Here is a 143,469-nt window from a genome sequence, read left to right on the forward strand (position 1 = left end):
AGAGATTTGTAGGTACTATGATCCCTGGATCTCTATTTGTATTTAGGCCTGTTCTGATCTCTGTAGTACAGAGCCAGAGTTGAACTTCCATCCACAGATGAGACATTTTAGTGTTACTGATACTTTGTTGCTCCTACACTTCTCATCCACATGTGTAGCACTAACTAAGAGTATGTTCACATTGAACGGGGGTTTGAAATCATGCGACTTCAGCTGAACTCGCACAATTTCAAACCCGCATTTCAGCGCGAGTTCAAGGGCGATTGGAAAGACACCTGTGCGGGTTCATGCACAGATGTCGGTTGAAATCGACCCAGAAGTCGCCAAAAGTAGTGCAGGATTGGGACGGTGCCGTTGCCGGCAATAGGCTGCGATTTGACTTATCAAGTTGCGCTGATGTGAACAGGGTTAAACCTTCATCTATATAACAACCTATTTGCACCCCCTTCCTTTCTGAATGAATGAATGAGTGACTTGTATAGCGCTACCTATGCGAACTGAATCGCCTCAGGGCGCTTTGCCGCCGGTGTCCATCTGCGGTATAGCGCGGTCCTTTACCCCATAGGGTCCTGACACGCTTACAAACACGTACACACATATTTTGGCCAATTTTTAGACAGGGTCTAATTAACCTACCAGCATGTCTTTCTCACAATTAAATTAGCCTGTGGCTGCTTTTTTTTTTTTTTAACACCTTCCTGCCCCCATCCTCTCTTACACATACTATACTTAATACTGTCACTAGTGACCAGTGTTCATTTTGACGTTTAATTTTGGTTTAGTTTTAGTCTTTTGACTAAAAAGTAATTTTAGCTTTAGTCCTATTTTAGTCATCTGAATTGTTTTCGTTTTAGTCATATTTTAATCCACTAAAATCTCCAGTACATTTTAGTAGACTAAAATCTAATGGGGTTAATTAACCACTACAATACCGGGCACTTTCCCCCCTTCCTGCCCAGGCCAATTTTCAGCTTTCTGCGCTGTCGCTGTTTAAATGACAATTGCGCGGTCATGCTACACTGTACCCAAACAGATTTTTTATCATTTTGTTCCCACAGATGGAGCTTTCTTTGGGTGGTATTTGATCACCTCTGGGGTTTTTATTTTTTGCTAAACAAATAAAAAAAGACCGAAAATCTTGAAAAAAAAGTTTTTTTTCTGTTATAACATTTTGTAAATAAGTACATTTTCTCCTTCATTGGTGGGCACTGATGAGGCTGCACTGACGGGCACTGATAAGGTGGCACTGATGACCACAGATGAGGTGGCTCCAATGAGGTGGCACTGATGGGCACTCATAGGTGGCACTGATGGGCACTGAAAGGCTGCACTGATGGGTACTTATGGGTGGCACTGATGGACACTGATAGATAGCACTGATGGGCATTGCTGCTATTGAGGCACTGACAGGTATTGCTGGTGGGCCCTGATTGGCATTATGTGTGGGCACACATTGCCACCCATGGTCATCAGAGATGCCATACCTGGTGGTCATTAGTTGTGGCCATCCCTGGTGGTCCTAGTGGCAACCCTGGTGGTCCTGGGGCGGGCATCCACGGGGGGGAGGGGCTGCACTGATAAACAATCAGCACAGCCTCCCCCCTGTCAGAAGAGCAACCGATCGGCTCTCCTCTACTCGCATCCCTCCTGTTTACATTGTGATCAGCTGTGATTGGACACAGCTGATCACGTAGTAAAAACTAGGGTGCCCACATGTCCCGGATTGCCCGGGACAATCCCGCAATTAGCAGGTGTGTCCCGGGTACCCTCATTCCGGGACAATACAGTGTCCCGGAATTGCCCTGGGTCGATCTAATGCCCCCTAAAATAGCCTTTGCATTGTATCTGTCCCTCACTGTCTCTGCCTGTAGTGGACCCCTAGCTGGCAGAGACCCTTTTTACCTAATTAATCACCGCCGCTGGCTCAGTGCCCAAACTGGTTGCTACCTGCCGCCCGCTTGGCGTGTAGCAACCAGTGACGTCATGAGCAGGAGAGAGGCAGAGACCAATCACAGCGGGGGAGATTTAACTTCCTCCTCCGCGCCTATTGTTTAGCTCCACCCACCTCCTCCCTGCATGTTCGAGTCTAGCCAGGCAGCGGCATGCAGAAGAAACTTCTAAGACAGACTGCAGGGCACAAAGGAAGGAGAGATGATAGAAAGGCAAGTAAACTTCTAAACACCCACCAACATGACAGATCCATCGGGGTTAAAATCCTGTCAGCTCTCCCCCAGCAGCCAGAGTTCTGTGCTGAACTGTCAGCACTTCACAGAAACAGAGTGTGTGTCAGCCTGGAGCCTCTCAGTGCACTGTGCAGAGAGGATGGAGTGTGTGTCAGCCTGGAGCCTCTCAGTGCACTGTGCAGAGAGGATGGAGTGTGTGTCAGCCTGGAGCCTCTCAGTGCACTGTGCAGAGAGGATGGAGTGTGTGTCAGCCTGGAGCCTCTCAGTGCACTGTGCAGAGAGGATGGAGTGTGTGTCAGCCTGGAGCCTCTCAGTGCACTGTGCAGAGAGGACGGAGTGTGTGTCAGCCTGGAGCCTCTCAGTGCACTGTGCAGAGAGGACAGAGTGTGTGTCAGCCTGGAGCCTCTCAGTGCACTGTGCAGAGAGGATGGAGTGTGTGTTAGCCTGGAGCCTCTCAGTGCACTGTGCAGAGAGGATGGAGTGTGTGTCAGCCTGGAGCCTCTCAGTGCACTGTGCAGAGAGGACAGAGTGTGTGTCAGCCTGGAGCCTCTCAGTGCACTGTGCAGAGAGGATGGAGTGTGTGTCAGCCTGGAGCCTCTCAGTGCACTGTGCAGAGAGGATGGAGTGTGTGTCAGCCTGGAGCCTCTCAGTGCACTGTGCAGAGAGGACGGCAGGCAGATAAGGGTCGGGTCGGCAGATAAGGGTTGGCAGATAAGGGTCAGCACTCGGCAGGAGAGGACACTGACAGATAAGATGACATCCTCGGAGGGATGGAAGGAGGACACATCCTTAGATATCAGGGCAGGGTTCATGCTGGGACTTGAAATCCTTCACTTTTGGGGGGGGGGTCACAGGTCCCAGCATGAACCCCTCAGAGCTGAAGATGTTTCCCTCATCATTGCGCACATAATAACTCCTCACACCAGGCCCTTCTGTCCAGCTGCTCACTGTCTCTTCTCTCCGTGTCAGTTCACACTGGTGCGATGCCAAACTGTGACTTCACCATTAATATCAACAACACAACCATTGGTCCCTCCACACATGCCAGGGTGCTGGGTGTAATCCTTGACTATGACCTCTCCTTCAGCCCCCATATCCAATCACTGGCTAAATCCTGCCGCCTTACCCTCCGCAACATCTCCAGAATTCGACCCTTCCTGACTAATGACACCACAAAGCAACTTATTCACTCCTTGATTATTTCCCGCCTCGACTACTGCAACTCTCTCCTTAATGGCCTACCCTTAAGCAGGCTATCCCCCCTTCAGTCTATTATAAATGCTTTTGCTAGACTAATACACCTCACTAATCAATCCGTGACTGCAGCCCCTCTCTGCCAATCTCTTCACTGGCTTCCCCTACCCCACCGTGTAAAAATCAAAATGCTAACCATAACATACAAGTCCATTCACAACATCGCCCCCATCTACATCACCAACCTCATCTGCAGATATCGCCCAAATCCTCCCCTCTGCTCCTCCCAGGACCTCCTGCTCTCTAGCTCCCTTGTTACCTCCTCTCATGCTCGCCTTCAGGACTTCTCCAGAGCCTCTCCCATCCTCTGGAACTCCCTGCCCCAGTATGTCAGATCAGCCCCTACCCTGTCCACCTTTAGGAGATCCCTGAAAACTCATTTATTCAGGGAAGCCTATCCCACACCCACATAACTGTCCCTGAGCCACCCCCATTAAATCATTCTCTGCAGGTATTACCTTTTGTACCACCACCCTACCTGCCAACATTTTGAGATGGGAATGAGGGACACCTACTAGCAAACGTATGTAGGCATAGGACACGCCCCCTGCCACACCCCCTTAAAGGAGAATTAACCAAAAGAAAAGGTTAATTAAATCCACAAGGGCTTTTTTTACCACTATTATTCCTTTATATTGGCTTTTAAAATTTACAAATGCAGCCATTTAGAATTTGGATAAAAGGTTTAGCCCTGGGAAACACTTTTTGAAAGATAAAAAGTGCATTTTATATACAACTATATGGATCAGACCAAAATGAGGGACAAATGAGGAGGAATGAGGGACAGAGGGACATTTCTCCAAATCATGGACAGTCCCTCGAAATCAGGGACAGTTGGGAGCTATGCCACCACCCCCTCCCATTAGAATGTAAGCTCTATGAGCAGGGCCCTCCTGTACCTTTTGAATTGAACTGTACTGTAATTGTGTTGTCCCCCTTATACATTGTAAAGCGCTGTGTAAACTGTTGGCGCTATATAAATCGCGAATAATAATAATAATAAAATAAAACCTTTTAAATCAAACTGTACAGCTCAAGTTTGACCTCCAGGACTGTCTTTTCTGTTCTGTGTGGTTTGTTTATACAGTAGGAAGTTGACTAAGACTGAAACTGAAAGTAAATGAACAGTCACAATTTTGTTATTCAGCCTCGCCTAAAAAGTCTCCATGTTTTTTGTTCGACGATGCCAGACTGTGTCTTCTAAAACCAGGCTGATCTTGAAGGTAAGGTCACATTTTACCCTATATAATAATAGAAGGAGTAGTACATAGGGCAGGATGGATCACCCAGATGTGTAATAAGAGAGATTTGTAGGTACTATGATCCCTGGATCTCTATTTGTATTTAGGCCTGCTAGGACTGAGCAGAACTCTGATCTCCGTAGTACAGAGCCAGAGTTGAACTTCCATCCGCAGATGAGACATTTTAGTGTTACTGATACTTTTTTGCTCCTACACTTCTCATCCACATGTGTTGCACTAACTAAGAGTATGTTCACGTTGAACGCGGGTTTGAAATCATGCGACTTCAGCTGAACTCGCACAATTTCAAACCCGCATTTCAGCGCGAGTTCAAGGGCGATTGGAAAGACATCTGTGCGGGTTCATGCACAGATGTCGGTTGAAATCGACCCAGAAGTCGCCAAAAGTAGTGCAGGATTGGGACGGTGCCGTTGCCGGCAATAGGCTGCGATTTGACTTATCAAGTTGCGCTGATGTGAACAGGGTTAAACCTTCATCTATATAACAACCTATTTGCACCCCCTTCCTTTCTGAATGAATGAATGAGTGACTTGTATAGCGCTACCTATGCGAACTGAATCGCCTCAGGGCGCTTTGCCGCCGGTGTCCATCTGCGGTATAGCGCGGTCCTTTACCCCATAGGGTCCTGACACGCTTACAAACACGTACACACATATTTTGGCCAATTTTTAGACAGGGTCTAATTAACCTACCAGCATGTCTTTCTCACAATTAAATTAGCCTGTGGCTGCTTTTTTTTTTTTTTTAACACCTTCCTGCCCCCATCCTCTCTTACACATACTATACTTAATACTGTCACTAGTGACCAGTGTTCATTTTGACGTTTAATTTTGGTTTAGTTTTAGTCTTTTGACTAAAAAGTAATTTTAGCTTTAGTCCTATTTTAGTCATCTGAATTGTTTTCGTTTTAGTCATATTTTAATCCACTAAAATCTCCAGTACATTTTAGTAGACTAAAATCTAATGGGGTTAATTAACCACTACAATACCGGGCACTTTCCCCCCTTCCTGCCCAGGCCAATTTTCAGCTTTCTGCGCTGTCGCTGTTTAAATGACAATTGCGCGGTCATGCTACACTGTACCCAAACAGATTTTTTATCATTTTGTTCCCACAGATGGAGCTTTCTTTGGGCGGTATTTGATCACCTCTGGGGTTTTTATTTTTTGCTAAACAAATAAAAAAAGACCGAAAATCTTGAAAAAAAAGTTTTTTTTCTGTTATAACATTTTGTAAATAAGTACATTTTCTCCTTCATTGGTGGGCACTGATGAGGCTGCACTGACGGGCACTGATAAGGTGGCACTGATGACCACAGATGAGGTGGCTCCAATGAGGTGGCACTGATGGGCACTCATAGGTGGCACTGATGGGCACTGAAAGGCTGCACTGATGGGTACTTATGGGTGGCACTGATGGACACTGATAGATAGCACTGATGGGCATTGCTGCTATTGAGGCACTGACAGGTATTGCTGGTGGGCCCTGATTGGCATTATGTGTGGGCACACATTGCCACCCATGGTCATCAGAGATGCCATACCTGGTGGTCATTAGTTGTGGCCATCCCTGGTGGTCCTAGTGGCAACCCTGGTGGTCCTGGGGCGGGCATCCGCGGGGGGGGGGGGAGGGGCTGCACTGATAAACAATCAGCACAGCCTCCCCCCTGTCAGAAGAGCAACCGATCGGCTCTCCTCTACTCGCATCCCTCCTGTTTACATTGTGATCAGCTGTGATTGGACACAGCTGATCACGTAGTAAAAACTAGGGTGCCCACATGTCCCGGATTGCCCGGGACAATCCCGCAATTAGCAGGTGTGTCCCGGGTACCCTCATTCCGGGACAATACAGTGTCCCGGAATTGCCCTGGGTCGATCTAATGCCCCCTAAAATAGCCTTTGCATTGTATCTGTCCCTCACTGTCTCTGCCTGTAGTGGACCCCTAGCTGGCAGAGACCCTTTTTACCTAATTAATCACCGCCGCTGGCTCAGTGCCCAAACTGGTTGCTACCTGCCGCCCGCTTGGCGTGTAGCAACCAGTGACGTCATGAGCAGGAGAGAGGCAGAGACCAATCACAGCGGGGGAGATTTAACTTCCTCCTCCGCGCCTATTGTTTAGCTCCACCCACCTCCTCCCTGCATGTTCGAGTCTAGCCAGGCAGCGGCATGCAGAAGAAACTTCTAAGACAGACTGCAGGGCACAAAGGAAGGAGAGATGATAGAAAGGCAAGTAAACTTCTAAACACCCACCAACATGACAGATCCATCGGGGTTAAAATCCTGTCAGCTCTCCCCCAGCAGCCAGAGTTCTGTGCTGAACTGTCAGCACTTCACAGAAACAGAGTGTGTGTCAGCCTGGAGCCTCTCAGTGCACTGTGCAGAGAGGATGGAGTGTGTGTCAGCCTGGAGCCTCTCAGTGCACTGTGCAGAGAGGATGGAGTGTGTGTCAGCCTGGAGCCTCTCAGTGCACTGTGCAGAGAGGATGGAGTGTGTGTCAGCCTGGAGCCTCTCAGTGCACTGTGCAGAGAGGACGGCAGGCAGATAAGGGTCGGGTCGGCAGATAAGGGTTGGCAGATAAGGGTCAGCACTTGGCAGGAGAGGACACTGACAGATAAGATGACATCCTCGGAGGGATGGAAGGAGGACACATCCTTAGATATCAGGGCAGGGTTCATGCTGGGACTTGAAATCCTTCACTTTTGGGGGGGGGGTCACAGGTCCCAGCATGAACCCCTCAGAGCTGAAGATGTTTCCCTCATCATTGCGCACATAATAACTCCTCACACCAGGCCCTTCTGTCCAGCTGCTCACTGTCTCTTCTCTCCATGCCAGTTCACACTGGTGCGATGCCAAACATCGCACAGACATCGCATGTAATTCGCAGCGCACTGCCGTTCACATTACATGCGATGTCTGTGTGGTGCGATATCAGCCATAGAGATAGTATGGCTGATATTGCACCGCATTCGGTGCAAACACGCACAGGACCCTTTTTTCTGTTCGGACCAGAATCGGATCGCATCTGTGTTCACACCTATGCGATCCGATTCATGTCCGAACTGTCAGTTTGCAGTGCGATATGCAAGCTGAACTGGGGGTGTCGTTAACAATGTATTGACACTCCCCAGCGATTCGCATATGGCAGTGTAAACTGACATGCGATGCGGGAACACGCAGTGTATTCGCAGTGTTCTCGCATCGCACCAGTGTGAACCGGCACTCCCACTACTTGTGTGGCTCTCACTACACCTGATGCAGCCCCTCCCCCCCTCCTCCTTCAGACCCCTTTCACACTGGAGCTTTTTGCAAGCGCTATAGCGTTAAAAATAACGCCTGCAAAATGCCCCAAAACAGCTGCTACATTCATCCCACTGCGTAAGCCGCACTGGCAGGGAGTCAGAAAAAGTCCTGCCAGCAGCTTCTTTGGAGCGGTGAAGGAGAGATGAACTCACTGCTCCTCCAACGCTCCTCCCCATTAAAATCAATGGGGCAGCGCTGCGATACTGCCAGCAAAATGCTGCACTAGCAGCGTTTTGCAGGTGGATCTAACCCCTTTTCGGCCGCTAGCGGGGATTAAAACAGCCCCGCTAGTGGCCGAGTAGTGCCGCTAAAACTACGGTAAAGCGGTGCTAAAAATAGCACTGCTTTACCGCTGACCCCTGGGCGTCAACAGTGTGAAAGGGGTCTTAGGCTAGCCATACATTATACAATTTTCATGTGCAACTTTGGTTTAGATTTACCAAAACCATATAATAGGAGGTCAAACCTAAACACTTTCAATTTGTATGCAATCAGGCCGGCCCTTCTACTACATAGTTGAAGGTAAATCTAAAGAAAATTGAATAAGAAAATTGTATGGTGTATGGCCAGCTTTATCCTCAGCCTTTCATGTTCTGCCACTTTTTCACCTACTAGTCCTCTGTATGCTAAGCAATCCTCTCAGCAGTGGCCCATCTCTCATCTGCAACTATCACAGCCTCAGAATCCTGCCAGCATTCTATTCTTTGCTCCTTCAACCTGCCAGATTTTTTTTTTCTCCACTGCAACGGTGTAACTGCAGGGGTCGCCATTGCAACCCAGCCTCATACTCCAGGGGGCCCATGCAGCTTCCCTCTAAACCTGGATAGGAGGGGCGGCATATAGAAGAACTGATGCCCTCCATGTTCTTCTTGCAGCCACTGAATGGATGCAGGTGGTAAAGGAGGAAAAGCGGGCATTCAGTGGCTGCAAGAAGAACATGGAGGGCATCAGTTCCTATATATGCCACCCCTCCTATACAGTTTACTTCTGCTGCCCACAGGTCCCTCAACGCTCTCCTGGCCCCTCTGACTTATCTTCCCCAGCAACTTCTCTGCTCTCTCCCACCCCACCCTTCTCCAACCCCCTGCTGTCCTCTGGTCCCACCTGTGCTGTTCTCTGATCTGAGCTCTGTTGTTAAGCTTATATTATTATATGTATATAGATGGACTCAGAAGGGGGACAGGGACAGTGATCATGAAAAAGGTAAAAAGCGCCCCCCCAGCACATTTCTGACCTCCACCTCTCTAATAGCACAAGTGGAAGGGGAGGGGGTCAGTACTGTGGGGGGGGGGGGTCTGTACTTAATGGAGAGGGGGGTACATACTGAAGGAGGGGGGTCTGTACTTAGTGGAGAGGGGGGTCCGTACTGAGGGAGGGGTGTCTATCTATACTTAATGTATTAATAAAAATACTGATCAAGCATGGTGTTGGGATGATATAAGTGCTAAAAGCAGCCATTCACCCGACAAATCACTCGCCGCCGAAATCCCGTCAACCCGGAGACTACATTCAACACAAAGCCCCCGTCCCCCCCCGGTCCTTGGCAAAATTGTCCCTGAATGGCAGTTTGGAAATGTGGTCACCCTACGTGGGAGTAGGCGTGTTTCTAGCCTCTCCCACACTCCGCACAGCCTCCTGGGAGCTAGTCTCAGGCTTCCCAGGATGCCACTGAGCATGTGCGGGAACGAGCAGTGAATGCTGGGAGCACAGCATTCACCACATCCAGGAAATAAATGCTTGTGGGCTTCAAATGCCCACAATGAAGATGGAAACCGCCTGCAGTGAATAATATAAGTTATTCTTTCCGCCGAAATCTGACACAGGCGGACATATTACACACAATATGTAAGTATGTAATGCTGAGAAGAAAAGTTTGTGAATGAACTCAAAAAAAAAAAAAACGATAGATAGGTGGACCCCCGCTTTAATTCAAAATGGTCCATTTGCTGTCTGCCTATGAGATGTATGGTCCAGGTAAGCCTTCTCATGTCCCGTGACTGCCTTCTATTTTCATTTGACAATCTCCTCACTTCTCTAAGGAGCCTCTCAATTTGTGCAGTTAAGCCAGGCAGTACAGCAGTTGGCACCCGGACAGGAGGTGGCGACTGCAGTACATGCACACTGGGGGCAGCAATACATGGTGGCAGCATGCCTGAACCTTGGCCCCTGACCTCCTCCTCTGGCCATTGGGAGAAGCCAGGAGTCTGTGACATTGCAGGTGTCAATTCTGGCTCATTCTGCAGCTCTATACCCTCCAAAATAATGACAGGTGAGTGCGGGCTGCACTGCGCTCTCCCCTCAGGCTGGTCTTGTTGATCTGAAATAGATGAGATAGCAAATGTTGACGATAGCATTCATAAACAATTCCAGGTTACACATACAAACATTAGGGTTGATTTACTAACACTGGACACAGTGCTAACTCTGGTGAAGCTATGCAGAAAACAATCAGCTTCTAAATTTAGCTGGTTTAATTAAGCTTTCCCAAAAAAATCTGGAAGCTGATTGATTTCTCTGCAGAGCTGCACCACATTTTGCACTGTAATTTTGTGTAAATCCACTTCATTGTTTACTACTTTAAAACACAACACTTCACTGTATGATTTCATGGAGAAGTGATTGAAGTATGAGTTGTGCGTATGAGTTTGAAAATGGATGGTAATATCTTTTACATTTTAACCCTTTCATGGCTAAGCCTATTTTTGACATTTGGTGTTTACAAGTTAAAATCCATATTTTTTGCTAGAAAATTACTTAGAGCCCCCAAACATTATATATATTTTTTAGCAGAGAATCTAGAGAATAAAATGGTGATTGTTGCAATATTTTTTATCACACGGTATTTGTGCAGCGGTGTTTTAAACGCAACTTTTTGGGAAAAGGGACAATTTCATGAATTAAAAAAAAAAAAAACAGTAAAGTTAGCCCAATTTTTTTGTATAATGTGAAAGATGATGTTACGCCGAGTCAATCCATAAAAAACATGTCACGCTTTATAATTGCACGCACTCGTGGAATGGTGACAAACTACAGTACCTAAAAATCTCCATAGGCGACGCTTTAAATTTTTTTTACGGTTACCAGGTTAGAATTACAGAGGAGGTCTAGTGCTAGAATTATTTCTCTCGCTTGGACAATCATGGCGATACCTCACAAGTGTGATTTGAACACCATTTACATATGCAGGCGCAACTTCCGTATGCGTTTTTTGGTGCGCGAGCTCGCGGGGACGGGGACGCTTTACATTTTTTTTATTATTTATTTTATTTATTTTTATATTTAGAAATTGTGTTTTATAAAAAAAAAAATTTTGGATGACTTTTATTGCTGTCACAAGGAATGTAAACATCCCTTGTGACAGTAATATATATACCTAGCCCACCTTGTTTTGTGGGCTAGGTATATAGATGACATCCTCCTCCTATGGGACGGGGATGGCCAGGACCTTCAGCAGTTCCTATCCTCCTTGAATGTAAACGATCGAGGCATCCATCTAAACTTTGAGGCGAGTCAGACCCAGATTCATTTCTTGGATCTTACCTTAACCATAGAGGATGGTCGCTTACTTACATCAACCTTTTTAAAGAGAGTGATCGCAATTCCTATATATCTCTAGAAAGCTGTCATTACAGACCGTGGCTCAATGCAATACCAAAAAGCCAATATATGAGATTACGAAGGAATTGTTCTGATCCAGATGCATTCTTAAGGCAGAGTGACACTCTCACGGATAGATTCCTAGAAAAGGGTTACTCTAGAGAGAGTCTTCTGCCTGTTTTGAAGGATGTGCATGATATGGATAGGGAGCTTCTATTATGTGATAAACCTAGGCCTCATGTTTCGGATCATAACTTCGGGGTACCTTTTATTACCAACTATTCCCTCCAGCACAAGGAGATAAAACAATTGGTCTCCAAGCATTGGCATATCATCACCAATGATCGAGTGTTGAAGGAGACTTTACCAGCTAAACCAAAAGTTGTTTTCCGGGGTACTCCTTCATTGAGGAACCAATTGGCCCCTGGGATACTGGATCCTCCAACTACTAAGGCAACATTTTTTAATCAACTGACAGGTTTTTATAAATGTAACAAGTGTCGGGTGTGTTCTCTCAGTTCCTGTCATAACAGGAGGACCCAGTCCTTTGTATCCACTGTAACTGGGCGAGCCCACCCTATCATCCCATTTATTACTTGTTCCACCAAAGGGGTGGTCTACATGTTGCAATGCCCTTGTGGCTTGCAATATGTGGGGCGGACTAAACGCCCTCTTCAGGTGAGGCTCAATGAGCATGTCACTAATATTCTGACGGGTTTTAAAAATCAGTCAGTTTCCAAACATTATCGTTTAATACATGACAGGAACCCTGCCAACACCCTTTTTTTGGGCATTGATCGTTATCAACCGCATTGGCGAGGAAGTTCTATGGTACGGGACATCTCTAAACTAGAGATGTCCTGGGTCCATAAAATTAAAAGCTACACACCCTATGGACTTAATATAGATGTGGACGTCAATGCGTTCATTGACAATTCCTAATCTGTGATTGTGGTTATGCAGAGGGGTGAATTGAATATATTTACTTTGTATATATATGGGTTTTTCACATTTGAATTAGTGAGCATTTTAGAACTCTGATCCTCTCCCAAACTATGGGCTTCATTATTCATTTTTTAGGACATAGCATTTTGGGCTGAGTCGGGCTATGCTACCTATCTCTTTGAGGTGGTTATGTGTGGTTCAGTGTGGCTAAGATACCCTGCCTAATTTATGGTTTACATAAGTATGGATAGATTTCAATAATTTTCAATTCCATTTTTATTTTTAAATTTGTTATTTTTTATTCCATTTTAATATTTTTATATAATTTTTTAGTTTATTATATTTACCATATTCATTATATTTTATTTGAATTTTTTCTATATTTTTAATCGCATAGACAATGTATTTACTATGGGGACCCATGTGGTATGAGTTACACTATGGGGGGTATAATGCCTTGGATCTCTGTAGTCTTACTTTGGTTGTTTATATTTTTTTGCCAGACTATATTATTTGTTCACTTTTTATATAGATGGTATTCTAATATGTTGGAACACATTCTGCAACGATGTATACACATATATGTTTTGTAATTTTAAGATTTCTTGACGTTACATCTAATTTGATGGCTTCTGACTGTTTGCTGGTTTTAGTTTCTCGCATTACAGTACATAGATGCCCACATCCAAGATGGCGCTGTGCGTCTCCTCTTACGGAACTCAGGGCGAGGCTTGGTGTGTGTATTTAACGTGGTGGCTCAGCATGCTTGCCGTTCCCCATTGAAAACGTCAGCGTGTGACGAAACGCGTCTGGGAGGGACGTGCTGACGTCACCACGTTTGCCCTGTGAGGACGGGAGTATTGTATGAGTGCCGGCCGGCTCCAACTTCTCGCTGGTTTTAAACTTCTTTTATGTAAGTGCAACTTCTATTTGAATAAATTGGATATACAGTATTACACTATTGGGCATTTTTACTTCGTATGTACCGCTGAGCTTGGGCTTGACTGGCCAGGACGCGTCCACGCTGCCCCGGATAGGAGCCTGTGTGTGTCATATCCCACTTGCCTACTATGTGAGGATGTCTGGTAAGCTGAATATCCCCTAGGATTCGCTGGTGTGTTCTTACCCTTTTTACACGTTGAGTGGTGTGATACTTTGCCTGTTTGAACTTGCCATCTGGTAAGCAGCCCGTGCATGCGATGTGCTATCTGTCAATGGTTTTCTTCTTTTTTCACGTTTATAGTGTTTTTGGGTGATTTAATACAGTTTATTATTTCCTGATTTCTAATTGAGATTGGGTGTCGCACCTATTTCACTTACTTTACGTTTTTTGCATGATTGCATGACACTCATTCACCATCCATGGTTGCTGTGACAACTTTGGATGATATATGATACTCATGATTTATTTTTTTGAGTGTTGCACTTTTTTTCACCTTTTGAGTCTTTCAAATATCAGTATTACGCTATGCTTGTGTTATATATTTTTTGGATTTAAATCTTGACGGATTGGACATATGAGACGAATGTGATCATCTTGACTCGGCTGGATCATCATTTTAAAGGCCCAGGCTGGGTTTAAGCCACCCGCTCCTATTTGGCTTACATCTGGTAAGCGCAGTATTTTGGTGTTTCCAGTTCCATTGCTGTTTTTCATTTACCACATTGGATGAAATCTTATGTTATTTACATTTAACAATTCCACCTACTTCATTTTATGTGGACATTCATATGGGACTGTACGGACTATACTAAGACTATTTATTATTATTTTAGCGCGGTTTTTGTCTATTAATAGGTGGTGACAGCCAGGTACTCTTTATGGAGGTATCGGGGGTCTAAAAGACCCCCGATCCCTCCTTTGCACTTCACAGTATTCAGATAGCCACTTTAGGCGATTCTGAATACTGTATATTTTTTTAAAACAGGCGCCATTGGCAGCCGAGTAAACGGGAAGTGACGTCATGTCGTCGCTTCCGCGTTTACAATTAGAGGGGTGGAACGAAGCCGCTCACGGCTTCATTCCAGACTGTCAGCAGCCGGCAGCAGCCGAGGTAGCGGATTGGTGATCAGGCCTCCCGGTGGATCGGGAGGCCCGGTAAGAGCGGCGGGAGGCGGCAGGAGGCGGCGGGAGGGGGAGATGTCCCCTCTCGCTCCCCCGGTATAACAGCCGAGCGGCTTTTAGCCACATCGGTTGTTATACTTGGATAGCCGATCGCCCGCTCTACAAAACGGTAATGGGATGATGCCTGCAGCTGCGGGCATCATCCCGGTATAACCCCTGAAACCGAGGCCGCACATCTGCGTACGCTCAGCGGGAAGGGGATAATAATGACTGTGTGTAATGTGTAGATGATTATGGTGTGTCCTGTTTCTTTATATTGGCAGCTTGTGTACTTACCCTGAGAAGTATTCTGCCAGATGACGCTGGAGGGATACGGCTGGGGCTTCCTGTTAAAGAAAGAAAAGAGTCAAGGTAATCTTCCAGATAAAGTTAGGTCAACAGCGCTATTTATTTTTGCCTGTTATAAGTTGCACTACAACATCAAAGCATTATAAATAAAAGGTACCCCAGATGTATCCTGACTCCTTGTGTCATAAATTACTGTATCCCTATCTTATTGTCCCAACTATAATTGCCCAAAAATATACTGACACAAAGATCAAAGTAAAATGTCTGTTTTCGGCCCCTTTATTAAAATTAACAATTGTATGTTCACATACGTTTCAAATTTATTAAGGTTTTTTATGGGTGCGATATTCAAATCTCGCCCAGACGGAGTTCTACAGGTGTCTCCAGAATGGCAGCTTGGACTTGCCACCTTCAGAAGACAATGTGGAAGGACTCCCATTCGTCTTCGTTGCAGATGAAGCGTTTGCGCTAGGGGACCATCTTATGCGGCCATTCCCTATGAGGACCCTCACGCCGGACCAGAGGGTTTTTAATTACCGGCTGGCCAGAGCCAGAAGAGTGGTGGAGAACACATTTGGAATCATGGCCAGCTGGTTCCGCCTATTTCTTACACCCATACACATGGCTGAGTACAAACTGAATCATATCATCCTGGCGTGCTGTGTTCTACACAACTTTTTAAGGCAAAATTCTGCCAACTATGCTGCCTCAGTTGGGCCTGAGGCCGGAATTCATAATGAACCAACCTTGACGGCGCTTGAAAGTGGCCGTCCTGGCTTGCCCCCCCTAAGTGCCCATGAGGTCCGTCTTAGATACCTTGATTACTTTGCGGGTAGGGGGGCCATCAATATGCCAGACAATGTCTGAAACATTTTTCAAATAAAAAAATCATTTTAACTACTAAAATCTTTGGTGACATTTACTGCTTGTGTTTCTTTTAACTGACCCTGACAGAAATGTGGTGAGTCCTGAAAATGGCGTGATTGTGTAACATTACAAAGCACTGTTGGGTGTTATTTACTAAAGGCAAAGACACTTTGCACTACAAGTGCACTTGAAACTGCACTGGAACTGCACTTGTAGTGCAAAGTGGATTTTCCTTTAGGAAATAACCCCCATTGTCACAATCACATTTGCATTTATAAGAGGTTTTTAAAACAAACCAACATGTTTGTTGTATAACAATTTTTGGGGTCACATTACTAAAAGTAGAAATGTCCATTTAAGGTAAAACAGGCATGTTTAAAACCAACAAGAAAGACACAAATCTTGAACTTACAAAGTTCAACTTTTAAAGAAATTGAAGGCAATATCAGACATGAGTATTTAGAAACTGTGTTTGATATTGCGTTCAGATGGGGTGAAGTCACCCCTGGAAAAGCCAAATTTTGAAGATGCACACAAATTGCCGAATGTCAACATGTGCTACCTCCCATCACGGGGATCAAGGGACGTGTTTTGTGGGTGCAACCCCTTCCTCCCATCTACTTTATTATTGAGGAAGGGGTTGCACCCCCAAAACGCATACATTGATCTCCCGTGATGGCAGATAGCACATGTTGACACACTGTGTGAATCTTCAAAATTTGGCTTTTCTCAAATATGTCAAAAAATGTTTTAAATTTTTAGATCCCAAAAAGCACAAAAAAGGGAAGGGATTTGGAGGGGTTTTAAACTCTCCCTAAAACATCAATGATGTTCTTCATTTTTTGTTGAACATAATGGATGTTTTTCTCTATGTTTTCCAAGTCCCTATTACACCCCATGATCTCCCCGATCAGGATCTGTGTACTTTCAGAGGTGAATTGACCTTGATCCACAACATCACGATCACCTAAAAAGATAGAAACAAAAACACACCATGTATTATAAATATGCCGGCATCCATCTCTTACCTGAGCCTGTGGTCGCAGACACTCACCTGTTGTGGTGACAATTTCCACCACATCTCCTTCCTCCTCCTCCTCCTGTTGTCTTTGGTGGGTCTCCACTTCTTCCTGAGGTGGGGGGTCTGTGGTCTCCTCGGATGAGGGGTGTCCTCCGAGTCTTTTCTCCCCTATGTAAAAAAAAATAGGTATACTTAGCACACAGATATTTGATGGCAGAAATAGGAATCTGAAACATTGCTTGGAAGTGGGGTACAATTGTCTCTTTTGGCAGAGTTCCAAGATGAAGAAAATTTTTTGTCCTTTGTCAAGCTTGAATACTTACATGTTTTGTACAAGCTTCACAGATGGAGTCACCCCTATAGTATACACTGCAGCACCTGTGTGGGGTCCCCTAATAAAAAGGATGTTTGTGTCCCACACTAGTGCTCCAGCGTCCAGATGTGTAAACAGCTGCTGAGTGTCCTCTCCTTACACAGAGTTTAGTTTGCATTTCATTCTAGTTACAAACTCATCTACACAACAAAATTATTTTAAGAGAAGTAGGCTAAAAAAAATGTATTCAAATGCATATGGCCAAAACAATGGTGTTTTCTAGGCCGAATGAACAATGTTTCATACGAATGAACAATGTGCCCATGAACACGAAAGTTGCCATTTTAAACTGGACAACAGTTAAGAAAAGCACATGGAGCAGCACAAACGTAATATAAATAAATAATAGGAACACAGGACAACTACTTACTTTTTTGCAGCACTCTCCTGATCCTTCTGTACTGCTCGTGCTCCCTGATTTTGAGGTCCGACCACCGCTTCCTGAGCTGATCCTGGGATCGTTGTACCCCAAAATTCCGGTGCAGACTCTTGACCACTTTTGCCATGATCTTGGCCTTTCTGACATTGGGGTTGGGGTAAGGTCCATACTTCCCGTCATAGTCGGCCTTCTTCAGGATGTCGACCATCTCCACCATCTCCACAAAGGACATATTTGATGCCTTAAATCACCTCCTTCTGGATCGGGACGTTTCAAGCTCCGGGCTTTCCTCCTCCTCCTCCTCGTTGGTGTAATTATCAGACACCTGCTCTGTCTCTGCCATATGCTCTTCCCCACTGCGACGAATGAAAAGGGGCGGGGAATAGACTAGAAAGAACGTCAGGGGCGGGCGGAGTTTCACAAATGCACAGTGTCTATAAAGCGTAACACGCGTGCGTAGTATGTACGATCTGTGAGCAGAGGAAGGAGTAACGGAGGCGCCGATCGTGTTAACGAAAGTAAGATTTAAAATTGGGCCTGTACTGCTTCTAGATTGAGGCCTGTATTTGGACAAGTTTAGAAGACTTTAGGCTGACATTAGGGTTTGTCTTTTGTTGTGTCTTGCAGTTAAAAGGGATATCTTGAAGGATCATGACTTTATGCCAATCTTCATAGATATGTTCAGGGAGCTGCCCTGTCTGTGGCAGATAAACCACCCTGATTATAAGAACCAAACAAAGAGGAAGGCAGCGCTGGATAATTTGCTGCAATTTGTGAAGTCGGTGATCCCCACGGCAGACATCACCTATTTGAGGATCCTAATTGGTGGCCTGAGGAGCACTTATCTAAGGGAGCACAAGAAGGTTCAGGATTCCCAGAGATCAGGAGCTGCAGATGCCATTTATGTCCCCAGGCTGTGGTACTATGACAGACTGCATTTTCTGGCAGGTCAGACTGTACCCAGGCCAGCACTCCCTACTCTTCCTTCCACGCTCCCCCCCCCCCCCCCAGTTGAGGCTTCAGACGCCCAACCTGGCCCTTCCAGGCAGCAACATGTGGAGGAGCCCAGCTTGAGCCATGTATAGCATTCTTCTAAATATTTCTGGTTGTCCAGTCAATGATGTTAAATATATGTTAGTTTGGAGTACTAATTTATGATTGTGATTGATGAAGCAAAAACTAAAACCTGTCCCTTTTTCATACACAGGGAAGTCTCAGCCAGGAGGTGGCCAAGCAGGCTGCCTGATACCCAGGTCCCTACCCTCCGCCTTCAAAGACAAAGTGGCAGGAAGAGGAGTAACCTGGAGGAGGCTGCCATAGGCCTATTTTGGAAGGCTACTCAGGCCCTCAGAACACCCCACAGTGTGGAGGAAGACTTTGCTGCCATAACTGCATGCAAAATGATGCAGATGGAGGAGGGCCAATGACTCCTATGTGAGTTTTTAATTTTGGAAGCTCTAAATAAGGGGTTGAGGGGCCAAATCACATGTGCAACCCACATTTGTCACCTCACCCATAGTCCTCCTCCTCCTCCAGGTCCTCCAGGTCCTACTCCTCCTCCTGCCACACCTCCAACACCAGAGCCACAACCGGGAAGGAAGCGTGGAAGGAAGACCAGAGAGGGATGGCCCTGGGTTCAGTCTGGTCTGGCAAAAGATGCAGCCTCTTGTAGTACCACAGCCTGGGGACATACATGTCATCTGCTGCTTTTATGATCTCTGAGACTTCTGGACCAGACTGCACTCCCTTACATATGGACTCCTCAGGCCACAAATTTTGATGTAAAATAATTGATGTGTGCCCTGGGGGGCAAAGGCTTCGCCAATTTATAATGTTTATCCAGCATTGCCTCCCTGTTTGTTTGGTTCTGAGCCCTTAATAAAGGAATTTTTGTTTCGATTATACTCGCCTATGTGTGTTTTCCTTCAAAAAGGACAGTTTGTTTGGGAGGATTCAGGTACATTTCAAATATACAATGTGAAATTAACAAGGGACACCAACACCAAGCAATCTCCTTGAGATTAAATAATACAAGATAACTATGGTGTTGTGGTAACTTGACACACAAAACACACACAAAAATATTCTGGAATACAAAAAAAAAATAAAAACAAAAAAAGATCAGCCTTGAAAAAAATACAAACCAAGAAAATAATAATATATATATTTTTTGTTAGTGAGAAGTCTGTGTGAATATGAGCAGCAAAACAATTTCATTCTTCTCACATTATAAAGAAGAAGAGAGTGCGCTGTATTAAACTATTTTAAACATTGCAGCCTGACAAAAATGCTCTATCCATTCCGAATGCTAATTTTACCAGACCGAGCAGTCCCGTCTCGGAATTTCTTCTGAGCATGCGTGGTACTTTGTGCGTCGGAATTGGCCACACACGGTCAGAAATTAACGCGATCGGATTTTGTTGTCGGAAAATTTTATAGCCTGCTCTCAAACTTTGTGTGCCGGAAAATTCGATGGAAAATGTCCGATGGAGCCAACAAGCTCCGATCGCACATTTTCCGTCGGAAAGTCCGACTGTGTGTGCAGGGCATTAGCCCTTTTTTGTGAAAAAATCACTCCATTCAGACATGGATAATTCATCCAAAAGCCCATGATTGGAGGGTACATCCCATCACAGACGTCTTGGGATGAGTCGAGCAGAAAGATATTGCTCAAAAGATGTGATGTCCCACCAGGTCTTAATCTTTTTTTCAAAGATGTAACCTAGTTTCCTAAAGGACTGTGATAAATCATTAATGGGCTCATTGGTTGGCTTCCTAGAAAACACCTTATTGATTTTAACTTCACGTTTTTCAAGGTATTGACAAACCTCCATAAATGCAGCTAGATTAATGACAGTTAAAAATAATGAATAGAAAAAAGAGGAACAAATCAGCGCAAATATATATACAAATATCTAAAAGCAGCTGAACACCAGGGTCAAAAATCAAATCCCTGAGAGTAGTATATAACAGATGGTGCAGCGCTAAAAATAATAAATAATGAAAGAAATAGTCCATAAAATTCAAGCAATCATAAGTGTTGTGACATCATGCTGGAAACTTCGTGGGTAAAAGTGATCCCTCCACCAACACAAGAAATGGCCTCTCACCTCAGCAACCGGACCCTTTCGTTATAGAGGGTCAAATGCGCTTTCCCTTACGAGTCATATAAAGCAGGTAAGCAGTGGATCCAGATCAGTCAGCAGCGGTAATGGATAAGTAATATGCAGAATCAATCAATCCCCAAACGTATAAGCCATGTAAATGTAAAAGGGGTAGACCATAGTGCTCTCCGTAATATACTTTAATAAGGTAAAAAACAAGGTTAAAAAACTTACAAACACGGCACTAATCCAGTGGCAGATGTATGAGCATGGGTAGGTAAACATTCGAGATGGTCGCGGGTGACGTCACAAAGCTCTCTTCCTTCCGAACGCGTTGCATCCCAGTGGGCGGGGACTTCATCAGTGGATCTGGAAGGAGCGTGATCACCCGCGCTTTGTGCACAATAGGTCGCCCTAGCAACCAGACGCTGCATGAAGCAGAGTCACATGAACAGGACAAAGATCACTACGCAGGGACGTAATCCTGGAAGTGTCCCCAATTACTGAAAGTCCAACGAACGGAAACAAATCCCCGCATGTGGATGTATGCTCACAGCCTGCATATCTTGAAAAATCTCAGTAATGCGTTGAGACATGCTAGCAAAAAATCAACATGCTCAAACATGAATACAATAAGATAAAATCAGCATAAAAATAAATATAAAATTCCTCAAGAAATATAATAGATGTGTATATAAATATAAAACCTAATAAAATCATCATCCGCGACCATCTCCTACAACAACCACAAACTTTAATAATCAACGATCAGTGGTGCATGGTGCAGCTCCTAGGTGTCCAATAGGATCACCTGTCCTTTTAGCCAATCAGGTAATGGGTCTAAAGACCCGCTTCCTGTTTGGCCGGGAGGAGGATCAGTGTGAGAATAGCAAATATTCATTCGCTTTTCTCACACAACTGGGAGTGCTCTGCGCCCTGAGCCCACTCTTTTTTTAAGCCAATTAGAGCCCCTGGCTCTAATCACATGCTTCAAAAAAAAAAAAAGAAAGCACTCCCCGTTAAGGCATAAAGGCCCTAAAGATGAAAGAATAATGACATGGCCCACTTCCTCATCTGACCTAAACTCTAATGAGAACTTGTGGGCCCTTCTTAAATGGGAGATTTACGGTGAAGGAAAACAGTACACCTCTCTGAACAGTGTCTGGGAGGCTGTGGTTGCTGCTGCACAGAAGATCAAGAAACTGACAGACTCCATGAATGGAAGGCTTGTGACGTTTATTGAAAAGAAGACGAGGGCTATATTGGTCACTGATTTTTTTTATGTCAGAAGTGTTTATTTGTACATTTTGAGTTGTTTGTTTATTTTCATCTGTTAAAGCGGTGTTCCGCCCCCAAAAAAAAATTAAAAGCCAGCAGCTACTCATACTGCAGCTGCTGGCTTTTAATAATAGGACACTTACCTGTCCTGGAGTCCAGCGATGTCGGCACCGCAGCTGATGTTTCCATCAGCTGTCGGGTGCTGCTGCCGCCGCCATTGCGGGTGAGGGAACCCGGCAGTGTAGCCTTACGGCTTCGCGCCGGGAACCCTACCGCGCATGCGGGAGGCCCCGCTCCTCTCTCCTACTGGCCCGGCGACAGGGAGAGGAGGATGCGGCCTGCACTCCTGGAAGTGGGACAGGTATCCCGTCCCCCCTCCCCCCGAAAGGTGCCAATTGTGGCACCGGAGGGGGAGGGGAGACAAATGAGCGGAAGTTCCACTTTTGGGTGGAACTCTGCTTTAACGGCTTGCCGACCAGTGCACGCCGTTACAGGTACGTCCCCTTTAAGAAGCGATGTCACCGCGGTCACCGTGACCGTAGGTCCCGTGGACTCGATATCCGCCGGGTGCCCTCGATCAGGTCATGGAGAGGAAGAATGGGGAGATGCTTATTTAAACAAAGCATTCCCCGTTCTGCCTAGTGACAGGACAGTGATCTACTGCTCTCTGTGATCAAAAGCAGTGATCACTGTCCTGTGTGTTCAAGCCCAGCCCCCTCGAGTTAGAATCACTCCCTAGGACACACTTAACCCCTTCACTGCCCCCTAGTGGTTAACCCCTTCACTGCCAGTGTCATTTACACAGTAATCAATGCATTTTTTATAGCACTGATTGCTGTATAAATGACAATGGTCCCAAAAATGTGTCAAAAATGTCCAATGTGTCCGCCATAATGTCACAGTCTCAGTAAAAATCGCAGATCGCCGACATTACTAATAAAAAAAATTAAAAATAAAAATTCAATAAAACTATCCCCTATTTTGTAGACGCAATAAATTTTGTGCAAACCAATCAATATACGTTTATTGCGTTGTTTTTTTATATGATGTATAAGAAGAATACATATCGGCCTAAACTGAGGAAAAAAATTGTTTTTTTATATATTTTTGGGGGATATTTATTATGGCAAAAAGTAAAAAATACTGCGTTTTTTTCAAAATTGTCTCCTTTTTTTTGTTTATAGCACAAAAAATAAAAACTGCAGAGGCGATCAAATCCCACCAAAAGGAAGCTGTATTTGTTGGAAAAAAAGGACATCAATTTTGTTTGGGTACAACGTTGCACGTCCGCGCAATTGTCAGTTAAAGCGATGCAGTGCCATATCGCAAATGCTCTGATCATTTGGGGGTAAAACCCTGAAGTGGGCTGAAGTGGTTAAAGTGAGAATAATAAACAAGTGAGATGGGAAATTTTTCATTTTTCCATTTAGTTGCAATTCTTAAGGCCCCTTTCACATGGGGCGGATCCGTTCAGTGGAGTCCACCAGCACAGCGGGAGATCGATCCGTTGATCTCCGCTGAACCGGCGGATGACAGGTCCGTCTTCTCTCACTGAGCGGGGAGGAGCCTGTCAGAGCCCCACTGATCTCTATGGGGAGATCGGACAAAAACGGACATGCTTTCTGTTTTCATCCGATCTCCCCATAGAGATCAGCGGGGCTCATCAGATCACATCCGATCCGCCAAGACGGATGGCGAAAGTATCGCCGTACATCTGTCTTCAGCGGATCGGATGGCAGATGGGTGTCAGCGGGCACATAACCGCTGACATCCGCCTGCCCACAGGAGTCAATGAATGGCCCGCTTGGATCCGCCTGAAAAATGGACAAGCGGGTCCGAGCGAGCTTGTTGTGTGAAAGGGGCCTAATAATTGCCCATTAATTGTGCACACATAGATATTCTCCTAAGAAAGCCAAAACCGAATTTTTTCTTTCTTAAATCTTCAGGTTTGAGATTTATTAACATTTTGGATTGACTGAGAACACTGTAGTTGCTGAATAATGAAATGAATCCCTTAAAAATACAGTTTGCCTAATAATTGTGGACACAGTATAGCGGGAAGGTCAGATCCCAGTATGAATATCTGCTTAGATTTCTACAGGAACCAGCAGCTTTTTTTGATGATTACACAATCATATTGACTTTGTGAGAGGACTGGTGTACGAAACTTGATTCTTCAGAGAAGGAAATTGCATCATACACGAAAATGAAAGTTACAAGTTACAAGTTTTTCCTATGCGCAGCCATTTCGTATGGGAAGGGCTTTGAAACAAAACATTCACTAGAGGTAAGTAAGATGGACTTTGTTACAGTTGTTGATTGCTTTCTGTATGATTTTTAGAGTTCACATTTTGTTAAACTCTGAGTGACTCTGAGATTAGAAGATAGGAGTAACAATGAGACCTCTAACATACTGAGAAGGAGAAAACAAGATTTTTTTTTCATTGAACCACTAGAACCAGAAGACTTTAGGTATGAGAAGGATGGACTGAAAAGGTAAAGATATGTGTGTTCCTTGTACACCTAGGCACTACATTCATTTTCTTTTGACTTGTGATATTTGTTGTTGCTGTGTGTTTTATTTCCTGCTACTGCGTCAGTCATAGGATTGTCCCTAGAGATACATAATGTTTGTTCCAGCAAACCTTCAAAGTTAAAAAAAATGAAATAAACTGGAAACCTTTTTAATGTTTAGATTGCTATGTAAATATTTTGTTATTTTGTTTTTGTAGCTTTGACATTGTTTGGAAACATTGTTTAGAAAACAGCCTGTAGCTTTAGTTTACAATTGCATTTGGGGTGCAGTAAAACTAGGGGAAAGAGTTGCACTTTTACTACTCATCTGGACCTACAAAAGGCAGCTGGACAGGGTTGTAAACAGTGGCAGCTGGTGCACAAAATGTTTTGGGGGGCGCAAGCAAACTGAAAAATACTGAACCCCCCCATCAATTGCAGCCTCGCTGTGCCCATCAAATGCAGCCATTGTGCCTATCAAATGCAGCCACTGTGCCCATCAATTGCAGCCATTGTGACCACCAAATGCAGCCACTGTTCCCATCATATGCAGCCACTGTGCCCATCATATGCAGCCATTGTGCCACTCATATGCAGCCACTTTGCCCATCAAATGCAGCCACGTGTGCCCATCATATGCAGCCACTGTGCTCCATCATATGCAGCCATTGTGCCCCTCATAAGCAGTCATTGTGCCCATCATATGCAGCCATTGTGCCCCTCATATGCAGCCATTGTGCCCATCATATGCAGCCACGTGTGCCCATCATATGCAGCCACTTGTGCCCATCATATGTAGCCACTGTGCCCATCATATGCAGCCACTGTGCTCCATCATATGCAACCACTTGTGCCCATCATATGTAGCCATTGTGCCCATCAAACGCAGCCACTGTGCCCATCATATGCAGCCACTTGTGCCCATCATATGCAGCCACTTGTGCCCATCATATGCAGCCACTTGTGCCCATCATATGCAGCCACTGTGCCCATCAAATGCATCACTTGTGCCCATCAAATGCAGCCACTGTGCCCATCATATGCAGCCACTGTGCCCATCATATGTAGCCACTGTGACCCATCATATGCAGCCACTTGTGCCCATCATATGCAGCCACTTGTACCCATCATATGCAGCCACTGTGCCTCATCATACCCATCATATGCAGCCACTTGTGCCCATCAAACGCAGCCATTGTGCCCATCAAACGCAGCCACTGTGCTCATCAAATGCAGCTGTTGTGTCCATCAAATGCAGCCACTGTGCCCATCAATTGCAGCTATTGTGCCCATCATATGCAGCCACTGTGCCCATCATATGTAGCCACGTGTGCCCATCATAGGCAGCCACTTGTGCCCATCATATGTAACCATGTGTGCCCATCATAGGCAGCCACTGTACCCATCATATGTAGCCACGTGTGCCCATCATAGGCAGCCACTTGTGTCCATCATATGCAGCCAATGTGAATGCAGAATTTGAGGTTTATGCATGTTTTTTATTGGTGACTGATTATTTTTCATCATTCTATCAACATTTACTGAACTTTATTATTATTGCAGATGATTAGAAATGTGATGATTGTGTCAGTTGGCTCGGTGTACGCAACAAACTGATTTCTGCTCTAAATGAACTGATCACAAATAAACACTCAGAAATGGAAAAAAAAGACCCATGTAAATCACTTGGTAAGCATCAATAAATCTTTACCTTTCATTTATATCATCTTTACAAAGAAATACAGCAAAAAACAAAACAAAAAAAAATAGTAAATATTTAATAAAATGCATATTCAAATTATTATTATTATTATTATTCAGGATTTATATAGCGCCAACAGTTTACGCAGCGCTTTATCAATGTGTTTTATGAACAATAATTTTTCTTTAGGAAGTTTAGAGCTGAACTTGCGTAATTTTTGGTGGGTGGGGGAGGGGTAGAACACCAAACACATTAGTTATATGTAATGATCTGTATCCCATCTACCTGCAGGCTGCTGCTTTATGTAAAAATCCTCCCTGCAGTATTCTCCTTCATAGCCACCAGATATCTTCTGGGGATGTGAGAGTTAAAGTGATTGTAAAGTCTCATTTTTTTTTTCTATAAAAATAACAAACATGTTATACTCACCTGATCTTTTGCATCGGTTTTGCACAGAGCAACCCCCGATCCTCCTCTTCTTGGGTCCCTGGCTGGAGCTCCTGGCCCCTTCCTGCTGTTGAGTGCCCCCCACAGCAAGCAGTTTGCTATGGGGACACCCAAGCTGAGCTGCAGCTTTGTGCATCCATACAGACATGGAGCTGCGGTTCGGCCCCGCCCCCTCTCTCTCCTGATTGGCTAACTGACTTTGATTGACAGCAGTGGGAGCCAATGGCGCTGATGCTGTGTCTCAGCCAATCAGGAGGGAGAGTCCCGGATGGCTGAGACACTCGTGGACATCACTGGACAGAGATGGGGCTCAGGTAAGTATTAGGGGCTGCTATACACACAGAAAGCTTTTTATCTTAATGCATTAAGATAAAAAACCTTCTGACTTTACAACCACTTAAAAGTCATCACTGCTAGTCTGAAAAGTTGCACTGCTCATCCGCCCCCTTCTGCCTTCTCCACCATTCACAAGACTCATATTACAACACTCCCACAATGCATTGTGTTCAGTGAATGAGCGGTGAAGACCCTATCATTCATCTGCTCCTCCTCCATTCAGAAATGACATGATGCATGAAGATAAAATGAAGGAGGTACTGCAGGGAAGATTTTACCAAGATACTGGAGCCTTCAGGTAATGGGATGCATATCATTACCCATAACTAATTGTACACCAAATACTAAGATTAAACTTTAAAATGAATGTCCTTTTATTCATTTTTTGTTTTTCCGCCCAAGGTACGTCATATGACGTCCTTGACTTTGAGCGGGGATATCTGAATGATGGGTGCAGCTACAGGCATCATTCACATATCGTCTTTTTCAGCCAGCGATTCAGTCCAGTATTGCTTTCATTTCAAGTATATAATGCATGCTAAAACTACATTAAGCTATATAGTTTAACCGGTTCCCGACCGGCGCACGCCGATGTACGTCTGCAGAATGACACGGCTGGGCAAATGGGCGTACCAGTACGTCCATTTGAATTCCCCGCCGTGCCATTGCGTGCGCGCCGGCCGGGAGCTCCGTGAGTCGGGTCATACCCGCGATCGCCTCACAGAGAAGACGAACGGGGAGATGCTGATGTAAACAGCATCTCCCCGTTCTGCCTAGTGACAAGTGTCACTAATCACAGCTCCCTGTCATCAGAAGCTGTGATCAGAGTAATGACACTGCTAGCCCATCCCCCTACAGTTAGTAATCACTCCCCTAGGACACACTTAACCCCTCCCCGCCCCTAGAGGTTAACCCCTTTACTGCCAGTGTCATTTACACAGTAATAAGTGCATTTTTAATCGTACTGATCGTTGTATAAATGACAATGGTCCCAAAAATGTGTCAAAAATGTCCGACATGTCCACCATAACGTCGCAGTCACAATAAAGTGATCGCCACCATTACTAGTAAAAAAAAAAAAAAATATTAATAAAAATGCTATAAAACTATCCCCTATTTAGTAAACGCAATAACTTTTGCGCAAACCAATCAATAAATGCTTATTGCGATTTTTTTTTTACCAAAAATATGTAGAAGAATACGATCGGCATAAACTGAGGAAAAAAAATTTTTTTTTTATATATTTTTGGGGGATATTTATTATAGCAAAATGTAAAAAATAATGCGTTTTTTTTTTCAAAATTGTCGCTCTTATTTTGTTTATAGCGCAAAAAGTAAAAATCGCAGAGAACGATCAAATACCACCAAAAGAAAGCTCTATTTGTGGGAAAAAAGGACATCAATTTTTTTTTTTAAACAATAAATTTTTATTGGTATTTTTCCAAAGTATACAAAATACAAGCAGATTTCTCATTTCTCATTTGTACATATTGTTCGCCATTCAGGAGCTTACTACATTAATAGAGTAAAACAGATTACCTGGTAGGGTTACTAAGAAATATCCTCAATGAAGCATTGTACATTTGTCAAGCCTGTCACCCCTTGTGGGTACACACTGTAAACAGACTTTCTGCTTAAGTTTTCAAAGTTAGCCCTGAGAGGACCTTACTGAGGGTCCCCTCCAATATACTATCACGTAAGTTCCCTGTAAATTTGTCGTTAACCAATAATAATAAACTTAGAATGACTGATTCATCTTAATAAGACTTTCTCATTCTTTTGATAACAGGTAAACCACGTAGTGTTGCTATGCTGTGTGCTTAGTATAATACCATATCATATATGACCATACCCAATAATGGATTGTACCACTAGATCATTGATGGTTGTGTTTCAGTAGTGGAGGATTAGGAATAGTTTTCATACATGTGAGGAGGCATATTTAGAGGAACTCCAAGTTTCCCAATGTTTGTGGAAACTCGGGGTTCTTCTTTCTGTATATGCTAGGATTTTTTCCATAGTGTATTGAGCATTCACTCTTGATATGACTTCTGCAATTTTTGGAGGTGAAGTAGAGCGCCATTCCTAAAAGGACATCAATTTTGTTTGGTAGCCACGTCGCAAGACTGTGCAATTGTCAGTTAAAGCGACGCAGTGCCGAATTGCAAAAAACGCTCTGGTCAGGAAGGGGGTAAGATCTTCCGGGGCTGAAGCACATAATTTGCGTTCCATTTTTCTTTATTAATCATTATTTCCTGGATATGTCCATATGTTATATTCAACAGATACATGCGTAGAGAGGAACCTCCCTCCAGGGCACCCCCATGGGACCTAGCTGTGCCCTCAGAGGGAAATCTCTCCCCTCCTCATTGTACTTGTAACTCTATATGTGGTCATCTACTTCGAAGAATAACAGCATATAGTGAATACATGTTGTTTAAATCAATTTAAAGATAAAGAAGAAAGATTTACATGAAAATCTTTAACTACTACTAGTAGTTAAGGTGTGAGAAAGAAAGGTTTTCCACGGGGACCAGTTAGTTTCAAACTTAAATGAGTTGCCATCTCTGTATGCTGTTATCCGTTCATATTCAGCTATTGCGTCTATTTTAGCTGTGACGTCCCTTAAGTTAGGGATATCCATAGACTTCCATCTATACATTATTGCTGAGCGAGCTGCCAGTAAGATATGAGATCTGAATGTGGTTGGATAGTTATTCATATTTATACTAAGGATGGCTTGTTCTATGTTCGGTTTTACATGGATTCCGGTTACCTTTGATAATAAGTTGTAAACTTCTAGCCAGAAACATCGAAGATTAGGGCAAGACCACACCATGTGTACCAGGGTCCCCACCTGTCCACACCCCCTCCAAGACAGGTTTGAGTTATCCTTTGAGAATTTAGCCACTATATAAGGAGTAAAATACCACCTCAGCATAAGTTTTTGAGTCAGTTCTTCATAATTTGAGCATCTAGAGAACTTGTGATTACATTTAATTGCATTTTTCCACTGGAGATCTGAGAATTTTTTACCTAGTTCTTTTTCCCAATTCACTAAGGGTTTGTGCTTGGTAAATGCGTCTTTTGATTTCAGTGAGTTGTAAATTAGTGTAATGCCTTTCGGTTTGGGGTTACAGGACTGGGTATATTTCCATTCTTTTTCTATGATCGAAATATGGTTGGTCTTCGTCTTTTGGTGGTAGGAGGAAATCTGGGTGTAAGTAAAGAATTCTGAGTTTGGAATGTTGTATTTCTGTTGTATGGTCGCTAAAGGCAGCAGCAAGTTTAGGATGTTGTTTCCTAACCATTTGTGTAACCGTGTGTTGGGGATTATCCACTGGAGGGATTCTAGCGGGACGGGGATGTTAGTCGTCGGGTAGAATTCGTTCCCTTTTGATCTTAGTTCAGACCGCACCTGAACTGTTGCTTGTATAGTGGGGTGGTTTGATATTTTGTTATTTTTAGATAAGTTGGATGCCATAAGAAGTGATAGTGGAGATTTACTGTTTAACCATGCTAGTTCTTATTTGGCACCAGGGTTTTATAGTCGGATTGGTGAACCAATTTTTGAGTTGGTCTAAGACAGCTGTCGTGTAGTAGTTTTTTAATAATGGTAAGCCCATACCTCCCACAGATTTGTGTCTACTCTGTAAGTGAGGAGAGCATCTAGCCCTTTTCCCCACCCACACAGAATTCGAAATTTGCTTTTGCATTGTGTGAAAAATGAGGAAGGTATTTGAATTGGCAAAGCTCTGAAGTAGTATATTAATTTTGTACATTGCTAAACGTCCAGACCAGGTTAGGAAAATTTTTTGGATTCTACAAAGTTCTTGTTGGAAGGTATTTACTAGTGGGGTGTAGTTGATATGGTATATATTTGTGATGGGAGAGATGAGTTTAATTTCTAAGTATGTGATGGAATCTTTGGTCCAAGGGTATGGAAGGTTACTTTTGAGGGACAATTCTAGCTTTTTATCTATATGCATTCCTAATATGTTTGATTTGGTGGCGTTAACCTTGTAATAGGATATTGTGCTGAACAGGTTTAATATATCATGTGCTGCGGGCTCCCTTTTTTTTCAACCAAATGCAGGAGGTTCAGCATTTTTCTGGTGGCGTCTGTGGTCTGATCATAATTTATCAGTTTTGGTAACAAGTTTGTTAGTCTATTTGCTATCAATTTGGCGTGTAGTTTCACATCTACATTCAGTAAAGATATTGGCCTAAAGTTTTGCGATAAGTTAGGTTCTTTGCCTGGTTTGGTAAGGGTAATCATTGTGGCTGTGAGCACTTCCGAGGGAAATTTCGCTGAGGTCATAGCTGCTTCAAAGACTCGATTTAAGTGCGGTGAAAGGATGGGGCCAAACAATCAGTAATATTCAGAAGAGTGTCCATCTGGTCCTGGGGATTTATTGTGGGGGAGGTTTTTAATAGATGTTTCTATTTCTTGTGTTGTTAAGGGTTGGTTCAAGTGGGATAAGTCAGTTTGAGAAATTGTAGGCAGATTCACTGAAGCTAAGAAGTCATATATTATGGTTTCATTGGGTTGGAAGGTATCAGAGTCGTTTCTAAAATTGTAAAGCGTTTTGTAGTAATCGCTAAAGGCATCTGCAATTTCTTTGGGGTTTGTGGCTTTTAATTTGGATTTAGGATTTGTGATGTAGGGATTTTTTTGTTTGATTGTTTTTTCTTTAAGTTGAGTAGCTAGTAGTTTTCCTGCCTTATACCCATATCTGTATGACTGGGCTTTTAATGAACGCATCTGATAGTCGTTTTGAGCTATCAGGTGGGTTCGTAATTCCTGTCTGGTAGTGAACAATGAGTCCCTGAGTTTTTGTGTTGATTTCTGCTTATTGAGACTTTCTAAATGATGGATTCTAATTAATAACTCATTTAGATGTTCTGACCTTTGTTTCTTTATTTTTGCGCTCATCTGTATGAGCAAGCCTCTAATATAGACTTTGTGGGTGTTCCACAATATGAAGGGATCATCGACCGAGGGGGCATTAACAGCAAAGAATTCTTTAAGGCTGCTTTCACACTGGGGCAGTAGGGGGCGTCGGCGGTAAAACAGAGCTATTTTTAGCGCTGTTTTACCACGGTATTCGGCCGCTAGCGGTGCAGTTTTAACCCCCCGCTGGTGGCCGAAAAAGGGTTAAAACCACTCGTATAGCGCGGCTATAGCCGCGGTTTTGCCGCGGTATAGCCGCGCTGTCCCATTGATTTCAATGGGCAGGAGCGGTGAAGGAGCGGTGAATACACCGCTCCTTCATCGCTCCAAAGATGCGGCTGACAGGAGATTTTTTCTTCTCCTGCCAGCACACCGCTTCAGTGTGAAAGCACTCGGGCTTTCACACTGAACAAACAGCGGAGGCTGTTTTGGGGAAGTTTGCAGGCGGTATTTTTAGCGCAATAACGCCTGCAAACCGCCCCAGTGTGAAAGGGGTCTAAGTGCTTTCTCAATTTGTTCTGAATTGTGAGGTTGAGATAGGGTATAGATGTCATTACACCACCTGTTAGCCCTGGTCTCGGTACGATGATCCCCACACCAATGGATATCGGAGCATGGTCTGACCATGTAATACAATGTAATTCTGACTGCACAACTTGTTGCAAAATAAATTTGTCCACCAAAAATAGGTCTAAGCGAAAGTATGTGTGATGTAAACTGGAATAGAACGTAAAGACTTTTTCTGATGAGAAATCTCCATCATCTCCACACATCATAAAGACCTGATGAGGAGATAAATCGGTCCAGAGTTGCTCTGCACTGTTGGTGTCTTGTATCATTGGATAAGTCCAGATCTTTGTCAGGGATTGCGTTAAAGTCTCTGCACATGATTACATTTCCTTGTCTCATTGTGGAGACTTTCTTCCATATCTTATTCAAAAAAGATAGTTGTTTAGTATTGGGGACGTACACATTAACCAATGTGTATTTGGTGTTGTTGAGTTCACATACAAGGACAATATATCTGCCTGATTCGTCCAAGTGAACGTTTAAGCTTTTGAATTGGATAGAGTCTTTGATGGCTATTGCTACTTCCCTCTTTTTGGAAGGACTGTTCACTTGAAAAATGTGGGGACATTAGCGGTGTTGGAAGGTAGGTGGTTTGTGGGAAGCAAAGTGAGTTTCTTGGAAGCATATTACATCACTGTGGAGTCTCTTGGCTTCCTTCCAAGCCATTTGCCACTTATGAGGTCTGTTCAGTCCTTTAACATTTAAGGATGTGATTTTGAGTGGCATGTTGAGCTGATGTGGAAGTCAATATATGGTGTGAGTGGTGAGTAACTGATGTGGTGTCAAATTACCTGGTTCTGGGTGGGATGTGGAGTTGATCCTGGTAGATAAACGAACGTTTGGTGATGAGATAGTACCGTAATAGTGCACAAAGATGGTTGGGTCCTTAGGAAAAACCTTTAGAAAGAACAGTTATTTGAGGTTCAAAGAAAGATAACAGTATACCAACTTGCGATTCTGGGGAGAATCTGTGCGGTAGTAACAACAGCTCAACTTATGTGGGGAACTGAAAAAAAAACAGACAATGCGGCATTCCCCCGGGCCATCAAGGAACAGTTAGGAGTGCAGGACACAGGTAAATTATTCAGCCTGTTTCGGCGTAGTTGTTGCGGGTTGATAGGGGTGAGCCGAGGTTAATTTCATCTGTGGCGTCAGAGGGTGATGATTTGCCATTCCCGCATGAGACGGAGGGCTTCTTTAATATTAGAGATTAAATGTGTGGTGCCATCCTTTGTTACCAGCAGCTTCGCTGGGCACAGCCAGCGATAAGTGATATGGTGGTTGTTCAGGGGCTTTGTAATAGTGGCCAGTTGTCTACGTTTCTGCATAGTGAAGGCCAACAACTCTGCAAAGAAGGAAAGATCTTGCAGATCTGAGGGTAGTGAATCGCGGTGCCTAGTTGCCACCATAAAATGGTCTTTAGTATGGTAAATGTGGATTCTGACAATAGTGTCTCTGGGCAGGTGTGAGGCAATGTGCTTGGGCCTTGGTAACCTGTGAATGCGGTCTATAATGAAATCTTCCTAGGGTGCTTCAGGGAGGATTGCTTTCATAATTTTGATGAAATAATCCTTCAGATCAGGAGGTTTAACTGTCTCAGGGGTCCCCCTAATTTTAACATTGTTTCTCCTGGATCTGTCCTCTAAATTTGCCAGTTTGAGTTTCATCTGCAGCATTTCATCTTACCTGTCATTGTGGGTATCCACTAAATCATTAAAGGTAGAGGCGAATTCACCAATTTTTGCTTCCACATGCGATACCCTCTTATTCACTGTGGATATTTTTGATTTGACTTGCCGGGTCAGTGCTAAAATATCTGCATGCAAAGTGGATCTCAAGGACACTAACATATTCTTTAGAGTGGTGTCCATTACTGGACAGACAGTTATTGAATCCTGTAATTCCCTGGTATCATCTAGTGATGAATCAAGGCTTACCTCCAGGTCTTCCCCCTCAGGACAGTCCATATGCTGATGGAGGTGGATGTCCGGAGAAGAAAAGGTGAGCGCTATCATCAGTCCTGTATCATGCCAACAGTAAAGCATCCTGAGAGCATTCATTTGTAGGGTTACTTCTCAGCCAAGGGAGTGGGCTCACCCACAATTTGGCATGAATAAAGAATGATACAAAAACATCCTCCGAGATCAACTTCTCCCAACCACCCAAGAACAGTTAAGTGAGGAACAACACCTTTTCCAGCATGATGGATCACCTTGCCATGAGGCAAACGTGATAACTAAATGGCTTGGGGAACAAAACATCAAAATTTTGGGTCCATGGCCAGGAAACTCCTCAGACCTTAATCCCATTGAGAACTTGTGGTCAGTCCAAGTGAACAAAAAACCCCCCACAAATTCTGACAAACTCCAAGCATTGATTATGCAAGAATGGGGGGCGGCCATCAGTCAGGATGTGGCCCAGAAGTTGATTGACAGCATGCCAGGGAGAATTGCAGAGGTCTTGGAAAAAAGTGTCAATAAAAGCCTTTGACACTTATGAAATGCTTGTAATTATACTTCAGTATCCCATAGTAACATCTGACAAAAAGATCTAAAAATACAGAAGCAACAGACTTTGTGAAAAATGTATATTTGTGTCATTCTCAAAACCTTTGGCCACGACTGTATATATGTGATCCTGCACACAGCAGTAAAACTGCTACAGGGCAGTTGCTAAGTGTTTAAAAGTCAGCAGCTACAGTTTTTGTAGCTGCTGATTTTTAATTTTGAAAAAGGTGACTGGAGCTGCTCTTTAAAGCCACAATCCTGTAAATGTATTTTTTGTGTTTCAGTAGGGGACCTCGAGAGCTTCCGTCGTCAGCTGTCTTCATATTCTGATTCATCGGTGAGAAGGATATATGAATATTACAGAGAGGATCTGATGCAAATCCTGGAGAACTTGGACACCAAGGTCCTCCTGAAAGAGCTAAACTCTCGGAATGTCTTATGCACAGATGTAAGACAAAAATATTTTGAACTGAACTGCAATATATGTTTATGTCAGTTAAAAGCACATGTGAATATACTGTATTTGCTGCTTAAAGTGGAGTTCCATCCCCCCCACCCCAAAAAAAAAAAAAAAAAAAAAAGGTATTACTGTGCATGAAATAATATAAAAAAAAAACATTTGGACACATTTTTGTAAATATTTTATTAGATCTTTTCATGTGACAATGCTGAAGAAATGACACTTGTCTACAATGTAAAGTAGTGAGTGTACAGCTTGTATAACAGTATAAATTTGCTGTCCCCTCAAAATAACTCAACACACAGCCATTGATGTCTAAATCGCTGGCAACAAAAGTGAGTACACCCCTAAGTGAAAATGTCCAAATTGGGCCCAAAGTGTCAATATTTTGTGAGGCCACCATTATTTTCCAGCACTGCCTTAACCCTCTTGGGCATGGAGTTCACCAGAGCTTCACAGGTTGTCACTGGAGTCCTCTTCTACTCCTCCATGACGACATCACAGAGCTGGTGGATGTTAGAGACCTTGCGCTCCTCCACCTTCAGTTTGAGGATTCCCCACAGATGCTCAATAGGGTTTAGGTCTGGAGACATGCTTGACCAGTCCATCACCTTTTACCGTCAGCTTCTTTAGCAAGGCAGTGGTCATCTTGGAGGTGTGTTTGGGATTGTTTCTATGTTGGAATACTGCCCTGCGGCCCAATCTCCAAAGGGAGGGGATCATGCTCTGCTTCAGTATGTCACAGTACATGTTGGCATTCATGGTTCCCTCAATGAACTGTAACTCCCCAGTGCCGTCAGCACTCATGCAGCCCCAGACCATGACACTCCCACCACCATGCTTGACTGTAGGCAAGACACACTTGTCTTTGTACTCCTAAACTGGTTGCCGCTACACACGCTCCATCATCTGAACCAAATAAGTTTATCTTGGTCTCATCAGACCACAGGACATGGTTCAAGTAATCCATGTCCTTAGTCTGTTTGTCTTTAGCAAACTGTTTGCAGGCTTTTTTGTGCATCATCTTTAGAAGAGGCTTCCTTCTAGGATGACAGCCATGCAGATCAATTTGATGCAGTGTGCGGTGTATGGTCTGAGCACTGACAGGCTGACCCCCCCATCCCTTCAACCTCTGCAGCAATGCTGGCAGCACTCATACGTCTATTTCCCAAAGACAACCTCTGGATATGACGCTGAGCACGTGCACTCAACTTCTTTGGTCAACTATGGCAAGGCCTGTTCTAAATTGAACCTGTCCTGTTAAACTGCTCTATGGTCTTGGCCACCATGCTGCAGCTCAGTTTCAGGGTCTTGGTAATCTTCTTATAGCCTAGGCCATCTTTATGTAGAGCAACAATTCTTTTTTTCAGATCCTCAGAGAGTTCTTTGCCATGAGGTGCCATGTTGAACTTCCAGTGGCCAGTATGGGAGAGTGAGAGCGATAACACCAAATTTAACACACCTGTTCCCATTCACACCTGAGACCTTGTAACACTAACAGGTCACATGACACCGGGGAGGGAAAATGGCTAATTGGGCCCAATTTGGACATTTTCACTTAGCGGTGTATTCTCTTTTGTTGCCAGCGGTTTAGACATTAATGGCTGTGTGTTGAGTTATTTTGAGGGGACAGCAAATTTACACTGTTATACAAGCTGTACACTCACTACTTTACATTGTAGCAAAGTGTCATTTCTTCAGTGTTGTCACATGAAAAGATAGAAGAAAAAATTTACAAAAATGTGAGGGGTGTACTCACTTTTGTGAGGTACTGTATGTGGCCCCTTGAAATCTTCCTCCTTCCTCACCGCGGCTCCTTATGTCACTTCCCTTGCCCAAAAGCAAAATGAAAACGGCCAGAACACCGTGATCAAAGTTCTTTAATCAGATGAAACTGGACATCGGGGGAGAAATTTAACAGAAGATGTGAGTTTTACAATGCCTTTTTAAATGCTTGGGAAAGGTTAAAAAAAAATAGATATATAGATTGTAGTTGGAACTCCGCTTTAAGTTTTGTGCAAATCTTTACTTTCTCTGTAAACGTCAAGGTTGTTCCTGTCCCCTGTCTCCTGAACTTCCAAGGATAAATCTTGCATATGGCTTGAGCTGCCTATAGCTCTGGAACCCCTCATTGTGTTCTTCATGTCATGGTTTTAGTAGCATTTTAAAGTGGTTGTAAACCCCTTACAATACACTTTTTGCTACAGGTAAGCCTATAATAAGGCTTACCTATAGCTACCCCGGATATCTCCTAAACCTGCACGGTTTAGGAGATATCCCCTGTATTTGCATGTGCCGACGTCATCGCCAAATGCGCACAGAAGCAATGGCACGCACGTGCCGTTGCTCCAGTTAGACTGTGCCATTACCGGCGGCTTCCTGCGCGCATGAGTGGGAATGACGTCATCGCGGCTCTGGCTTATTTAAATAACATATTACTGCTTATATTTCCTTATTGCCTTCCTATATTCCTTCCCTTTATTCCTCATCCTCACCTCATTAATATGATAGTGACATTTTTAAAATTAAATATTTTTGTTTTCATTACTTACCTTATTTTAGACCTAGTGATGTCACTTAGTGATGTCATCACTGGGCTTCTGTGCTTCTTATCATGACTGGTGGGACGGGCCAGCAGGGGGCTGTACATAGCTTCTTCAAAACATGACCCTACCCCATAGCTCCCAACTGTCCCTGATTTCGAGGGACTGTCCCTGATTTGGAACAATGTCCCTCTGTCCCTCATTCCTCCTCATTTGTCCCTCATTTTGGTCTGATCTATAGAGTTGCATAGCTCCCAAATGTCCCTGATGTGGAGGGACTGTGCCTGATTTGGAACAATGTCCCTCTGTCCCTCTTTCCCCCTCATTTGTCCTTCATTTTGGTCTGATCTATATAGATGTATATCAAATTTACTTTTTATCTATCAAAAACTGTTTTCCATCACTAAACCTTTCATCTAATTTCTAAATTGCTACATTTGTAAATTCCAAAAGCCAATATAAAGGAATAGTAGTGGTAAAAAAAAGTCTTGATTTTTTTGTAAAATTCTCCTTTAAGGGGGCGTGGCAAGGGGTGTGTCCTATGCCTGCATACTTTTGCTGATAGGTGTCCCTTATTCCCATCTCAAAAAGTTGGGAGGTATGTAGTTGTATATAAAATGCACTTTTTAACTTTCAAAAAGTGTTTCTCAGTGCTAAACCTTTCATCCAAATTCTAAATTGCTGCATTTGTACATTTTAAAAGCCAATATAAAGGAATAGTGGTGGTAAAAAAAAGCCCTTGTGGATTTAATTGACCTTTTTTTTTTTTTTTTGTTAATTCTTCTTTAAGAGGGTGTGACAGGGGGCATGTCCTGTGCCTACATATATTTGTCCCTCGTTCCCATCTCAAAATGTTGGGAGGTGTGCCCTACCCTACCTCAGTACTCCTCTCAACAGCCAAAAAACAGAAAAGAGAGGGCGCACCGGCCTTGTGCATTATCTTTAAAAAAGTTTATGAAAAAAGGAAACATAAAAGTACTACTCACAAGGGTAGATAAAAATCACGCATAATGGTCTATTGATGGTGATAGTGGATACACCGATAGCAGTCTCCAGACCTACGGACAAGACGTGCAGCTGCTGGCTGACGCGTTTCGAAGGTAGCACCTTCTTCTTCAGAGCCTCTCTGAGGGGAGAACAGACAGATCGTCTGTCCATACAGAGTATAAACAGCGATCTGTCATCTACCCTGCACAGTCCCCTCCCCTCTTCAGTTAGAACACACACTAGGACCCCTTCACTGCCCCCTAGTGGTTAACCCCTTCACTGCTAGTGACATTTTCACAGTAATCAATGCAATTTTATAGCATTGATCGTTGTAAAAATGCCAATGGTCCCAAAAATGTGTCAAAATTGTCTGACGTGTCCACCATAATGTCGCAGTCCCGATAAAAATCGCAGATCGCCGCCATTACTAGTAAAAAAAAATAATAATAAAAAAGCCATAAAACTATCCCCTATTTTGTAGACGCTATAAATTTTGCGCAAACCAATCAATATATGCTTATTGCCATTTTTTTTACCAAAAAAATGTAGATTAATACATATCGGCCTAAACTGAGGAAAAGAAATGTTTTTTTATATATTTTTGGGGGATATTTATTTTAGGAAAAAGTAAAAAATATTGTGTTTTTTTTTCAAAATTGTTGTTCTTCTTTTGTTTATAGTGCAAAAAATAAAAACCACAGAGGTGATCAAATACCACCAAAAGAAAGCTCTATTTGTGGGGAAAAAGGACGTAAATTTTTTTTGGGTGCAACGTCGCACGACCGCAATTGTCAGTTAAATCAACGCAGTGCCGAATCACAAAAAGTGCTGTGGCCTTTGGCCAGCCAAATGGTCCGGGGCTTAAGCGGTTAATTACACAGGTTCTGTGGCTGATTAAGGTGGTAATTAAACTCACCTGGTGCCTTATCTGCATTTAATTAGCGCGCCCCCTATCGCTCTTAAAGCGGCCGACATACACCTACGGCCATTCGTGCAGGGGAGTCAACCTGCCGCAGTATAATGACAGCGACTGGTCGGCAAGCGGTTAAAGGGGTGTGTGGGGAGAGGATCTCAACCTTTTTGAGTTTTTAGGAACGAACATTTCTGAAAACGTAACATGGACAATGAATTTTAAAGCAATTATCAAAAAACCTCAACAATTTATATATTTCCTGAGACTCCTTAGGAAAAGTGGCCTAGAGAAGAAGGTACTTGAGACTTTCTATCATTCTGCTATTCAGAGTATACTAATATATTGTATTCTAGTTTTGGTATCCTAACTGCACGTTGGTGAACAGGAATGTTTTAAGAGAACAGCCCCGGAAGATTTGGCTGCTGAATGACCGGGCCATTTTTTTGTGATACAGCACTGCGTCGCTTTAACTGACAATTGCGCGGTTGTGTGACGTTGCACCCAAACAAAATTGACATCTTTTTTTTCCCACAAATAGAGCTTTCTTTTGGTGGTATTTGATCATCTCTGCGGTTTTTATTTTTTGTGCTATAAACAAAAAAAGAGCGACAATTTTGAAAAAAAACAAAATATTTTGCACTTTTTGCTATAATAAATATCCCCAATTTTTTTTTTTAAAATGCACATTTTTTCCTCAGTTTAGGCCGATATGTATTCTTCTACATATTTTTGGTAATAAAAATCACAATAAGTGTATATTGATTGATTTGCGCAAAAGTTATAGTGTCTACAAAATAGGGGATAGATTTATAGCATTTGTATTATTTTTTTTTTTTTTTACTAGTAATGGCGGCGATCTGCGTTTTTTATTGGAACTGCGATATTATGGCGAACACATCGGACACTTTTGACACATTTTTGGGACCATTGGCATTTATACAGCGATCAATGCTATAAAAATGCACTGATTACTGTGTAAATGACACTGGCAGGGAAGGGGTTAACACTAGGGGCGATCAAGGGGTTAACTGTGTTCCCTGGGTGTGTTCTAACTGTAGGGGGAGGGGACTGTCTAGGGGAGATGACAGATCGCTCTTTATACCTTGTATGAACACACGATCAGTCTCTTCTCCCCTCAGAGAACCGGGATCTGTGTGTTTGCACACACAGATCCCGGTTCTCGGTGTGTCACGAGTGATTGCGGGAGCCCAGCAGGCGTGATGACCGCCGGGCTCCCTCAATCACTCGTGACACATTGCTCGTGACGCATGGGCTACGGGGGCAAGCAGCGGGCGTGCACGCGCCCCTAGTGGCCACAGAGCGAAGCGACGCAACATAACGCCCAGCTGTGCCATTCTGCCGCACTAAAACTGCGGCGGCTAGTCGGCAAGTGGTTATTTCATACAGCACAGAAAATTTTTGTATTTTGACATAATTTAACTGTGCGTGGGTAACTGGTTTTTTTTTTATGTATAACGTTTGGAGTAGAAATGTAGTTTCATTGTGAATTTGTGTTTACAATGACAATAAATCTTTTCTAATCCTGTGGTGAGAGGTGTACATACCTGCTGCAACCTCCTGAAACCTTTTTGTAACAGGCAAATGCCAGGCTGTTCTGACAGGCAAAGGGGTTGGCACTTTCCAATCCCATTGGGTAGCAATATGGCCCATTATTGTGATGAACCAATAGGAATACATGAGGGGGGCCCATGGGGAAGCTTCAGCTCGGGATTCAGCCCAGGTAGGTGTCTGCACTTTATAACTGCAGCATCCTCTCTCAACAGAGGATTGGGATTGGGTTTCTGAACCTGGTCCCCAACCAGGGTTCACCAGGGGCGAAGGAGCAAGTCGACTGACTTCTAGACTTAATTCTATTGTCATGTATTTTGTATTAATACATCTTTCGTATTTTTTTACGATTGTCTATATACTCTATTTTGTACTTTTCCCACACTGTACCGAGATAGTCCACTTGCTTCTTCACCCCTGGTGAACCCTGGTTGGGGACCAGGTACCCAAACCTCTATCTCATTAAATTTTGGATGATGGTACAAATTGTTGTTCTATATTTTTATATTTATGGTTACTATCTTTAGAGGCCACCCATTGTCCTTTAATACTCAACAGAGGTAAGTACAACCATTCCATACTCCTACAAGAAATCATGGTTACATTTTAAAATGTAATTAATACTATGGATTGTTCCATGTTAATTATACCGGTTTTGTTTTTTATCTTCTGGTCAACTCAGTTTTTGAAAAAAAGTTTTTGAAAAAGAAAACTATATTTGTGTTTCAGAAGTACCCGGCAACGGCGGCAATGGAAAAACATATGAGCAAGACTGCCTTCTCTCGCACATTGTTACAAGATATTCAGGATGGGGGAAGGGAAGCTGTGATTGGACTCTGGGAATGTCTCTGTGTGCTACAGGAAGGTCAACCCAATTTATTGGCGGTTCTGGCGGAAATCAGCCAGAAAGGTAACAGGACTTTGTTTGCAAAACCAAATGTGGTGGCATTATGGGTGGAGGGAGAAATCACATTGTACAGCGGGGGGGGGGTCATGGACATCTAACGCACAGGGATAGGACAGGTACTGTAAGTATTGATCTTTTTTTTTTTTGTGGGTGTCATTTTGTTTTAATGTTTTATAGCTTGTCTCATGGTCTCTATGGTTTTTATGATTTTGAACTATGAAATATGACTTTTGAGGGAGTCTGAAATTAAAATAAATAAGTCACAATATGTTTTTCAGTCTCCCAGATAAAAGGATCTTGAGGGAATAAATGTTAAAAAAGAGAGATATTGCTGGAGTGTAAATAATTCAAAATAATGAGTTGGATTTAATAAGTAAATACCACCTGGCAAAAAATTGACAATACATGTTTTCCTGAAATGGCGTCAGGCATTGGGATACGGTCATTTTAATCTATACAAAATGTAAACGTTTAACCACTTCAGCCCCGGAAGGTTTTACCCCCTTAATGACCAGAGCAGTTTTTGCCATTCGGCACTGCGTCACCTTAACTGACAATTGCGCGGTCGTGCGACGTGGCTCCCAAACAAAATTGACGTCCTCTTTTTCCCACAAATAGAGATTTCTTTTGGAGGTATTTGATCACCTCTGTGGTTTTTATTTTTTACGCTATAAACAAAAAAAGAGCGGCAATTTAAAAAAAAAAACGCATTATTTTTTTATTTTTTGCTATAATAAATATCCCCAAAAAATATATAAAAAAACAAATTTCTTCCTCAGTTTAGGCCAATATGTATTCTACATATTTTTAATAAAATAATCGCAATAAGCGTATATTAATTGGTTTGCGCAAAAATTATAGCGTCTATAAAATAGTGGATAGATTTGTGGCATTTTTATTATTTTTATTTTTAGTTTTTTTTACTAGTAATGGCGGTGATAAGCAATTTTTAGCGGGACTGCGACATTGCGTGGGACAGATCGAACACTTTTGACACTTTTTTGGGACCAGTGGCATTTATACAGCGATCAGAGCTAAAAAAATAGCCGCTGATTACTGTATAAATGTCACTAGCAGGGAAGGGGTTAACACTAGGGGGCGATCAAGGGGTTAAATGTGTGTTCTAGGGAGTGATTCTAACTGGGGGGGGGGGATTGGACTGCCTGGAGGAGGAGAGAGATTGCTGTAGTATGAACAACAGATCTCTCTCCTCTCCCCTGACAGAACAACGATCTGTCTGTTTACATTGACAGATCTCCGTTCTGTGTCTCTCAGGAGCGATCGCGGGTGCCCGGCGGACATTTTGGCCACTGGGCACGCGCATCGGCTCCGTCGTCGCGCTGTGGGCGCGCGCCCCCTAGAGCTCTTAAATCGACCGATGTATAGCTACGACGATTTGCCCAGGAGAGCCAACCTGCCGCAGTATAACTGCTGGTGGTCTAGTGGTTAATTGGTTTGTGTGGAAGTTATAGTGTCTACAAACTATGGTGTATATATACTGGAATTTTTTTAAACTTTTTATAATAGTAATGTTATTGGTGATCAGCAATGTATAGCGGGATTGTGCGGCGGGAAATCTGTCACTAACTGACACTTTGTGGAAACTAACTAAATGGCACTGACACTAATCAGGGATAATAATATACACTGTCACTGTACTAATGACCCTGGCTGGGAAGGAGTTAACATGTGGGGGGGGGCAATCAAAGGGTTAACTGTGTACCTAATGTTTACTGTGTGTAGTATGTGCTGCTTTTACTAAGCAATGTTCCTGTTTTTACTCCCTGCTCTGCAGGGAGAAATAAAATGGCATATTGCTGCTGTCTGTAGAGAGCCCTGTGTTGTTTACCATTTACATGATCCAGAGCAGCGAGGCCGCACTGTTGCAGTATATGGACAGATTGCGGTCTGCAAGCTGGTACACGATTGATATAGCTGACTTAACCACTTCCATACCGGGCCTTTTCTGGCACTCCTCTCTTACATGTAAAAATCATAATTTTTTTGCTAGAAAATTACGCAGAACCACAAAACATTATATATGTTTTTTTTTTAGCAGACACCCTAGGGAATAAAATGCCAGTCATTGCAACTTTTTTATCTCGCACGAAATTTGGGCAATAATTTTTAAATTAAAAAATAACAAAACAGTAAAGTTAGCCCAATTTTTTTGTATAATGTGAAATATAATGTTACGCTGAGTAAATAGATGCCCAACATGTCACGCTTTAAAATTGCGCACACTCGTGGAATGGCTCCAAACTTCAGTACTTAAAAATCTCCATAGGCGACGCTTTAAAGTTTTTTACAGGTTACCAGTTTAGAGTTACAGAGGAGGTCTAGTGCTAAAATTGTTGCTCTCGCTCTAACACACGCGGCGATACCTCACATGTGTGGTTTGAACGACGCTTACATACGTGGGCAGGACTTACGTGTGTGTTCGCTTCTGAGCACAAGCTACCAGGGACAGGGGCGTTTTAAAAAAAAAAATATATTTTTTTTTATTTTACTTTTTTTTTTTTATTTTTACACTTTTTTTTACATTTAATTTTTTTTTATCACTTTTATTCCCATTACAAGGAATGGAAACATCCCTTGTAATAGGAATCTATCCTGACCGGTCCTCTTTATGGACAGGTGCGGGGTCAATAAGACCCCACATCTCTCCTCCAGGCTGTAAAGCATGAGATTGTAAAAAAAAATTCACAGATCTCATGCTGACAGCCGCGATCGCGGCTTTGTTTACATGTGGGGTCACGCCCGGGCTTCCGACGGTCATAGAGATGACTGGTGACCATCTGGTCATCATCCGGCGGTGTATGATTCTTTCTCCAGACCCCCGATGGCATGGGAGAGCCCGGAGATGCATCGGATGGCGGCGGGGGGGAGTCACCTCCTGTCGCCTATAAAAGCGATCAACTGTCGCTATGATCATTCTTATCATGCACAGAATCGCCGGCTGGGCTGCAAATAATGATATCTGAATGATGCCTGTAGCTGCAGGCATCATTCAGAAATCCCCTCGCAAAGTCAAGGACGTCATATGACGGTGTGCGGTATTGTTAATTATTCGTTCAAACTTCCCGACAAGCTTTGATGTCCTATTTTAAAAAGCACATTTGATGGTATTGTTTACCTGGGTAATATGTCAAATTCAAATCCACCATTTGTCCAAAAGTTTTTTGTTTGTTTTTTCATATTTGACAATATTTTAATAAATATTTATATATATTTTTTAAGTGCAGAATTCACAAGACTATTTTTTATTGCCAACTTTAAAAAAAAACACCGCGCTTCCAGGTTTTGGCATGAAGAATGAGCCAATTGCATGCTCAAAACGCGTCCCACCCCTTTTTTTTTTTTTCATATTTGACAATATTTGTCCAAAAAGTTCTTCATTCACTCGACATACAGTATCAAAAGTGACTTTTATTATTTGAAAACTGTTTTGACATCTTTCACATTCATAATTTTGTTGGTCTGCTCAGGTGGATGTGATCAGAATAAATTTTTAATTTCTGTATTTTCCTACAGGTGAGGGTCTGGTGGATCAGATTCTGCTGGATGAGGGGGGACACTCACTGACTCCGGAGCTAAAAGGTAATTTCATTTTAAAAAATCCACAATTTTTCCAAAGTGCAGACAGAGCTGGAATTATGTTCTCCCTAAGGCTAGGTTCGCACTTGTGCAGGTTGAAAAAACTCACAAAATTGTGTTTGTTCCTGACCAGGGGCGGACTGACAACTCATGGGGCCCCCGGGCAATAGGAGATTATGGGGCCCTCGGGCAATAGGAGAAGATTATGGGGCCCCCAGGCAATAGGAGATTATAGGACCCTCAGACAATAGATTATGGGGCCACACAGTATACACGCACACATACAGTATACACACACAGACACACAATATACACACAGTATACACACACAGAATACATATACACACACTGAAAAGGTACTGGAGAGGTGGGGCAGCTATAATCTTGGGATCTTTAAAAAAAACACAGATTTTTACATACTGTCTCTGGTTTTATTGAGGCTAGCCAACCTGATGGGGCCCCTTAGTGGCATGGGGCCCTCGGCCATGTGCCCGGGTGCCCGAATGGTCAGTCCGCCCCTGTTCCTGACCGACTGGAAAAATGTGCTGCTTTGTTGCAAACTTGCGGGGCTGCTATTAGTTCTTAACCGCTTGCCGCTCGCCCACTGTCAAATGACGGAGGGACGGTGCGGCTCTCATTCTGGGAGGACGTCATATGACAACGTCCCAGAACGGCTGCTATTGCGTGCCCGCTGGGGCATGCAGCGCGGCGATTGTGGCCGCTCCGTGTTGCTAGGATGCGGCGCGACCCCCATCTCTTTAAAGAGCCTTGGCCGTGGCTCTTTAACCATGTGATTGGCTGTGTCCAATCACAGCCAGTCACATGTAACTACTCGCCTCCATAGACTCCGCACTCCTCTCATGTACATACTACCCACCCTTATACCCTCCACCTTTCTTTCCTACTCAAGTTTACCGCCATTGTAGAATGCCATCATAATAGCATCATGGGCACTGAGGCCCCTACTAGGGAGATGGTGACCTGTGGCATACACAGTGCACTGCAGAAAAAAACAGTGAGTGTGGCTAAATTATGCTACATATTGGGCATGGCTTTTTAGTTTGATTAGAAATTTTAGTCTGATTTTTTTTTTACAGTTTTATTATTATTTTTTTACAATTTTTTTAATGTTTTATGGTTTGGTGAGATATCAGGGGTCTAAACAGACCCCTGAAGTCTCACTTTTGAGACCGAGAAAGGGACTCAGGAAACACATTTCCCAGTCCTTCTCTGTAGCCTCAGCTGTACTGCAGTTTAATGAACAGGAGACAGATGCTCCTGTTAATTCATAAACCAAAGCATAGTAAACAGTTTACTATACTGCAGTTATAAATGAACACAGTGAGCGATCAGTACCGATCACTTACTGTGCTCATTTAGAAAAGGAAGAGGCTGGTAAATTACCTTTACCAGCCCCTTTTCCCGGCCTCCATCCTGAAGATCCCCCACAGCAGTCAGAATGAGAGAAGAGGAGAGAGGCCAGCAGCGCTGTGGTTGAGGGGCACACAGTTATTTTTGTCTAAGTTTTGCCTAAGGCCTCACAAAACCTAGAGCCGCCTCTGCCTGGGTTGAATCTGTGTCAGGGTTGAGTGACTCAGGGAGACTGCATGACTCAGCAAGCAGCATTTCTGATGACCCACTGTTTTCTGGAATCTTGGAGAATCTTCCAGATGTAGTGGGAGGAGGCCAGGAGGGGCTGTTGGCATATTTATGAGGTCTTTGACCAATCCCCAGCAAAAAGGGGCTCAAAAGGGGTAGGCACCTCATAAATAGGCATAAGTCCTGCCAGCTGGGGAAGTCGGGTGAAATATGGAAAAGGAATGCTGAGGAGGCTGTCGGTGGCCTTTGAGGGTGCCCCCTAGTCTGAGGGGGTTGACATCGGGCCTTGGGTTCGGGTGCTGGAGGGACCCTCTACAACACTCAAGAATCATTTCCTGGATGCATGGGAGCAAGGACAGGACAACAGGAGCAGGTCAGCACATCCAGGAGATTTCCTGAGAAGTCAGCTGGGTGAGCTGGTGAGTGTTCAGCCTGGGAGGACTGTGGAGAGAGTGTTTGTCAGTCTGGGAGGACTGTGGAGAAGTCAGCCAGGAGGACTAGTGAAAGGGGCAGCTGAAGCCAGGTAGGCTGGCAGTGCCTGAAGAGGTGGTGCTGGGATCAGTGACTACAAAGAGGAAGTTCTGGGAAAGTGTAAGCTGTGTCACCCTATCTTCCTGTATAGGGGCTGCGAGTCCTTGCCTGTAATGGGCCTTAGCTACCAAATTTCAACAAGGTGACAGCTGGAGTTCTGCAAGCAAGTTAGTGCTGGAGGGAGCAGAGTAGTGAATATAGGAGAAGTTGTCCCTGAAGTTCTCTTGAAGTCAAGTGGGCATCTCATAATTTTTCCAATCCCTATCAAAGTTCTAATCCCTCAATAAAAAATAAAAACAGAGTACTGGACTGTTTTCTGAGTCCGAGGGGCCTGTGAATATTTGGTGTGCCTGGCTGTGCAGGGTGGGGGATTCCAGTTACTTGCAGCCCTTGAGGGGGTGCGCTATGTGGAAAAACAGAATTATTGGGGATGATGTACTTAAAGTAGAGTGGAAATGGATTAGAACCCCTGTCAGGTTTTTATTGCTGTCTTGTTTGCGGCAAAAAGGCTCCCAATCACTCCAAACATAATACAATGTACATGCATCTCACAATAGTCTAATCAGGGGTCTCCAAACTTTATAAACAAAGGGTCGGTTTACTGTCCTTCAGACTTTAGGAGGGCCAGACTGTGGCCATCGGTAGTACAAAATGTCCCATCGTCAGTATACAATCCCCATGTCATTGGTAGGAATTGTGCCCCATAATTGGTGTCATTGGTAGGAATTGTGCCCCATCATTTGTGTCATTGGGCCCCATTGTTGGTGTCATTGGGAGGAACTGTACCCCATCACTGATGTCATTGGTAGGAAATGTGCCCCATCATTGATGTCATTGGTAGGAATTGTGCTCCATCATTGGTTTCATTGGGCCCCATTGTTGGTGTCATTTGGAGGAACTGTACCCCATCACTGATGTCATTGGTAGGAAATGTGCCCCATCGTTGGTGTCATTGGGAGGAAATGTGCCGTTCATTGGGGTCAGTGAATAAAATAGCATCCCAAGGGCCAGATAAAAGCAAGCAAAGGGCCGCATCCTACCCCCGGGTCGCAGTTTGGAGACCACTGGTCTAATCCCTTGTTAGAACATATGTCATATGTAGTGGGAATACTTTACTTATTCACAATTATTTTTACAGTATACAGTATTTGGCTCAAATGTTTACAAGACAGAAGTGGATTAGGAATAGACAAGTATCCTTACAAAGGTGTGGAACGTGAACAATGTGAAGGTTTGATAGATGGATACCGGAGTGACGCTTTCAAGATGTTGGCTATTCTCTAACAAAACAAAATAGACCCATCCAAAGATATGGCAATGACCTTACCAAATATTACCGCAAAAATGATTTTAACCACTTCAGCCCCGGAAGATTTTACCCCCCTAATGACCAGGCCATTTTTTGCCATATGGCACTGCATTGCTTTAACTGACAATTACGCGGTCGTGCGACATTGTACCCAAACAAAATTTACCATATTTATCGGCGTATAACACGCACTTTTTTCCCCTTAAAATCAGGAGAAAATCGTGGGTGCGTGTTGTACGCCGATCCCCGCTGTCTGTGAGGGCAAAAGGAGCGCCGCCAACATTGACCAAGCCGAGTGTACTGTGTACTTGGCTAGGCTCCGCTCGCAGTCACGCCCAGTCCCACCTCCTAGCCTTTACGTCCCGCCATTGCACCGGTGTTGTGACCATCATAGGAGCCGGGCCAAGGGGCGGGACGGGGACGTGACTGTGAGCAGAGCCAAGTACACGAGTACAAAGTACACTCGGCTCGGCTCGTTCTATGACGGCGGCAAGAGGAGCCGAGAGGAGCCAAATGAAACATGCTGCAATTTTGGGCAATTCTGCAGATGGACAATGGGCAAGGCTGCAAATGGACACTGGGCAAGGCTGCAAATGGACACTGGGCAAGGCTGCATTGATGGGCATTTAAAATGTAAGTTTTTTTCCTTAAACTTCCCTCCTAAAAGTTTTTTTCTTTAAACTTCCCTCCTAAACTTGGGGTGCGTGTTATACGCCGGCGCATGTTATATGCCAATAAATACGGTATGTCCTTTTCCCCCGAAAGATTTCTTTTGGTGGTATTTGATCACCTCTGTAGTGTTTATTATTATTATTAAACAAAAAAGATTGTCAATTTTGAAATAAAAAAACTATATTTTTTACTTTCTGCTATAAAACACATCCAATAAAATAATGTAAAAAAACTAATTTCATCATCAGTTTAGGCCAATATGTATTCTGCTATATATTTTTGGTAAAAAAAATCACAATAAGCGTATATTGAATGGTTTGCGCAAAAGTTATCTCATTTACAAACTATGGGATAGATTTTTGGACTTTTATATTTTTTACTAGTAATGGTGGCAATCAGCAATTTTTAGCAGGACTGTGACATTTCGGCAGACAAATCTGACACTAAGTGACACTTTTTGGGGACCAGTGCTAAATAAATGCACTGATCACTGTACTCTAGGCATTGGCAGGGAAGGGGTTAACATGAGGGGCGATCAAAAGGTTAAGTGTGCTCCTAGGGAGTGCTTTTTAACTGTGGGGGGAATGCTGACATGGGAGGAAAACAGAGATCCACGTTTCTGCTTAGCAGATCTCTATTTTCCTCTCTGGCAGAACACCAGTCTGCCTCTCCTCGGAATGATCAGCGGGACCCACTGATTGCCTCCCGCTGTGTCCAATCACAGCGGGAGCGGGAATCCAGCACCGGGTGCCCCAGACCCGGAAGAAGCAAACAACATACAGGCACATGGTTTCGTGCAGCCGGGCCGCCCTGCCACATATGTGTGGTGGGTGATCTGGAAGCAGTTAAAGCAAGATTTCTCAACCAGGGTTCCGTGGCCCCCTTGGGTTCCTCCAAAGGTTGCTAGGGATTGCTTGAACAATGAGCAATGTCTGCCTCCTAGATAAGTTCCTACTGACACCATTGATCTTTTTAGCTATCTGTAAAGGGGGGGGGGGGGGTATTCTTTCCAAAAACAACAGGTGTAAGGAGCATTCATCCCACTGACCATCACTAATGTATTATGAGTTGTAGAAATAGTCAGTTTTAGTAGGGGTTCCCTTAGCCTGGAAAGTTATTTTAAAGGTTCTTCTCTCCTGAAACGGCTGAGAAAAGTGTCTTTAAAGTGTAACTATAGGATTTTTTTTTCCAGTTTGGATAGAGTAATGGAGCCTTAGAACCCCTGTCATTTTTCTTCTTCTGCCCTCTTTGTCCCATTGCAGAGATTTCCCCTCACTTCTTGTCCCATAGCCAAAACAGAAAGTGAGAGGAAATCCCTGTAAAATTAAGGGAATCCCTTAGGTCACCAGAACTAGTGTTCCCATTGGAAGATTTCCCCTCTATTACTTTACTGTACAAAATAAGGTCCGTTGGCATGGACCATAGGGTGAGTACATGCATTGAAACCTGGCTACAAGGGCGAGTTCAGAGGGTGGTGATAAATGGGGAGTACTCGGAATGGTCAGGGGTGGGTAGTGGGGTCCCCCAAGGTTCTGTGCTGGGACCAATCCTATTTAATTTGTTCATAGATGACCTGGAGGATGGGGTAAACAGTTCAATCTCTGTATTTGCGGACGATACTAAGCTAAGCAGGGCAATAACTTCTCCGCAGGATGTGGAAACCTTGCAAAAAGATCTGAACAAATTAAGGGCTGGGCAACTGCATGGAAAATGAGGTTCAATGTAGAAGAATGTAAAATAATGCATTTGGGTGACAAAAATATCAATGCAATCTATACACTGGGGGGAGAACCTCTGGGAGAATCTTGGATGGAAAAGGACCTGGGGGTCCTAGTAGATGATAGGCTCAGCAATGGCATGCAATGCCAATCTGCTGCTAACAAAGCAAACCGAATATTGGCATGCATTAAAAAGGGGATCAACTCCAGAGATAAAACGATAATGCTCCCACTCTACAAGACACTGGTCCGGCCTCACCTGGAGTATGCTGTCCAGTTCTGGGCACCAGTCCTCAGGAAGGATGTACTGGAAATGGAGCAAGTACAAAGAAGGGCAACAAAGCTAATAAAGGGTCTCGAGGATCTTAGTTATGAGGAAAGGTTGCGAGCACTGAACTTATTCTCTCTGGAGAAGAGACGCTTGAGAGGGGATATGACTTCAATGTATAAATCCTGGACTGGTGACCCCATAATAGGGATAAAACTTTTTTTGCGGAAGGGAGTTTAACAAGACACGTGGCCACTCATTAAAATTAGAGGAAAAGAGGTTTAACCTTAAACTACGTAGATGGTTCTTTACTGTAATGCCCCGTACACACGGTCGGATTTTCCGATGGAAAATGTTCGATCGGGGCGTGTTGTCGGAAATTCCGACCGTGTGTGGGCTCCATCGGACATTTTCCATCAGATTTTCCGACACACAAAGTTGGACAGCAGGAGATAAAATTTTCCGACAACAAAATCCAATCGCGTCAATTCCGACCGTGTGTGGCCTGTTCCGACGCACAAAGTGCCATGCATGCTCAGAAGAAATTCCGAGACGGGACAGCTCGTTCTGGTAAACTTAGCGTTCGCAATGGATACAGCACTTTCATCACGCTGCAATGTTCAAAATGGTTTAATACAGCGCACTCTCTTCTTCTTTATAATGTGAGAAGAATTAAGTAGTTTTGCTGCTCATATTCACACACACTTCTCACAAACGTTTATTTGTGTATTTTTTTGGGGATTCCCTCAATATATTGTTATTAGTTGTCACATCTGACAGTTTTATATTATTATTTTTTTTTTTTTTTGGATTTTAAGCCTTTTTTTTTCTGTAATGTTTGTATTTTTTCAAAGGCTGATCTTTGTTTAATGTTATTTTTCTTTTTACTCCTGAATATTTTTGTGTGTGTTTTGTGTGTCAAGTTACCCCAACACCATTGATATCTTTTATTATTTAATCTCAAGGAGATTGTTTGTTGTTGGTGACCCTTGTTCATTTCACATTGTATATTTGAAATGTACCTGAATCCTCACAAACTGTCATTTTTGAAGTAAAACACATAGGAGAGTATAATTCAAAAAAAAAATCCTTTATTAAGGGATCAGATCCAAACAAAGAGGAAGGCAACACTGGAGAAACAGGAGAAATTAGTGAAGCCTGGGACCCCAACGGCAGACATCAATTCTTCAACATCAAAATTGGTGGCCTGAGGAGTCCATATGTAAGGGAGGGCAGTCTGATCCGGGATTCGCAGAGATCCGGATAGCAGCAGATGACATGTGTGTCCCCAGGCTGTGGTACCACAAGAAGCTGCATTTTTTGGCCGACCAGACTGGATCCAGGGTCCTCACTTTCTGGTCTTCCTTACACGCTTCCTTCCCGGCTGTGGCTGTGCAGTTGGAGATGTGGCAGGAGGAGGAGTAGGACCTGGAGGAGGAGGAGGAGGAGAAGGAGGAGGACCTGGAGGAGAAGGAGGAGGAGGAGCTGAACCTGCAGGAGGAGGAGGAGGACCATCGCAAAGGTGTGTCTGAGATGTAATTTGGCCCCTCATACCTTTCTCCAGAGCCTCCGATATGAGGGCCTCACACATTACTTGTTGTCCCTCCTCCATCCTCTGCATTTTATATGCAATGACGACAGCAATGTCCTCCTCCACGGTCTGTCGTGCTCCCAGGACTTCTGTAGCCCTCCAAAAGACTCCTCCGGTAGCCTCCTCTAGGGCACTCCTCCTCTTGCCACTTTCTCTTTCCGGGGGGGTGGAATGACCTGCAGATCAGCCAGCCGGCTCGGCCCGGCCACCTCCTGGCTGAGACTTCCCTGTGTATGAAAAAGGGACATGGTTGTAATGTTTTGCATCATCAATCACAATCTTAAATTAGTACTCCCAACTAACATATAGTTAACATCATTGATTGGACAAGCAGAAATATTTAGAGGAATGCTATACCTGGCTCAATCTGGGCTCCTCCACATGTGGCCTGGAAGGCCCAGGTTGGGCATCAGAAGCCTCAGCCGGGGGGGAAGGAAGCGTGGAAGGAAGACTGGAGAGGGATGGCCTGGGTTCAGTCTGGCCTGCCAGAAAATGCAGCCTGTCGTAGTACCACATCCTGGGGACATAGATGTCATCTGCTGCTACGGATCTCTGTGAATCCAGGACTTTCTTGCGCTCCCTCAGATATGTGCTCCTCAGGCCACCAATTAATTTCTTTAAATAGTTGATGTCTGCCGTGGGGATCACCTGCTTCACAATTTCACACAATTGCACCAGTGCTGCCTTCCTCTTTGCTTGGTTCTTGTAATGTGGGTGTTTAATCTCCCACAGACATGGCAGCTCCCTTAGCATATCTATGAATACTGACATGAAGCCATTATCTTTGAGTACCATATCCATGTTCACTGCAAGACACAACACAAGACAAAGCCTAATGTCAGACAAAACTCTCCTAATCTTGTTACAATATAGGCCTCAATCTAGAAGCAGTATAGGCACAAGTTTGTCTCTTACCTTCGTTCTTACGATCGGCGCGTCCAATGCTCCTTCCTCCGCTCACAGATCGTACGTAATACGCACGCGTGTTACACTTTATACACACTGTGCATGCGTGTAACTCCGCCCGCCCCTGACGTTCTTTCTAGTCTATTCCCCGCCCCTTTTTGTTCGGCGCAGTGGGGGAAGAGCACATGGCAGAGTCACAGCAGGTGCGTGCTAATTGCAGGAACGAGGAGGAGGAGGAGGAAAGCCCGGATCCGGACACGTCCCGATCCAGAAGGAGACGTTTTAAGGCCACAAATATGTCCTTTGGGGAGATGTTGGAGATGGTAGACATCATGAAGAAGTCCAACTATGACGGAAAGTATGGGCCTTACCCCAACCCGAACATCCGAAAGGCCAAGATCATGGCGAAAGTGGTCAGGAGTCTTGAGAGAAATTTCGGGGTCCTAAGATCAAAAGATCAGCTCCGGAAGCGGTGGTCGGACCTGAAATTAAGAGAGCCAGAGCAGTACCGAAAGATCCGGAGAGTGCTGCAAAAAAGTAAGTAGTTCTGCTGTGTAGTGTAGTAGTAGTAGTAGTGCTGTGTTCCTATTCTTTCTGTCTTTATTCCGTTCGTTCTGCTCCATATGCTTTTAGTAATTGTAACGTTTAAAAGGGCAACTTTAATGTTCATGGGCCCATTATTCGTTCGTATCTAACATTTTTCTTTGGGCCTCTAAAACACCATTGTTTAGGCCATATGCATTTTTTTGGGGCCTACTTGGATGCCAAATATTTGTTTGTGTAGATGGGTTTGTTACTAGAATGAAATGCCAACTAGATTGTGTGTAAGGAGAAGACACTGAGCAGCTGTTTTCACATCTGGACACTGGAGCACTAGTGTGGGACCCCAGAACCACATTTTTATTAGGGGGGGCCACACAGGTGCTCCAGTGTATACTATAGGGGGGTCTCCATCTGTGAAGTTTGTACTAAACAGGTAAAGTATTGCAGCTTGACAAAGGGCAATAAAAAAAATACATCTTGGCTAAAATAGACAATTGTACCCCACTTCCAAGCAATGTTTGCTATTTCTAGTTCTGCCATCAAATATCTATGTGCTAATTATACCATTATTGTTTTACATAGGGGAGAAAAGACTCGAAGGACACCCCTCATCCGAGGAGACCAGAGACCCCCCACCTCTGGAAGAAGGTGAAATACCGCAAACCCAAGAAGAGCAGGAGGAAGAAGAAGACGTGGTGGAGATTGGCACCACAACAGGTGAGTGTCTGCGACCACAGGCTCAGGTAAAAGAGATGGATGGTGGCAGATTTTTGATACCTGTTTTTGTTTTGTTTCTCTCTTTTTAGGTGATCGTGAGGTTGTGGATCCAGAACACTTTACTTCAGAAAGTGCCCAGATCCTGATCGGGGAGATCATGGGGTGTAAAAAATAAATGATGTTATTAAAAAAAATAATAACATCATTGATGTTTTGGGGCGAATTTAAAACCCCACAAAATATATTTTTGGGATTGTGTTCCAATTTTTAAAATCTTTTTGCAATGTTTTGAAAAGCCAAATTTGGAGGATGCACACAGTGTGTCAACATGTGCTATCTGCCATCACGGGAGATCAATGGACGCGTTTTGGGGGTGCAACCCCTTCCTCAATTATAAAGTAGCGTTGAGGAAGGGCTTGCTCCCCCAAAACACGTCCCTTGATCCCCCCTGATGGCAGGTCGCACATGTTGACATTCGGAACTTGGTGTGCATCTTCCAAATTTGGCTTTTCCAGGGGTGATTTCCCCCCATCTGAACGCTATATCAAACCCAGTTCGTAAATACTGATGTCTGATATAGCCTTCAGGTTTTACCTAATGTGAACTTTGTAAGTTCAAGTTTTTTGGCTTTCTTTTGGGTTTTACACATGCCTGTTTTATCTTAAATGGACATTTTGATTTTTGATAATGCTACTGCAAAAATTGTTATACAACAAACATGTTGGTTTGTTTTAAAAACCTTTGGTAAATGCACATGTGATTGTGCAGGTATAAAAAAGTTGCTTACTCAAGAATGTGTGGATTATTGTCTCAACACTACAACACTTTTGGGGTGATGTAATAGCTGTTTTATGCAAAAATGGGGGTTATTTCCTAAGGGCAAATCCACTTTGCACTACAAGTGCAGTTTCAGTGCAGTTGCAAGTGCACTTGTAGTGAAATGTGTTTTTGCATTTAGGAAATACCAGCCAACAGTGTTTTTTATAAGGTTACCCAATCACGACATTTTCTGCACTCAACACATTTCTGTCAGGGTCAGCTAAAACAAACACAAGCAGTAAATGTCCACAAAGAATTTCTTTTGTTTTTTTTTATTAAAAAAGGCTTCACATATTGTCTGGCATATTGATAGCCCCCCTACCCGCAAAGAACTCCAGGTATCGTAACCGGACATCACGGGCACTCAGGGAGGGCAAGCCAGGACGGCCACTTTCAAGCGCCGTCAGTGTTGTTGGATGTAGGATTCCGGCCTCAGGCCCAACTGAGCCAGCATAGTTGGCCGAATGTCTTCTTAAAAAATTATGGAGAACACAGCACGCAAGTATTATATGGTTCAGTTTATACTCCGCCATATGGATGGGTGTCAGAAATAGTCGGAACCGGCTGGCCAGGATTCCAAATGTGTTCTCCACCACTCTTCGGGCTCTGGCCAGCCGGTAATTGAAAACCCTCTGTTCCGGGGTGAGGGTCCTCATCGGGAATGGCCGCATCAGGTGGTCCCCCAGCGCAAACGTTTCATCAGCAACAAACACAAATGGGAGACCTTCAACATTGTCCTCTGGAGCTGGCAAGTCCAAGCTGCCATTCTGGAGACGCCTGTAGAACTCCGTCTGGGCGATGACTCCACCATCGGACATCCGGCCATTCTTCTCCACGTCCACATACAAGAAGTCGTAATTAGCCGACACCACCGCCAACATCACTATACTATTAAACCCCTTGTAATTATAATAGTACGACCCCGAGTTGGGTGGTGGGACGATGTGGACGTGTTTCCCATCAATTGCCCCTCCGCAGTTAGGAAAGTCCCACCGCTGGGCAAAGTGGGAGGCCACAGTCTGCCATTCCTGTGGCGTGGAAGGAAACTGTTGAGGAAAAAACAATAAACATTACTATTTTTTCACAGAAACATGGCAAGCAGATTAGACACAAACATTATGGGGCAACCTCCAGATAGCATTTCTTAAGGGGAATTTAACAACGCCAAAGTATAAGGTACACCTATCATATTCCCCCTCCCCCCCTCTCATGGGCCATTTCTAACATTATAGGGGGGGGAACTCTTGGACAGGTAACCCTCTTCACTTCATTGAGAGATGAAGGCCTAAATACAGGGTATTACTTGGAACAGACCCTCCTTAGTTACACTATTGGCAGCCCACTGGACAAGTAAGAAGTGTCATAATACAAAGATATAAATACACACTGTACACATTTGAGGACATTTGGACATTCTGCTATTACCTATCAAGATAATAATAGGATACAAAAACTTTAAACAGTACCATTGTAAAGTATACAGGCAGGCCCTTGCACTACATGCTTTGGGTAATTCATCCATAAATCTGACCAGTAAAGAGATGGGTATAGTGTGTATGGGTTTGGCAAAGTCAGCAGATAGATGATTGAGGATAGAGAATTGGGATCAGCTGACTTAGCAGTTGGGGGGAGGGAGGGTTACTAAAAATTATTTGGGGACACCACAAAAAAAACCTCTGGCACTCTGCATGAATTTAAATCAAAAATAACATTTACAAACATTTTAGGGGGTGTTTGGGGTAAAGCACTACTATGGAGCTGATAAAATACATTGTTAAGTGACTACATGAGGTGAATATAGGGCAGGAGACACCATGCTGGGGAGGTTAGTGAAGGGCAAATATGTATGAAGGACATAAAATAATAATTACATAAAAATCCAGCATGCATGAGGAGAAAGGGGACATTCACAGCATATTACAATCATGGTAATTAGGGAATGAGGAAAGAAATACAATATATTAGCAAACATTCAATACAATAAAATGTGATATAAAAGGATAAAAATCTTACCTTCATATACTCCTTCTGCAGGACCTGGATGATGGCAGAACAGGTCTCTGGGATAATGATCCCCAGAGCCTGGGGGGAGATGCCTGTCGAGAACTTGAGGTCCTGCAGGCTTCTCCCTGTGGCCAAATACCGCAAGGTAGTGACCAACCTCTGCTCCGGAGTGATGGCTTGCCTCATGCAGGTATCCTGCCTGCTGATATAGGGGGTCAGCGAAGCCAACAAATGGTGAAACACGGGGTCCGTCATCCGGAGAAAGTTCCTGAAATCATCAGGATTATTCTCACGGATCTCACGGAGCAAAGGCATATGACAGAACTGGTCACGCTGAAGCAACCAATTCTTGGTCCATGAACTCCTCCCCACCCTGTTCATTGACTGGACTTGTGTCAAGGTCAGGACCCCAACACCAAGCCCCCGCACAGCACGAACTCTACGAGGAGTACGCATACGAAACATGGCTAGAAAACGGTCAGCTGCTCAGAACGAAGTAACAGAATGCACTGAAGAACAGCAAGGCCTGTGAAGAGCGACCTGAAAAACAGCAACGAGCAGGCAAGATCACACAGAAAACTCTGATACGAACTGACTGCACGCACTGAAGAGCAGATACAAACCCACAAGCACAAACTGAACGGCAGAAAACGATCTGAAAGCCACGAGTCTGAAAAAGCGTGAATCGTCTCTCACCAAACTTTTACTAACACGAGATTAGCAAAAGGAGCCCAAAGGGTGCCGCGTTTGGTTCTGAACCGGCCTTTTCTAGTCTCGTCGTACGTGGTGTATGTGACCGCGTGGTTGGCGATGGGAAATTCCGACAACTTTGTGCAACCGTGTGTAGGCAAAACAAGTTTGAGCCAACATCCGTCGGAAAAAATCCTAGGATTTTGTTGTCGGAATGTCCGAACAAAGTCCGACCGTGTGTACGCCCTATAAGAGTGGCAAGGATGTGGAATTCCCTTCCACAGGCGGTGGTCTCAGCGGGGAGCATCGATAGCTTCAAGAAACTATTAGATAATCACCTGAACGACTGCAACATACAGAGATATACAATGTAATACTGACATATAATCACACACACAGGTTAGACTTGATGGACTTGTGTCTTTTTTCAACCTCACCTACTATGTAACTATGTAATTTTTCTGGGGACAACCTCTTTTACTTTCACTTTCAATGATAATGATAAACAGGACAAATAGAGAGGGTGAATTTCTCTAATGGGGGCACAGACAGCAATAAAAACATAATAGATGTTCTAATACCTCTCCACCCTATTCAAAACTTTAAAAAAATGCTTTAGTTATATTTAGTCAAAGTAAATACAAAATATCTCTTTCTAAATGTCAAATATTGAATGGAAATAGTATAAAAAAATTGCCACATATATAAATATCCTTCTTCTACAATGCTGTATTTTTTGTTAGTTGAAGGGTATTTATGTATGTGTAGTGCCCTGGGGTTTAGTCAGGGAGCTCCTAACCAAATTATTATTTATTTTTTTTATTTCAAAATAGCCAAAAGTGAAAAATGCCTGTAAGCGAGACATGGCTAAACGTGAGTTACCAGGTTTAGCAGCGTTTAGCATCTGAAACTTCGGAAACTTTGGTGTCTGAACTCATTTTTTTGCTTTCAAAGAAAAGCCTATAAACGCAACTGCCTAAAAACGACATTAAACAAACCTGTGTACATGTACACATAAGATAACATTGGATGAATCCAGGGGCAGCTGAAAAAAAGCTTCCAACTGCCTTTGAACGTCCGTTTACCAGCAGCAGTGTACATGAGGCCTTAGTTTGGCCTGGTTGTACTTTCCTCTTCTACCACCAGGTGGCCAGGCACTTGGAGGTATTAGATTGAGAAGGACAACTCAAGGTCAGGTTATGGGTATGTGGGGTATCCCAGCCAATGGGCAAGGATTTTGTTGAATCCCTTGGCCTGCTGGGGGAGTCTATATATTCAGGTGAGGTCAGGTGATCCAGGCTCTTGTGTGCCGGAGATTGGGCCTATCCCGGGGGCATCAGGCTGCCAGGCTGTGTGAGGGCCTATCCAGAAGTAAGAAGGCTGCGTGCGGTTGGGACTGCGTCTTGCAGTCCAACCAAAAGTGCCGGTTCTGCCGGCCGGAGAAGAGGTAGATGGGAAGCTGTCACCACAAAGGGACCAATCACCTTTACCAGGGACCACAGTGAGTAACTGAAGCAAGTGCCGGAGCAGTATTCTCACTGAACGGGCACGGTGGAGAATCTGGAAACTTCAGGCGGCAATCAAGTCAGGGACCCAACCAGCGGAGGTGACGTTTGCAGAGCAGCCATGTGAGTCAAGCCAGGGACCGAGTCGGTCAGCAAGGGTGAAGCTTGAAGGTATCCAGAGTGCCAAGCTAGGGACCCAGCAGGGAAGCGTGGGTGACACTTGAGGGAGATACCACCGCAAAAGCCTTGAGAAGCTCACGGGATTCAGAGTCGCTGGACCCTGGGACAGGTAAGTGTCCTAATTTTAAAAGTCAGCAGCTGCAGTATTTGTAGCTGCTGACTTTTAAAAAAAAAAATTTGTGGGACTTTCGCTTTAAGGGTGTCCTGGCCCTAACCCTCTTTCCCACTGCAAAATATAAAAAGGACTGTCAAAGAAATAAAACCTCTTTTATATCCAAGAAGCGTCTGGCGCCCAATGACTTTTACCATATTTGCACCCACTATGCTTCACAACCCACCACATGTTGAAGGATGTCAGCTGTCTTTGGCCTTGAAAGTTTCCATTAGACTGGAAGAGGTCAGAGATTCTGCTACATATGTGTGCGATTTTGTATAAAATTTTCTTTCAATATTTGACATTTAGAAAGATATTTTGTGTTGACTACACTAGACGACCAGCCGTCGCAGTTATACTGTGGCAGATTGGCTCGCCTGGGCAAATCGCCGTAGGTATACATCAGCCGCTTTAAGACCACTGGGATGCGCTTGCCTGGCGGCCGCGATGTTCGCTGGGCACCCGCGATTGCTCCTGAGAGACACAGAATGGAGATCTGTCAAGGTTAACATACAAATCTCCGTTCTATCAGGGGTGAGGAGACACATCTGTTGTTCATTCTAAGTATGAACAGCGATATTTCTCCTCCTTCAGGCAGTCCCATCCCCCTCACAGTTAGAATCACTCCCTAGGACATACATTTAACCCCTCGATCGCCCCCTAGTGTTAACCCCTTCCCTACCACTTATACAGTAATCAGTGGCTATTTTTAGCTCTGATCGCTGTATAAATGTCACTGGTCCCAAAAATGTGTCAAGTGTCCAATCTGTCTTCTGCACTGTCCCAATAAAAATTGCAGATCGCCACCATTACTAGTTAAAAAAAATTAAAAAAATAAAAATGCCATAAATCTATCTCCTATTTTGTAGACGCTATAACTTTTGCGAAAACTAATCAATATATGCTTATTGCAATTTTTTTTTTTTTTTTTTACCAAAAATATGTAGAAGAATACATACCAACCTAAACTGAGGAAGAAATTAGTTTTTTTTTATATTTTTTGGGGGGGATATTTATTAGAGCAAAAAGTAAAAAATATTGCTTTTTTTTTCAAAATTGTCGATTTTTTTTTTTTTTCAAATACCACCAAAAGAAAGCTTTATTTGTGGGAAAAAAAGGACATCAATTTTGTTTGGGTGCAACGTCACACGACAATTGTCAGTTAAAGCAATGCAGTGCCGTATCGCAAACAATGGTCTGGTCATTAAGGGGGAAAAACTTTCCGGGGCTGAAGTGGTTAAAGCAGAACTCCAGGATTGGCAAAAAATCCTGTATTAGCACACACACACACACACACACACACAAAACAGTTATTACATTTGTGATATTCCTTACTGTTCAAGAGAAAAGTCTAATGCCGCTTACAAACAAGCGGACTTCTCGTCGGACTGAACTCTGACGGTCTTTCCGACGGAGTTTCGCTGAAATGGACTTGCCTACACACAATCACACCAAAGTTTGTTCATTTAACGTGATGATATACAAAGGGACTAGAAAAAGGAAGTTCAGTAGCCAATAGCTGCCCTTGCGTTGTTCTTGGTCCGTCGGACTAGCATACAGACGAGCAGTTTTCCCGATAGGAACTGAGTCCGTCGGAAAGATTTGAAACATGTTCTATTTCTAGGTGCGTCAGAATTTTAGAAAAAAAAATTCAGATGAAGCCCACACACGATCAGAATGTTCGAAGGAATCTTTCCGTCTGACCTTTTCTGCCAGAAAGTCCGGTCGTGTGTACGCGGCATAAATGAATTTTCAGGACGTCAGTTCAAAAAATACAGCATTCTGCCAAGGAGGAAGTGTTAAAACATCATACACTTTCCTCTCTCTCTAACTACATTTCCCATGAATCCTTGGGATAGGAGAGAATGTGAGAGGTACACTTGGCCTGTACATGTAAACGTGAACAAGCCTACTTCAACATAAATGACACCCCTCATTCTCCAGCCAGCCAGCCATACTACTCAGTAACACACAGCACGATAGATAGGTTACAGCTTTATAAATGCAAAGCATGTCTGTGCTCTCTTCCCTCCAGCCACAGCAGGAGATAAACATATTTCCCTTACTTGCTTTATGTAATCATTACGGAATTGTGCCCATAGGTGTGATCTCATATGTGCGGTCTCATCAGAGCCCATAGGTGTTGTGATGATTTAACACAAAGCATAGGCAGACAGCAAGGAGCTTGAGCATGAGCCTGGTGTTTATTCAGCAGAATCCATCTTACAACTACCACAGCTCCCCGCCCCCAGATCACATTACTAAAACTGTTAACTGTTTCCTAACATGCATAAGGTACTAGGCATAAAATTGAACTTTAAGTATAACATAAAGCATACACATCATTACATCTTCCCTCTCAAGTATTGTTATGGAAATGATTAAGAGCTCTAATCGAGCCCAAGGTTATCTGCTGCTGTCTCTAATTGGAAAGTGTGGATATGCATGCATATAAAAGTAAACACTCTGAGACACGCTCAGCACCGTTACTTCTTACACTTCTAATTTATTCAAGGCGGTGCTAATGTTTTATACACACAAATACGTCATTGGTTAGGATAGAAAAGAAGATGGAGAATCTTCATAACGAGGTTTGGCTGTCCTTGGTTTTATCTTCAGTTCCGCGTTCTTCTGATGTGTGGGATGTAGCCGCCATTTTGAGAAAATATAGGAACAGAGCAAACCTGTATACTTATATAATGAGTAAGGAGAAAAATATGTATACACATAAGAAAATAGACATTTTCAGATTATTATTATTATTATTTACATCACATTCCTTCACAATCCCCCCTAAAATGACTATTTTCTCTTTTCTGTCCCTAATACTAAAGGTCCCACTTTGGCCTGGCCCTTCTCCTCAGCAACTCTTTTAGGCTGTATATAGAATTGGGCAGCAACTGTTCACTACCCTCCTCAATACAGCTGGAGAGGTGCAGTCAGGTGCTATCTATCCCTAAAACCCTATAGAATTGTGAGATTATGGACAGGGAGTGACTGTAGAGGAGTGAAGGGTTTGTCATCTTCCATCATAAGGAGGTCCTCTTCTTCTTGGTGGAGAAATGTAGGTGTGCTATTGTCTACAGCCTTGCTCATTAACTTTTTACAAAAGGTAGAATACAGCATACAATCAGGGCTAAAAGAACCAGGATTATTAATACCGTTACCCCTATCTGGGCGAGCACCTTCTGCCACCCACTCATCCAGCTAAAGTATTGATCCCATGGGTCTGTGATACCTGAGTTCTTCTTCAACTCCAATGACAGATCTTCTAATTTCTTTATAGCTAAAGTAACCTTACCATTTGGGCCAGTATTATCAGGAATGTATGTACAACAGGTTCCCGTTTTTTCCTATGATTTTACAAAACGCCTCCTTTCCCAGATAGCACCATGTCTAAGGCCATCAGGTCCTGGAATGTCATGTAGGAAGTGGGGGCTAACTGGTCAGCAATTCCCTGGAGGGCATCTTTAGTGTAATTTACAAATCTCTGTTGGTTATAATATGTGTAGTGTCAGGTCACCTAGAGGCTGGGTGACAGATGCACACCGTTGGGATCAGGAGTGCACCGCAAGGTAGTGGACCCTACGGGTGACTGCTGCGTATTGAACCCTGGGAGGTTCAGGAAGCAGGTCTACTGGATCACTGACACAGATCCCACTGGGAGCTAGATTCCCCAGGGCGCGGAGTCTAAGAGCCAGCAGGTGTTCACCAGAGCCTTTAATGGTAAGGATGGACTGCGCTGCAGTCTGGCTCCAGGTCGCGGCCCCCGGGGTCTCACAGCTCATGCTCACCGTAGACTACAGGAGAAGAGGAAGGAGGCAGCAGGCTGGAACATCAGGGTCACAGGCAAACAGGGATGGTCGGGAACACGCCAAAGTCGGTAACAGGAATCAGATGTATGAAACACAGCAAGTACACACAGAGGCTAACACACAATGGTTGATCAGCATTGCTGGCTTGTGGTGCACAGGTTAATATAGGGTTCCCTGATAGGGCCTGGGGTGGGGCCATGCTTAGAGTAGAGGTTACAAAAGCAGTCAGGTGAGGGTCAGCTGGTCTCTAGAGATGAACACATGGAGACAGGTATGCTGATCGACAAACTCTATTGCATAACCATGACATGTAGTTAATCCAATCTACATTCTTGCTGACAGTTGTTATGGGGATCAAAGACTCAAAACCAGCTTTTACCTGATCCCTGGCTTTAAACTCATCAGGGACCCCCCTTGTAACCCTTATGGCATCTATGTATACATGAGGATCAAAGCTTCCGGAGAGAGCTGCTCGCTTCCTCCTCTGACTGTGTGCTGGGTCAGTGTATGTATCAGGGGTATCTTTGGTTAGGATATGGGGGCTTTCTATTTTCATCTTTTTTGTCTAATGCACTCTGTGGTTGCCCAGTCTGGCCCTGTGTTCCAACCCACTGGCCCCCACAGAAACCACAACTCTGTCCCCAGTAACTGTCTGTGTGGCATACATATATGTCCTTACCGTCAGGGATATCACTGTACCAATGGCATCACCATGAAGGGTCAAACGGACAAGGTACTATGTCACAGTAATCTAAGGTAAAGGAGATCACATGTGTACCTGAAGAGTTACACCAAAATGTAATTATGTTATCATTTTTGTGATGGCCACCCCCTGGGCCCCTCCCCCCTAGATCAAACAGAAAAAGGATATGCAGCACCCGAAAACACGCTCTCCTGCAGTGATAAGCGTGCATTCAGGTGTTCTTCCTGGCCAACTTGAGTGAGGTGGCTGTGGTCAGCAAAACTTGGAATGGACCATCATATCTTGGCTCAAGGATCTCCAGACAGTAGTTGGTGTGTTCCTGTATCTAATTCAGGATCTGGAATGGAAGAAAACACCTGGACATGCATTCAGGTTAATTCTCGTGATAATGTGGTTACATAATTAGTCAACACATCAGACTGCAACTGTAACTGTTGTGGAAAGTAACAACCAAGTCTGGGATCTGAACCAAACAAAATTTCATTAGGGTATAGGGCATGTTTCCCCCGGGGGTGTGTCTGACACTGAACAGGGCAATGGGCCAACTCATGTTAGTCTCTTGGGCCATCTTTAACATCCTGTATTTAGTGTCCCATTCATCCTTTCTACCTTCCCGCTACTTTGAGGGTGGTATGGGATGTGTAGTGCCAACTGAACCCCCAGTGCTGCCCAAATCTCTTTTGTAAGGGTTGCTGTTAAGGCTGGTCCCTGATCTCTCAATATCACCTCTGGGACCCCAAATCTACCTACTATTTCACTCAGTAGTTTCTTAGCTGTGGTCCTGGCAGTCGTGACCACTTCCACTAGGGCGTTTTCGAATCTGCCACTTCTTGGCACTTGAGAATGATCAATTTGCATCCTCTGGAATGGGGTATAGGGCTTTTGCCAGGTGCTTCTTCTGTGTTTTTCTGTGCGTCCTGGGTTACATTTGGTGCAGATAATGCATTATCTGCAGAAGTTGTCGGTCAGTGGAGTAACTCTTGGTGCAACACTTGTTGATAAGAGAGTTCATAAAAGTCTTTGTCAAGTGGGCAGTTCCATGTGCCCATTGCACCACGGCTGGGTACATACTCCTGGGTAGACAAGGCTTCTTGTTGCACTCGAATAGTCCATTTCTGAGAGTTGCTCCTCTCCATTTCCAGCTTTCCTTCTTATCCGGACTTGTTGTTTCCTGTAGTTCTTTTAGATAAACTCTGTCCACTGGGAGAGTTTGTAAAGTAAGCACAGGGTGGTCTTCTTCTACCACCCTGCTGTCCACTTCCCGTGGACTACCAGCTGTCTGTTTGGCAGCTGAATTGGCTAGATGATTGCCTCGAGCTTCCTTTGAGTTCATTTTGTCGTTTGCTTTTATTCAGAATAGTCACTTGGGTTGAGAGAAGCAAGGCATCAATTTTTCACAGGTGTTCCTGCAGCCGTCAGGAATCCTCTGTCCTAGATAACACCATAATCATGGGCAATGCTGAAAGCATATCTTGAGTCCATATGAATGTTGGCTCTTTTTCCCTTTGCCAATTTACATGCTGTAGTAAGTGCTTACAGCTCTGCCTCCTGTGCAGACATCACCGGTGGTAAGGTTTCAGCTTGTAGAACAGTGTTTTCAGTGGTGACCGCGTGTTCTGTGTGGTCATGGGGTGACAAGTCAAGACTCTACTCCTCCTTTCCCCCCTCGAGAAGTGGAAGAAGGGTGGTAGGGTTCAGTGTTTGACAACTTAATAGAGTAATGCTGTCCAGTAGGAGGGAACACAGGAGTCTCAAGTGTCTGGTAGTGGACAAGTGTTTCGGCTGGATCTTGGTTGAATATGGCAACAACGTCATGGGGAGCAAGCAGAACGAGGCAGTGTCCGAGGACCAAGTTCAAAGTTTTGTCAAGCAAGGCTTGTATAGCAAAGCCAGCTCACAGACACAATAGGCCTCCTCTTGCTACCGCATCCAGCCGACAGGAATAATATCCTACGGGGCGTAGGCTGATGCCGTATGATTGGGTGAGTACACCTGCAGCATGTCCCAGACGTTCGGATACAAAGAGCTTGAGCGTTTTGTCGTAGTCTGGGAGCCCTAGCGCCTGAGATGGCACACTTGAGGGCCTCAAACTTAGACATTTCTTCAGGAGACATCTGGAAGGGTCTGATTGCAGAGCATCAGTAAGAAGGCTTCTGGAATCCATGCTCTGCACTAGGAAATTAGTCCAAGGAAAATGACAGGTGTTGAGCACCACTGCAATTTGGGCTTTGAGGCTCTGCAGCCCTGGTTGGCAAGATAGCACAACAGGCTTTCTGAGGTGACTTTAACAGGGGGTAAGTCAGCTGCACAAAGGAGAAGGTCATCAACATGTTGGAAGAGAATCACTTCCGGGCGTTCCTCTTGTCATGTGTCAAGGATGATAGCCATAGCTTTTGCACACTGGCTTGGAAAGTTCTGTGCCCCTTGTGGCACAACTGTTTAGGTATGTTGCCGTTTCTTTCCGTGGATGAATGCAAAAAGGTACCAGCAGGAGGGGTGAGGGTGGACACTGAAGAAAACGTTTGTAAGGTCCACCTCTGTGAGGTATTTTGCAGTCAAAGGCATCCACAGCAGGTACCTGGTTCTTCTTTAGGGGTTCTCTTCTTGGGGTTATTGTGGTTTCCGGGGCAATGAAGCGCCCTCTTTTAGCTTGACTGAAACTGGTGGCACCTTTAAGTGACCGTTGTCTTCCGGTCCTGTGGACCATAGGCACACAGGGATTCTGTCAAGTACTTTCCGCAGTATTGAACTTGAAGTTTTTGCTTCATTAAGTGTCATCAGGAGAGGCAGAGAACACAAAGCAGATTAGTCTTCTAAAGATAGGGGAGTATGTAACTTCATCCCCCCTTCAGGCGTGTCCTGATTGAGGCCTGTAGTCTGGACAACACATCAGCTCCTAGTAGATTCAAGGGACATGTAGAGGACACCACAAATCTGGCAAGCAAATCAGGAAGTGGACTGGAGCGGGGCACCCCATCCATTCCCACGCAGGAAACGTGTGTGTCTCTTTTCATAGAGGGAGAAACTCAGATCATCAAAGGCCTGTACGAGTTTAGCATGATACTTCTTCACAGACTCCCCTTTATCTTGGGTAATATCTTGGATTGTGGTGGTCTGATCCATCAACTTCTCCTTTGCCCAGTCGTGGAGTTGTGCACAGAACTCCACGCCTGAGGTGTAGGAAGTGGCACTTGTCAGGCAGGCATCATTGAAGGCTGTCTGCATAACTGGCCAAAAGACATGTCCTGCTTTGATTTGGCATAAGCTGATCAAGTCTCTCCAGGCAGCTGAGTAAGTTTCTTGTATCTGCACTATCCTGTGGTAGAAGGGAATTGGCTGCTTCTCTGGGTCAGGCAGACTTGTCACTAAGGCCGCTGCTTGTGATGGAGTAAAAGCGACATACATCACTGGTGCCCCTTCTGGTAACCGAGACTGTTGTTGGGGCGGGGGCTGGCAAGGGGCACTGTTCTTTACGGTTGCCAGCATGTGTTTGAGATCCTCTCGGAATTGTGAGTCTGGAGCCGGCTTGAGGGTTAAATCAGTGGGTGGCCTTGCTGCCTGCTGTTGGGCTTCCCACTCAGACGCTTCTTCATCATTAACATATCCGGCCTGGGAATGTGATGCTTCCGTATTGGGGAAGACAGGTGTGTGGTATGAACCATCCTGGTTTAAAACAGGGAGGGCTGGGTACAGGCTGTTTAAGCTTACTGGGTGTACCAAGATGGCCGCCGGCAGGAAGTGCACTGGGCTGGGTAGAAAGTGAAGGCATGGGTGCACTAAGATGGCCGCCGGGCTGAGTTGTCACAGTGGGTTGTGCTTGTGTGGTAAGAAAGGAGTGGTTGTTAGACGGAGGGCAGTGCCGTCCCTCCCCTCCTTTTGTTTCAAGTTCCAACATAGCGTGGTAATTTCACATACTGTATCATCAACTCTGTGATACACATACATAATACAATCGCCATCTTTCTTAACTTCCTTTATCCAATTTTCTTTATCACACAGGATTTTTCTCCCTGTTTCTTTAGCAACATAACTTTCGCCACTTCTTTCAACATTCTTTTCTCTCTCTGTTTCTCGGCTAACGGCTTGAGAGGAGAATACGTACAACCAAGGGGTTAATATTCTTTCTCAGTGTTCTTTATCAACAAATTCCTTGGGTGGGGGCACATAAGACTGCGCTCCTAGGTTAATCTCAGAATAAGAACAAACACATCAGGGGTAGTGAGGAGCAATGGCCCGCGACCCAACAGATCCCCCGGGCAGCCCCCCCTCCGACCTTAACCAGTCCCCACCCCAACCCCTCTCGTGTATAGCAAACAGTAAACCACAAATACACTCACGACAGGACATTACACCTGCCACTCTTCGAACTGCAAAATTTCAGCAGGCTAAGATAACCCCAGGGGCAGACAACTCCCCTTAAACCCAGTTAAAGGCCGTCATTACAGTTACTCCCAGAGGCCGACAGCTCATCTGGGGGTGAGACATCTGTAACGCTTTCAGACTGCAAAGCCAGCAGCTGAGATAACCCTCAAAGATTTGACAAACCAAAGAGTAACCCGTCCTATAACCGACTGCCACAATAACCCATCTCACTCCAGAGGCCGACAGCTCGTCTGGAGATGAGAACACACATGTAGCACTTTTAGACTGCTGAGTTTTGTAGCTCAAAGAATGGCAGACAGTGAACAAATACAGACAGCAGAAACCCATTGGCAGGTTCGTTAAAACAACCTCAGGCGAGGAAATACCTGCCTCTAAGACAGTCTCAGCATACCGACAGAATCCAGCCGTCAACCGAAAGATAAGAAAGTCGTACAGTGGTAAGAATATAAATAAGACTTACCGGTACTGTTAGGGCTGCGCAAACCCCGTCTCATCAATCAGTTAACGACCGAATGCTTATCGCGGTATGGCTTTGACTGTAGCCTGAGGTCCCGGGTTTCGGCACCAGCTGTTATGGAAATGATTAAGAGCTCCAATCGAGCCCAAGGTTATCTGCTGCTGTCTCTAATTGGAAAGTGTGGATATGCATGCAAATAAAAGTAAACACTCTGAGACACGCTCAGCACCGTTACTTCTTACACTTCTAATTTATTCAAGGCGGTGCTAATGTTTTATACACACAAATACGTCATTGCTATGTTAGTCTAATAGGTACATCTCATTGGTTAGGATAGAAAAGAAGATGGAGAATCTTCATAACGAGGTTTGGCTGTCCTTGGTTTTATCTTCAGTTCCACGTTCTTCTGATGTGTGGGATGTAGGGGGTACCCGCCATTTTGAGAAAATATAGGAACAGAGCAAACCTGTATACTTATATAATGAGTAAGGAGAAAAATATGTATACACATAAGAAAATAGACATTTTCAGATTATTATTATTATTTACATCACATTCCTTCACAGTATGAAACATGTAGCCTCCCTGACGGTATTCCTGAGTGTGGCTCCAGGTTAAATTTCAGCACCATTAGCGGTAACCCCGAGCCACACTCAGGATTGCATTGCAGGATCCTGGTGCAGTATACTTACCTTGTCCCCAGGATCCTGCGATTGTCCCCATGCTGTGTCTGTGGGCTCTGTCCTCTGCCCGAAGCCTCTGTGTGCAGGGCTCCGTTCCCTGCGAGCGTCGCGACGCACGGGGGCGGAGCCTGGTAGCAAATTCAAAAAAATTTAAAAATCATAATACATACAGTACTGGAATCTTACAGATTCCAGTACTGTATGAAATAATTTCACATCCTTTTTGTCCCCAGTGCTTTGTCCAATGCCCTGCATGCAGTTTTATATGATATATACTGTTCTTTCTGCCTGGAAACTGGTGATTGTCCATAGCAACCAAAAAGTGTCCCTTTACGTCAAAAGTGGTTTTAGACCAGCTAGAAAACAGCGATAGTAAATTAGAACACTTGCAGAATTGAGCGATAGGGAATCATGGGGAAATTTATTTTATTATTATTATATAATTCTTTTTTATATTTTTTTATAATTATTTATTATATTATAATTTATGATTTTGTGTTTCAAACTGTATCATACCCTGGATATCTACTAGACTCTTGTTTGGACAGATTTAACCTCCCTGGCGGTATGATTCTTTCGGATTTTAGGTGCTGAAAGCGGTACAATTATTTTGCATGGAAATTTGGCGTTTTATATTGTAGGTCTGTAAATCTTAACAATAACGCACTTAAATCTGTCCAAACCAGAGTCTAGTAGATATCCCGGGTATGATAAAGTTTGAAACACAAAAACATAAATTATAATATAATAAATAAAAATAAATAATTTAAAAAAATAAAAATAAATAGTAATAAAATAAATTTCCCCACGATTCACTATCGCTCAATTCTACAAGTGTTCTAATTTACTATCGCTGTTTTCTAGCTGGTCTAAAGCCACTTTTGACGTAAAGGGACACTTTTTGGTTGCTATGGACAATCACCAGTTTCCAGGCAGAAAGAACAGTGTATATCATGTAAAACTGCATGCAGGGCATGGGCCAAAGCACTGGGGACAAAAGGGATGTGAAATCATTTCATACAGTACTGTAATCTGTAAGATTACAGTACTGTATGTGTTATGATTTTTACATTATTTTGAATTTGCCGCCAGGCTCCGCCCCCGTGCGTCGCGACGCTCGCAGGCAATGGAGCCTGGCACAGAGAGGCTTCGGAGGAGGACGGAGCCCTCGGACACTGCGGGGGACATTGCAGGATCCCGGGGACAAGGTAAGTAAGGAGGCACCAGGATCCTGAGATGTAATCCCGAGTGTGGCTCGGGGTTACCGCTAATGGTGCTGAATTTTTACCCCGAGCCACACTCGGGAAAACCGCCAGGGAGGCTACGTGAGTTATTCCTAAGAATTACAGGCCTACAATATAAAACGCCAAATTTCTATGCAAAATAATTGTACCGCTTTCAGCACCTAAAATCCGGCATAGTCCTAACCGCCAGGGAGGTTAATATGAGACAAAGGGGTTGATTTACTAAAGGCAAATCCACTTTGCACTACAAGTGCACTTGGCAGTGCAGGCGCTTTAGATCTGAGGGGAAGATCTGCTGATTTTATCATCTAATTGTGTGCAAGCAAAAAAGCTGTTTTTTTTCCTTGCATGTCCCCTTCAGATCTACAGCGACTGCACTTCCAAGTGCACTTGTAGTGCAAAGTGGATTTTCCTTTAGTAAATAAACCCCAAAGTCCCTCCATATTTTTGGTTTAATAGCTCGACCATAGCGAGAGAAAGTAACCGCTGGCTCATCATCCGTAGGATTGGTGTCCAATTGAGAGTCAATCCCAGCATTATCACATGCCAATACACTTATGCTGTCCTCGGTATCCTCAGTAGACTCAATGGGGGTTATTTACGAAAGGCAAATCCACTTTGCACTACAAGTGCACTTGGAAGTGCAGTCGCTGTAAATCTGAGGGGAAGATCAGAAATGAGGGGAAGCTCTGCTGATTTTATCATCCAATCATGTACAAGCAAAAATGCTGTTTTTTATTTTCCTTGCATGTCCCCCTCAAATCTACAGCGACTGCACTTCCAAGTGCAATTGTAGTGCAAAGTGGATTTGTCTTTAGTAAATAACCCCCAATATCCATGTGTAGCTCCCCCTGGGTCTACTGGGAATAGAAAAGTACCTCCAGATACAGGGAGCGAGCTTACATTCACCCCAAGGCTGAGTCCATGGCTCAAATGGGAAGTTGAACAGAATTTATGTGCCAGTCGCTTTAGGTATTTTTCAGTGCTTTAATGAGAACTTGAGAAAAGTAGTAGGAGAGAGGGTTAGGGGAGGTTTCAGATACCCTTTTTAGCAGATCACTTACAGACTCCTTGAATCCAAAAGACAAAACAGCTTTCTTTTAGAAGATCTTGAATACCCGGATAGGTTTCTCACACAAACCTAGCAACCGGTAGAATGTCTGGACAAGCCTCTCTCATAGACCTAGCAGCCAGGAGCTAGTTACCTTGTTTAGATTGTAGAACAGCTTGACAGTACCAGAACCTTTAGGCCCCTTTCACACTATTGGACCATTCAGGTCCGCCTGTCAGTTTTGTCGGTGGACCTGAATGGGCGCTCCATGTTAGACGTGTCACCGCTGACATCCGACCCGGTCCGATCCGCTAAAATCAGACGGATGGGCCTACGTTCACATCCGTCCCTGGCGGATCGGGTGAGATCTGATGAAAAGGGACATGCTGTCCGTTTTTGTCCGATCTCTCCATAGCAAGCAGCGGTGCTCGACAAGCCCCAGAGAGATCTCCCGCTGAGCTGACGGACTCTGGCGGACTGCGTGGCAGCGGATCCGCCTGGTGTGAAATGAAGCCTTAAGCCGACCCGGCGATACTGTAAGGGTAGTTTAGATAAGACACTATAAGGGTTGCACAAACCAATCAATATACGCTTATTGGGATTTTTTTTTACCAAAAATAGGTAACAGAATATATATTGGCCTAAATTTAAGAAGAAATTACATTTTTAAATTTTTTTTATTGGATATGTTTTATAGCATAAAAAAAAAATAATATATATATATATATATATATATATATATATATATATATGTGTGTGTGTGTTTTTTCAAAATTGTCCATCTGTTGTTGTTTATAGCGCAAAAAATAAAAATAAAGCAGAGGTGATCAATTACCACCAAAAGAAAGCTATTTGTGGAAAAAAAATTACAAATATTTTATTTGGGCACAGCGTTGCATGACCGCGCAATTGTCAGTTAAAATAATGCAGTGCAGTATCGCAAAAAATGACCTGGTCATGAAGGGGGTAAATCTTCCAGAGCTGAAGTAGTTAAGAAAAATTTGAAATGATTTGCCAATTACAAACATTTTTAACTACAATAAGTTAATTAATACAACTAATCTTGACTTGGGTATTCATTTAAGCTCCAGGAATTGAGCCACTTTGATAAATGTGTAATAAGAAGTCCAAAAAGGTGCATGCCACCTGAGGACTTCTCTAATTTAAATCTAACAATTGTGTGCCTCTCCAGAAGGATAGCTATCACTAGAGTTTTGAAACTATACACTAACTAACACTACACTAACTAACACTATACCTTCTGGTCTCAGCTCCTTTAGCTGCATAGTTGCAAGCAGCTGCTGTACTTGCCCCTCCCATCTGCTGCCTCATTCACAAAATGCAAAGGCTTCTGTGAATGGGCAGCAGAAACGAAGGACGGGCACAGATGCTGTGTGTGAGAACACAGCTTCTCTCCTCTCAGAGCCCAAGAATGTAATCCTCTGGGAGTGCCATAAAACTGTCAAATCAAAATTAAAGAGAGAAGTCCTCAGGTGGCATGTGCCTCATTTCACTTATCTCATAGTACGCCTGCACATTTGTCAAAGTGTCTGAATTCCTGGAGTTCAGTTTTAGGTAAGTCTGTACATGTTACGTACCTGGGATGTGAGCCTGACGTGTAGAGGAAGGCCTCTCGTACAACTCCGGCTCGTGGTAGTGATACAGCAGCCACAGGAGCACGGTGGGGTATGAGTGCCTGTAAACAGTTCAATAGTCCGTGTAGTAGCGGTGATCAGCAGGCAGATAGTAGATGAGCTGACACGATGCTTGACTGGTGGCAGGCTGGGATGAACTACAGAGCAGTACCAGATGCAGGCTTGCAGGGCTGGCAGCTGTAGCAGGCTGGATGAGCGAGAAGCAGGGTCAGACAGGCCGGGTCGGTAATAATCAGGCAGATCAGGCATAGACGGTAGGCAGAAGAGAGGTCAGGTCACAAGCCAAGTAGTACCGGAAGATCAGCAGACAGAATCAGCAGGCAGGATCAGAGTCTATGGGAAGTCGGGATCAGAACAGGCAGCAGGCAATCACAGGTAACAACAAGCTGGATCAGAATCAGAGGTCACACAGGAAACAGAATACAACACAGGAGCTGCAGACCAAACAGCAATGAACCTCTGTAGGAGCCCTGTTTAAATAGCCCGCCTGACTTCAGTATTAGTGACAGGTGTGTGTCTTATGCCCCGTACACACGGTCGGACTTTGTTCGGACATTCCGACAACAAAATCCTAGGATTTTTTCCGACGGATGTTGGCTCAAACTTGTCTTGCATATACACGGTCACACAAAGTTGTCGGAAAATCCGATCGTTCTAAACGCGGTGACGTAAAACACGTACGTCGGGACTATAAACGGGGCAGTGGCCAATAGCTTTCATCTCTTTATTTATTCTGAGCATGCGTGGCACTTTGTCCGTCGGATTTGTGTACACACGATCGGAATTTCCGACAACGGATTTTGTTGTCGGAAAATTTTATATCCTGCTCTCAAACTTTGTGTGTCGGAAAATCCGATGGAAAATGTGTGATGGAGCCCACACGCGGTCGGAATTTCCGACAGCAAGGTCCTATCACACATTTTCCGTCGGAAAATCCGACCGTGTGTACGGGGCATAAAAGTGCTAGTACGCATGTGTGCACGCCGGGCGTTTACATGGAAAGCCTGTCTTCCCTGACAGTACAATTCTTTTATCAATGAGTTAAAATATTATCTATTTGTAGTACATTCCCAATGATCTATGCTCAGAATATGACATAAAGTTTTTCTTGGAACTAAACATTTCATTGTTAATTTCTACTATAACCTGAGTCATAAAATATTTCCATTATATTCCCAGATCTTCAGGAAAAGCACAAACAACATCTGATGAAGAAGACTGAGACTCTAATGGAGCATAAACCTCCAGGAACTACCCTGGAACCACAAAAATTCCTCATCAATGAGCGTTTTGTGAACCTGATTGTAGTCTCCACCAATCAGTTCAGGCAGCGTTCCCGGAATGAGCTAATACAGACTGGGGTACAACATGAGGAATGCTTGAAGGAAACACAAACTAGACTGGAACACATTTCTCCCAACAGGCTATTCCGATGGAACCCCCAGTCACAATGTGTACCACATGCAGTAATGGTGAGCGGAGTGCCAGGAATAGGGAAGACCACACTGATGCAGAAGTTTGTCTATGACTGGGTGACCAGAAAACACTACCAGAGATTTGCTTTTGTCTTCTTCTTCAAATTCTGGGACCTTAATAGACTGGGAGAGGTCAGCTTGGAGGAGATGATTTATTATCAATATCCACATCTGAAGAGTCAAATTGGAAATATTTTACACGATCCAGAGAGACTTCTGTTTATATTTGATGGATTAGATGAAAGTATTCACAAAATTAATTTCGGATCAAGTAGCCTGTTTGCTTACAGGACTAATTCTGGTGAGATTGTGGTCAGTTTGGTGAGGCAAAGTCTTCTTAAGGGTTGCTCTGTACTGATAACCAGCCGCCCAACCAGACTGGCATCGGTTGATGATACCCGTGTTTTCCAGAGAATAGCGGAGATCATGGGATTTCTCCATGGAGACAGACTGATCTTCTTTAAAAATGTAATTGGAAATGAGGAATTGTCTGAAAAGGCCTTTAATTATGTGAAGGACAATGACACGTTGTACACTTTCTGTTATATCCCATCATACTGCTGGATCATCTGTACAGTGTTATCAATGTGCTTCAGAGCCCAACCAACAATCACTGATCAGCTGATGACATCATTACCCAAAACAGTGACACAACTCTTTGTGACTTTTGTCTCCAACATTCTGGCCAATCACAGCCAAAATAAAGATGGTGGTCACACTGACTGGGAACTACTGACATCTATTGGGTGGATGGCAGAACATGGAGTCACGAATCACATGACTGTATTTAAGGAGCGTAATCTGGAGTCATTCAGTTTGAGAAAGGATAAACATCTCTTTTCATCTTTCATGATGGAATCTGGTCAGCCTCCTGATGTGGATTACACCTTCTTACACCTCACTCTTCAGGAGTTTTTTGCTGCTTTAGTCCATTTTATTAACTATAATGCTGACAGATTACAGGAAACACTTGATAAGGCTGAATCTTACAAAGACGGCCGTGCTGAGATATTCCTCCGTTTCCTCTGCGGTCTCTCAGACTCTTCTACTAGATCCATGTTAAAATCTCATGTGGGAGAATTGTCTATTCAGGCTGCCAGACATGTCATCACCTGGATCAAGGAGAAAATCACAGACCGAAGATCTGACAAATTTATAAGAGGTGACAGAGATCTTCTTAGTGTATTCTACTGTCTCCATGAGAGCAGGAATGAGGCTCTGGTGTCACAATGTATTGGATTAAAAAGAGTTGACTTTTCTGGTTTCCCCCTCAGCCCTCTGGACTGCTCTGTGCTGTCTTTTATCCTTCAATCCTGCGGAGAGACAGAAGTAAATCTACATTCATGTAATATTCGAAATGAAGGATTGAGAAAACTTCTACTGGATCCACACACCATCAGGAGTTTAAGGTACTGATCAACTTTAAATAATAACATTTCTGTTAAAATTGGAATTTTCAACAACTCCTCCAGATAAATTACTGATTATCGGATTACTTATTTTCTATTATAAGTGTGCTTTATATGTATTTAAGTGAAAACATTGAATTGCTGCACAGAATGAGTGAGCAGTAGAATCCGATCTATGGGATGTCTGTCAGATAGCAGTTACAGGATTGGCCCAATGTCTGTGGGGTCTCAGGTCTGACCCTACAGAGCTACAAGGATGTTGTAGTGGGGCTTTTGCCAGAAAAAGCAGCCCATCCCTCAAAAAAGTTGCCTGTACTAGTGGCTAAAATTTTTACTTTGTTTCATCAAAATCTAATTAAATTGCATTTTAGTCAATGAAGAAGATGTAATTAAACCTAAACTTCAGCCTTCCTCTGTATTCCCCCACCTCCCTGAGATCACAGTGTAGAGGCCCAACAGTCTTTTTAAGGACTATCTGTAGTCAACTGTAGTCACTGTTCAGCTGCTGCATCCTCAACTCCACTGTTCTATTTTATAGGGTTTTTGTTTATTTATGGGGTTTTTTGTTTTTACTATTTAACATGTATATATTCTTTCTACTAGGTGAAAAAAGGGGAAGGGGTTTTGTGTTAGGGCTTAATATTCCAGAGTTTGTATGCTTTAGAAGGTAACTTTAACTTGATTTTCTGTTGCTAGAGCCTTAAATCCTGTCATAGCTCTGCAAAATAGCTATGCAGTCAGTGGAATTATTTAACCACTTCAATACAGGGCATTTTTACCCCCTTCCTGCCCAGGCCAATCTTCAGTTTTCAGCGCTGTAACACTTTGAATGACAATTGCGCGGTCAACATTGCAACACTGCACCCAAATGAATGATTTTTATCATTTTTCCCCCCACAAATAGAGCTTTCTTTTGGTGGTATTTGATCACCTCTGCGGTTTTTATGTCTTGTGCTATAAACAAGAGAAGAGTGACAAGTTTGAAAAAAACACAATATTTTTTACTTTTTGCTATAATAAATATCCCATTTTTTTTTTTTAAAACAATTTCTTTCCTCAGTTTAGGCCGATATGTATTCTTCTAGATATTTTTGGTTAAAAAAAAAAAAATCACAATAAGCATATATTGATTGGTTTGCGCAAAAGTTATAGCGTCTACAAAATAGGGGATAGATTAATGGCATTTTTATTATTTTATTTTTTTTTTACTAGTAATGGCGGTGATCTGTGATTTTTATCATGACTGTGACATTGCGGCGGACATATCGGACACTTTTGACACTATTTTGGGACCATTCACATTTATACAGCGATCAGTGCTATAAAAATGCACTGATTACTGTATAAATGTCACTGGCAGGAAGGGGTTAACACTAGGAGGCAATCATGGGGTTAAAATGTGTTACCTAGGGAGTGATTCTAACTGTAGGGGGAGGGGACTCACAAGGGGAGGAGACCAATCGGTGTTCCTCTGTACTGGGAACACACCATCGGTCTCCTCTCACCTGACAGGAGGTGGATCTGTGTGTTTACACACACAGATCCACGGTCCTACTCCGTAATCGGGCAGTCGCAGGTGGCCGGCGGACATTGCGGCCCCTGGGCCTGAGCATCAGCTCCTGAGTGACGCGGCGGGCGCGCACGCCCCCTAGACGGCCGGGAAGCCGAGGACGTCATATGACGCCCGCCCAGGATGGGAGATTCCTCCTGCGGACGTCATTTGTCGATGGCTGGGATGGGAAGTGGTTACTCATACAATTTCTGATTTGTTGCAGGAGGAATATCTGGGTCATGTGCAAGTGTTTCTCCTCAGATATTCAGACTGTCCTTGGGTGTCAGCCAGGAGGAGGAAAGTGTAGGCATTTTATGATTTATTTACTACCAACAGTACCATAATGGTCTAAGAATAATACCAACCATTTAGGTACTACAGATGAGGATGCGCATATTTCTGTACCTCAGAACGTGGAAGCAGGAGCACCCATCTGAGACAAGTCAGCAACAAAAAATCCCCACACCTTGTTCCTTACTTACTACATGCTCATTTCCACATCACTCTCTTATTGCATCCACCACCAAATCTGCAGGATATAGTGACACATAGGGAAATCATACATGGGGTTTCAGAGGTTTACCATACTCTATTCAGGGGTAGTTGAGGGTCATAGGGCCATTGTGAGAAGGGTAAAGCCAAGGATGGAACTTCAGGGGTATCCTCCTAAATCCCCTCACCATCTGCAGCAGCATTCCCTCCATCCATGCCTTTGGATTTGGTATGGATTTTAAAGGGGAACCCTGAGAAAAAACAATGCCATGGGATACCCCTTAAATCCATAATAAACTCTTAATCAAAGCATGCAACTTGGCATCCCAGAAAAGGGGAAAGGCAGCCTCTCTGCCCCCTCTCCTGAACCAGACTAGGCCACATTCCCTTAATATGGGAAGGCTCCCATGTCAATGTGGATAAGAATCTCTTCCTCAAGACCCTGGTTTGGAAGTTATGGGGTGCAGAAGTGATTTATTTGAAGATTGAAGCCCTCTTTAAGATAAAGGGCCCCTAAATATCTACCCCCATGTGAATTAGTAAGGGGTACACAGTAGAAGTTCTTGATGAAGAAAATAAAAATCCCTCTAATTCCAGCATTGTAAATCCTGCCTCGATCACAAAAACAATTGATACACCGTCTTTTCCACTCATGCAGCACCTATACACGAGGGTGAGGATGTAGTAACATCACTGACCAAAAATGGACATTGCCAGTGGTGTCACCACCAGCCAGCGCTGTATCTTAGCCTAGGCCAACAAGGCCCAGGCCTAGGGCGGCACTTTGCGGGGGGTGGCAAAAAAGCCCCCACCCCCACACACACGATAAAAAAATCTCCCCCCTCCTCCCATGTCCAACTGCAAAATAGTCCACGGGGGGCGGCGGCTTTTTTGTAGCCGCTACACTGTATGGAGCCAGTTTCATCATTGCATGGGGCAGACTGTGCGAGGGGGGGGGGGCAGGGACTGGCGCGGCCGTTGACATGCCATAAAGCGACTGGTGACTGTCCAGACTGGCCGCACTCAGAGTCTGTACAACTACCGGAGGCGGAGCCTAATGCTCTGCCTACCTTCCTCCGCAGCATCCTTCTGGCCCGGGCTCTGTCGACTGGATGGGAAAGAAGATGAGGGGAACTCCCAGCCCGCCCGCCCAGCAAGTAAGCACTGGTGCACCGTGCATCCTCCTAAATAATGTAAGTGTGTTAGGTCCAGTGCACATTTTACTGCCACTTGTCAAGCATGTGTGGCATGTAGACAAGGAGAAGTTTGAACAATATAGTTGTTGGCTCCTGTCTCTGCCCACCTCCTTTCAGTCATACCTGCGTAGCTAGCACAGAGCTGAGAAGGGTTTTAAGAGCACCTTCAATGGCTCCAATCCATGCTGCATAGGTCTGTCCCCAGCAAACACATGCAATGTCCCTGGTGGTGCAGACCTGCTGCTTGTCAGACTTGGACAAAAGCTGCAACTAAATGCCACATGGGTCTGCTAGGTAACAGGCAGGGACAGAAGCTATCTCTTTGATGATAGAAAGCACCATGTCTCTTAATTCTGTGCTCAACAAGAGCAGTTGCATTTAGTTTACAACTGCTTTCTATCTTAGGATAAATTGGATCAATCAAATATAAAGTGCTTAATATGCATTACATTAAAGGCTAACTAAAGGTACATTTTTTTTTTAAACAAACCTATTATACTTACCACCTATGTGCAGTTGGTTTTGCACAGAGTGGCCCCAATCCTCCTTTTCTGGGGTCTCTCAGCAGTACTCCTGGCTCCTCCTCTTCTCGAGTGCCCCGTCGGAGAAGCACTCTCCCTCAGGGCACTCTTGCGAGCGCACTCCTGTGTTCTGCTGCTGCATCCATTGACACAGACTGCAGGACTCGGCCCCGCCCCCCTCATCTTTGATTGACAGCAGTGGGAGCCAATGGCTGCGCTGCTATCAATCTATCCAATCACGACACGAGACACCAGCTAGAGCTGGTGTGCTCCTCCCCGGCACGAGAAAGATAAGGTTCAGGCAAGTAAAACTGGGGCTCTGGGTGGGCTGCTGTATGACAGGAGGTTTTTCACCTTAATGCATAAAATGCATTAAGGTGAAAAACCTTGAGGGTTTACAACCATATCATAAGCTGTGATATGAAAGTGCTCAGTGCCTCTGTATGCATTATTCCAGTGCTCCAGGTGTCACACACTGCGCTCCCCTCCTATGTGTCCTCACTCACCGGAACAATAAAATATCTACACCTTGTGAAAGACTGGAGATCGGGTCAGCCTCATATTTACTTCTCCAATCCATGTACATGTTGAAAGAGTAAAGATCGGGCACGGGCGCCCATAGTGTAAATCCATTTTATTAGATTAAAAATGCATTACAAGTAGCTGTTACTCACATATAAAACTGCTCGTACCCGAGCTACAACGTTCTTCCTACACTATGGATTTTCACTATGGATGCCCGGTCTTTACTCTTTCATGTACATGGTGGGACTGCGCCATTGCGGCGGACAAAATCGGACACTAGGTGTCACTTTTTTGGGAACCGTGACACTAATACAGTGATCAGTGCTAAAAATATGCACTGTCACTGTACTTTTTTATTATTTATTTTAGGTAATTATATAGCGCCATCAAGGTGGAGCCCAAAATGAAGGGGTGTGGTTTACAGATAGGGCGGGTCCTAAACATGAAGGGGCATGGCCTTGAAAGAAAGGGGTGGGTCATATTTAAATTAGGGGGTGCACAAGTTTAGTCAGGCCTAGGGCAGCACAAAATCTAAATACACCACTGCCACCACCCAAACCTTTGCTTACATGGCCAGGGAATCCTGGCCAAGTAAGTGAAATGTACAGTAAGTGAATGGGACTGGTGACATTACTGATTGGTAAGAACTTGGCGGTGCCTGCACTTGTCATCTTTGACAAGCACCAATAGGTTCGGGTTTACTGAATTTCAAACAAGATTATTTCAAAACAAAACTGATTTCAAAATCTTTATAGTTCACATCCAAGAACAAGGGATAAGAGAAAAAAGAGGCAGGGAATCCAAGGATGTTCCAAGTACAAAACCCCTCAACCCAAAACAGTGTGAGGGTATGGATGGAATGAGACTTTGAGTGTGCCACACAGATAAATACAGACAAAAATAAAAACCCATAACAGTTTATTACAAAAATTAAAAAGTATATTAACTCTCATAACAGCTTTAACAGCTTCAACTCTTCTGAGAAGGCTGTCCACAAGGTTTAGAACTGTGTCTATGGGAATGTTTGACCATTCTTCCAGAAGAGCACTTGTGAGGTCAGGCACTGACTTTGAATGAGAAGGCCTGGCTCGCAGTCTCCACTTTATTCCATACCAAAGGTGTTCTATCGGGTTGGGGTCAGGACCAGTCAAGTTCCTCCACCCCCAAACTCGCTCATACATGTCTTTATGGACCTTGCTTTGTGCACTGGTCCAAATCATTTGGTGGAGGGGGGATTATGGTGTGGGGTTGTTTTTCAGGGGTTGGGCTTGGCCCCTTAGTTCCAGTGAAGGGAACTCTTAAGGCATCAGCATGCATACCAAGGCATTTTGGACAATTTCCTGCTCCCAACTTTGTGGGAACAGTTTGGGGATGGCCCCTTCTTGTTCCAACATGACTGCGCACCAGTGCACAAAGCAAGGTCCATAAAGACATGGATGAGCAAGTTTGGGGGTGGAGGAACTTGACTGGCCTGCACAGAGACCTGACCTCAACCCGATAGAATACCTTTGGGATGGATTAGAGTGGAGACTGGGAGTCAAGCCTTCTCGTCCAACATCAGTGTCTGACCTCACAAATGCGCTTCTTGAAAAATGGTCAAACATTCCCATAGACACACTCCTAAACCTTGTGGACGGCCTTCCCAGAAGAGTTGAAGCTGTTATAGTTGCAAAGGGTGGGCCAACTCAATATTGAACCCTACGGACTAAGACTGGGATGCATTAAAGTTCGTGTGCATGTAAAGGCAGGCGTCACAATACTTTTGACAATATAATGTATATACATATACACACTCTACAAAATAAATTCAATATATTGATATATACCAATATACTGTACTATGCCACTGGCGCCTGCTGATTTCAAAGTCAGTGAGCCAATGAGGATGAGAGAGGGGGTGGGCCTGAGCCACAGCTCCATGTCTGAATGGACACAGGAAGCTGTGACTCGGCTCTGGTGCTCCCATAGCAAGCTGCTTGCTGTAGGGGCACTCGGCAGAAGAGAAGGGCCAGGAGTGCCGGCAGGGGACCTCAGAAAAGGAGGATCGGGGCTTCTCTGTGAAAAACCATTACACAGAGCAGGTAAGTATAACATGTTTGTTATTTTTAAATGAAAAAAGACAAGACTTTAATATCACTTTAAGGACTATTTATTTATGCACTTCTGTCACAGCGGTGTTTGTTAATTTATTGTTTATTTATTGTGTTTACAACACAAGCGATGATCATTTGTTCATTTAATTGTGTTAACATAACAAGCACTTTATTTATACTGTATATTTAAATTCTGTTATGTCAATATGACAGCGCAACAGTTTTGATTTGCAGTAATTTTCACATTTGTATTTGGTGTATCTGAGTGCAGCTGTTTCTCACATTCAAGTTTGTTTTCAATTGGGTGCCAAGCACAGTTTTCCCCTCCATTTGCTTAATAGAAATAAGTTTTGCATACATCATACATTATGTACACTAATTCTGCACACCAGTTTCATATAGAGAGCTGCAAGCATCAAACAGTGAAAAACCACCCAAAAATAAAATCTAAATGTCCTGCGCTATACTTATTCAATATTTCTCAATAAAAAAGTCACTAATAATGTGTCAAACCTATATAATCCATATCATAAAGGCTGATGTAGTGCTCACTGTGATATTTATTAATACAAAATAACACTCAAAATTGTAAAAGAAGATAAATTACACATTATCGGTTTAAAAATCCACCTTCAGTGCTTTTAGGGTGGATGACTGCAATAGCTGGTCTCCACCCTAGACATTTCATCACGCTGACGTCATTGGGGGCTCAATGTCATTTAAAACATATGCATCTGGAAGATTCACTCTGCTGTGGATGTTTGGCAAATGTCAGATTCATTTGTTTATAAATAAGATCCTAATTACATAGTAGGTGAGGTTGAAAAAAGACACAAGTCCATCAAGTCCAACCTATGTGTGTGATTAGGTGTCAGTATTACATTGTATATTCCTGTATGTTGAACCTCTTTTATTCTAATTTTAATGAGTGGCCACGAGTCTTGTTAAACTCTCTTCTGCGAAAAAGTTTTATTCCTATTGTGGGGTTACCAGTACGGTATTTGTATATTGAAATCATATCCCCTCTCAAGCGTCTCTTCTCCAGAGAGAATAAGTTCAGTGATCACAACCTTTCCTCATAACTAAGATCCTCCAGACCCTTTATTAGCTTTGTTGCCCTTCTTTGTACTCGCTCCATTTCCAGTACATCCTTCCTGAGGACTGGTGCCCAGAACTGGACAGCATACTCCAGGTGCGGCCGGACCAGAGCCTTGTAGAGCGGGAGAATTATCATTTTATCTCTGGAGTTGATCCCCTTTTTAATGCCAATATTCTTTCTTTGTTAGCAGCAGCTTGGCATTGCATGCCATTGCTGAGCCTATGATCTACTAGGACCCCCAGGTCTTTTTCCATCCTAGATTCCCCCAGAGGTTCTCCCCCCAGCGTATAGATTGCATTCATATTTTTGACACCCAAATGCATTATTTTACATTTTTCTACATTGAACCTCATTTGCCATGTAGTCGCCCACCCCATTAATTTGTTCAGGTCTTTTTGCAAGGTTTCCACATCCTGCGGAGAAGTTATTGTCCTGCTTAGCTTAGTATCGTCTGCAAATACAGAGATTTAACTGTTTATCCCATCCTCCAGATCGTTTATGAACAAATTTAATAGGATTGGTCCCAGCACAGAACCCTGGGGAACCCCACTACCCACCCCTGACCATTCTGAGTACTCCCCATTTATCACCACCCTCTGAACTCGCCCTTGTAGCCAGTTTTCAATCCATGTACTCACCCTATGGTCCATGCCAACGGACCTTATTTTGTACAGTAAACATTTATGGGGAACTGGGTCAAATGCTTTTGCAAAATCCAGATACACCACGTCTACGGGCCTTCCTTTATCTAGATGGCAGCTCACCTCCTCATAGAAGGTTAATAGATTGGTTTGGCAAGAACGATTCTTCATGAATCCATGCTGATTACTGCTAATGATACCGTTCTTATTACTAAAATCTTGTATATAGTCCCTTATCATCCCCCCCAAGAGTTTACATACTATTGATGTTAGGCTAACTGGTCTGTAATTCACAGGGATGTTTTTGGGCCCTTTTTAAATATTGGTGCTACATTGGCTTTTCTCCAATCAGCTGGTACCATTCCAGTCAGTAGATTGTCTGTGAAAATTAGGAACAACGGTCTGGCAATCACTTGACTGAGTTCCCTAAGTACCCTCGGATGCAAGCCATCTGGTCCCAGTGATTTATTAATGTTAAGTTTCTCAAGTCTAATTTTAATTCTGTCCTCTGTTAACCATGGAGGTGCTTCCTGTGTTGTGTCATGAGGATAAACACTGCAGTTTTGGTTACTGAAGTCTCACTAATTAGTCTCACTGTTCCTACAAGGGTAGGTTAATCCACGGCTGTAGTAAGAAGAGAAGCACAAAAGAAAGGGTGCACTGACCTAGTGTATTAAGATGCATATTTAATCCAAAAAAAAAAGTATTTCACTCACATATATATTTTGTAATAGTTGTGCATAAAGGTGGCCTCAAAATCCAACTGATTAGGCCCATTATGCATGGCCATTAGCAGGGTTTAAAGAGTAACTCCACTTTTGTTTAGAAAAAAACAATTGCAGGGATTTTAACTACCTGTTTTTGTTCTGAAAAAGCTGTATGTTCCACTATAGTCTTGAAAGACTGGTTCCTGGATGGGAGTGTCTGTGTCCATTATAATCAGCTGATGCACATAAGAACACTCATGGGGAAATTCATAAAGAAATTTGTAGACACCCTTTAGAATCCCATTTGGGTGCATCACTGAATGTCTCAGTGCTTGAGCCTGATTCCTGTCCCTGTCACAGACAGGGACATTAATCTGTCTGTATCTGCACTGAGGAAGGAATGTCCACACTGGACGCTCCTTTCTCAGTGCACTCACTCGCGCACTCCCTCCTTTCCTCCCTAGCCACTCTACACTGAATGGCACAGGAGTTTTGTACTGGGGTGGATGAAGCCTGATGGGGAACTTAGACTAGTTCCCCATCAGGTCCACTTTACTTTTCCTTGACAGCACATGGAAGTGGGTGGATCCATAGCCACTATTCAGTTCAACAGCGGCCTTTGAATCCACCCACAGTCAAAAGTAAAGGAGACCTGATGGGGAGCTAGTCTCTCAGTTCCTCATCTGACTCAACCTACCACCCAGTGATAAGTCTTTTCACATATTTGGGTAATAATATCATCTGTATCCCCATTTACATTTAAAGTGTTTGTTACCCTAAAAAAACAACGATCCTGTACCCTTAAAGCATGTTATAGAGCAGGGTGCTTATGCTGTGTAACTTGGCCCCCCGTATCACCTGAAATACCTGGCTGATCCTGCCTGGTTATGCCCTCCCCCTGTAAACTGACCACAGTTTATCATGGCTGCTGAGCCCTGACATCATGGTCAGTTTATGTGCCTCCCTCATCTGCAGCCCTGCTCTCTGCTCTCCCCTGTCCTCTCCCCCCTCCCTGCCTGTCAGCTCTGTCCATTTCCCAGCCCTCCCCTCCTGATGCTACCATACTGCTATGACATTGCTACAATCCCCTCTGCTATATTAAATAATGTCCCCAGTGCATGTGTTTTAAAAAACAAAATATTTTGGAGATGTTGTGGAGGTTGAGGCGGCAATATTTGGACAGTGATTGGATGTGGGGCTTAAAGGAGAGTTCAGAGTCCAGGATTACACCTAGGACCCTGGTGTGCAGGGATGGGCTTATAGTTGTGCCATCGATTTTGACAGAGAGTTCAGGGGTAGAGGCACTTGGGGGAGGAAAAATGATAAGTTCTGTTTTGGATAGGTTAAGGTTGAGGAAGTGGTGTGACATCCAGACTGATATCTCTGAAAGAATATTAGCGATACGTGAGCAGACTGAAGGAGTGAGCTGAAAGGTAGAGAAATAGATTTGGGTATCCTCAGCGTAGAGGTGGTATTGGAAGCCATGGGAGGCTATCAGCTGACCCAGGGAGTAGGTGTAGATTGAAAATAGGAGAATTCCAAGAACAGAACCTTGGGGGACCCCAACAGAGAAAGGAAGTGGAGAGGAGGAAGTAGAAAAGTAACGCTAAAGGTGTGGTTGGATAAGTAGGAAGAGAACCAGCAAAGAGTACAGTCATGGAGACCAAAGGTGTGGAGTTTTTTTTAGGAGGAGAGGGTGGTCAACCATATCAAAGGCAGCAGAGAGGGCCAGGAGTAGGAGTACAGAATAGTGTCCATTGGTTTTGGCCATTAGTAGATTGTTTGTTTGTTTTAGGAGAGCAATTTCTGTGGAGTGTTGAGGACAAAATCCAGACTTAAGGGGATCAAGAACGCTATTATCAGCAAGGTGGTCGCTCAGTCGGTTGTAGACCAGACGTTCAAGGAGTTTGGATAAAAAGGGGAGCAAGGAGATGGGGCGTAGTTTGTTAAGATTGGATGGGTCCAGTGAGGGCTTTTTAAGTATGGCAAGCTGACAAGTGCATGTTTTAGAGAGTTGGGGAAGATGCCAGAAAAGAGGGAGAGATTGAAGATGTGGGTTACAGAGTGTAGAATAGAGCCAGAGGGTGAACGTAGCATTTGCGAGGGAACAGGATCCAGAGGGCAGGTGGTAAGATGGACGTTAGCAAGTAGTTTAGCAACTTCGTCTACAGTGGTGGGGTTGAAAGAGGGAAGTAATGATTGTACCCTTGGGCATGAAGTGTAAAGCATGGAGGGTATCTGAACAGAGATCTCCTTGCGAATTGTATCAATCTTCTGTTTGAAGTGATTGGCGATCTCCTGGGCAGTAAGTGAGTTGGTGGGTGGAGACAGTGGAGGACGAAGTAGAGAGTTGAAGGTAGAGAAGAGTGGACAGGGACGGGATGATAAGGTGTTAATGAGGGAGATAAAATAGGTCTGCTTGGCAGTGAGGAGGCAGGAGTTGTATTTTTGGAGGGCAGATTTATACTGATTGAAATCTTTCTGAGACTTCGTCTTACGCCACAGGTGCTCAAGAGCACGGCTGTGTTTTTTCAGACTTCTAGTGTCATCTGTCTGCCAAGGTTGAAGGGCATGGGGCCTGATTCTGTGTGTAGTGAGGGGGGGCAGTGTGTCCAGTGAAGCTAGAAGTGAAGTGTTGTAGACAAAAGTGGCTAGGTCGGTGCAGGACAGGGGTGCGTTTTTGACATAGAGGTGGTCGGTAGCAGAGTAGAGAAGGGTTGAGATGGCGTAGGTTTCTACGGGTAACTGTTAGGCGGTTGGAGGGAGAGGGGGTGGAGGAGAGGGAGAGAATGAAACTATTAAGGTAGTGATCAGAGAGAGGGTAAGGATAGTTGGAGAGGTTGCACGGAGTGCATAGGTTTGAGAAAACAATGTCAAGGGTATATCCTTCAGTGGGTAGAAGCATGTATCTATTGCTTCCAGTCAAAGGAGGAGGTTAGACTGAGAAGTTTGGAAGTATCAGGAGTGTTAGTATTAGTAGGGATGTTGAAGTCCCGGGAATTATAGAGAGGATTTCAGAAGAGAGAAAGTAGGGTAGCCAGGCAGAGAAGTCATCAAGAAAGGTTGATACTGGTCCAGGGGGCCAGTAGATCACAGCTATCCTTAGAGAAACTGTGGAGAAAACACGAATGCAGTGTTCCTCAAATGAGGAGAGTGACAGAGAGGGAGGTGGGTGAAGTACCTGAAAGGTGCTATGTGGGGCTAAAAGAATTCCAAAACCCCTTCCTTTGCATTCACTGGGTCTGGTGGAGTGAGTCCAAAGAAGACCATCGTGGGATAGGGCAGCATAAGACGCAGTGTCGGATTTATGAAGTCAGGTTTTGGTAATGGCGAGTAGAATAAATGAGTTAGCGATAAAGAGATCATGAAGAGAGGTGAGTTTGTTCCAAAGGGCGCAAGAGAAAGGGAGTCTGGTCATGGGAAGAAGAGAAATGGGAACGAGATTGTGTGCATTGTGGCTGCAGCCAGAGGGCGTAGGGTAATAGGTGTTTTGAGTAAAGTTAAATGACGGAGGCCCAGGGTTTGGGGATACATCACCAGAGGCTAGGAGAAGCAGAAGGGTGAGGGTGGTAATATGGGAGTGGGATTTATATGAATGGACATGCCCTAGTGTCCTGGAGTCTTTTTGTGCATGTGGATTTAGAATCAGCAGGAGTTGGTGGGTGCAGTAATAAGAAGAGGACAGAAGTGAGGGTGATGTATATAAGGTGTGGGGTGGAAAAGAGGTGTGCAGGAGAGTTAGTTTAAGGATAGAGGACACAGCTGTCAGAAGGAGTGGTAGACATTGCATTTTAAAAGGGGAGAAAGAGCTGAAGGTGTAAACAACGTCACCTGTAGTCTGGGTGGTATTTTTCAGAGTATTTTCTTGTGTTCATTCGCTTTGTGCATTCGCTGAAGTGCAGAGTCAGAAGTGCTCCCACTTATAGAAATACCCCACTTTGAGGAAGAGCCCCCACAACAAGTGTGCCCCCTTGGCAAGTGTGCCTTTCCCAAAAGATGCTTAGATTTATACTTGTAGGGATGGGGGTGGGTGCATTCCAAATGATCTAATCAGGAGGTAATAAAAGTTAGTTAGATAAACAGAGCAATATTCTCACTTCAGAAACAGACTAGCGAGAGGGCACTAAAAGTTAACAGGCCATAAGTTTGGGTAAGACCAGGGAGAAAATTAAAGCATTGCAATGTGGATGGGTCTACAGATGGTTAAGCAAAAGCAAATAGCAGGGTTTCAGTTTTTGGGTGTAGTTGTTTTAGCAAGACATACATGTGGAAGGACAAAATAAATTTTCTGATAAGACATTCAGATGATGAGTGCAGAGTCAGAAGTGCTCCCACTTATAGAAATACCCCCACTTTGAGAAAGAGCCCCCACAACAAGGGGCAAGGGGGCACATATTTGCCCAGGTCCATTCCAAACAAACCTCCACGAAACAGAAAACCTGCCAACTTTTGTAAGGCAATTCTGCAGACCAGTTCTTTAACCACAGAATATTACACATTTGAATGGACAAAAGACCAAAATGAAAAATTTGCTGAATGGAGTCTTTCAAGGCATCCACTGGAAAACAAATAGCCAGAACTAATTCTGTTAACCCCTCCAGGGGGTCACCCTCAATACCTGAAGAGTTATTTTTAACCAGCTGCTTAATGCAGCCCTTAAGATTCTGACAGTCCCCAATAACTGCCACTGCCCGCTGAATAGCAGAACCAGAAAGATGCTTTAAACAGTGTCTCCAATCTTTTATCAACTGGATCTTTGAAAACCTGAATTTCATCCACCTGGCAGGTCAAATTTTTATAAAGATAAGAGACTGTTGCATCTGCTGAGAGCATGCTCCATTTCTTTGTCTCTATTTCCTCCAATGGATAAAGTTGGGCAAACTTCTTTGGATGCACAAACACCCTGTATAAATGATCCCATTCTGCATGCAACATCTCTTCTAAGAGAGGATGCAAGGGAAATGCATTATAAGGCTGTAGTAGACATAATGACCCCAGAGATGAATAACAGCAGATTCAGCATCTGGTAACTTGAAATCATCCCAAACCATTTCTGCCAGGGAATGGACTAATATCCTTTAAACCTGGATTTCTTCAGATTTAGACTCAGATGTGGAATCCATTGCCTAACCCTCTTCAAGTTCTGCCTCTTTATCTATGCCCACAGGGGAGAGGACAGGGGAAGGGGGATTGTCTGGATTTCTTCCTGCCTTGCCCTATGGACAGTGGCGGCTGGTGCTCAAAATTTTTTGGGGGGGGGGGGCACAAACAAGCTGAAAAATACTGAAACCCCCCCATCAATTGCAGCCTCACTGTGCCCATCATATGCAGCCATTGTGCCCATCATATGCAGCCATTGTGCCAATCATATGCAGCTACTTGTGCCCAGTATATGCAGCCATTGTGCCCATCATATGCAGCCACTGTGCCCATCATATGCAGCCACTGTGCCCATCAAATGCAGCCGTTTGTGCCCATCAAATGCAACCACTTGTGCCCATCAAATGCAGCCACTTGTGCCCAGTATATGCAGCCACTGTGCCCATCAAATGCAGCCACTGTGCCCATCAAATGCAGCCACTTGCCCATCAAATGCAGCCACTTGTGCCCAGTATATGCAGCCACTGAGCCCATCAAATGCAGCCACTGTGCCCACCAACCACCCCCCCCAACTCGCGGGGTTTGCGGCTCTGGCAGCACCCACCCGTAACCCCCCCCCCCGTGCAGCAGCTCCTCTCAGAGGGGCGGCGACCTCCGCTCCAGCGCGTGTCTCCTCTGCTCCTCTTCCTAAGCGCTGGACATCCAATAGGGTTGCCCGGCGCTTTGGCCAATCAGGAAGCAGGTCTGATGCCCTGTTGGTCACAGGTGGAGGGAAGACATGTAACACATTGTAGATGGATGACCAGCAAGAACCAGCAAGAACCAGGTAAATGGAGTATAGAGCTGAGCAGACAGGTAACAGGATGTGTAGTCAGACAAACCAGATCAGCAACAGAAGGTCAGGTACAAGCATGGACAGCAGGTAGGAGAATGGTCAGAGTAAAAAAAAGTCATCAACACTGGAGCAGGCAGGTGAGCCAGAGACAAGCAGAATCCAAAGACAGGCTGAGGTCAGGGCAGGTAGCATTCAAGCGAAGTCAGGACAAGTCCGGTCAATCACATGAATCAAGAACAGGAACAGACGTAGGAACACAGGAAGAGCTGCAGATCATACAACAACCAACTAGTGCAGCTGTTGCACTTATACATGCTACTTGGCATCCGCATCAGTGGCAAATACAAGAGTGCCTGTACATATGCATGTGCAGTGGCATCACTAGGGGGGGTGGGGGTTGCGGGCGGCACTGGGTAACACCTGCCAGAGGGGTAACACCTGTGGGCAGCACACTGTCCTCACCCCTACACTAACGTCTCGCGTCTTGCCAGCTGACTCCCACAGCGGAGCGGACCGAAGCCGCCTCCTCCTCCTCTCTGTTTACATCTACACAGGAGGGGGAGGCAGCTTCAGTCCGCTACGCTGTGTGAGAGGGAGGAGGGAATCCAAGGGAAAAAAACGCTGTGCCTATCCCGTGCTGTTCTGAGGTCTGTAGTTTAATGTAATGCAAATGGACATGTTCTGGGGGGGTGCCATGGGAGGGGAAAGGAGGGTCTGCACTGAGGGGGGTCTGCACTGATGGAGGTGGAGTCTGCATTGAGGGGGGTCTGCACTGATAAAGGGGGGTGGTCTGTACTGATGGAGAGGGGTCTGCACTGAGGGGGTCTTCACTGATGGAGGGGGTCTGAGCTCCCACAGAGCCCTCCTTACATTGGCTTTTTCAGAGTTCTCCCTTACATCAAAGTCTGGAGAGCCCCCTTACATCAGAGTCTGCAGAGTCTCCTTACATCAGAATCCACAGAGCCCCCTTACATCAGAGTTGACAGAGCCCCCTTACATCAGAGTTTGCAGAATTTTCCCTTACATCAGAGTCTAAAGAGCCTCCCTTACTTTAGAGTCAGCAAAGTCCTGCCCTACATGAGAGTCTAAAGAGCCTCCCTTACATCAGAGTCCACAGAGCCCTCCTTACATTGGCTTTTTCAGAGTTCTCACTTACATCAAAGTCTGGAGAGCCCTCTTACATCAGAGTCTGCAGAGCCCTCTTACATCAGAGTCTGCAGAGCCCTCTTACATCCGAGTTGGCAGAGTTCTCCCTTACATCAGAGTCTGCAGGGTCTCCTTACATTAGAATCCACAGAGCCCCCCTTATATCAGAGTCTGCAGAGCCCTGCTTATATCTGAGTCCACAAAATTCCAACTTGCACAGTATGGGGACCTCTGTGGCTCTGAAATTTAAAGGGGAACTCTAATGTAAGGGGAGCTCTGGGAACCCTGAGTTAAGGGGCTCTGATGTACGAGGGAATGCTGTGTGCTGTGTCCCCCCTTACAATATTGTACTCAGGGAGGGACACGACACTCACAGACAGGGGATGGAGGGAGAGCTCACTCAATTACGATGGAGGCTCAGGCATCGGCTGTCAGCACCTTTGATCACACAGCTGCAGCACTTCACACTTCCCATAGAGCAGACACAAGAGGAGATGAGAGGGAGGAGAAGGTGAGCAAAGAGAAGAAGCTGACCAGCTCTCTCTCTTTTCTTATCTGTACAAGGGGGGGTACTGTCAGTGCTGGCTCTGGGCTGTGTGACAGACACCCCACAGTGGTGAAATGGCAGGGCCCGGTTGCAGGTGTGACCTTTGTGACCCTGGTAGTTCCGCCACTGGTACATATGCTTTTTTTCCTGCTTGCCACGCTGTTCTTCCTGTGTAGAATGGGGCTATATGGGGGGACTTCTTGTCTGTTTTTTAACCAGTGCCCATTCACCTATAGGTGGTGCATAACCCAGCTAGTCATGAATGATAACATGATCTGTGACCAATGATATTTAAAAAAGAGAGTCTTTTTTCAATGTGTATGAATCTGATTGGGGTTCTACTGTGTATAAGCTATATCTAAAAGAATAAAATGAAAATTCCAAAGTCAAATATGCACTGCTAGGGTACAAAGTTTCTGAGGCTTTCTATGAACTGTTCATAAACTGCAACATAGAGCTTTAATGGAACCACAAACCTGTAATTTAAAGGATTTGTTTTAATTCTGGAATTGATATATGCCCTCCAATGCCTGACTTCCCTTGTCTTTTTTTTATAACAATAGTTTGTTTATGAGCCCCATAAAAAAAACAAATTTAATTTATTTACTCCCCCTAGACTTTAGTGGGGTACATAAAAAAGTTTGGATTTTCTGAATGAGAATGTTTTGCAAAACTGGTCATGAATTGAACCCAGGCAGATTAGATCATTCATAATCACTAGCAATGCTGATTCCGGCCTCACACTGTCTGCTGACACAATTCATGCTCCATACACAAGGAGATTACATTCTGTGCTCATTCTGTGTATGGAGATATCACCGTCTCTACTCATGGATGACAATATTGGGGGGTCTACTCCATTATAACATTTTTCTTATAAAAGTCTATTTTGTGGAGTTTTATAAAGTTATCTAATATAAATGATTCCAATAAAGAGAAATTAGTTCTATTCATGTAGAGAATAGTTACATTCATTACATCTTCTGGTAACATTCTTCTCTTCTTCTACAGCTTGTCCTCTAATGACCTGACAGACAGTTCCTGCCCCCACCTGGCATCTGGAATAAGAAATAACCAGACACTGAGGACACTGAACCTGTCTGATAACAATCTGAAGGGTTCTCATTTCAGGGATCTGATGGAAGCTCTGACAACAAGCCAGATAGAGGAATTACAGTAAGTATAACAGGACTGAGGCTAGGTTCACACTACTGTGGTGCGAGAAATATCACAATCCATGCGCATTTCCTGCACCACATTCAAATTGCACTGCCCTTGCAAGTGGGTCTCAGTGCACTGTTAAGGACACCCCAAACACAGGTTGCGAACACAGTGCATTTGTCAACACCAGATCGCATGGTACAAAATGACAATGCGATCTGGTTGCAGTGCAGTTTACAAATTGTTGCATGCACACCTTTGGTGCAATGTGGTTTGATTTGAGCCTATTCAAAAAGAATGGGTTAAAATTTCACAGCACTGAATCACATGCAAATTGAACAGGAATGTGGTGCAGTTCCTGTGCAATTCACATGCACTTCATAGTGTGAACCAAGCCTGACTAAGACAATAATATTATGGGGCAGTTTAAATCGTAAACTTGTAAAAAAAGGATACATTGTAATCAAGATCTTTGTAAAATATCTGTGAAATAGTAAGAATACAAAAGTAAACGCACCAAGCCACCCCCAGCGCTTATGGGAAAAAACATCTGAATATTATAATATAATCTTTGGACTCCATAAAATAGCTAACCACTGAAAGTTGTCTTGTTCTTGGAAGTTGATGACATCACAAAATAGTCTCTTCCTAATATCTTGTTAAAGTCCTACAATCAATATATTTGGATATCTGCTAAAATAGATTATAGGAAGTCATACAGGAATAAAGGAATTCAATTTTACTGAGCAATTAGAGCCTTATACATAATTCCTTTTACTTGACATGGCCATCCACTGTTCAGTGTCAGGGGATCTCTGCAATAGCGGTGCGTCCATAAGGGCGCACGGGCGCCACCCCCTCTCTTCAGCCACCCCCTCTATGACCAATGGATAGATTCATGCATAGCATGAATCTATCCATGGCCGCCGCTGCCGCCCCCTATTCAGGCGCCCTGGCCCTTTTCGGGTGCCGGGCGCCTGAATTACAGTGCGGGGGTGTTTTTGAAGCACCTGATTAGAGCCATAGGCTCTAACAGGTGTCAAAAAAGGTGACCTGCGAGCGCCATGTTTGACGCTCGCAGTTAACCCAGGTATGTTAGAACAGCAAATGAATATTCACTTTTCTAACACTGAAACGCCTCTCCGCCAATCAGGTACTCGAGTCTGTTACCCGTCACCTGATTGGCTGAAACGACAGGCGCTGTGATTTCACGCCTATCAGGAGGAAAGTACGGGAGGGAACGCATGGAGGACACCGCTCGCCGCCGTCACCCCCTGCCCCACCGAGACAGGGTAAGTGCCAGGCAGACAGCGGGCGGGGGGTTACAGTAGTGGCATTCGATGGCACAGTGGCAGCATTTGATGGCTCAGTGGCAGCATTTGATGGGCACAGTGGCAGCATTTGATGGGCACAGTGGCAGCATTTGATGGCACAGTGGCAGCATTTAATGGCACAGTGGCAGCATTTAATGGCAGTGGCAGCATTTGATGGGACACAGTGGCAGCATTTGATGGGACACAGTGGCAGCATTTGATGGGGCACAGTGGCAGCATTTGATGGGGCACAGTGGCAGCATTTGATGGGGTACAGTGGCAGCATTTGATGGTGCACAGTGGCAGCATTTGATGGGGCACAGTGGCAGCGTTTGATGGAGCAGTGGCAGTGTTTGATGGTACAGTGGCTGCCTTTGATCGTCACAGAGGCTGCCTTTGATGTGCACAGTGGCTGCCTTTGATGGGCACAGTGGCTGCCTTTGATGGGCACAGTGGCTGCGTTTGATGGGCACAGTGGCTGCATTTGATGGGCACAGTAAGGCTGCAATTGATGGTTTTTTTTTCAGAATTTTTCAGTTTGTTTACGCCCCCCCAAAAAAATTTTGAGCACCAGCCACCACTGGATCTCTCCATTACCTCCTATGAGTACATAGATTTTCTCAGCAAAGATAAATAGAATATCAGATAAAAATCATCCGTTCCAATCACTAGCAATGCTGATTTTTACCTTGTACTGTCTGCTGATACAATTCATGCTCCATACACAATGAGATTATAGCACAATACGAGTCATGTCAGTGGTATTCTGTGGTAATCCTCAGTGGTGACATCTGTACAAGTATTTATGGATAATTTGTAAAAAAATGACACTTTTCTCCTTTTCATAAATGACAGTGAACAGGAGAAAATCACCAGTAAATTTGCCGGCTAATCTGTGACTCTGTACAGTTTTGGTGTCAGCCAATTAGCAACCACCTGAGCTCAGCTCAAAATCAGTTTGGGCTTGGCTCATCCTTGGCTTGGGCTCATGCTTCGGTAGAGGGAAAGGTTTAGTTGTGCATTGACATTATGGCTCTTGCTTGGAGCCTTTTCTGCAAATACAAAGGAGAGAAGAAGCCAACTGCCTAAGTCTGGATGGGCAATGTTTGCTGCTACAGGATGGAGGTAAAGTAAGTGTGCATCATTCTGTGGAGAGGTTCTGATGTTATGGAGTAGCGAGTGAGTACACTAAAGCAAGAGAGGAATCTGACGTAAGGGTGCTCTATGGATTCTGATGTAGGGGGTTTTCTGTGAATTCTGATGTAAGGGGTGCTCTGTGGACTGTGATGTAAGGGGTACTCTATGGACTCTGAAGTAAGGGGGCTCTAGGAAACCTGATTTTAGGGGGAATGCTGGAAACTCTAATGTAAGTGGTGGCTCTAGTGACCAGAAAACTCCTTACATTAGAGTTCCCTTTGCATCAGAGTCTGCAGCATTCCCCATTACACCAGAGTTTTCAGAGTCCAGCCCTTAAATCAGGGATCCAAGTACACCCTTTATATAAGAGTTCCCGGAGTTTCCCCCTTACAATTTAAGGGGGAACTCCATGCACTCAGATGTAAGGAGGTCTCTGGGAACCCTAAAATAAAGTGGAATACTGGAAACTCTGTTGTAAGTGGGGCTCTGGTTACCAGAGTTTCTCTTTACACCAGAGTCTGCAGCCTTCCCCCTTACATCAGAGCTCCCTTATATCACAGTTACCAGGGTTCCTTCTTAAATCATGGTTCCCAGAGCATCCCTTACATCAGAGTCTCCCAGAGTTCCCCCTTATATCGGAGTCTGCAGAATTCCTCTTTACAGTGTAAGGGATATATCCACCACAGTTCCTGAAGGTTTTACCCCATAATGGCCAGAGCATTTTTTGCTATTATGAGGGGTATCTGTATTGTCTGAAATCAGGATTAATCAATTTTCAAATATACTGTATTCAGTATATCATAGTTTGTAGAATCTATAACTTTCACAGAGACTAAATATCAAACACTGACTTGGGTTATTTTTTATTATTTTATTTTTTATTATTTGGCCTACATTTATGAAGAAAGATAATTTGTTTGCAAAATTGTACAACAATTGCAAAACAAATTTTTGGTATTTTTTCATTTAGAGAGCAAAAAATAAAAAACCTTGGTAATCCTGTACATTGAGATATCACAGTCTCTACACATGGATGACAATATTGGGGTGTCTACTCCATTATAAAATTTTTCTTAAAGTCAATCTCCTGGAGTTTTATAAAGTGATCTAATATAAATGATTCCAATAAAGAGAAATGAGTTTCATTCATGTAGAGAATAGTTACATTCATTCCTGGGGGAGAAATTCATTTTCTTCTGGTAACATTCTCCTCTTCTACAGATTGAAGAATAATGACCTGACGGACAGTTCCTGCCCCCACCTGGCATCTGGAATAAGAAATAACCAAACACTGAGGATACTGAACCTGTCTGTGAACAATCTGGGGGGTACTAAGTTCAGTGATCTGATGGAAGCTCTGCCAACAAGCCAGATAAAGGAATTACAGTGAGTATAACAGGACTGACTGAGACAATTATATTCTGGGACAGTTCATATCCAAAACAAATGAAAAGAGTTTACATTGTCATCAAAATGAACTCTATTAGGGCCGGTTCACAATGCCGTGACTCAGTGATGTCACTAGAGTTGGTGTCAGCTGGTGCGGTAAAACATGGTGTCACCCCCTTCTGTCTATCCTCCCCAGCACCCCGCAAGCAGCGCATGGTCACTCTTTCTCCTTCTTCAGGTGCGGGATCAGCCAGAGTGAAGGAGTCTGAGGAAGGAGTGGAGGAGGCAGCCACACCCCCAGCTCTGCCCCCCCTAACTCCGGCTGCCTCTGGAGATAATGAGGACCCCAGAGGGACAGCTTGACCTGATTTAATGACTGGGGAGTGTTATAGTCAGCCTCCCCCACATGGCTGGGTGCCCTTCTCCGCTGCAGCTCTGCAAGTGCAAGAAATATAGTACAGTGTGTAGCCCACTGCTGTGACTTGTCAGGCGACAAGTCGCGCCCCATTAAGTGCAATGGAACCATTCTAATTTGTGCGACTCAAGTCGCACCAACTTAGAAAAAGGTTCCTGCACTACTTTGGGGCAGCTTCAGCATGACTTCCATTGACTTCTGTTAAAGCCCAGGGCAATGTAGCCCCCTCAAAATACCCCTTTTTTGGGGGGGGGCTGAAAGTAGACATCCCAAGGAATTTGCTGAGAGCATGCTGAGCCACTGGAAGTTTTTATTTTTTGTCACAAGTTTTTAAAATTTGACAAAAAAGTTTTCTTTTTCTTACACAAAGTTGTCACTTTAACCACTTAAGGACCGGGCTTATTTTTCAGACTCTATGTTTACAAGTTAAAAACTTTTTTTTTGCTAGAAAATTACTTAGAACCCCTAAACATTTTATATATTTTTTTCAGACACCCTAGAGAATAAAATGGTGGTCGTTGCAATACTTTATGTCACACCATATTTGCGCAGCGGCCTTACAAGCGCAATCTTTTGGGAAAGAATACATTTTTTGACCTAAAAAAATAAGACAACAGTGAAGTTAGTCCAATTTTTTTAAATTGTGAAAGATAATGTTAGGCCGAGTAAATTGATACCCAACATGTCACACTTCAAAATTGTGCCCGCTCGTGGAATGGCGATAGACTTTTACCCTTAAAAATCTCCATAGGCGACATTTAAAAATTTCTACAGGTTACCAGCTTTGAGTTACAGAGGAGGTCTAGGGCTAGAATTAGTGCTCTCGCTCTAACGATACCTCAGGTGTGGTTTTCATATGCGGGTGTGACTTACATATGCGATCGCTTCTGCGCGTGAGCTTGGCAGGACGGGGGGAGTTTAAATTTTTTTTTTCTTATTTATTTTATTGGAAATTTTTTTTATTTTTACACTGTCCTTTTAAAAAAAACATTGGGTCACTTTTATTCCTATTACAAGTAATGTAAACATCCCTTGTAATAGAAAAAAGCATGACAGGACCTCTTAAATGTGAGATCTGGGGTCAAAAAGACCTCAGATCTCATATTTAGACTAAAATGCAATAACAAAATAAATAAAAACATAAATGTCATTTTTTTTTTACAAAAATTTTTTTTCCCCTTTAAGAGCATTGGGCGGAAGTAAAGTTTGACGTCACTTCCGCCATCCAATGCTATAGAGCCGAGTGGGGGCCATCTTTCCCTCACTTGGCATCCAGCCTCACTGGGGAGCGGACGTGATCGTCTCTGCCGCTACCGACAGCTCCGGTAAGCGGCGGAGATGACTGAAGCGCGACTAGAGGGGGGGGCCCCTCTCCCACCACCAGTAAAAGTGATTTTGTGGTAAATCTGCGCTGAGACCACTTTTATCCAAAAGCCATTTTTAAAAATACTGGGGTTATGGCAGTTAGCTGCTGCCATAACGACAGTATTTAGCGTCAAAGTACTGATGTAAAACAGCGGCGGCTGGTCCTTAAGTGGTTAATATGATATTTCTCACATGCCCTGGGTGTATGTGGAATTACACCCCAAAATACATTCTCCTACTTCTTCCAAGTATGGGGATATCACATGTGTGAGACTTTTTGGGAGCTTAGCCGCGTACGGGGCCCAAAAACAGATGACCACCTTCAGGTTTTCAAATGGGTTAATTTCCTCATTTCACTTCCGGACACTAATTAGCTGCTAGGATTGCTTTTACAATAAAGATGACCGCCAGCTGAAAAAAAACAATACCAGAATGATGCCTACAGCTCTCAAAATAACCACTCAAAGTCCAGCAACGTATTGGTAAATGGCTGGTCCTTGTTGGGCATACATGTAATGTTCTTTTCTTTTTTTACGCAGCCTGTGGGCTGAACAAAAAAAAGCAGATTTCTCCATTCATATCGATGTATGTGGATGAAGATATCTCTGCCATAAAAAGTGAAAAAAATATATGCCAAAGCATAGAAGCAATCTGCCCACTGACTACTCCAGGCCCCTTATGCTTGGGCATATAACGTTCTTTTTTTCACTGCAGATAAGAAATCTGCTCCTGCAAGCACTGATGTATGTATTCTGAGAGCAAAACCCTGCTGCTGTCATAATAAACAAATCAGTACTGCAGCTTATTGGCATTCCTGCAAAGCAAACAACAATGGTTGACAGTAATACACAGTAACAAAATAACATGAACACAATAAAACAACATATTTTTTCTACTTTTTTTACTTTTTTTGTAACTTGTCAGAACCATGAACTTTTCAGGCTGTGATTTTAGGGTCTCTCAAAATGCGATAGACAGTTTCCTGACTATCTAACATCTTTTGAAACCCTTGTGTGTGAATTGTGTGCCCTAGACTGTTCCATGCTGTACCTAGTCTAATAGTCCACTAGTGTGTGGTAGCGACAGAAGCAGTACTTGATGCCGAGACCGGGTTGGCCAGGACAGGAGGAACATAAAAAATGGGTGTCTTGTCTTATTCCATGTCTGCTACAGAGACAACATTTTCTTTGGGGCGATCTATGGATTGGGGTACCAGAGAGGACATCAGGAAAATGCCTCTCATGCAGCTGGCTCACTGCATCTGGATTTGGGGATTGGGTCACAGAACCTTCTGGATACAAAAGGGCCGTGATGAGCTCTTCCTGAACATTTAGAAAGGATCCACCACTTCCTGTTGCTTTGTAAATTACAAAAGCATTATATATAGCTAATTGAAATAAATAAATAGACACCTTTTTGTACCAGTGTCTGACTGTCAGAAACCATGAACCAGACCGAGACAGAAGTACAGTAAAATCGCACTTGTTTATTAATAAAAATAAAAAGGTAAATAGAGTAAGCGTAGTCAAAGCATAGCTAGAGTCCAGTAACCAGATCGGGTAATCAGCCAAGCCAGAGTTCAGTAACCAGATCGGGTAATCAGCCAGGCCAGAAGTCAGTGATCAAAGTAGAGGAACAGCTAGCAGGGTAAGGAGCCAGAAGGGATGTCAGCAAAGCCAGTCTTTAAACAGGAACACAGGAGATGCTTTCTTGTGATGTTACCAAGGCGAAGGCAGGAATGAAGTGAGCTGGATGTCTTTAAGTAGGCAGGACTGACGAGCAGATCCACAACAGCTGGTTAACTGTGGAGAGAGAAGAGAGCTGGCAATGAGCTGACAGCTGAGCGGCCAGCTTAGAGAAGGAAGGGCTGAGCCAGCCCTGACAGTACCCCCTCCTCAACGACCCCTCCCCCTCAGGAGGACCACCGGGCTTGAGGGGAAAACGTCTATGGAAATCACGGAGGAGGGCAGGGGCATGTACATCCGAGGATGAGACCCAAGAGCGTTCCTCTGCACCGTACCCCTTCCAATGCACCAGGTACTGTATGCGCCCACAGAACTTACGGGAGTCAACAATGGATTATACCTCATACTCCTCATGGTTCTCAACCTGTATAGGGTGAGGACGTGGCACCGAGGTGGTAAAGCGATTGCAGACAAACAGTTTCAATAGGGAGACATGAAAGACATTTGAGATGCGCATACTAGGAGGAAGGTCCAACGCGTAAGACACTGGGTTAATTCTGCGAAGGATACGGAAATGCCCAATAAACCAAGGTGCGAACTTCAGAGGGAACACGAGGTTGGAGGTTGCGAGATGACAGCCAGACCCTGTCCCCAACCTGGTAGGAAGGCGCAGGCAGGCATCTGCGGTTAGCATGGAGTCTGTATCTATCATTAGCATGACGCAAAGCCTCCTGGACTTGTGCCCAAGTGGAAGACCACGGAGATGTTCCTATAGCGCAGGAATACTCTGCGAAACAAATGAGTCAGACAACATGGAAGGTTGGAAACCATAATTCGCCATAAACGGAGACGATCGGGAAGCAGAATTCAAGGCACTGTTGTGAGCAAACTCTGCCCATGGTAATAGGTCTGACCAGTTGTTGTGATGGTCAGAAATATAGCAACATAGGAATTGCTCCAAGGACTGATTGGCTCGTTCTGCAGCCCCATTAGACTGCGGGTGATACGCAGAGGAGAAAGCAAGCTGAATTCCCAGCTGTGCACAAAAGGCTCGCCAGAACTGACAATCACCTTGGGTAGCCCATGTAAGCAAAAGATCTCACGAGCAAAAATGAAAGCCATTTCCTTAGAAGTGGGCAACTTTTTAAGTGGAATACAATGACACACCTTTGAAAACCAGTCAACCACCATAAGGATAACCGTGTTGCCTTGGGAGTTAGGCAACTCCACAATGAAATCCATAGACAGGTGAGTCCAGGGCCTCTCTCCATTGGGTATGGGTTGTAGGAGGCCCACTGGAAGGTGTCGTGGAGTCTTACTCTGAGCACACATGGAACAGGCAGCTACAAAGGCAGTTACATCAGCACATAGACTAGGCCACCAGAATTGTTGGGAAATGGCCCAAACGAGTTGATTTCTCCCAGGGTGGCCAGCTGCCTTGGGAGAATGGTAAGTCTGGAGCACGGCAGTACGCAGACACTCTGGGACAAAGCAGCGGTCACAAGGTTTCTCAGGAGGAGCATCGACTTGAGCAGCAGGAATTTTGTCACCCAAAGGAGAAGTAAGACTGGTGCGAACCGTAGCCAGAATACAATCAGGAGGAATCAGGAACTGGAACCGACTCCAACTTGGAAGTGGAGGAAAATTGTTGTGACAAGGCATCAGCTCTTACATTCTTAGTGCCGGGTAAGAATGGGACAGTGTAATTGAAACTTGACAAGAAAAGAGCCTGTCGCGTCCTTCATGGAGAGAGGCATTTAGCCACAGGCAAGAATGTGAGATTCTTATGGTCAGTAAGAATGAGAACCAGCACAGTGGTACCTTCGAGGAGATGTCTCCATTCTTTCAGGGCTAAAATGATCGCCAACAGCTCTCTGTCACCAATCTTGTAATTGCACTCCGCAGGTGACAATTTCTTGGAAAAGTATCCACAAGAATGCATAGCACTCTCAGAGGTAGGCTGTTGAGACAGAAGGGCGCCAACACCAGTCTCCGAAGCATCAACCTCGAGGATAAAAGGTAACGTAGGATCAGGATGTGCCAACACAGGAGCAGAAACAAAGGCAGTCTTGAGACTTTCAAAGGCCTTAATGGACTCCGGAGACCAACTCTGTGGGTTACTGTTCTTTCTGGTCATATCAGTCAGGGGCTTGACCAGAGACGAGAAGTTATGAATAAACGTCAGATAATAGTTGGCAAAACTCAGGAAACGCTGCAGAGGACGTGACCCCACGGGTCGAAGCCACTGTAGGACTGCCAAAAGTTTCTCTGGGTCCATTGAAAAGCCAGCAGTGGAAATGACATGGCCCAGGAATTTAACCTGTTCCCGATGGAACTCACACTTCTCCAGTTTACAATAGAGATTTTTCTCTCTTAATTTGTGAAGCACACGACAGACATCTGTGTGGTGGCTCTCCAGGGACTTGGAAAATATGAGGATATCATCAAGATAAACCACCACACATAAATGCAACAAATCTCGAAGGACATCGTTAATAAATTCCTGGGAAACTGCCGGGGGTTACAAAGGCCAAAAGGCATTACGAGGTACTCATAATGGCCTGTTCTGGTATTAAAAGCAGTTTTCCACTCATTGCCCTCCTTAATCCTCCCGAGATTGTAAGCCCCTCTCAGATCAAGCTTAGTGAAAACCGTTGCTCCCTTGAGGCGGTCAAATAACTCTGTAATCAACGGGATCGGGTAGGCATTCTTAATCGTGAAACGATTTCTTCACAAAGAAGAAACCAGCACCGGCATGAGACGAGGATTTGCGGATGAAACCTCGAGAAAGTGCGTCTGCAACATACTCCTCCATGGCTTTATCCTCCAAGACCGACAAAGGGTAAACCTGACCACGAGGGGGAGTGGCACCAGGTTAAAGGTCAATTGCGCAATCATACAGCCGATGTGGAGGCAAACTACCAGCTTGACCTTTGTCAAGGACATCGCTAAAATCACAGTACTCCTCTGGCAGCGGGAAGAGTGAAGAGGTACACAGGACCTTGGCTACTTTTCGGAACCATGTTTCACTGCATTGTGGTGACCAGTAGAGAACTTCAGCACGGAGCCAATCAAAAGAGGGGTTGTGCTTCTGTAACCAAGGATAACTAATAACCAGCAGAAACTTAGGGAGGAAATCACTTGAAATTGGATTATCTCATGGTGAAGAGCCCCTACGGCCATGGACAACGGAACCCTCTCATGAGTCACATGGGCAGGCTGTAGAGGTCTCCCGTCAAGAGCCTCAATGGCAAGTGGAGTGTCACGCAGCTGCAATGGAATCGAGTATTTTGATACAAAGGCAGCATCAATGAACAGGCCTGCAGCCCCAGAGTCAATTAGAGACTGTATCTCGATAGACGACTTAGCCCAAGAAAGGGTGACCAAAACCAGGGGCTTATCCTTCTGGATAACTGGGGACGACACAACACCACCTAAAGTCTGTCCATGACAGGACCTCAAGGTTCGGGTGTTCCCAGGACGGGTAGGACAAGACTTCAAAAAGTGAACTGCCTGGCCATAATAAAAGTACAATTTCTCCCTCCCCTAAAGGCTCTCTCATCCGCAGAGAGACGCGTGAAGCCCAAGTGCATGGGTTCATCTTCACTGACCGACTCGGTACCAGGAGGCATAGGAGGTGAGGGAAGCACGGGTGGGACTGCAAAGCTCGGACGCAAACGTACAGGAGGCTTCCGCAAGCGCTCCTTAAAAGAAAGTCTTTCTCTGAGTCTGGAGTCAATGAGGATGGCAAACGAGATCAAGCTCTCCAGCTCAGTGGGTATATCTCGGGCTGCTATCTCATCCTTGATGGAATCCGAGAGAGCATGAGAAAAAGCAGCCATAAGGGCCTCATTGTTCCAAGCAACCTCTGCTGCCAGAGTACCGAACTCAATGGCGTAGTCGGCAACAGTTCTCGTACTCTGTTTGACGGACATGAGGCACTTGGCAGCAGAAGCGGAGCGTGCGGGAACGTCAAATACCCTTTTAAAGGAGGCCACAAACTCAGGGTAACTCAAGATAACAGGTTTTTGCGTCTCCCAGTCTAAAAAGTGGCATGCTTGTATAAAAGTTGTCCATGTACAAGTTGTAACCATTGCAGAGCAAGGAAAACGCCAAGTCCCATACTATCTTGCCACTGCTCCCCATGTAGTCTGGGCAGTCAGGGGGCTCTACTTCACTTGTCTCTTCCCTCATAAACTCTAAATCAGTTTGTATAGCCTGTGGCCAGATCACAGAGCTTATACATTTTGACCCCAGATCTGACACGGCTGAGATACTGCTTGAGTGCAAGGCAGCCAGTAAAATGTATGAGGGACTCATCTATGCAGATGTTTTGTTGGGGTATATACACATCTGCAAATTTCTGGGAGAGGTAGTTTATCAGTCAAAATTGGTCAAATTTTGTAGAGCTGATCATATTCAGGGTCACTCAGAGTGTGTTATCACTAAAATGCATGAAATGCATTATCGTCTCATATCTATTCCTGGCCATTGTAGCAGAGAACGTAGGCATATGATTAATTGAGTCTGTGGACCGATATGACCACAGTGCCCATGTAGAGGGTTAGGCTAAAAAAAGTTTTAGATTCAGAAACTGTGATAGGTTTCCACGCAAATTGTCTGGCAAGGTTGGAAATTGGGGCTGGCAGCGACTTATTTTTGTGCGTATGAATTACTTTCAATTGAGTAGTTGTCAAATTTGCTGTTTCCACCTTTTGGGTTGGGCTGTAAATGGTGGAATAAAAGGTGCTCCTAAATCTGTGGGCTGCAAATCAGGATTTGCATGCACATTTGGAAGGATACTATGGGCTCTATAGGCCTGTGCACAATTTCTTGGTGGCTGCGGGATGCTACTAGTGCTAACCTACTCATCAACTTGGACTGCACTTATGGGACTTACCACATTGCCATGTGATACTGCAGTGCTGGTGTGTAAAATGCTAGAATAAACTAGGCTGCCTGGCAGTTCACCAAAAGATAGTGTGGCACTAGTACTTGGACCCTGCTGCATATGAGACAAATCATGCATTCCTAGGACTTCAGCTACCTGGGGTTGGGTACTCCTGATCTTAGCAGGGAACTCTTGTCCATTATCCAAGCTCTCTGTTGGGATGCCATTGCTTTCTACAGGTTCGTATTCTGAGGCAGATTCTGTCAGTGAGGCTTCTCCTTAGCTTTCATCTGACATGCTCAGAATCCTGTAGGTGTCTTCACTAGAGTACCCTTTTTGGGACATTTTGGCCACTAAATTTACAGGTACCTAGTGCAACTAATGGAAAAAGAGCTCCTGACTTTCAAGGACTGCTTGAACCGCTACAAATACAATTTACCTGTTAGAGCTAGCAGAGATCAGGTCTGATTCTGGTAAAGCTGTGGATTTGTGTCCAAGCAACGAACGCTAACACTGCATTTTTGGGGACACTATACTAAAGAGGCAATACTATAGTTCTGTTTGTGATCAATATATTGATCCATACAGACACTATGCTAGCAATGACGGTGATCAGCGACCTATAGCATGAGTACGATAGCGTGCAGGCAATCTAATGCTAGCTGACCCTGGCTGGGAGGGATGCTAACTGTCTTTGATGCTATCTGACACTATTTGATGTCACTAGTGGCAGTAATACAGTGATCAGTGAAAAATAGTGTACACTGAAACTGTACTAATGGCACTGGGGGGATGACAGGGGTGATCAAAGGGTTAAAGGAGAAGTACAAATACAAGTACATGTTGGCTGGTTCCGCTCTGCAAGTAGTTGCCTTGTTACAGAGGCTGTGGCTGCAGGCTTTTAATGTTATTTTACCATGGGAGTACGGTATATTTTTTTTTCCTTGGCGCTTATCTTTACAAGCAGAGGTATGATGCTTATCTCTGCACTGGGGGCCAACAAAGGAATATATACTATAACCAAAGCCTGTTTGACCATTTATAACTTTATGGTCTATCTCATCTGGTAAGAGGCCTTAAAGGTGTTATGTGGCAGTGGAATTTCTTTCAAGTTTGGGTGTATGCACCATCTGCCTACGGATGGATTCGGATTTTTACTTGTCATCACAACTCAAGAGGTGATTGCATCTGCACATTTATGTTTGATCAATGTCACAGGTGAGAAGATTTACTCACATATGGACTTACATGTTTAACTTAATATTGTTTGTTGTTTTTGTCATTATTTTAGCGCTGCACAATTTGTATCAAAATTATACAGTGTCTGCTTTGTACATATTTACTAATTTCTTGTGGTCTAGCATGGATATTTTTGGTGGTTTTACAATACAAGTCATGACAGTCGTTCATAATTTTGGACCAACATTTATACTGCTACATTTCTTCAGTAAAAATAACCCAAATCAGTGTATATTGTTTAGTCTGTGTAAGGCTTCATGTACACGGGATGTTTTTGCAACCTCTCCTGAACAATTTAACTTGACAGATAGTATCCCGCGTCTAAAACGTCCGTTATGCCGTGTTTAGCGGCGTTTCGCTGTGTTTGAATTTAGAAGCGTTTAAAAATTTTTTTTTTTCAAAATAGCCAAAAATGAAAAACACCTGTAAACGAAATGCGAGTTACCGCATTTAGAAGCGTTTTTGGAGCTTGAAATGCCTCTAAACTCAGCTTTTGGACCCATTTTTTTGCTTTCCAACAAAGCCTCTAAACTCAACTGCCTAGAAACTACTGTAAACGACCCTGTGTACATGTACTGATAAGATAACATAGAGGAGAGTTCAGGAGCAGTCGAAAAAAATGCCCAACTGCTCCTAAACGTCCGTTTAGCAGCAGCAGTGTACATGAGGCCTAAAAGTTATAGCTTCCAAAAGCTATGGTACTACGGCCTATCTAATTTCTTGAGGCCCTGAAATGTCAGGACAGTACAAATACCCCCAAATGACCTCTTTTAGGAAAGAAGACACTTGCCCCCCTGAGGCCCCCAGTGGCATGCCCTTCTGACCCCCCTGTACCATGCCTTCCTGAACCGCCTGTACTGTTCCCTCCTGACCTTCCTGTACTGTGCCCTCCTAACCCTCCTGCACCAGGCCTTTCTAAGCCCTTTGTACCATGCCCTCCTAATCTTCCAATACTGTGCCCTCCTGACCCCCCTGTTGCATGCTTTCCTGAGCCCCGTACTCTCCTGACCTTCCCATACAAAGCCACCCTGAACCCCCATTTAATGCCTTTCCAAGCCCCCTGTACCATGCCCTCCTGACCTTCCTGTACCAGACCATCCCAAACCTGTGGTACCATGCCTTCTTGAGCCCCCGGTACCATGAACTTCTAATTCTATTCTAATGTACATTGCTCTGCAAACCCCCTGTCCTGCTCACCCACATCCACTGTCATACCTTTCCCTGTACACTGCCCTACTTTCTTCTGACCTCTGTGTATTGCCCTACTTACTACTGACCTACTTACTACTGACCTTTGTACACTGCCCTACATCCTACTGACCTCTGTACACTGCCCTATTTACTACTGCTCTCTGCACACTGTCCTACTTACTACTGACCTCTGTACACTGCCCTACCTATTACTTACACTGGCCAGAAATCAGAGCATATAGCCAGGCCTGAAACTAATTAAGCAAGTCAACCTGCAGTACCAGATGTTCTACCTTCATGATGAACTCCGGCATCAGACTTAAGGGGGGTGACCAATTACTCCCCAGACATTCAAAAAATTGTGAATGAAAGTGAATGCAAATTAAGTTTCTGGCTAAAGCTAACTTTTAAGGCTACATTTATATTTTTACAGTGACATTAGTTTTATTGTATGTTTTAAGTTTTCTCCATACAGTCCTTGACGTTACTTTTCATTGGGGGCTTTCTAGTTAACTTCTTACAAAAAAAAACATTGCCACACCCCAGGGACCTATGATCTCTTCTTTGTTATCCAGGTAGATCTCCACCTCTCAAAGGTTGCCTAACCCTGATGTAGAGAATAGTTACATTCATTCCTGGGGGAAAAATTAATTTTCTTCTAGTAGCATTCTTCTTTTCTTCTCCAGATTGTATAAAAATCACCTAACAGACAGTTCCTGCACCCACCTGGCATCTGGAATAAGAAATAACCAGACACTGAGGACACTGAACCTGTCACATAACAATCTGGAGGGTCCTCATTTCAGGGTCCTGATGGAAGCTCTGCAAACAAGCCAGATAGAGGAATTACAGTGAGTATAACAGGACTGACTGAGAAAATAATATTCTGGGACAGTTTAACACTTTAATCATTCAAAAAATTATATTGTAAACCAAATTGATCTAATTTTTTGTGTCCCTAAGTAGCCAATCCCAGACTGTTGTCTAATGCTGGCTATAAATATATCAGAATATGGCAGGATTAACAAGGACCATCTGAACTTTGATCAGTGTGTGCCCATACCTATTTAAGAGTTGATCACTAGGTCAACTTCTGTTGAACAGACAAGTTGGAAAGCTTTTTTCATCAGTGGCTGAAACCATTGATCAAGGTATTTTGACAGGGCTAGGTCCTACTATCGGAATACAATATCCCAGCAGAGCGGATTCCTCTAACCACCTTGTTTCTGTGGATGGGGGGGGGGATCTGTTTATTTTGTTGGTTCAGCCCACTGGCTAAATTAAGGAAAATTATTATAAATAGAAAATTACTATGCTGCGATATCTCCTAACATTAGTTCAAACAAATACTTTTAAAGTGCCTACATTACAATGCTGAGAAAAATAATAATAATTAAAAACCGTGATAAACTAACAAAAATTATAATATATTCCAAAACTGTATATAGAGTTTTTTGATTGCTGTGATGATAAATTCTGTGTTAAGTGTCACATTCCACAGACAAAATAAAAATAATAAGCAAACTAATAAGAGTTAAATATATGGTATTTAACTTTTATTAGTTTGCTTATTTTATTTTGTCTATGGAATGTGACACTTAACACAGAATCTATCATCACAGCAATTAAAAAACCCTATATACAGTTTTGGAATGTATTATAATTTTTGTTAGTTTATCACGTTTTTTTATTATTATTATTATTATTCTCATCATTGTAAAGTAGGCACTTTAAAAGTATTTGTTGGAACTAATGTTAGGAGATAGCGCAGCATAGTAATTTTCTATTTATATTGTTTTCACACGACTTTATGGGACGTGATCAGTGTTAGCAGTTGTCGATCATTATTACTCGTCTAGTATATTTTGTTTTTTATTTATTTTGGCACTTTTAAAATAGGTAGCTCGCAAGATCCTCATAGTTTGTTTTAAGGAAAATTATTCTATTGTTAGCTGTAATCTTAGAATCTTATCACACTCTCTTGTCAGTTACAAAACAGACTTTTCCCAAAGCTTGTCACACAGTACAATTTTCATTATATCTACTATTAACTATGTAGTGCACAAGCCTGACTGATTGGATACAGACTGATTGGATAGATTGGGTACGTCCTCATATTACGTAGCTTTGGTAAATTTAAAGTTGATTGTGCAAAGATTATATGGTGAGATTGTAACAGGTATAGTGACCCTAAAAGCTTTAAAAGGTAAACGTTAAATTTAGTCTGGTATCTATATAAATAGATGAGATTATGGTGAATCTAATTTTACTGTAATAAGCAATCAGAGCTTTATATACAGTAAATTTCTTCCATCTGACATGGCCATCTGCTATTCAGTGTCAGGGGATCCCCCATTACTTCCTATGGGTACAGAGCTCTTATCAGCGGAGATAAATAGAATATCAGATAAAAATCCTCCCATCCAATCACTAGCAATAAATATAAAGGCAATAAAAAAAGTCTTAAGTTAAAAAGTCTCTTTAAATATTGCAGCAGCTCTTCTTGTCTCTACTGTTCCAAAAGGACAGTTTTCAATATACAATCTGTGTATGAGCCAACATAGGTAGCGGGGGAGATAAGCTATAACATTCGCTGTGTCCTGTGCAGGGGGCTTCCACCATACAATTCCACCATGTGAGGGAAAACTTCCACTTTGGGGATGCACTCACCAGAAATACAGCAATAGCAAGCCTTGAAACTTAGATTTCTCCAGCGCTCCCATGCATGCATCCACTAGGTGTCAGTCAAGCTATCTGGTGCTCAAAATGAACCATAAGGGAGGAAATGGAATGTCCACATAGTGTGATATCGTTTAAACTTTAAAACTTTATTCCATCAAAAATACCCCCAATAAAATATGCGTACCACAATGTAATAATAATGAAGCAAATATGAGCGCACTATGCCTGTATGATGCTCTGGATGCCGGCTGGGTGGAGGAAGACCTCTGCTGTGTACAGCAGCAGTGTACTTCCTCATTCCTCCTCGGCCCATGGAGCGCACTCGTCACTTCCGGTAGATCACGTCCCTCAGGGTGAACTGGTGGACGCATGCATTGGAGTTCTGGAGAAATCTAATTAAGTTTCAAGGCTTGCTATTGCTGTATTTCTGGTGAGTGCATCCCCAAAGGGGAAGTTTTCCCTCACATGGTGGAATTGTATGGTGGAAGCCCCCTGCACAGGACACAGCGAATGTTATAGCTTATCTCCCCTGCTACCTATGTTGGCTCATACACAGATTGTATATGGAAAACTGTCCTTTTGGAACAGTAGGCACAAGAAGCGCTGCTGCAATATTTAAAGAGACTTTTTAACTTGATACTTTTTTTATTGCCTTTATATTTATAATTTGATTTTAAGTAGCTGCTTTTAAGTGTTTTATTATTACCACAGGAATCTTTCCGCCCAGGGCACAGAGTGGTGTTTTATTAGGTGGGCACATTTTATAGAAACATCTTGGTTCACAATCACTAGCAATGCTGATTCTGGCCTCACACTGTCTGCTGATACCATTCATGCTCCATACACAAGGAGATTATAGCACAATATGAGTCATGTCAGTGGTATTCTGTGCTCATCCTGTGTATGGAGATATCACAGTCTCTACACATGGAGGACAATATTGGTGGGTCTACTGCATTATAAAAATTTTCTTTTAAAATACTATTTCCTGAAGTTTTTCTAAAGCGATCTAATCTAAATGATTCCAATAAAGAGAAACGAGTTCCAATCATGTAGAGAATAGTTACATTCATTCCTGGGGGAGAAATCCATTTTCTTCTGGTAACGTTCTTCTCTTCCACAGTTTGCGTTATAATGACCTGACAGACAGTTCCTGCCCCCACCTGGCATCTGGAGTAAGAAATAACCAGACACTGAGGAGACTGAACCTGTCAGGGAACAATCTGGAGGGTCCGCATTTCAGTGATCTGAAGGAAGCTCTGACAACAAGCCAGATAGAGGAATTACAGTGAGTATAACAGGACTGACTGAGACAATAATATTCTGGAACAGTTTAACATTAAAAACTTGTAAATATTCTGATTTCAATTGTTGTAATAGTGACCTCTCTTCCTGAGATCTCTATGTCTGGTCTGTATGGAGCAGAGACGATCACTGCAGACATTATTAGATAGTTGAACTCCCCAAACACTTGGAATCCCCAATTTGTTTATTGTATGAAGAAGCTTCAGGCAAATTATATTATGTGGTAGATATTGGTATATGAAGTTGTTAAAAGAAAAATATTTCCTCACCTCAGTGTGTGTATTGCAGGAACTTCCATTAAAGAAGAAGAAAATAAGATTATACAGATACAGGGGAGAATGCAGAATAAAATAAGCACAATAAAAATAGTGGCCATAGGGTGACACCATAACAATAAACAATTAGATTAAAGTGGTTGAAGACCTCAGATGTGAAATATGAACAAAACATATCCCTCTATACTGTGTACTTTCTTGACACCAAAAAGGAAAATGATGACAGGGGAGGGCACAGCTTATGAGTGACAGCCTCAGCTCTGTTCCTGTGTGCTGTGTGGAGGGAGGTGTGTCCCTTCCCTCTAATCAGCTCTCTGAGCTTTCCTCACTGATGTAACTCCAACTCCCCACCCCCTGCTTTTCAGAGCTGAAAGATTGTGTGTAAATTCTGCACTTTAAATGAATGTAGGGGAAAGGCAGCTGCAGATAAGCAGGTATAACTTATGTAGGAGGATTTGTTTTATCTTAATGTATCCCCTGAGGCCAGTCACTGCACTGGGTATATTTAAGGGTTTACAATCACTTTAACCACTTGCCAACACTTTCAGCCTCTTCCTGTCCAGGCCAATTACCAGCTTTCACGCCTGTCACACTTTAAATGACAATTGCACGGTCATGTAACACTGTGCCCAAATTATATTTTTATCATTTTTTTCACACAAATAGAGCTTTCTTTTGGTAGCATTTAATCACCACTGGGGTTTTTATTTTTTCCTGAACAAACAAAAAAAGTCTGAAAATTTGGAAAAAAAACCCAACATTTTTCATAGTTTGTTATAACATTTTGAAAACAGGTAATTTTTCTCCTTCACTGATGTGTGCTGATGAGGCAGCACTGATGGGCACTGATAGGTGGCACCGATAGGCACTAATTGGTGGCACTAATGAGGCGGCACTGATGAGGCGGCACTGATGAGGCGGCACTGATTGGCAGCACTGGTGTGCACTGACTGGCAGCACTGGTGTGCACTGACTGGCAGCACTGGTGTGCACTGACTGGCAGCACTGGTGGGACTGCACTAATAATCAGGACATTGATAATCAGTGCTGATGTGCCTTTACCACAAGCCCGTTATTGGATTTCTTCTCTCCTCACGCTGTCAGTGTGAGGAGAGAAAACCTGATAACTGGCTTGTGTTTACATCCTGTGATCAGCTGTCATTGGACACATCACTTGGTAAAGAACTGCTGTAATTGGCCCTTTACCCCGATCTGTGATCAGCTGAATCCAAAGGACTGGGCAATCACAGAGCACTCTGCCCACGCGCCACAGGGGGCATGCCGGCAGCGCAATCACAGGAGGACAACCATGGACACCCTCCCGGCAATGTAAGCCTGTGCTGTAGCTGTCTTTCAGCTATAACGTGGGTGGAAAGCGGTTAATGACAGTGCACAGGAAAAAAAAATAAAAAATTGCTTTGTCAACATAACTGCTGGAGGCAACACAGCAAGTTTTAAAAAATGACAACGTCATCAAAATAAAGTCTGGAATAGGTGTTGAGAAGCAACTATTACGAAAGCTCACATCACTTAAAAGTATTTTAAACATCCTTATTGGCTAAGATCATCAAATACAGCCAATGCATGTTGGTCGTAAGGTCCCCTTTCTTCCGGGCTTGAGCAGTGGATCTTGTTAGAATCAGAATGAGATATAATTGAAGACCCATGTTAGGGCTTGGTGGGGACTGTCATCACTTATCTGCACTGTGAACTGCTGACTGAGAAACTTTATATGGCAACAATGTGTAAGGGGCTGTTCAGGGTCATTTCCTGTTTTTCACAGACAGCCTAAATGAGTTAAAGACGCACTTCAACTTCCTGGTTTTTTTTTTTCTGCTTGACAATGTTCATGTGAAAGAGGGCTAAGAGCAGCGTAGTATTCTGGGTATGACAGCTTTAAAAGAAAAGTATGGGTTTAGGGGTTATTTCAGATTAGTCAGTAATTAGGCCTGTGAATAATAATAATAATATAAATACCAATAATCATACATATCTCTCATAATTGCACCTCAGAGAACAAAGGTCATTAGATTGATCTGCTGAGATCTGATGACCATTTCTATCCTCTTTTCTAGGATTGAGAACATCTAATTGTCAGATGAAGCTAAAAGGGAACTGAAAAATCTGAAAACCCTCCAACCAGGACTGGAGGTTTTCATGATGAGCCCAGAGGAAGAATCTCAGCTGCAGCTGTGAATGGAGTCGGGACATCAGGGCCAGATTAAGAGCAACATGGGCCTGGTGCTAAGGATTTTGGTGGGCCTTTTTATGGAAATAAATAAAATGAAAACGCAAACAATTTTTGTTAAATTTAAATTAAAGAGATAGAGAGGGGTGTGAGAGAGTGGTTAAGAGAGAGAGAGGGGGGGGGATAGCGAGATGGGGGGTTGAAAGAGAGGGGATGAGAGGGAGGGGGAAAGAGAGAGAAAGGGGGTGAATAAGAGAGAGAGAGAGGGGGTGAGAGAGAGGGGACAAGAGAGAGGGGGTGAGAAAAAGGGGAATAGAGAGAGGGTGAAAGAGAGAGAGGGTGGTAAGGGGTGAAGGGGGTGAGAGAGAGAACAGGGTGAAAGAGAGGGGATGATAGAGAGTGGGGGTGAGGGGGGTGAGTCTGTGGGAGGCACAGCATAGTACATAACACGAGGGGGGGAATAGCACAGTACATTACATGGTTGGCACAACACATTACATTACATGCTGGATATATGGATACAGCACATTTAATGGTAAGCAAAGCACAGTACATTACATGGTGGGCACAGCACATTACACAGTTGGCACTGCCTAATACAGCACATTACAAGGTAGGCACAGTTCATTATATGGTGGGCACAGCACATGACATGGTTGGTACTGCACAACACAGCACATTGCATGGTGGGCACAACACAGCACATGCACACGGTGGGCACAGGACCTTATATGATGGGCACAGCACATGACATGGCGGGCACAGCTGAGCACATTACATGGTGGGCACTGCACATTACAAGTGGGCACTGAACAGCACATTATATGGTGGGCACACCATATTATATGGTGGGCACTGCACATTACACGGTTGGCACTGCCCAATACAGCACATTACAAGGTAAGCACAGTTCATTATTATGTGGGCACAGCACATGACATGGTTGGTACTGCACAACACAGCACATTACATGGTGGGCACAACACAGCACATGCACACGGTGGGCACAGGACCTTATATGATGGGCACAGCACATGACATGGTTGGTACTGCACAACACAGCACATTGCATGGTGGGCACAACACAGCACATGCACACGGTGGGCACAGGACCTTATATGATGGGCACAGCACATGACATGGCGGGCACAGCTGAGCACATTACATGGTGGGCACTGCACATTACAAGTGGGCACTGAACAGCACATTATATGGTGGGCACTGCACATGGCAAGGTGGGCACTGCACAGCACATGACAAGGTGGGTACTGCACGACACAGCACAGCACATTACATTGGGAGCACAGCACATTAAATGGTGGACACCACACATGACATGGTGAGCCCTGCACATCACATTCCATTGGGCACATTGGTGGGCACTGCACGACACAGCACATTACATTGTGAGCACAGCCCATTAAATGGTGGACACCGTACATGACATGATGAGCCCCACACAGCCCATTCCATTGTGGGTACTGCACGGCACATGCCATGGTGGACAATGTACAGCACATTACATGGTGAGTAAAGCACATTAGATGGTAGGCACTGCATGGCATAGCACATGACATGGTGGGCACAACACAGCACATGACATGGTGGGCACAACATAGCACATGACATGGTGGGCACAACACAGCACATGACATGGTGGGCACAACACAGCACATGACATGGTGGGCACTGCACAGCAATTTACATGGTGGGCACTGCATGGCACAGCACATTACATGGTGGGTACAGCGCATTACATGGTGGGCACTGCATGGCACAGTACATTACATGGTGGGTACAGCGCATTACATGGTGGGCACTGCATGGCACAGCACATGATGTGGTGGGCACAGCACATTACATGGTGGGAACAGCACATTACATGGTGCGCACAACACATTACATGGTGGGCACTGCATGGCATAGCAGATTTCATGGTGGGCAATGCAACTGCACATTACATGTTAGGAACTGCACATGACATAGTGGGCACTGCTGAACAGCACAGTACATTACACAGTGGGCACAACACACTACATGCTGGGCACAACACATGGCAGGGTGGGCACAGCACATGACATGGTGGGAACTGCACATGACATGGTGGGCACTGCATGGCACAGCGCATTACATGGTGGGCACTGCACATTACATGGTGGGATTACTGCATGGCACAGCACATGACATGGTGGACACTGCAAATTACATAGCAGGCATTGCAAGGCACAGAACATGACATGGTGGGCACTGCACATTACATGGGGGGCACTGAATGGTACAGCCCATTACATGGTGGGCATTGCACATGACATGGTGGGCACTGGATGGCACATCACATGACATGGTGGGCACTGCACATTACATGGCGGCCACAGTGCATGGCATGGTGGGCACTGCATGGCACATCACATGACATGGTGGGCACTGCACATTACATGGTGGGCACAGCACGACATAGGGGGCACTGCACATCACATGAAGGGCAATGCAATGCACAGCACATGACATGGTGGGCACTGCACATTACATGGGGGCACTGCAATGTACAGCACATGACATGGTGGGCACTGCACATTACATGGGGGGCACTGCAATGTACAGCATATGACACACTGGACACTGCACATTACATTTTGGGCACTGCACATTACATGGAGGGCACTGCAATGTACAGCATATGACACACTGGGCACTGCACATTACATGGGGGGCACTGCAATGTACAGCACATGACATGGTGGACACTGCACATTACATGGGGGGCACTGCAATGTACAGCACATGACATGGTGGGCACAACACAGCACATGACATGGTGGGCACAACACAGCACATGACATGGTGGGCACAACACAGCACATGATATGGTGGGCACTGCACAGCAATTTACATGGTGGGCACTGCATGGCACAGCACATTACATGGTGGGTACAGCGCATTACATGGTGGGCACTGCATGGCACAGTACATTACATGGTGGGTACAGCGCATTACATGGTGGGCACTGCATGGCATAGCAGATTTCATGGTGGGCAATGCAACTGCACATTACATGTTAGGAACTGCACATGACATAGTGGGCACTGCTGAACAGCACAGTACATTACACAGTGGGCACAACACACTACATGCTGGGCACAACACATGGCAGGATGAGCACAGCACATGACATGGTGGGAACTGCACATTACATGGGGGCACTGCAATGTACAGCACATGACATGGTGGGCACTGCTCATTACATGGGGGGCACTGCAATGTACAGCATATGACACACTGGACACAGCACATTACATGGGGGGCACTGCACATTACATGGAGGGCACTGCAATGTACAGCATATGACACACTGCACACTGCACATTACATGGGGGCACTGCAATGTACAGCACATGACATGGTGGACACTGCACATTACATGGGGGGCACTGCAATGTACAGCACATGACATGGTGGGCACAACACAGCACATGACATGGTGGGCACAACACAGCACATGACATGGTGGGCACAACATAGCACATGACATGGTGGGCACTGCACAGCAATTTACATGGTGGGCACTGCATGGCACAGCACATTACATGGTGGGTACAGCGCATTACATGGTGGGCACTGCATGGCACAGTACATTACATGGTGGGTACAGCGCATTACATGGTGGGCACTGCATGGCATAGCAGATTTCATGGTGGGCAATGCAACTGCACATTACATGTTAGGAACTGCACATGACATAGTGGGCACTGCTGAACAGCACAATACATTACACAGTGGGCACAACACACTACATGCTGGGCACAACACATGGCAGGATGAGCACAGCACATGACATGGTGGGAACTGCACATTACATGGGGGCACTGCAATGTACAGCATATGACACACTGGACACAGCGCATTACATGGGGGGCACTGCACATTACATGGAGGGCACTGCAATGTACAGCATATGACACACTGCACACTGCACATTACATGGGGGGCACTGCAATGTACAGCATATGACACACTGGACACTGCACATTACATGGGGGGCACTGCAATGTACAGCACATGACATGGTGGACACTGCACATTACATGGGGGGCACTGCAATGTACAGCACATGACATGGTGGACACTGCACATTACATGGGGGGCACTGCAATGTACAGCATATGACACACTGGACACTGCACATTACATGGGGGGCACTGCAATGTACAGCACATGACATGGTGGACACTGCACATTACATGGGGGGCACTGCAATGTACAGCACATGACATGGTGGACACTGCACATTACATGGGGGGCACTGCAATGTACAGCACATGACATGGTGGACACTGCACATTACATGGGGGGCACTGCAATGTACAGCATATGACACACTGGACACAGCACATTACATTTTGGGCACTGCACATTACATGGAGGGCACTGCAATGTACAGCATATGACACACTGGGCACTGCACATTACATGGGGGGCACTGCAATGTACAGCACATGACATGGTGGACACTGCACATTACATGGGGGGCACTGCAATGTACAGCACATGACATGGTGGACACTGCACATTACATGGGGGGCACTGCAATGTACAGCACATGACATGGTGGACACTGCACATTACATGGGGGGCACTGCAATGTACAGCACATGACATGGTGGACACTGCACATTACATGGGCACTGCAATGTACAGCATATGACACACTGGACACAGCACATTACATTTTGGGCACTGCACATTACATGGAGGGCACTGCAATGTACAGCATATGACACACTGGGCACTGCACATTACATGGGGGGCACTGCAATGTACAGCACATGACATGGTGGACACTGCACATTACATGGGGGGCACTGCAATGTACAGCACATGACATGGTGGACACTGCACATTACATGGGGGGCACTGCAATGTACAGCACATGACATGGTGGACACTGCACATTACATGGGGGGCACTGCAATGTACAGCATATGACACACTGGACACAGCACATTACATTTTGGGCACTGCACATTACATGGAGGGCACTGCAATGTACAGCATATGACACACTGGGCACTGCACATTACATGGGGGGCACTGCAATGTACAGCACATGACATGGTGGGCACAAGAGAGCACATTACATGGGGGGAAGCAGCAGTCTTTCCCCTAGCACAATAATTACACAACACCTCCCTAACAAATGTGCTGACCTTATCATAACAGCATGGGAGATGTCCTTCCTCCCGGGCTCCTGCAGGTTAGGAGAACATCAGTGCCCCTCCCCCAGACAGCTCCCAGACACTGAGGATCTGTGTGAGTGTAACAGATCCTGTGATAGGAGTCAGGCATTGGTAGAGACAGGACTCGGCTGCACTAACACATGTCTCCTCCATGTGTGCACAGAGGGCTCCTCTTTCTTCAGGAAGACACACAGATATTGATAAGCCACTGCCATGGGCCTATATTGAGGGAGGGGCCTGGAGCTGCAGCTCCACCAGCCCCTATGTTAATCCCGCCCTGCGGGACATGGTTCTGGATGATGAGATTTGGGCTCCGTGCACACTAGGAGCTTTAACTACTTCCAGACCACCCAACACACATATACTGCGGCAGTGCAGGCCCGGCTGAATGAAACAACGTACCTGTACTTTGTTTGGACTTTCGGGTCTGCGGTGTGCGTGCGTGTGCTGGCGACCTGCTGCAATGGGACAAAGCGGGAGCATATTAGCAGGTCCAGCGGCTGTGAAGGCCACTGGCCACCCACGTTCGTTTGGAGGAGAGACAGAACAGCGGTCTGCCTATGTAAACAAGGCTGACTGTCATTCTGTCAGTCAGGAAGAGAGAGATCTGTGATTCCTGCTAATCAGGGACACAGATCTCGCTCTTCCTAAAGTCAGTCTACCCCCCACACAGTTATGCTGCGTACACAGGATCGGACATTGATCGGTCATTCCGACAACAAAATCCATGTTTTTTCCGATGGATGTTGGCTCAAACTTGTCTTGCATACACACGGTCGCACAAATCTTGTCGGAAATTCCAAACGTCAAGAACGCGGTGATGTAAAAGACGTACGAGCCGAGAAAAATGAAGTTCAATAGCCAGTGCAGCTCTTTTGCTTGATTCCGAGCATGCGTGGAATTTTGTACGTCGGAATTGTGTACACACGATCGAAATTTCCAACAACAGATTTTGTTGTTGGAAAATTTGAGATCCAGAGCTCAAATTTTGTTTGTCGGAAATTCCGTGGAAAAATGTCCGATGGGGCCTACACACGGTCGGAATTTCCGACAACAAGCTCCCATCGAACATTCCTTGTCGGAAAATCCGACCGTGTGTACGTGGCATTAGAATGCATTCCCTAGGAGCACACTTAACTCTTTGATCGCCCCTGATGTTAACCCCTTCTCTGCCAGTGTCATTTATACAGTGACAGTGCATTTTTTAGCACTAATCACTGTATTGGTGTCACTGGTCCCCAAAAAGTGTCACTTAGACCCCTTTCACACTGGGTCGTTTTGCAGGCGCTATTGCACTAAAAATAGCGCCCGCAAACCGACCTGAAACAGCCGCTGCTGTGTCTCCAGTATGAAAGCCCCGAGGGCTTTCACACTGGAGTGGTGCGCTAGCAGAACGGTAAAAAAACTCCTGCTAGCAGCATCTTTGGAGTGGTGAAGGAGCGAAGTGTATACTGCTCCTCCACCGCTCCTGCCCATTGAAATCAATGGGGCACCGCAGCTATACCACCGGCAAAGCGCATCTGCAGAGGCGCTTTGCAGTGGTTTTTAACCCTTTCTTGGCTGCTAGCTGGGGGTACAACTGCCCTGCTAGCGGCCGAATAGCGCTGCAAATTCGACGGTAAAGCACTTTATCGCCGACGCACCTCCTGCCCCAGTGTGAAAGGGGCCTTAGTGTCAGATTTGTCCGGCGCAATGTCGCAGTCCAGCTAAAAATCACTGATCGATGCCATTACTATTAAAAATAAAAATGCCATAAAAATATCCCATAGTTTGTAGACGCGATAACTTTTGTGCGAACCAATCAATATATTATAATTTCGATTTTTTTTTCACTGAAAATATGTAGCAGAATGCATATTGGCATAAATTGATGAAAAAATTTGATTTTTTACATATTTTTATTGGGTATGTATTATAGCAAAAAGGAAAAAATATTGTCGCTATTTTGTTGTTTATAGCGCAAAAAAGGGAAAAAAAATACCGCCTAAAAAACAGCTCTATTTGTGGGAAAAAAAGGACATCAATTTTGTTAGGGAACAACATCGAATCACTGCGCAATTGTCAGTTAAAGTAACACAGTGAAGTATCACAAAAAATGGTGTGGTCATTAGAGTGTAACACATTCCAGGGCTGAAGTGGTTTCTCAAAAAAACACTGGATAAAGAACACTCATATGAGCGTTTTTTTCCAGCGTATTTCTGTTGTACAGGTTTCTTGCCGGTGTTTAGCAGTGTATAGCTGGTTGTTAAAGAGCAAGCTGACCGCCCCCGTCCTTAAAAACTGATGACTCATCAGCTGTCAACGGGATTCCCCATTGACAGCTGAATGTAAACAAAAGAATTGAATTGAAGTTTGAGAAAAAAAAACTGCGTGGGGTTCCCCTCCAATCCGTATCAGGCCCTTTAGGTCTGGTATGGATTTTAAGGTGGACTCCACACCTAAATTAAAGGGGTTGTAAACCCTCGTGCTTTTTCACCTTAATGCATCTTATGCATTAAGGTGAAAAAACTTCTGACACTAACCAGCCCCCCCCCCCCCCCCGTTTTACTCACCTGAGCCGTTCGTTCCCACCGCGGAGACACACTCTACCTCTCTGCTCTTCATTGGATAGATTGATAGCAGTGCAGCCATTGGCTGCCGCTGCTGTCAATCAAATCCAATGACATGGGCGTCGGGGGGGTGGGGCCGAGTCCTGCTTTCTATGTGAATACACGCAGAAGCAGGACTCGAGAGTGCGCAGGCATGGGTGTTCACCAAGGAGAGCGCTCCTCCAACGCAGACACCCAATGTGGGGAGGAGCTACCAGCGCCGACGGGGGACCCCAGAAGAGGTGGATCGGGGCCACTCTGTGCAAAACAAACTGCACAGTGGAGGTATGATATGTTTGTTATTTAAATTAAAAAAAAAGAGGTTTTACAACCCTTTTAACTGCTTGCCGCCCACCCACCGTCAAATGACGACGGAGCGGTGCGGCTCTCGTTTTGGAACTCCGTTACCGTGTTGCTAGGACACGGCGCGACCCCGATCTGTGTAAAGACACGCGTCCGTGGCTCTTTAACCATGTGATCGGCTGTGTCCAATCACAGCCGGTCACATGTAAACACGGAGATGCCGGTAATCAGTGGGGGATAGATGCCGCATTGCATCCATACCTAGGTGGATACAGTGAGTATGATTTAAAAAAACAAAAAATAAAACCCATACTTCTTTTTAAAAGGCTCTAACTTATTATGCAAGTATGTAAACAAAAGACTATCCTGATTTCTTAACCACTTCAGCCCCGGAAGATTTGGCTGCTGAATGACCAGAGCATTGTTTGCAATTCGGCACTGCGTCGCTTTAACTGACAATTGCGCGGTCATGCAACGCTGTACCCAAACAAAACTGATGTCTTTTTTTTTCCCCACAAATTGAGCTTTCTTTTGGTGGTATTTTTTGCACTATAAACAAAAAAAAAAACGACCATTTTGAAAAAAACACAATATATTGTACTTTTTGCTATAATAAATATCCCCATTTTTTTTTTAAAAAAAGCTAATTTTTCCCTCAGTTTAGGCCGATACGTATTCTTCTACATATTTTTGGTTAAAAAAATCGCAATAAGCGTATATTGATTGGTTTGCGCAAAAGTTATAGCGTCTACAAAATAGGGGATAGATTTATAGCATTTTTATTATTTTTTTTTTTTACTAGTAATGGTGGCGATTTGCGATTTTTTTATTGTGACTGCAACATTATGGCGGACACGTCAGACAATTTTGCCATTTTTGGGACCATTGACATTATATAAAAATGCATTGATTACTGTAAAAATGTCATGGGCAGGGAAGGGGGCGATCAAGGGGTTAACTGTGTTTCCTGGCTGTGTTCTAACTGAAGGGGGGATGGGACTAGCTAGGGGAAGAGATAGATCGGTGTTCATACTTTGTATGAACACACGATCAGTCTCTTCTCCCCTGTTTACACACAGAGATCCCGGTTCTCCCCGTGTCACGCGCAATCGCGGGACCGCCGGGCACTCCCATCGGCTCTGGGGACAAACAGGTGGCGCGCACCCCCCCCCTAGTGGCCACAAATAGAAGCAACGTAACATGAAGGCGATTCGCGCAGCCAAGCCATGTTGCTGCAGTACAACTGCGGCGGCTGGTCAGCGAGCGGTTAATGTATCAGGATTTTGATTATATCACTGCACTATGTTATTATTATGTACTTCTTTGTTTTGTACCTGGATGCCCCTGTTACCACTGATGAAGTTTGTGGAAGCCAATTGAAACAGGTTGGGGATTTTTTGGTAGGAAGACATTTTGCCAAAGTCAGTATTCACAATATATGTAGTTGTGTCTTCTGTCTGAAAAATATCAGGGATGTAGAAACATATTTTATAACATTGCCAGAGCATTGATATGTATTTCTTTTATATGTCTTTTACCAGAGCATTAATATGTGTTTCTTTTATATGTCTTTTACCAGAGCATTGATATGTGTTTCTTTTATATGTATTTTATCAGAGCATTGATATGTGTTTCTTTTATATGTCTTTGAAAGATAATTTTGTACAATAAAATTTAATATTTTTTATATCATACAATGTGTGGTTTGGCTGCAAAAAAAACGTTCTATGGGAGAAATTATTGTTTGCATGACTATAAGGCTTCATGCACACGAGACGCCAGTGCAAACTCTGCTGAACACATGTTTTTAAAAGCTGAAACCGGCGTTTAGAAACGTCCCTTTTTGCCACGTTTGCATGCTGTGTTTAGCCGCATTTTACTGCGTTTGCGTCTAGAAGCGCCTGCAGAGCAGAGAATGACATTTTGCGACCCAACTTTTGGGGGTCCTAGCACTAAGTGGCCCTGAGATATGGGGCCCCAAAGTCAGGTCGCAAAATGTCAAGCACTTCTGCAGCAGAGAATGACATTTTGCGACCCAACTTTGGGGCCCCGTAACTCGGGGCCACTTGGTGCTAGGAACCCCAAATTTGGTGTGCAAACACAGTGGAACTAGCACTACAACATATTCAAATTTTCACCAATTGGCCCCGAGATATGGGGCCCAAAAGTTGGGTTACAAAATGTCATTCTCTGCTGCAGAAAAATGCTTGACATTTTGCAACCCGAAATGTATCTCGGGGCCACTTGGTGCTAGGAACCCCAAATTTGGATATGTTGTAGTGCTAGTTCAACTGTTTTTGCACACCAAATTTCCCTAGCACCAAGTGGCCCCGAGATATGGGGCCCCAAAGTCGGTTCGCAAAATGTCAAGCACTTTTCTGCAGCAGAGAATGACATTTTGTGACCCGAATTTGGGGCCCCATATCTCAGGGCCACCTGGTGCTAGGAACCCTAAATTTGGATATGTTGTAGTGCTAGTTCCACTGTGTTTACACACCAAACTTGGGTTCCTAGCACCAAGTGGCCCTGAGATATGGGGCCCCAAATTCGGGTCGCAAAATGTCATTCTCTACTGCAGTTTACCATCATATTTCTGTGTTTTCTGGTCCAAAAAATAGGGTTCCTTTAAAAAACACTTATAAACGCAAACGTGGCTAAACTCGGTACTGCGTTTAGCCACATTTAGCCACGTTTCGCGTCTGAAAAGTGGAAAACGTTTGCGTCTGAACCCATTTTTTTGCTTCTGGAAAAGCGAGGTTAAACGCAACTGCCTAAAAACGCCAAAAAACGAGACTGTGTACATGGACACATACAGTAGGATAACATTGAATGAGTTCAGGGGCAGTTGAAAAAAGTGTCCAACTCTGAACGCGTGTTTAACAGCTTCTCGTGTGCATGAGGCCTTATGTGTAAATAAAAACACAAATGAAAAAATTAGACTTTAGAGAACACCAATTAAAATTGATTAATTCTTTTATGTTAGGTTTAGCCTAGGGCTTTAATTTAATTGTCAGGAAATGTGGCACTGTAGATTACATCACCACACCCAAAAGCCCATAGTTGCCAACAGTCCCGATTTTCCTGGGACAATCCCGATTTTGGGACCCTGTCCCGATTGGAGGCTGTCCCAAATCGGGATTTCCATCAGGAAAATCGGGAATGTTGTTTTTTTAATTTTTGGAGCAGCTGGCTCCAGCAAAATGGCCGCCGGCGCCGCCGCTAGATCTTCCCCCTAGTGTTCAGTGGAGAGAGGAAGGGGGCTCGATCGGTGGAGCCAATGAATCAGCTTCTTTAGCTGCACAGATCGGCCCCTCCCCTCTCCACTGAACACACGGTGCTGGTGTCTTGCCGAGAAAGTTCCCCAGCTATTCAGCTTCGTTCTGCTATTTCCGCCAGCTCGTACTGTGCAAGCGCTGTGCCTGCGCAGTACAGGGGGTTCCTTACTTGCCGAGGGGAACTTTCTCAGCAGAACACCGGCCACTCCTGGATGTGTGGTGGGGGGCGTTATGGGAGGGGAGGGTCTGCACCGGCACTGATGGAGGGGGTGGTCTGCACTGAGGGGGGCCTGCACTAATAGAGGGGGGTCTGCACTAATAGAGGGGGCTGCACTGAGGGGGGTCTGCACTAATAGAGGTGGGGTCTGCACTGAGGGGGGGCTGCACTGAGGGGGTCTGCACTAATAGAGGGGGGTTCTGCACTAATAGAGGGGGGCTGCACTGAGGGGGGTCTGCACTAATAGAGGGGGGCTGCACTGAGGGGGGTCTGCACTAAGGGAGGGAGGTCTGCACTGAGGGGGGTCTGCACTAATAAATGGGGGTCTGCATTGATGAAGGGGGATCAGCACTGATGGAGGGGGGTCTGCACTGAGGGGGTCTGCACTGATGGAGGGGGGTCTGCACTGAGGGGGTCTGCACTGATGGAGGGGGGTCTGCACTGAGGGGGTCTATACTGACTCTGCTGGGGGCACCTGATGCGAGGGGAACTTTCTCAGCAGAACACCGGCCACTCCTGGATGTGTGGTGGGGTCGTTATGGGAGGGGAGGGTCTGCACTGGCACTGATGGAGGGGGTGGTCTGCACTGAGGGGGGCCTGCACTAATAGAGGGGGGTCTGCACTAATAGAGGGGGCTGCACTGAGGGGGGTCTGCACTAATAGAGGTGGGGTCTGCACTGAGGGGGGGCTGCACTGAGGGGGGTCTGCACTAATAGAGGGGGGATCTGCACTGAGGGGGTTCTGCACTAATAGAGGGGGGCTGCACTAATAGAGGGGGGGCTGCACTGAGGGGGGTCTGCACTAATGGAGGGAGGTCTGCACTGAGGGGGGTCTGCACTAATAAATGGGGGTCTACACTGATGAAGGGGGATCTGCACTGATGGAGGGGGGTCTGCACTGATGGAGGGGGGTCTGCACTGATGGAGGGGGTCTGCACTGATGGAGGGGGGTCTGCACTGATGGAGGGGGTCTGCACTGATGGAGGGGGGTCTGCACTGAGGGGGTCTGCACTGAGGGGGTCTGCACTGATGGAGGGGGGTCTGCACTGAGGGGGTCTATACTGACTCTGCTGGGGGCACCTGATGCGAGGACAGACTCTGCTGGGGGCACCTGATGCAAGGAGGGACTCTGCCGGGGGCACCTGATGCAAGGACAGGCTCTGCTGGGGACCCCTGATGCAAGGACGGACTCTGCTGGTGGCACCTGATGCAAGGACAGACTCTGCTGGTAGCACCTGATGCAAGGATGGACTCTGCTGGTGGCAGGCGACGTGGCAGGTGACACGCTAAGGGATCCCACTGATTCGGCATTATGGTGAGTTGAATGATTTAATTTTATATTACAATGTAATAATAGAAATAATGCGCTTCAATCATTCTGACACCATAACAATCATGGTGCCAGGATGATTGAAGCGTTAACACCAGGTGTTTGGAGTATCTTTATCTGCTGATTGTTAAACTTTCTAGAATAAACATATTTCTATTGTTGTGTAGGATCTGGGGCTGGTGTCCCTAAATCCCTTTCTCCCCCTTTCCCTCTCCATCCCTCATTCATCTCAGACTCTAACCACACCCTCCTTTGAGCCATGCCCATTTAAGCCACGCCCGCTATTTTACATAAACCACACCCGTTTTTCGGCGCGAAGCGATTCGCGCGCCGCACTTCTTTTTTATTGCTAAGCCACGCCTACAAACGAATGCCCCGCCCCCTAATTATTGGACGGCTCCGCCTACAGCCAAAAAAGTGTCCCACATATTTTTTTTGCAATGTTGGCAACTATGAAAGCCAATGAATAATAATTCCCCCCCCCCCCCCCCCCCCCCCCCCACTGAACAAATGGGGCCCAGAGAAGTTTTTTTTTTAAGCTGTAGAGTGGGGATTATTACAGGGGTGCCCAGAAGTTGGAAGTCCCCTCTTAACCTCAGGGCCCCCAGAATTGACAGGGCCAGGCCCCATATTGGAGGACCAGTGTTACCCCCTTGACGTTGGCCCTGGTCAGCAATGATAGCCTACGTATTCCTGTCCTTACAAGTTAAAGTGACATTAAAGGCTGATTTTTTTTTTCTTTAAATCACAAACATGTTATACTTACCTTCTCTGTCCTTTTCGGGTCCCCTGCCGCTGCTCCTGGCTCCTCCCCCCTGCTGAGTGCCCCCCTAATAGCAAGCAGCTTGCTATAGGGGCACCCAGGCAGGCTCGCTCCCAAGCTGCTGCTCTGTCTGTCCATTTACACAGAGGCTTGGAAAGATCGATTTCTAAATGGATAGAAAACTGGCTAAAAGACAGAATTTAGAGAGTAGTGGTTAATGATTCTTACTCTGAATGGTCTACGGTTATCAGTGGTGTACAGCAAGGTTCAGTGCTGGGACCCTTACTTTTTAATATCTTTATAAATGATATAGGGTCTGGGATTAAAAGTACCTTTTCAGTCTTTGCAGATGACACCAAGCTATGCAGTAGAACAGGGGTCTCCAAACTGCGGCCAGGACTTTCTTTTATCCGGCCCTTGGGGCACTAATCCTCCCACTGATACAAGACACTATTCTGCCATCGAACACCAACAATGGATCACCATTTCTCCCACTGACACTAATACAAGGGCACTATTCTGATACCAACGATGGGTCTAAAGGACAGTAAACCGGCCCTTTGTTTAGAAAGTTTGGAGACCCCTGCAGTAGAATAACGTCCTTACAGGATGTCTCCAATTTACAAGCTGACCTCAATGCACTGTCTAATTGGGTGACTAAGTGGGCAGATGAGGTTTAATGTAAAGTTATGCACTTGGGGGCTAGGAATATGCATGCATCATACATACTAGGGGGACAGATTCTCCCACCTGAGCTGTGGATCTCTGCAGCTCCTCCAGAGTTACCATGGGCCTCTTGGCTGCTTCTCTGATGAATGCTCTCCTTGCCCGGCCTGTCAGTTTAGGCGGACGGCCATGTCTTGGTAGGTTTGCAGTTGTGCCATACTCTTTCCATTTTCGGATGATGGATTGAACAGAGCTCCATGAGATGTTCAAAGCTTGGGATATTTTTTATAACCTCTACCAGCTTTGCACATCTAAAAGAGTGAAATTTTTGCCCATTCTTCTTTGCAAAATAGCTCAAGCTCTGTCAGACTGGATGGAGAGCATCTGTGAACAGCAATTTTCAAGTCTTGCCACAGATTCTCAATTGGATTTAGGTCTGGCTGTGACTGGGCCATTCTAACACATGAATATGCTTTGATCTAGACCATTCTATTGCAGCTCTGGCTTTATGTTTAGGGTAGTTGTCCTGCTGGAAGGTGAACCTCCGCCCCAGTCTCAAGTCTTTTGCAGACTCTTATGCCCCGTACACACGGTCGGATTTTCCAATGGAAAATGTCCGATCGGAGCGTGTTGTCGGAAATTTCGACCGTGTGTGGGCTCCATCGGACATTTTCCATCGGATTTTCCGACACACAAAGTTGGACAGCAGGAGATAAAATTTTCCGACAACAAAATCCGATCGCGTCAATTCCGACCGTGTGTGGCCTGTTCCGACGCACAAAGTGCCATGCATGCTCAGAAGAAATTCCAAGACGGAACAGCTCGTTCTGGTAAACTTAGCGTTTGCAATGGATACAGCACTTTCGTCACGCTGCAATGTTCAAAATGGTTTAATACAGCGCACTCTCTTCTTCTTTATAATGTGACAAGAATTAAGTAGTTTTGCTGCTCATATTCACACACACTTCTCACAAACATATTTCGTTACTATTTATCGGGATTCCCTCAATATATTTTGATTTCTCACATCTGACAACATATTTTTGTATATTTTTTATATATTTTTTGGCTTTAATGTAGAGTCTTTTTTTGTGTTTCTATTTTATTTTTATTTTTTTTGCGATTTTGATTTGTACTCCCGAAAATGTTTGTGTGTGTTTTTTGTGACAAGTTCCCACAACACCATTGATATGTTGTTCTATTTAATCTATAGGAGATTGTTTGGTGTTGTTGTCCCTTGTTAATTTCACATTGTACTTTAGAAATGTACCTGAATCGTCACCAACAAACTGTCCTTTTTGGATGAAAACACACACAGGAGAGTATAATTTTCCCCAAAAAATTCCTTTATTAAGGGCTCACAACTAAACAAAGAGGGAGGCAACGCTGGAGAAACAGCAGAAATGGGTGAAGCCTTGGACCCCCAGGGCAGACATCAACTATTTTCTACCAAAATTGGTGGCCTGAGGAGTCCTTATCTAAGGGAGTGCAGTCTGGTCCAGAAGTCCCAGAGATCCAAAAAGCAGCAGATGACATCTGTGTCCCCAGGCTGTGGTCATACAAGAGACTGCATCTTTTGTCAGACCAGACTGAACCCAGGGCAATCACTGTCTGGTCTTCCTTCCACGCGGTGGCTCTGGTGGTGGAGTTGTGGCAGCAGGAGGAGGAGGGGGATGGTCCAACTCAATCACGTCGGTCTTGGGTGTTAGTTCCCCACTCACCCCCTTAGTTAGGACTTTATAAATAAGTTGCTCACACAGGAGGCGTTGACCCTCCTGCATGCCTTGCAATTTGGTGGCAGCCATGCAGGCAAAGGCCTCTTCAGGAGTTGGTAAGGCTCTGAGGGACGCAGAAGCCTCCTGGATCAGCCTGAACGCTGAATCCTGCACGGGACTCGGAGTGGCCTTCCTGGCCCTTTTGTATGGAAGGCGGAGGGGAGGGACCTGAGACTCAGGCTGCGACTGGTCCCTGGCTTCTCTTGGCTGACACTTAGCCCCGCCTCCTCCTGGCTGCCACTAATCCCCGCCTCCTCCTGACTGCCACATTCCACAGCCTCCTCCTGGCTGAGGTCTCCCTGTGTACGAAAAAGGGACATAGTTTGAGATTTTTAGTCATCAATCACACACAATTTTCACCTCCTGACTGCTGCAAATTGAATGTTAACAAATATAACAGACTATCATTCTGAGCCCAGCATTTTTCATTTGTGTCCCAATTTTGGGTGCCCACTACTGTCTATTGATATGTAAAACACTTTTTTTTATCAGCAATTAGCGATCAATAATAACATCTAGTAAACATAATTTCTTTATTGTCCAGAAATCTGTAGAAGAATGCTATACCTGACTCCAGCTGGGCTCCTCCACTTCTTCCTGGCTGGAAGGCCCAGGTTGGACGTCGGAAGCCTCAGCTGGGGTGGAAGGAAGAGTGGAAGGAAGAGTAGAGAGGGATTCCCTGACTTCAGTGTGGTCTGACAGAAATCGCAGTCTCTCATAGTACCACAGCCTGGGGACATAAACGTCATCTGCTGCAGCTCCGGATCTCTGGGAATCTGTGACCTTCTTGCGCTCCCTCAGATATGTGCTCCTCAGGCTACCAATTTTGGCTTTTAAATAGGGGATGGTTGCTGTGGGGACCACCGGCTTCACCAACTCCAGCAGTTTCTCCAGCGCTGCCTGCCTCTTCTGTTTGTGATTATAGTGGGGGTGTCTCACTTGCCACAGACAGGGCAGCTCCCTGTACTTGTCTATGAACAGGGGGAGGAAGTTGTGGTCGTTGAACCCATCCATTTTCTCTGCAAGGCACAACACAAGACAAACCCTAATGTCAGGAAAAACTCCCCTAATCTTGTTACAATATATGCTTCCATTTAGAAGCAGTATAGGCGCAAGTTTAGATCTTACCTTCGTTATCACGATCGGCGTCTCCGATGCTCCTTCCTCCGCTCACAGAACGTACGTAAGACGCACGTGTGTTACGCTTTATACACACTGCGCATGCGTATAACTCCGCCCGCCCCTGACATTCTTTCTAGTCTATTCCCTGCCCCTTTTCGTTCGGCGCAGTGGGGGAAGAGCACATGGCGGATAGACAGCAGGTGCGTGCTAATTGTAGCAACGAGGAGGAGGAGGGCGGCCGGAGCCTGAAACGTTCCGATCCAGAAGGAGAGTTAAGGACTCAAATATGTCCTTTGGGGAGATGTTGGAAATGGTGGACATCCTGAAGAAGGCCGACCATGATGGAAAGTATGGGCCTTACCCCAACCCCAATGTCCGAAAGGCCAAGATCATGGCGAAAGTGGTCAGGAGTCTGCACCGGAATTTCGGGGTACGACGATCGAAAGATCAGCTCAGGAAGCGGTGGTCGGACCTGAAATTACGAGAACATGAGCAGTACAGAAAGATCCGGAGAGTGCTGCAAAAAAGTAAGTAGTTGTGCTGTGTTCCTATTTTTTATGTCTATTACGTTTGTGCTGCTCCATGTGCTTTTCTTTACTGTTGTACAGTTTAAAATGGCAACTTTCATGTTCATGGGCACATTATTCGTTCGGATCAAACATTTTTCGTTCCAACTATAAAATACCATTGTTTAGCCCATATGCATTTGGCCACCATTTTGACGCCCTATACTTGTCTTCAAAGAATTGGGTTGTGTAGATGGCTTACTAGAATGAAATGCAAACTAGATTCTGTGTAAGGAGAGGACACTCAGCAGCTGTTTTCACATCTGGACACTGGAGCACTAGTGTGGGACAAAAGAACACCATTTTTATTAGGGGGCCACACAGGTGCTCCAGTGTATACTATAGGGGGGCTACATCTGTGAAGCTTGGACAAAACAGGTAAAGTATTGCAGGTTGACAAAGGACACTAAAAAAGCTACATGTTGGAACTCTGCTAAAATAGACAATTGTACCACACTTCCAAGCAATGTTTCCTATTTATAGTTCTGACATTAAATATCTGTGTGCTAATTATACCATTTTTGTTTTACATAGGGGAGAAAAAGACTCGGAGGACACCCTTCATCCGAGGAGACCAGAGCCCCCCCCCTGGAAGAAGGTGAAATCCCCCCAACACAAGCTGAGCAGGAGGATGAAGACGTGGTGGAACTAGTCACCACAACAGGTGAGTGTCTGCGACCACAGGCCCAGATAAGAGATGGATGCCGGCATATTTTTGAAACCAAATTTATTTTGGGGTTCCTCTCTTTTTAGGTGATCATGAGGTTGTGGATCCAGATCCTTTCACATCCGAAAGTGCCCAGATCCTGATCGGGGAGATCATGGGGTGTAATTTACAATTGGAAATCATCAAGCAAAACATCAATGATGTTATTCCAAAATATAAAAACATCATTGATGTTTTGGGGCGAGTTTAAAGCCCCTCCAAATCACTTTCTTCTTTTGTGTGCTACAATGTGCAAAATGTTTTTGTGATTTTTCCCAAAGCCAAATTTGGAGGATGCACACAGTGTGCCAACATGTGCTATCTGCCATCACGGGAGATCAATGGATGCGTTTTGGGGGTGCAACCCCTTCCTCAATAATAAAGTAGCGGTGAGGAAAGGGTTTCTCCCCCAAAACACGTCCCTTGATCCCCCGTGATGGCAGCTAGCACATGTTGACATTGGGAAATTTGTGTGCATCTTCCAAATTTGGCTTTTCCTGGGGTGATTTCACCCCATCTGAACGCAATATCAAACACAGTTCCTAAATACTCATGTCTGATATTGCCTTCAAGTTCTACCAAATGTGACGTTTGTAAGTTCAAGATTTGTGTCTTTTCTTGTTGGTTTTACACAGGCCTGTTTTCTATAAAATGGACATTTTGATTTTGGATAATGCCACCACAAAAATTGGTATACAACAAACATGTTGGTTTGTCTAAAAAACCTTTGGTAAATGCACATGTGTTTGTGCAGGTATTAAAAAGATTGTTAATCAAGAATGTGTGGATTATTGTCTCAACGCTACAACACTTTTGGGGTGATGTAATTGTTGTTTTATGAGAAAATGGGGGTTATTTCCTAAGGGCAAATCCACTTTGCACTACAAGTGCAGTTTCAGTGCAGTTGCAAGTGCACTTGTAGTGAAATGTGTTTTTGCATTTAGTAAATAACAGCCAACAGTGCTTTGTATAAGGTTACCGAATCACGCCATTTTCTGCACTCAAAACATTTCTGTCAGGGTCAGCTAAAACAAACACAAGCAGGAAATGTCCACAAAGATTTTTTTTTTTTTTATTATTATAAAAAGGCTTCACAGATTTTCTGGCATATTGATGGCCCCCCTACCCGCAAAGAACTCCTGGTATCGTAACCGGACATCACGGGCACTCAGGGAGGGCAAGCCAGGACGGCCGCTTTCAAGCGCCGTCAGTGTGGTTTGATGTATCATTCCGGCCTCAGGCCCAACTGAGCCAGCATAGTTGGCCGAATGTTTCCTTAAAAAGTTATGGAGAACACAGCACGCAAGTATTATATGGTTCAGTTTATACTCCGCCATATGGATGGGTGTCAGAAATAGTCGGAACCGGCTGGCCAGGATTCCAAATGTGTTCTCCACCACTCTTCGGGCTCTGGCCAGCCGGTAATTAAAAACCCTCTTTTTCCCGGGGTGAGGGTCCTCATTGGGAATGGCCGCATCAGGTGGTCCCCCAGTGCAAACGCTTCATCAGCAACGAACACAAATGGGAGTCCTTCAACATTGTCCTCTGGAGCTGGCAAGTCCAAGCTGCCATTCTGGGGACGCCTGTAGAACTCCGTCTGGGCGATGACTCCACCATCGGACATCCGGCCATTCTTCCCCACGTCCACATACAAGAAGTCGTAATTAGCCGACACCACCGCCAACATCACTATACTATTAAACCCCTTGTAATTATAATAGTACGACCCCGAGTTGGGTGGTGGGACAATGTGGACGTGTTTCCCATCAATTGCCCCTCCGCAGTTAGGAAAGTCCCACCGCTGGGCAAAGTGGGAGGCCACAGTCTGCCATTCCTGTGGCGTGGAAGGAAACTGTTGAGGAAAAAACAATAAACATTACTATGGCAAGCAGATTAGACACAAACATGGCAAGCAGATTAGACACAAACATTATGGGGCAACCTCCAGAAAGCATTTAGTAAGGGGAATTTAACAAGGCCAAAGTATAAGGTACACCTATCATATTCCCCCCCCCCCCCCATGGGCCATTTCTAACATTATAGGGGGTGTGTGTAAATCTTGGACAGGTAACCCTCTTCACGTCATTGAGAGATGAATGCCTAAATAATGGGTATTACTTGGAACAGCCCCTCCTTAGTTACACTATTGGCAGCCCACTGGACAGGTAAGAAGTGTCATAATACAAAGATATAAATACACATTGTACACATTTGAGGACATTTGGACATTCTGCTATTACCTATCAAGATAATAATAGGATACAAAAACTTTAAACAGTACCATTTGAAAGTATGCAGGCAGCCCTTGCACTACATGCTTTGGGCAATTCATCCATAAATCTGACCAGTAAAGAGGTGGGTATAGTGTGTATGGGTTTGGCAAAGTCAGCAGATAGATGATTGAGGATAGAGAATTGGGATCAGCTGACTTAGCAGTTGGGGGAGGGAGGGTTACTAAAAATTATTTGGGGACACCACAAAAAAAAGCCTCTGGCACTCTGCCTGAATTTAAATCAAAAATAACATTTCCAAACATTTTAGGGGGTGTTTGGGGTAAAGCACTACTATGGAGCTGATAAAATACATTGTTAAGTGACTACATGAGGTGAATATAGGGCAGGAGACACCATGCTGGGGAGGTTATTGAAGGGCAAATATGTATGAAGGACATAAAATAATAATTACATAAAAATCCAGCATGCATGAGGACAAAGGGGACATTCACAGCATATTACAATCATGGTAATTAGGGAATGAGAAATACAATATATTAGGAAACATTCATTACAATAAAATGTGACATAAAAGGATAAAAATCTTACCTTCATATACTCCTTCTGCAGGACCTGGATGATGGCAGAACAGATCTCTGGGATGATGATCACCAGAGCCTGGGGGGAGATGCCTGTCGAGAACTTCAAGTCCTGCAGGCTTCTCCCTGTGGCCAAATACCGCAGGGTAGCGACCAACCTCTGCTGTGATGGCTTGCCTCATGCAGGTATCCTGCCTGCTGATATAGGGGGTCAGCGAAGCCAACAAACGGTGAAACACGGGGTCCGTCATCCTGAGAAAGTTCCTGAAATCTTCAGGATTATTCTCACGGATCTCACGGAGCAAAGGCATATGACAGAACTGGTCACGCTGAAGCAACCAATTCTTGGTCCATGAACTCCTCCCCACCCTGTTCATGGACTGGACTTGTGTCAAGGTCAGGACCCCAACACCAAGCCCCCGCACAGCACGAACTCTATGAGGAGTACGCATATGAAACATGGCTAGAAAACGGTTGGCTGCTCAGAACGAAGTAACAGAACGCACTGAAGAACAGCAAGGCCTGTGAAGAGCGACCTGAAAAACAGTAACGAACGAACAAGAATACAATGACTACCTAAAGTCACGCGGAACTTGCTTGCACACACTGAAGAGCAGATACAAACCCACAAGCACAAACTGAACGGCAGAAAACGATCTGAAAGCCACGAGTCTGAAAAAGCGCGAATCGTCTCTCACCAAACTTTTACTAACATGAGATTAGCAAAAGGAGCCCAAAGGGTGCCGCGCTTGGTTCTGAACCGGCCTTTTCTAGTCTCGTCGTACGTGGTGTATGTGACCGCGTGGTTGGCGATCGGAAATCCTGACAACTTTGTGCGACCGTGTGTAGACAAAACAAGTTTGAGCCAACATCCGTCGGAAAAAATCCTAGGATTTTGTTGTCGGAATGTCCGAACAAAGTCCGACCGTGTGTATGCCCTATAACAGATTTTCTTCTAAGATTGCCCTGTATTTAGAGTGGCAACCATACCTGTATTTGGCTCTATCCATCTTCCCATCAACTCTGACCAGCTTCCCTGTCCCTGCTAAAGAAAAGCATCCCCACAACATGATGCTGCCACCACCATGTTTCACAGTGGGGATGGTGTGTTCAGAGTGATGTGCAGTGTTAGTTTTCCGCCACACATAGGGTTTTGCTTTTAGGCCAAAAAGTTGAATTTTGGTCTCATCTGATCAGAGCACCTTCTTCCACATGTTTGCTGTGTCCCCCACATGGCTTCTCACAAACTGCAAACAAGACTTCTTATAGCTTTCATTCGACAATGTCTTTCTTCTTGTCACTCTTCCATAAAGGGCAGATTTGTGGAGTGCACGACTAATAGTTGTCCTGTGGACAGATTCTCCCACCTGAGCTGTGGATCTCTGCAGCTCCTCCAGAGTTACCATGGGCCTCTTGGCTGCTTCTCTGATGAATGTTCTCCTTGCCCAGCTTGTCAATTTAGGTGGACGGCCATGTCTTGGTAGGTTTGCAGTTCCATACTCTTTCCATTTTTGGATGATGGATTGAACAGAGCTCCGAGAGATGTTCAAAGCTTGGGATACTTTTTTATAACCTAACCCTGCTTTAAACTTCTCCACAACTTTATCCCTGACCTGTCTGGTGTGTTCCTTGGCCTTCATGATGCTGTTTGTTCTCTAAGGTTCTCTAACAAACCTCTGAGGGCTTCACAGAATAGCTGTATTTATACTGAGATTAAATGACACACAGGTGGACTCTATTTACAAATTAGGTGACTTCTGAAGGCAATTGTTTCCACTAGATCTTAATTAGTGGTATCATAGTAAAGGGGGCTAAATACAAATCCCCCCCCCACCCGCACACTTTTCACAGATTTATTTGTAAAAAACAATTTTGAAAACCATTTATGATTTTCCTTCCACTTCCCAATTATGTGCCACTTTGTGTTGGTCCATCACATAAAATCCCAATAAAATCCATTTAAGTTTTTGGTTGTAACATGACAAAATGTGGAAAATTTTAAGGGGTGTGAATACTTTTTCAAGGCACTGTACCATCACTTGTATACTGCATGGTTCGGGAACGGTTACAAAAAGCAGCAGAAACATTACAATTGCTCGTATATTGAAGCGGTATTAAACCCAAAAGCAAACATTATATTGCAGCTTATCAATCATTAGATGCAGTGTCTGCATTCGTTTTCTTTTTTAGGCTTTCTTTCTTTTATTTTCATCTGGTGATCTGGCCAGCAAGTCTGTTGTTTTTCAACAGAACAAGTTCTCCTGCAGATGTAGCATTGAGTGCTGATTCACACTTATGCGCTGCGGTGCAAATATAAAGCGGTACACCGTGGGAATTTGCATTGCAATTTCTGCCTGCCATGTGTGATTTCAATGCAAATTTTAGTGCTAATTTTTGTGAGGGGAATGGTCACATCTGCTATTTTATTTCTGCCCAATAGAAGCGATATATGTAAAAATCTAGGCAAAAAATAATAATAAATCACAGTAATGTGAACACTGGAATTCAATCCGGTCTCATACTGTAGAAGTCTATGGAGCTGAAATTCTCACCTCACTGCACTAAACTCACACAGGACCCTGTTTTGAACTGGATCAAATTTGCACCACATATATGTGAACAGCCTTCATCCGGAGAAATGCTTTTTTTAGATGACACGCGAATCTTAACTTTTTGGATCACATCTGATCCGCATAGAAAACCTTCTACAGTGCCTTGGAACCTCCTGCAGTGCCCTCCAACCTCCTGCAGTGCCTCCCAACTTCCTACAGTGCCCCCTACCTCTGCAGTGCCCCCCAACCTCCCACACTGCCCTTCAACCTCCTGCAGTGCCCCCCAATCTCCTACAGTGCCCCCAACCTCTACAGTGCCTTCAAACCTCCTACAGTGCCTTCCAATATTCTGCAGTGCCCACAATCTCCTACAATGCCCCCAACCTCCTACAGTGGCTTGGAACCTCCTTCAGTGCCCTCCAATCTCCTGCAGTGCCTCCCAACTTCCTACAGTGCCCCCTACCTCTACAGTGCCCCCCCCAACCTCCTGCAGTGTCCCCCAATCTCCTACAGTGCCCCCCCCAACCTCTGCAGTGCCCTCCAACCTCCTACAGTGCCCTTCAACCTCCCACTGTTCTGGTGAGCAGGAAAATTGATTTACTGCTGGTGTGTAAGAAAGAACATCATAATCAGCAATCTGTTTCCTGCTGCTGACCTCTCTCAGGTAATGTTAGAGAACACATGGCTCTGTTTTACCTGCCAGACCACCAATTATCAGGGACTGTTTAATGAGGCTCATTTTCCTGTGACTGATGGATAAAATATTTTACACTCTGCAAAGTTCAGTAAGGAGAGCTCTGAGAGCTGATTGGAGGGAGGGGACATGCCCCTTTTACACAGCACACAGGAACAGATCTGAGGCTGTCAATCACAGGCTGTGCCCTCTCCTGTCACCATTAGTGGCAGCCCGCCCATAGGGGGTGCAGGAGCGTCGCCCCCTCAAACCTACTCATCATAAAAAAAATAATGGCCCTTTAACCACTTCAGCCCCGGAAGGATTTTCCCCCTTAATGACCAGGTCATTTTTTGCATTGCTTTAACTGACAATTGCGCGATTGTGCGACGTTGTACCCAAACAAAATTGATGTCCTTTTTGTTTCCACAAATAGAGCTTTCTTTAGGTGGTATTTGATCACAATATTTTTTACTTTTTGCTATAATAAATATCCCCCCCAAAAAAAAAAAATTTCTTCAGGCCAATATATATTCTTCGACATATTTTTGGTAAAAAATAAACGCAATAAGTGCCCTCCAATTTCCTACAGTGCCTTCCAACCTCCTACAATGCCCCCCTACCAACCTCCCGCAGTGCCCTCCAACCTCCTACAGTGCCCCCCCCCCAACCTCCTGCAGTGCCTTCCAGCCTCCTACAGTGCTCACCAACCTCCTACTGTGCCCTTCAACCTCCTATAGTACCCGCAACTACCTACAGTGCCCTCCAACCTCTACAGTGCCTTTAAACCTCCTACAGCACCCCTCCAACCTCCTACAGTGTCTTCCAACCTCCTACAGTGCCCTACAACCTCCTAAAGTGCCTTCTAGTATCCTACAGTGCCTTTTAGCCTCCTACAGTGCCCCCCAACCTCCTACAGTGCCCTCCAACCTTCTACAGGCCCCCCAATCTCCTACAGTGCCCCCCAACCTCTACAGTGCCTTCAAACTGAAGTGCTTTAAGATCTTTAAGATCCTCCCACTGTTAGTGAAATTTGACCACTCCCACTATTTGATGCGGGTTTTGGAGGTTGTTGTGTGGGGAGGAGGGGGGTTTTGGGGAGTCGTGGTTGAGTTCCTGCACCTATTTTCGGAGAAAAAAAAGCACTGCATATGTGTATACCCAGCTTTAGATCTACCAAAGCTACGTAATAAGAGGGCACATCTAAACAATCCATTCAGTTTGTATCAAGACAGGCACCTCTTGCACTATGGTTCATGGTTGATCTAAAGAAGATTGTACAATCAGATTGGATAATGTATGTTCACCTTAACCACTTCCCCTCCCGCTTATTGTAATATGATGGCCGCAAGGTGGCTCTGCTATCCCGGGCGGCCGTCATATGACTTCCTCCTCCTCCCGGCGGTCTAGGGGGCGTGCGCCGCGTCACTTGGGAGCCGATGCGCGTGCCTGGCGCCCACGATGTCCGCCAGGCACCCGTGATTGCTAGTCACAGAACAGGAACGTGGATCTGTGTGCATAAACACACAGATCCACGTCCTGTCAGGGGAGAGGAGACAGATCGTGTGTTCCTTGTATATAGGAACACGGATCGGTCACCTCCCCCAGTCGGTCCTCACCCCCCCACAGATAGAATCACTCCCTTGATTTGGAGGATATTTATTATAGCAAAAAGTAAAAAATATTGTGCGTTTTTCAAAATTTCGATACTTTTTTATTTATAGAGCAAAAATAAAAACTGCAGAGGTGATCAAATACCACCAAAAGAAAGCTCTATTTGTGGGGAAAAAAAATGATCAAAATGTCAAATGGGTACAGCGTTGCACAACCGCGCAATTGTCATTCAAAATGTTACAGCGTGAAAGCTGAAAATTGGCCTGGGCAGGAAAGGGGTTGAAAATGCCCCATATTGAATTGGTTAAAGAGTCACTCCACTTCTGTTGAGAAATATTCCCCTCTGGGTGATCTCTGTACATTGCAGGGATTGTAACAAACGTTGTTGCAGAGTCCTACCTTTTGTTATTCTGAATAAATAGCTGTTTGTTTGTCTGTGTCCAAGTGAATCTGTATGGGAGTGATCTTATAATTATCCATCAGCTGCTGCACCAGCAGGGTTCTAATGAGGAAAGTGACAGGG

General features: G+C 44.5%; 1 protein-coding gene and 1 long non-coding RNA gene across 2 annotated transcripts; both read left to right on the plus strand.

Annotated features, from left to right (window-relative positions):
* The first annotated feature begins 4,575 nt into the window (after positions 1 to 4,575).
* LOC141116967 (uncharacterized) lies at positions 4,576 to 23,491 on the plus strand. The gene is made up of 3 exons (XR_012237077.1): positions 4,576 to 4,660; positions 14,928 to 15,015; positions 18,800 to 23,491. It is a non-coding gene; the product is annotated as an uncharacterized lncRNA (long non-coding RNA).
* A 129-nt stretch (positions 23,492 to 23,620) lies between these two features.
* LOC141116966 (NACHT, LRR and PYD domains-containing protein 3-like) lies at positions 23,621 to 116,916 on the plus strand. The gene is made up of 12 exons (XM_073609500.1): positions 23,621 to 24,261; positions 24,316 to 24,470; positions 26,052 to 26,177; positions 35,289 to 35,452; positions 42,206 to 42,386; positions 45,918 to 45,983; positions 76,357 to 78,061; positions 95,527 to 95,691; positions 99,348 to 99,512; positions 110,988 to 111,152; positions 114,107 to 114,271; positions 116,639 to 116,916. Exons 3-12 carry the CDS (start codon positions 26,147 to 26,149, stop codon positions 116,652 to 116,654), a joined length of 2,823 nt encoding a protein of 940 aa, XP_073465601.1. The 5' UTR covers positions 23,621 to 24,261; positions 24,316 to 24,470; positions 26,052 to 26,146; the 3' UTR covers positions 116,655 to 116,916.
* Positions 116,917 to 143,469: the final 26,553 nt, after the last annotated feature.

Source organism: Aquarana catesbeiana, linkage group LG13 (assembly GCF_042186555.1).
Source record: "Aquarana catesbeiana isolate 2022-GZ linkage group LG13, ASM4218655v1, whole genome shotgun sequence".
NCBI lineage: Eukaryota > Metazoa > Chordata > Amphibia > Anura > Ranidae > Aquarana > Aquarana catesbeiana.

Coding starts and splice junctions, on each gene's coding strand:
- LOC141116966 (XM_073609500.1), top strand. CDS start 26,147: ATGGAAAAAAAAGACCCATGTAAATCACTTG. Junction 35,453..42,205: donor GGAATGTCTTATGCACAGAT/GTAAGACAAAAA, acceptor TTTGTGTTTCAG/AAGTACCCGGCAACGGCGGC. Junction 111,153..114,106: donor AGCCAGATAGAGGAATTACA/GTGAGTATAACA, acceptor TCTCTTCCACAG/TTTGCGTTATAATGACCTGA.